The sequence below is a fragment of the Perognathus longimembris genome, chromosome 24 (assembly GCF_023159225.1).
Source record: "Perognathus longimembris pacificus isolate PPM17 chromosome 24, ASM2315922v1, whole genome shotgun sequence".
Taxonomy (NCBI): Eukaryota; Metazoa; Chordata; class Mammalia; order Rodentia; family Heteromyidae; genus Perognathus; species Perognathus longimembris.
The window spans coordinates 16,638,045-16,782,223 of NC_063184.1; the positions used below are offsets into that span (position 1 = coordinate 16,638,045).

General features: G+C 37.1%; 1 protein-coding gene and 1 pseudogene across 1 annotated transcript; both read left to right on the plus strand.

Annotated features, from left to right (window-relative positions):
• Positions 1-16,622: 16,622 nt before the first annotated feature.
• Positions 16,623-17,370, plus strand: LOC125341519 (annotated as a pseudogene).
• Positions 17,371-61,545: 44,175 nt separating this feature from the next.
• Positions 61,546-108,269, plus strand: Tacr3 (tachykinin receptor 3). Its single transcript, XM_048333676.1, has 5 exons — positions 61,546-62,078; positions 80,926-81,114; positions 82,800-82,950; positions 105,725-105,921; positions 107,349-108,269. Exons 1-5 carry the CDS (start codon positions 61,546-61,548, stop codon positions 107,659-107,661), a joined length of 1,383 nt encoding a protein of 460 aa, XP_048189633.1. The 3' UTR covers positions 107,662-108,269.
• The last annotated feature ends 35,910 nt before the right edge of the window (positions 108,270-144,179 follow it).

Below are 144,179 nucleotides of genomic sequence, written 5' to 3' on the forward strand. Positions count from 1 at the left end.
AGTAGACTGCTTGCCTAGCATGTATGAAGCCCTTGGTTTGATTCCTCAGCACCACATCAACAGTAAAAGCCAGAAATAGTGCTGCAGCGCAAGAAGCAGAGTGCCAGCCTTGAGCAAAGAGAAGCCTAGGACAGTGCTCAGGTCCTGTGTTCAAGCCCCAGGACTGGCAAAAAAAAAAAAGCAAGTGAATCCAATGGGAGCATTTTAAAGAGCTATCTTCATGTCAAGTTGTTTTAGTAATAGGCTATGACATTTGTATTGGAGATATGATCACCAACCCTTCCCACATTTCTAAAACATAAACAGATGTTAGGAAGTGTGGAATTTTCAGCTTGGGAGGAATATGCAATCACAGTGGTAGAAAACTAGTATCTTGGGACCTGTTAGAGCAACCAACTCTGTAAAATATGCTACCAATCTTGATCTTACATGTTTTCTTTTTTTGTGTGTTATTTTTTTCTTTATTGTCAAAGTGAAGTACAGAGGGGTTACAGTTTCATATGTAAGGCAGTGAGTACATTTCTTATTCAATTTGTTACCTCCTCCCTCATTTTTCACCTACCTACACCCTCCCCATTTCCCTTTCCCCACCACCCACGATTGGTTTACATCAAATGGCTTTGAAAGTATTGCTTTTGGAATTGTTTGTCTTTTGATCCTTTATCTCTCAATTTTGGTATTCCCTTTCCCTTCCCTAGTTCTAATACACACACACACACACACACACACACACACACACACATATAGTACCCAGGGTACTGGGATCAGATACAGTGATAGCAGGGATAAACCGCAAGAAGGGTATACGAGAGGAAAAAGAAAAGGTACAGTTTCACATGGCATGTTGAAAATTACTACAACAATGATATAACACTTGTTTCCATAACTTGGAGTTCATTTCACTTAGCATCATCTTATGTGTTCATAAGGGCATAGCTATTGGGCTATTGTGATCCTCTGCTATGACTGCCCTAGACATATGTTAATTATTCCCTATGAAGGAAACCATAGAGTCCATGTTTCTTTGGGTCTGGCTCACTTCACTTAGTATGATTTTTCCCAAGCTTACATGTTTTCTTACAAACTGCTTTCCAACATTTTGAAGAGCCTGTGACTGCAGGTGAGTAGATAGATTTCAGATCATATCAATGCTTACACCAATCCCTTCCTATCCTCCCTGTTTTCAAAACAAAGAAGAAAACCTCTTGCTTCCATTTCTTGGAGTTCCTCTCAATAAGTATTATTTTTTATGATCAGAGGCACATAGACATTGTGCCTTTGTATTCCTCCCCTAAGAGTATCTTCCCTTGGTCTCACTATGTGTGAATGCTTAGCATCCTGTAAAATTTATCAAGTCCTGGTATTTCAGATCTAGTTTCCACATATGAAGAAAAACATGTGCCATTTGTTTCTCTGAGCTTAGCTAACATTACCTAACATGATTTGTGCTGGGTTCCTCCATTTCTCTGCCAATGACATGATATTATTCTTTCTAAAGCCCGTGTAAAATTCCATTGTGTATAGGTACCACACATTTTTGGATCCATTCCTCTATTGCAAGGTATCTGGGCTGTTTCCATATCTTGGATTTTGTGCAGCAATGAACATGGATGTGCAAGTGTCTTTACAGTATCCTGGCTTGTGATGGTCCAGGAATGGTATTGCTGGGTCATGGAGAAGAGCTACTTAGGTCCAGAGTGCTGTCGAGGGTGGTTGCACTAGTTTATATTCCAACCAACAGGGCAATAGGGTTCCTTTCTCCCCACATCCCCACCAACATTTGTTGTTGTTCAAGTTCACAATGTTGGCAAACATAACTGGGATCAGATAGTATCTCAGAGTTATTTTATTTTGTATTTCCTTTATGGCCAGGGATGTTGGACATTTCCTCATATTGTTATCTCATCTTTTAAGAAGTTTCTCCTTAGCTCCTTTTCTTATTTACCTTCTTAACAATTCCTGTGTCCTTATTCCTTGTTCCTATGTACCATAGTTTTTTTTTTAAATTTTTTTATTTTTATTTATTTATTTATTTATTTATTTATTTTTTCTCAAATTTTTATTATCAAACTGACGTACAGAGAGGTTACAGTATCATACGTTTGGCATTGGATACATTTCTTGTACTGTTTGTTGCCTTGTCCCTCATGCCCCCCTCCCTCCCCCCCTTTCCCTCCCCCCCCCCAGGTGTTTTGTAACTACTTTCAACGTCCTATGTGTATGTGTAGTTTCTATTGTTGATAATGTTTTGTATCACCTTCCTATGTTTGTACCTACACTATCTCTGTAATCTTATCTGAGTATATTGGAAACCGTGTTTACTGGTATTGGAAGTAGGAAATTCAAAGGGAATACCAAATTCGAGAGACACAGGGTAAAAAAAGAGAAATAACTACAAAAGCAATACTTGCAAAACTGTTTGGTGTAAGTGAACTGTACCATAGTTTTGAGGGCTAAGCCTGAATATTATTATAAGCATTGCTACAGAACAGCAGAAGCCTCTTTGCCCACTGCAAAAGAGCCTGAAATTTCCTCTTAGGGAAAAAGTATTGGCAGGTTATAAAAAGATGAAATTTTAACCTCATTTTCTTGGGTAAAAGAGAGGTATGAGAATAGTGTAGCCAGGATTCCCCCTGAAGATACATGCTAAAGCTATCCTGTGCCTCAATGCTCAGAGACTGTTCCCTTCCTTGCTTTGGTGTACCCTCTTTCTCTTGCTTCTCTGCTCTTTTTTCTCCTCTGGGAACATTTTCTAAATTATTTGGGTAAGAATCCTTATCTTAGCTCTTGCACTGGAAAATACAACCTAGGATCAAAACAACTTTAATAAGAGCCTATCTATCCAAGCGTATGAAGTCATTAAACCAACCAAAAATTAACCTACCAAGGAAAAGACCAGCCCTGATGCAATCAGATGTGAGAGAAAATAGAATAATTCTGGAGCTATTTTGAATTCAGGAGCCTCACAACCATAGCTAAAATCTACCTCTCAGAAATTAAGACCAGTAAGGTGTCCCACCCATCACCAAAGACCTTGGAAGCCTTACCTAGGTGATGACTAGGCAGTCAAATTCTGAGTTCCTGCTGCTTTTAGTGTCTGATTGCAGCCCTGCGGGGTCTGCCTTTATACGGGAGCACACCCTGGAAAATGCTCACTCCATGAGGTCCAACTTGCCACTAAAAACAATCTTAGCTAACAAACTACTTTGTACCCAGAATCCTGGCTTGCAACTAGATCTGGGAGATGTTGCTTTGAGCTTTGAGCTTTTTCATCTCTGACGTAGCCTCGTATAATAGCAGTTTAAACAGATGCCTGACAACTTCGTATATCACATTTATTGCAACAGTTACAGCTGGAGGGTAATTGTAAGAAGCAATATAATAGACATTGTATAATGAATATGCGGAAGCTCTATGGAAATTGTCCTATGGTTTGTGATGTCTTCTTGACAATGGAGCCATTATTTAATTTTTAATTTTGGCTTTCAAGGCAGTCTAGTTAATCTTGTCCCCAGCCTTTAACATTTGTTCATGATTTTGTTTTGGTTTCCTTTAAAAGGACTTCCTGCAAAAATTACCACATTAGACAAACACTCAGAATACTAGAGTTATAATAATAACAGTAATATGAGAGTGTTTTGGTTTCTTTGATGCACTGTTTTTACTATTCCTTTTTAAATGTGACAAAAAGATCACAATGTTAATCCAGATAGCTTTCATCAGAAACTATTAAAACTTTTTTTAAAAAAATGATACTTCAGATTTATATAAAATTTCTCATAAGGAACTTTTCTAAGGTTCACTGTTTACTGTGTATAAGATTTGATTTTTATCGGATTTTGATAGATGGTAAAATCTCACCTATAATAACCACACATTTTCAAGGTTTCACAAAGCTCAGCAACAACTTTCATGTTCAAAACTTCTCAGTTTCTCTCAAAAGTATTCATACCTAAAAAACTAGAGTTCCCGTTGGCTAAGTGGTACACAAGTTATATGAAATAAAATAACTCTAATGTTTCTAAATTGAGTAAAAGAAGGCATTAATCATTTCCATTCACTTTGCAGTATATCATATATAATGTTTGGCACGGTGGCTCATGCCTGTAATCCTAGCTACTCAGGAGGCTGAGATCTAAGGATCACACTACAAAGCCAGCCAGTAATATGTGAGCCTTTTATCTCCAAATAACCATCAAAAATCTGGAAGTGGCACTGTGGCTCAAAGTGGTAGACCACTAACTTGAGCAGAAAAGGTCAGGGACAAGGCCCAGGCCCTGAGTTCAAGTCACATGACCACCACCACCAACAACAAAAAGAATATAAACACAAAATATTTTATATCTTTTCAGCACATAAACTTCCAAGCAAAAGCAAATTATATCTGCGGTTATCTTACTCACAAAAACTTTTCATCATGTCTAGATACTTTGAAGACAAATGGTACTGACGCATATACAATGGACAGAGACTGAACTAAACATTCAAATAAGAATTACCACACACATATATACACTAGTTATCTATATGTATACCATATATATATATATATACCAGATCTTCAGAATTTTCAGAAAGAAGCCTCTTTTCGGATTCATAGTTAGGACAACATAACATTTAAATGGTTCCACAATATGGAGAAAGGAAAATACGGGGATAGGAGGTGGGGGTGGGGGAGAAATCCTGGAGTCCATGGTTAGAAAACAGGAAGACCAATTAAGGGTTTTACCTTATTTGGAGAGTATAAATCCTTTCCTAGTATCCTCTAAAAAATTTCCAATCTCGTTTTTTCTTTTTTCACATAGGCCTTATAGAATAATTGAGTATTACTTATTTGGGGTTTTTTTGTTTTGTTTTGTTTTCTAGAGCATAATGCTCTGCTTTAAAATTATGGCATTAAAAAAAAAAAAAGCTGGGCACTGGTGGCTCATACCTGTTATCCTAGCTACCTGAGGGGACTGAGATCTGATAATTATGGTTCAACACCAGCCTGGGAAGAAAGATCCCTGAGACTTTTATCTCCAATTAACCACAAAAATATAGTAGTGAAGCTATTGCTTTCAGTGATAGAGTACTGACCTTGAGCCAAAAAAAAAAAAAAATTCAGAGACAGCACCCAGGCCCTGAGACAATACCCAGGACAGCAAAACAAACAAACAAACAAACAAATAAACAAATAAATAAAATTATGGCAAAACCAAGAGAGCAACCACAGTATGAAAAACACACATAAAGTATCTTACATATGTATTTACATTTACACATGTGCACATTGATTTCTTCTGAAAGATAAAATTATTCAATATTATGACTATGTAATAATCTGCTTGTTTTCCCTACTGTTCATATTTTCTTGCCCTATATCCTCTCAGACAAAGAGACAGGTACATGATGGCCAAAGCACATCCCTTTAATATCTGTAGAGATTCAGAAGTAGAACTAAAGTATGGGAACTTGATTTTTAAGCTGTACTTTCTTCAGAGGCTGTGCAATAAAGAGAAGTTGTGATTTTTCCGGTCAATGGTCCACATTGATGGAGCAGTCTCTTAAGCACTAGTAGTATCAATGGAGGCAAAAGAATTTCTGAAACTCTTGGAAGACAATAAAATGTGTGAAAAGTGAGCTATAGAAAAAAAAAAGTCTCCGGAGCTCTGATTCGGTCACATCTCCACGGCCTCATCCACCATTTCTCTGCAAGTGCTACACACCTGTGCTCATAGCCACAGAGCCATGGGAAACATCCTCACAGGTTCCAGTCATTTATGTATCTTAGAAGGTTTTAAATGCATAGGAAGAGCTTACAACTTAACCCGGAATCCTTGAAGAGATGGATCCTAATAGGTATGAGATTAGCTAGTAGCATAATAGCTGTAAATATGTTAGAAGTTGCCTGCATTGCCTCTTTCTTTTTTGCTTTATATATTTATAATACGACATTGATATTGATACAGATTGTTGTTCCTATTGTTCTGAGACCATTCAATGACCTCATCTTAACTAATGGAATCTGTAACAATCCTATTTCCAAATACAATCTCATTCTGAAGTGCTGAAGGTTAGTACATCAATGTATGATTGAGGGGGCACAATTTGAGGGAATGTAACCTCCTGAGGTGGCTTCCTAGGATTTCCAATACTAAAGTATTAGCTGTTCAATTCCATAGATAGACATTTTGGAAGTAGCAATTCCAAGTTTCCTGGCTGAACTACACAATATTATAAAGAAACTAGTTGTAAACTGCTTTCATTTGTCCATTCAATGAACAAAGTTCAAAGTATAAAATAATTCCAATGACACGTGTGTTACACAATTAAACTTGATAGAATGCAGTCTTGTATGTATAATATAATCTTGTGTGTAAAATGTAATCTTGTTAATCTTCTGTATTTAGAGGCATTACCAATTCTCCATCTCCAAGTAACCATTGATGTCTTCTCCCATGAGTTTCAAATTAAAGACAACTATAAAACACCATGCATTCTTCTCAAAGGAAAACTGTTGAGCCAAGAGTTTATCATTGTCTTCTGAAACCTTCTTTAGAAGTCAGTGATAAACTACTATTTTGAATAATAGACTGGCATAACATTTACGTGGAGCCTGAAAATTTGAATGTCATCCATTTTATTAGAAAAATAAATTTATTAAATAATAAATTCATATAGTTCTTAAATAGCTAAGTTGGGTGGAAGAGGAAAAGAACAATAGTTTCCTGAGAACACAGAGTTTTTAAGTCCACTTAAAACTATTACTTGAAAATATATTAGCTTGAATTTCAGCCTTTTTAAAGAATGAGATCATGCCAATCCTCATTGTTGATTCTCTAAAATAAAATATGTTCAATTGCAGCCATAAGTTACAATAGATTCTCCTTCCCATTTTCCTCATGAGCATTTGGAAAGACAATTACTTGCTCTACTTCTGAATTTCTTTTTCAATGAGATGGATGACGCCTTAAACCTGCAAGGAAAGACTTTACGAAAATAAAGCTCTTCACTGTGCTCTAAGATGGATTTCAGCTCACTGACCCTAGCCTGGTACTGGTTGTATAGTGGGTTCCTTCTCTCTAGCCCAACTTGCATTTGGAATACAGGATTAACCCATATTGGTTCTCAGCTCTTTTTCTTTTGATAGCTCAATTGTAAATTACAGTGGGAATGACACATTACTGTCCCATGCCATTAACAACATGCTGTCATTCTCTACCCTGGAATTAGATTCCTATTTTCTACAAACAAATTCAAAATACTCCAAAATTGCAAGCATAGTCAGCAAACCATTCATATGCTTAATAAGAACATGGAAAATTAAAATAATTAAAAATTATGACTATTTTAATATATTAACACATAGGCCATGTAGAAAAATACAAATATGGGCACCATAAATTCAAAATGAAGGATGAGTAAGGAGTTGAGCATAGAGTTTTTATTAATGTATTTTAAAAATATTTTTGTTATCAATATATTTTTCTCCTTTTCTATGATATCTTTACAATCATGATAAGTCATTTCAAAGTAGCATGGTGTAATCAAAAGATGCTTTGCTATGTTTTGTTTTGTGCAGATCCTAGTGTTCCAACTCAAGGCCTGTTTCTGAGGGGGTTTTTTGCTCATGACTAGTGCTCTGCTACTTGAGCTACAGATCCATTTCTGGCTTTTTGGTGATTAATTGGAGATAAAAATAGAGTCTTACAGACTTTCTTTCTCTAGCTAGCTTTGAACCAGGATCTTCAGTTCTCAACCTACTAAATAGCTAAGATTACAAACATGAGCCATCAGTGCCTGGCTTCAAAAGATGTTTTGATAATTGTCATGGTGACATCAAATTAAAAGTTTAGTATTTCAAATCAAAAGTTTACTATTTCATTATTTTCAGGCTGAAAATCATTTTTAAAAACAAATACTACTACTATCACAACTAGCAAGGAATCACTACTAAAATACATCACATAATCACAAAGGAAGACTAAGAGAGGGAGGAAGAATGAAAGAAACTATAAAAACTGGAGGACAAGTTATACAACAGTAGTGTGGTATTACTAATAACATCTTGAATATGGGGCTGGGGATATGGCCTAGTGGCAAGAGAGCTTGCCTCCCGAGGTACATGAAGACCTAGGTTCGATTCCCAAGCACCACCTATACGGAAAACGGCCAGAAGGGGCGCTGTGGCTCAGGTGGCAGAGTGCTAGCCTTGAACGGGAAGAAGCCAGGGAAGCCAGGGACAGTGCTCAGTCCCTGAGTCCAAGGCCCAGGACTGGCCAAAATAAATAACATCTTGAATATTATTTCTTTGAATGATAATGGATTAAATTCTCCAATTAAAGACAAAGAGTAACTGAATGGAGGAAATTTAAGATCTAACTCTATGTTGATACATTGCTCACAGAAAACTTACTTTGCCTCTCAATCACACTGAGGCTAAAATCACAAGAGTGAAATATGATAGTTCATGAAAATGGTATCTCAAAGACATCAGGAGTGATTGTACTTAGACCAAATATAATAAACTTCTGATAGATGAAGAACTTAAGTTGTAATAATCAAGTTTGATTTACATGATAGTTAATGAATAGTTGAGGAAAAAAAAACACCTCAGAATTGAGAGTAGAACATGCTTTGAAAATGAACGAGGCTTTGACAAAACTGATGAGAAAAAAGGATCTTTTCCAGCTCTAAATATTAAAGTTTTCAAAGCAGCAATTTCTCTGATTCTGTAGAGGGATAACACGTGCCTTGCCAGATTAACTGAGCAGGTCATCCACACCAGATTTCCTGTGTCCATTCTTTGTTCTCTTTCTGGGAAATAAAAGTTCCCTAGTAATGGCAAACCTCTGATTAAGAAACAAATAAAAACTCCAGTGAGGGCTAGTCTGATTGTTTCATTATGAACACCGGTGAGATAGGGAGGCGAAATGGATTTAAAAACAACAATAACAAATACCCATTGCATAGAAAAGCAAACCCAAATTCAGTGGTAGCAATTTACCTGCTCACAACTGGTAAGTGGTATGGCTGCAGTCCAAACTCAAGTATTGACCTCCATTCGCCATGCACTTAGCTGTAGTTGCTCAGCCCCATATCTTTCAGAGAGGATTTATCTGTCAGTCTTGTCAATAAGACGAAGCATTGTGTCAGAGGATAGCAATCAGAGGAGTGGATGGGCCGTGAAATTTGTAGAGAAGGGTTTAAAAAGTATGGATTTGAAACTAGGAGGATCCATCGAGAGCCAATTAAAATATTTCCATATTTTTAGCCTAATTGATACTTTTCTTAATGTGGGATCTCAAGAAGTACAGACAGTCATTTAAAATCCCCTGCACCATTATTTTAGAAAGCAGAAGCTCAATTATCCTTTGAAAATCAAAGCAACTGATGTCAGAAAAAAAAAAAGCTATAAACATTCTCTAAGCATAATGGCATTTCAAATAAACTCATTCTGTCTAGGCAGAAGTAAAAGACTTTTTGCAAATGTACTAAAGTGGCCTATCAATTTGCACATTTGAGTTTTCCAAACAGCCTCCACTTTCATCCATTATACATGTGCACACCAAAATGTCTATGTGTCTACCCACTAAAGAATGTGACCCTTTTGAGCTGTTACTCAGTGGAGTTTATCTGTCTGCTCCGCAGGTTTTGTGCAATCAACTGACAATGTCAAGGCACAATTTCCTTCTTAGTTTACAGTGACGATGTTAATATATGGGGTAATACAAAACATGGCTCTCACTGGAGGGAGGCAATCAATAAAAACCAGAATGTGGAAACTATATGATAAATGAGTACCCCAACAATAGTGACCAAAAACTGCAGTGCAAAAGTAACCACAAAAAAAAATCTGCAGATAGAAAAGGACTTAGGAAACCTACTAGCCCAATACAATTGTAGACTGGCTTCCAAAATTGATTCCCCAAACCTAACAGCACATGTACATACACAGAAACACACATACATATTTCCATCTGGTATTTTGTCACAACAAAAACTGTTTAGGCCTTAAGATCTGTGATGATTCACTGAAATGAATATATAAAGATACTTTGGCATGTCTCTGAATAAGTTTTATTTTGATTTAAAATAATTTTTAAAATACAGGCCTCATTAACTCAATCTTTAAAGTAATAGAGATTAGATGCCTTACTAGCAATGAATATATTAAAAATTAAGAAACAAAGTCTTGTCCTATTCCTTAAATATTTTACAGGTGGTCATATCTATGATTTTTAGGAGGTATTATTTTCTCCATTTTGTTTAAGGGGACAGATACATATCAAGGTGGACAATGTTTCCTAAGGTCACAAAGCTAATGTGTTGTGTAAAGATAAAGCCTTGGGCAGCTGAGCTCAAGATGATACACTTATAGCCACTCATACTCCTCATAAAAGAAAGAAGAAAGGAAGAAGAGAATGAGTGACAGGTACTGTCTGAAAAGCCCACACAACATAATTTAGTTATATGTATATTCTATGCATGTGGGAACGGAAGCTCTCATATGCAAAAGTTTCATTCAGTATTTATCATTTAGCTTATGCACATTTTTGACAATACTTAATGCTATCATAATACAATGGATTGGAATTATCTCATTGCCCCAAAGAAAGAACAAAAGATCTGTTATATCAGATCTCCAAGTTCTAAATTCTTGGAAATATAATATTTTCTACATTAATCATAACTCAATGCCAAAACGTTTCTATTCTTGCTTCTTGGCATAACACATGCTGAATCAACCTGCTAATTAATCACACACCACATCCCATCTTGCACACCTCATTTTAATATCATGTTGTACATTTAACACATGAATGGCCATTGTCTTTGTAGGTGGATATTCTTCCTCTGATGTGTAGTAACATTGGCCATGTAACTAGGTAATTGTAACTGTGACAAAAAATAAATTATTGATTATTCTTTTTTTCCTTTATTGTCAAAGTAAAGAACAGAGGCGTTACAGTTCATATGTGAGGCAATGAGTCAATTTCTTATCCAACTTGTTACCTCCTCCCTCATTTTTCCTCCACCTCCCCCCTCCCCATTTCGCTCTTCCCCCTATGAGTTGTACAGTTGGTTTACACCCTACGGTTTTGTAAGTATTGCTCTAACATATTACCACCTTCAACTAATGTGAATAAAGAACCAAACAAAAATGTATGTTTTCTAACAATTCATATTCTGTCCCTGGAAATGTATTGAGGTACAGCCAGTATGTTTTGTGTTCCTGAAACATGGTTAAGTCCCTTGTGACCCAGCCCAGATCAAGAGATAACAGGAAATACCTGAAGTTCCAGATGCCCCCTCAAGCTAAGGATGACTCAGGCGACACCCTAGCGACCCAACTCAGATCATTTGTCTAAACCAATTATTTCGAATCCCATAAGCTAGCCAATCACCTTCACCAGTCCCGTCCCCACCATTGATTAGGCCAATCATTCTTAAGAATTATTTTATAACTTTCCCGCGGTGTGACATGATTTGCTGTGAGATGATGTGACGCATGGAATGTTTCCCGCCCCCCCCCCCCCCCAAACCGTATAAAAACCCTTCTCTCAATTCAGACCCGCTGCACCGGTGACGGTCTTGAGCTTGCAATAAAGACTCATGTGATTACACATAAATAAATAAATAAATTGTCACTAAGAATGTACAGGATATAAAAGCATCTAGCGGTGAAATAGAAATTATACAAATAATTATTAAGCCTCTTTATGAGTGCTCTGTAGATTCGCTTCAAGTATGTGAGAGATACATGTATATGAAGTAGATAAATGAGACTCCTCTGGTCCAGCACACTTCAATGAGCCCGCATAAACATAGGTACTAAAGTTCTGACAATCCACTTTACAAACCCTCTGAAGTGGCAAAATAGTGTTATCCATCATGTGACTTTTTCTCCAAATGAAGACAGTTCTAGTTATGTGCAATTCAGCTTTATAAACTGCTGTTAATATCACCTATCTTTTTCTTCTAAATTTTTTTTTTCATTTGAAAACCTTGAAAGTAGTTTCCTTTATGCAAGTCTGACAGCAACTTTGTGGCAAGCTGGAACTGGAGTCAAACATGGAGGCACTTAGGAAAATTAATCCAAGTCCCTTCTTCAAAGAATGGTCAGCCTTAAAGTTAAGCAAATAGTGGGAATTACTAAGAAAAAGCTGTGGGTTGCTAGTCAGGGTAGAGGTCCCTGGTGTAATGTTGCGTCTCGCTCATAAGGTGGCGCTAGTTCGCTGCCAGCCAGTAGAAGTCTCTGGGCAGCCCTCTGGCTGACAGTAAGGCATATCAATAACCCCTAGCCAACACGGTTCAATGGCAGTGTGTGGAGCGTGTAAAGTGGAGGATGCGTATGGAATGGGTGAAGGGCATCCTCACCAAATCCATGCTTGGCCCGAAAGTGCACCCCAGACTAAGTTCTTCTGCCCTCTTTGGGACCCCTTCCTGCTGCAGGGTCTTGCTTGTATTCCTTTTCTAAATATACTCCAATACTTTGCTCTTACTTTTCTCCTCCATACATTTTGTTCCTTTAAATTCCACACGTCAAGACTACCATGGGATCAGAATGGCATCACTAAAACGAACACAGAACCATTTCCTTCAAATTCTATCTACATTTTCTGAAAAGAAAATGTATATATTTCAGATATACCACTCATAAAATTAATAGAACCGATGATCAAAATAAAATACCATGTATCACAAGATGACTATGATAATTAATTCAGATAATCTGTAAGACCCATCTAGCATATGAGGAAATTGGGGTTCAGAGTCATGATATGACTTAGAATCACTGAATGCTAGCTAATACTGTTTGTGACTTGGTCACCACCCCAATTCAGCTTTTCATATCATGCTCAAATTGTTATGGATATCAGAAAGGAAGATTTTTCACCCATTTGGTTAAGTTTATAGGAATCTCCTCTCTCTCTCTCTCTCTCTCTCTCTCTCTCTCCCTCCCTCCTTTCCTCCCTCCCTCCCTCCTTCCTTCCCTCCCTCCTTGTGCTGGTCCTGGGGCCTGAACTCAGGGCCTGGATGCTGTCCTTGAGCCTTTTTGTGCTCAAGGCTAGTGGCTCTACCACTTGAGCCACAGTGCCACTTACAGCTTTTTCTGAGTAGTTTACTGATGGTAAGAGTCTACTAGCAGTAAGAGTCTGATGGACTTTTCTGCCACGGCTGGCTTCAAACCGTGATCCTCAGATCTCAGCCTTCTCAGTAGCTAGGATTTGCAGGCATGAGCCACGAGCAACCGATAGGAATCCCTTTTTGAGGCTAGAGCCACTGGGGTTGATTTCTTGTCTTCTGCCTCAACCTGTTCATTGTCTGTATACAGAAAAGCTATTGATACTAATATGTTCATTGTCTACCCTGATACATTGCCAAAAGTGTTCATGAGAGCTGGAAGTTTTGTTGTGTAATATTCTAGGTCTTGAGCATAGAATCATATCATCCACAAGCAGATGGTCTTGATGTGTGCCTTTTATTTATATCTCGTGCTTTATTGATCTGAATTGAGATTCTAGAATTCTATTGAATACGATGTGGGAGTGTGGACACTGTTGTCTTATTCTTGACTTTAAAAGAACTTGTTTCTGTCTTCCCCCATTTATTCTTATATGTAATAAAACTATAGGTTTGTCATATAGATTCTTTTTATGTTGGGATTCATTCTTCAACACTTTTACCATTAAAATATGTTGAATTTTGTCAAAACCTTTTTGTGTTTCCATTGAGATGACACTGTGAATTTTGTTCTGGATTCTGTTTGTGTGATGCATTATATTTGTTGATTTACATAAATCTGGCATCCCTGGAATGAAACCAACTTAATCATGGTGTATGATCCTTTTAATGGGTTGGTAAAGCCAGTTTGCAAGAATTTTATCAAGAAATTTCACATCAATGTGTATTTAGGATATCAAGCTATAATCCTATTGTTTTTGTTATATCTCTGTCCAATTTGGCAATGGATGTGATGCTGGATTCATGTCTAGTTCATTGAAAAGTTTGAGGAGTATTAGTTCTTTTTTTTTAAGTTTTTATTATAAAACTGATGTACAGAAAGGTTACAGTTTCATAAGTTAGGCATTGGATACTTTTCTTGTACTGTTTGTTACCTTGTCCCTCATACCCCCCTCCCCCCTCCCCCTTTCCCCCCCCTGCAGTGTTCAGTTCACTTACACCAAACAGTTTTGCAAGTATTGCTTTTGTTGTTGTTTCTCTTATTTTACCCTTTGTCTCTCAATTTTGGTATTCCCTTTCAATTTCCTAATTCTAATACCAGTACACACTGTTTCCCATTCACTCAGATAAGATTACAGAGATAGTGCAGATACAATCACAAGAAGGTGATACACGAACATCATCAAGAGCAGAAACTACAGATACACATGGGATGTGGAAATTAGTTACAACTGTGATATAACAATCATTTCCATAAAATGGAGTTCATTTCACTTAGCATCATCTTATGTGAGCATAAGGGTATAGCTATTGGGCTCTTGTGATCCTCTGCTGTGACTTGCCTAAACCTGTGCTAATTATTCCCAATAAGGGAGACCATAGAGTCCATGTTTCTTTGGGTCTGGCTCACTTCACTTAGTATAATTTTTTTCCAAGTCCTTCCATTTCCTTACAAATGGGGCAATGTCATTCTTTCTGATAGAGGCATAAAATTACATTGTGTATATGTACCACATTTTCCTGATCCATTCGTCTACGGAGGGGCATCTGGGTTGGTTCCAGATTCTCGCTATGACAAATTGCGCTGCAATGAACATTGTTGTGCTGGTGGCTTTATTGTGATTTTGTTTGTGGTTTTTTGGATAAATACCCAAAAGTGGGGTTTCTGGGTCATAGGGGAGTTCTACATTTAGCCTTCTGAGGATTCTCCATACTGCTTGCCAGAGTGGCTGAACCAGTTTACATTCCTACCAACAATGAAGTAGGGTTCCCTTTTGGCCACATCCCCTCCAACAACTGTTCTTGTTAGTTTTCTTGATATATGACATTCTTGCTGGGGTGAGATGGAATCTCAATGTTGTTTTGATTTGCATTTCCTTTATGGCCAGTGATGTAGAGCACTTTTTTATATGTCTCTTGGCCATTCTCATTTCCTCATCAGAGAAGTCTCTTTGTAAGTCTTTAGCCCACTTGATGAGTGGGCTATTAGTTCTTTGCGGTTTTGTTTTGGAGGAAGGTAATTTTTTTAGTTCTGCATATATTTTAGATAGAGGCCTTTGTGCGTTGAATGGCCAGTAAAGATCTTCTCCCAGTCTGTGGGCTTTCTGTTTATCTTGCAAGCTATGTCCTTTGCCGTGCAGAAGCTCTGCAGTTTGATGCAGTCCCATTTGTCCAACCTTTCTTTGATTTGTAGCCTTTCTGGGTCTTTGTTCAGGAAGTTCTGTCCTGCGCCAAGGAGCCTAAGTGTTTCTACTACTTCTTCCTTCAGTGTTTTCAGGGTGTCTGTTTTGATTTCGAGGTCTTTAATCCATTTGGAATTGATTTTGGTGCAGGGTGATATATAAGGATCTAGTTTTAGTTTGTTGCATGTGTTGAGCCAGTTTTTCCAGCACAATTTGTTAAAGAGGCTATCTTTCTTCCAAACTATTGTTTTAGCCCCTTTATCAAAGATTAAGTAGGAGTAGTTCTGTGGGTTCATTCCCGGGTCTTCAATTCTGTTCCATTGGTCTTCAGGCCTGTTCCGGTGCCAATACCAACCTGTTTTTATTACTATAGTTTTATAATACAGCTTGAAGTTGGGTATTGTAATTCCTCCAGCACTGTTCTTTCTGCTTAGGATTGTTTTTGCTATTCTAGGTCTTTTATTATTCCATATGAATTTCTGGATTGCTTCCTCTATTTCATCAAAGAATGGTGTTGGGATATTAATGGGTATTGCATTGAATTTGTAGATAGCCTTTGGCAATATTGCCATTTTGATTATATTAATCCTCCCAATCCAGGAGCACGGGAGGTTTTTCCATTTCCTTAGTTCTGACTTAATTTCGTTTTTCAAGGTTTTAAAGTTCTCCTCAAAGAGGTCTTTCACTTCTTTGGTTAAGGTTATTCCTAGGTATTTTATGTTTTTGGAGGCTATTGCAAAGGGGGTTGCTTTCCTCATATCAGCCTCGGTCTTAGGGTCATTAGCATACAGAAAGGCCGTTGATTTTTGAGGGTTTATTTTATATCCTGCAACTTTGCCAAAGTTTTGGATCAGCTCTAATAGTTTGGGGGTAGAGTCTATGGGATTCTTTAGGTATAGGATCATGTCATCTGCGAAGAGAGAGAGTTTGGAGTATTAGTTCTTCATTAAAGGTCTAGTTGAATTTAACAGTGAATCTAGTCCTAGGCTTTTCTTTGTTGGTAAACATTTTCTCATTGTTGTTTCAATTTTGTTGCTCATTGTGTCTAAGTAAAAAGCTATATCTGCTTAGTTAAATTTTGTAAGGTAATGTATCTGGAAATATATCCATTTCTTCTAGATTTTCAAGTTGACTATAGTATTCATAAGCCTCTGAATTTCAATGGTGTTTATAGTGATTTTTTTCATATCTTGCTTTATTAAGATGCATTTTTTCTCCTCTTTTGTTAGATTGACTACTGATTTTTAATATTGCCTCTTAAAGCTCTTTCCCTCCCTGGCTGTCTGAAGGTCTGTCCCCATCATGAAGGACACAGTAACTATCCGGACCAGGAAGTTCATGACCAACCGGCTACTTCAGAGGAAGCAGATGGTTACCGATGTCCTTCACCCTGGCAAGGCCACAGTACCTCAGACAGAAATTGGGAAAAACTTGCCAAAATGTACGAGTCCACACCTGATGTCATCGTTGTAGTTGGATTCAGAACCCATTTTCGTGGTGGCAAAACAATTGGCTTTGGCATGATTCCTTGGAGTATGCAAAAAAAAAAAAAAAAAAAGTGCCCAGACACAGACTTGCACCACATGACCTGTGTGAAAAGAAAAAGACCTCAAGGAAACAGCGGAAAGAACGCAAAAACAGAATGAAGAAAGTCAGAGGGACTGCAAAGGCCAATGTTGGGGCTGGCAAAAAGTGAGCTGGAGGCTGGGGATATGGCCTAGTGGCAAGAGTGCTTGCCTCGTATACATGAGGCCCTGGGTTCGATTCCCCAGCACCACATATACACAAAATGGCCAGAAGTGGCGCTGTGGCTCAAGTGGCAGAGTGCTAGCCTTGAGCAAGAAGAAGCCAGGGACAGTGCTCAGGCCCTGAGTCCAAGCCCCAGGACTGGCCAAAAAAAAAAAAAAAAAAGTGAGCTGGAGATTGGATAACAGCCAAAGGAAAAAAGATCCTGCAATGACTTGACCTGCGATGATGGTGAATTTTTCACAGAGGGATTAATAAACTGTATAAATCTTCAAAAAAATATTGCCTCTTAAAAGAACCAGCTTTTTGTTTCATTAATTCTTCACATAGCTTTTTAGTCTCCACTAAAAAAATAAATTTCTGCACTTCTTTTTATTATTTATTTCCCTCTTGTAATTTGGGGTTTGGCTATTTATTTGAGATCTACCTGTTTTGTTGATGTAGCACTGCCTTTGTGTGTCCCAGAGTTTCTGGAAGTTATTTCAGTAGAATCTAGATATTTTTTAATCCTCTTCTCTCTCCCCTTATTTCTTTGTGGTCTATCATTCAATAATATGTTATTCAGTCTCCATGTGAATATTTCCTGTAGTATCTTTTGCTGTTGAGTTTTAGTGCATTTTGGTCTGTCATATTTACTGCGACTTGTTTTATGTCCTAAAATATGATGTCTTTTGAAGAAGGATCTATGGGCTAGTGAGAAGAATGTGTATTTTGCAACTGCTGTATAAAATACACCATGGGTGTTTGTTAAGTGAAACTGGTCTATTGTGCCATTTAATTTTGAGGTTCCTTTATTGTTTATCTCTTCTTTCCTTCCTTCCTTCCTTTTTTCCTTCCTTCCTTCTTTCCTTCCTTCCTTCCTTCCTTCCTTCTATCTGTCTTCCCTTTTTTCTTCTCTTTCTGATCTATTAGTGAGAGCTATATACTGAAGTCTTCCATCATCATGTGTTGGGGTCTCTGTTCTTTCAAGTCCAGAAGTATTTGTTTGATGAGGTTACATGGAGCAACTTTCCCCATATATTACAATTGATTTCCTTACAATGAATTGTTTCCTTTATTGATTTGAAGTGACAGTCTCTGCCTCTTTTGATTAATTTTGGATTAATGTCTGCTCTGTCACCATGAAGACAGCTACCCACTTCATATTTTAGAAGATCCATTTGCTTGCACAATCTTTCCCATGCTTTCACCCTAACACAATGTTTAGAGATTTGAATTTTTTTATCCAACCCAGCACTCTGTCTTTTCATTAGATAACTGATACTCATAATATTTTATATTAATAAAGAAAAATATGTAGTATTTCTTGTGTGTGTGTGTGAGAGAGAGAGAGCATTTAGAACTATTTTCTTGAAGAACACTTATGCTTCCTAGCCTGCCAAAGCAGCACAAGGAAAGATAAACAAGTAATCATAGCTACTCAGAAATCTGTGATCTGAGGATCATGGTTCAAAGCCAGCCTGGTCAGGAAAGTCCATAAGAATCATATCCCCAATTAACCATTTAAAAAAAAAAAAAACAAGCTAAAAATGGAGCCGTGGCTCAAGTGGTAGAATGCTAGCCTGGATTAAGTAAGAGCTCAGGGCCAGTGCCCAGGCAATGAGTTCAAGCTCCAGGTTTGGCACCTAAAAATAAAAGTCTCCTATCAAATACAAAATGTGTAAAAAAGATCATTTGTTTAGTGGCAAATATTTTAACAATTCTTTTCACAAGGTATGATATGGAGTTCAATGAACATATAAAACACAGCCAGAGAGATCAAATTTAAAGAAGTGAAGTTGCTTTGCAGGACTTTAAGGAGCCAGGGCAGAGCGCTAGGGAAGACAATGACAAGAAGAAAAGAACATTTCATAAGTGACATTAAACAAGACTCATACACAAAGTGACCTAAGCAAGGCTGGTGAACACAGGATTGAACATGCATCACAGGAAAGGGAAAATGTCTGTTTTGTTGTTGTTGTTGTTGCTGCTGCTGGTGAACACAGGATTGGACATGCACCACAGGAAAGGGAAAATGTCTGTTTGTTGTTTTTGTTGTTGTTGCAGCAATATCTGTGTCTCCACAAAATTTCATCTAGTTAATGTTAACTATTTTCAAAGAACAGCATCATGTAAGTTTTGGACTGGATTCAAGGAAAATTGAATGAAAAAGTTACATTATTTAGAAAAGCCACTAACTTTAAAAAAGAAAAGAAAAGCCACTAACTTTAAAAAAGAAAAGAAAAGCCACTAACTTGCTCAAAAAAATCTAAGATAAAATAAAATCACAAACTTTCTAAGCATCCAGTTTTATTTCTGTAATCCTCGCTTTCATCACCATAAAACTGCCTAGTTACAAATAGAGCATATGGAACCCACGGACTAATTATTTTGAATATTACCTAAGTCTTAATGGATGCTAAAATAGAGTACACGAGATGCCACTAATTTTACTTTAATTAAGAACATGAGTATTGTTATATTTCTAAAGAAAATGTCCTCTCGAAAGGAATGATTATTTCACAAATATATGTACTAATGAAGAGCATTTATAATCCACACATCAAAGCAGATACAGAGGCCTGTCCTTTACCTCCTCTATGTTTGGATACAGAATATGAATGAATCAATCAACTCCTGTGGGCCAATGTCCTTCCACAGTAATTGAGTCCTAAATGCCAAACTAAAATAGTTGGCCATCGACTCATTGAAAACGTTCTGTTCTACAGGATGTTCTGACTGGTAGTAAATTTAATAAAGTTTGAAAATGTCAAGTTGTTTTAATTCCAAGTATGTATCTCTTAGAGTTGTAATGTGTTAAAAATTTAATATCATGAGACTCTTTTCCTGATTTGGGGTTTGTAGCAACAGAAACTTATAACACAAACAAAATCAAAATGCTATTCTGCATCACTTCTTCAGAAATTCAAGCAACTCACCTGACTTACAAACTTGTAGGAAACTATATTAAAATAAAAAGTAGTAACAACATTTAGGTTAATATTCTCCAAATCTGATAGTTTCTTCTGACTCAGACAATAGGATTCTAAGATAGAATCTTTTAATCTAAACTAACCATAGTGTAAAAATAAAACTAAAAAAAACCCCTAAAAATGGCAAAACATTCATTAAATATTTATTTGTTCTACAAAAGATATTCTTTTCCAGTAAGTGTTTGCCTTGTTTGAAAGCAAATTCTTATGTCTATATGTTTAATATAAATGAATTCATAAATGTAAATTTAAATATCCTGGGAGTCTAAAACAATAACTTTGTCCACAAATACAATGGATCATCGCGTTATAAGACAAAAGAATTGGTCTTGTAAATAATTATAAAATTCTTAACTTTTTGCTTTAATTTTATTACATTTAGGCTTTACTGAAAATACATTTTGGCTCATGTAATTATACTCTCTAAACAAACAAACAAAAACCTAAGTCTGAAATTCTGTTTGAGGAAGCCATTCTATTATGTATAGTTTTCTTGCTAGATTAAGGAAACTACTGTTTCATTCATTTTCAGTGCCCTGTTACCTATCTCTTCTGCAATTTCATCATTCTTAGCAGCATAACAAAATGTTCTGCCATTCTCTAAGCTCTCTCCACCACTCTCAAAGAAGATAGGAAGGCTTTGTTCAAAATGTGCCCATTTCTCTTAAGTATCTACTGCTTGGCTATTTGTAAGCTTTTGATTGATTTTTCTGAGTTCTGGAGAGACCGAATTTGATGAATTTCACCACTGTTGTTACTGATTTTATTGAGAAACAATTTTTCAGAAATTCATACCCTAATTTTCTGCAAGGGCTTCTATACTTGTAGTGATTTTAATGTCATTTTAAAAGCTCAATTTTTGATTTTTGAAGTTCAGAGAAGAATTTTACATTGTTTACTTACAAAAGTGGACTATTAATTTTAGAACCCTCCCCTTCCCTCCCCACACTAAAATGCACAGGCCATCTGCCTAATTGCTTTCCAGAAAATCTTTTATTTCTTTTCTCTGCCTTCATATACAAGCCAGATGTTCCAGTACAATATTGAACAAAAGTGGTGTTGACACACTTCTTGATTCTGATTTTAAGAGAAGAACATTATGGTTTTACCCCCATTAAGTGTGTTTGTATGCTGAATTATTTGTAGATATCTTCTATCAATTTGGAAATCAGCCCATTTTTATGAGCAATATATATATAGGTGTATATATATATATGGTAATGTCAAATACATTTTATGCATCAATTAAATCCATCATATTTTTCTTCTTTAGTTAACTAACATGACCAATTACATTTTATTTAATGACATTTTACTGACATCTAAATCATGCATTTTATTGATTGGTGAATTTGGCTCAACCTTGAACTCATGATATAATTGCTATTTTGTCACTAATATTTTAACAGTTGGTGATGTATTATTAAAATCTGTTACGCTTTTTTAAGTCTATTTTTGAGGTGTATTTGTTCATAGCTTATCTTCATGTAATGTCATTGTGAAGTTTTGATGTCACAGTAATGCAAGCTGCAAAGAATGATTGATGTATTATCTTTATTGTGTGTGTGTGTGTGTGTGTGTGTGTGTGTGTGTCTCGTGGGGCTTGAACTCAGAACCTGAGTGCTGTCTCTGAGCTTTTTTGCTCAAGACTAGCAGTCTACACTTTGAGCCACAGGCTCACTTCTGGTACTTGAGTGGTTAATTGGAGATAAGAGTCTTAAGGGGACTTTCCTTGCCCAGGATAGCTTCTAATTGCTTTCCTCAGATCTCAGCCTCCTGAGTAGCTAGGATTACAGGCAAGAGCCACCGGCTCCCAGCACCTTGGTACTTCTTGCTTAAACATTTATAAACAATCATCCATGAACCTGCTCCCCACCCCAATCTGGAGTTTTCTTTGCACAAAGAATACCACAGATTGAATTTATTTAATAGCTGTGATATGGTTTTGATTATTTAGTCCATCAACTACTGAGAAAAATGTTGGATTCTTTTTCTTAGATTTTTTTCTTTTGATGATACTGGCGGTTGAGTTCAAGGTCTCTCTCGATTACCAGGCACGTACTCCATCGGCTGAGCCTAGCTCCAGTTATTTTCAGGTAAGGTCCCTCTGTGTGTAACAGGAATCGCAGGCTGATACCACCACCACTGATTGACTTATTGAGTTGGGGTCTTGCGTTTTGCTCAGGCCACTCAAGTCACAATCCTGTGGAGTACCTGGAATTACAAGCATGAGCTACCACATCCAGCAGAGGAGGGTGCAGGGTGGTCCGGAACCCACGAGTCTGCTGCCTCGAGGTCTTCAGCCTTGTTGCTACCAGCATGCGCAACCACAATGTACCGACGTTGCCTGTAACTGTGCGTCAGACCAATTCTCTTTGAGGTTTCTGTTCTAAAGTCATACATCTTAAAGCTCTATTATTACGCCTACTAATTATCAGCTGCTCTTTAATATTTTCTACATGAAGTATTCTCTTTGGTCATATTCCCTGTTCTAAACTGTTATTATGTTGATCTCCAGCTTTCTTATTATTTGTGCATAATGTGTCTTTTCCCATCACTTTACTTTTACCTTGAGTCTTTTTCTTTAAAATGAACATTGCAGGAAGAATATAGCTGCATCTTGATTTTTATCCTATGAGACCATCTGTACTTTTGAACAGTGCTGCTTAGTCTGTTTATATTTAACATAATTATCCACATATTTGAGTTTAAATTTACCATGATGCTTTGTGTTTTATTTTCAAACTTGGCCCTTCATAGCATTGAGACTAGATAACTAGTCCTTTTTGGTGATTCACTTCTTTCCTCTTTGGCTGACTTTACATAGTTGATATAAAGATTATGGTAGATATTTTCAAACAGTCACACATTTAACTATGTGGTACAATTTTAAAAACTTTTAAAGATATATTCCTATTGGTGCCAGTGTCTTTACACTGGTGTTAAAATTCAGGTTTGTTTTTTTTTCCCCCTGGGTTTCTTTGTGAAACACAGGTACCTGAACATGATTAGGAAAACCCTTTACCTTCATTCAGAATGTTAAGTGTCAGACTAAAGCTGACTGAAGAAGAATTTAATTATCTGCATAGATTGTTATAAATAGGTCTATTCTTATGAATCATTTGTCAAAAATTCTTGACAAAATGCAATCAAATGGAATCCAGCAATATAAAAAGGGAATTTTAGATATGACCAATGGGATGAATTGCAAAAATGAAAGGTTGATATTAAATATGAACATCAAATAATTAGTACACTTTTATCTATAGAATGCAAGTTAGAAACTACATTGTCATGGGAACACATACAGACAAATTATTTGTTGATTAAAGAACTAAATGAAATTTCAGTATGAGAGAATTCTTTTAACCTGACAAAGAATATTTACAAAACCAAACAGCTTATATACTACTAGAAGGTGAAAGGCAAATATTTTTCTCTTGAGATCATGAAGAGTATATGGATAAGTCCTGTTCATGCTTTTGATAAATATTGTTGGGGTTAAATTCTTTCCAGGAAAATTAGACAAGAAAAATAAAAGTACCAAGATTTGAAAGGAAACAATAAAGCTATCGATATTCCAATTGGCATAATTTTACACAGAAAAAAATCTCCCAAAACTCATATTTTAATAGTACCATTAACAAATGACTTCACCAACACTACAGGATGGTAAATTAATATAGAAAATTAAGTATATTCTCATACAGTGAGCATTTAAAAGCATTCTGCAAACTATTATATTAACACTAAAATGAGAGAGAAGAAAAGCTGAGAAAGTAAACAGGAGCAAATTTCAATAGAAACAATAGAAATGCAATGACACTTAAAACTATATAACTAAAAGAACTTAAGGCAGATTTAAACTAAAGGAAAGAGTTCATGTTAATGGACTGGGAAACTATGTTAATGCTAGGGCAGCAATTCTAAAACTGATCTCCAGATTCAATGCATTTTGTATCAAAAATCCAGTTGACTTCTTTGTACAATTTGTCATACTAATCCTATAATTCATATGGAAATTCAAGGTACTCAAAGGCAACCTTTAAAAGTCAAAGCAACCTTAAAAGAGAAAAATATTGAAGAACACAGACATGTCATTTTAAACTTAATATCAAAGTTAGTTTCTACTAGATAAGCCTCATATGAACACAGAGTCCCATACTTGCTCATCTTCTTTGCTCACTTGGTGCTGAACTATTTGGGCCATGCCTCCAGCCCAGCTTTTTGCAAGTTATTTCTTGGAGCTAGAGTCTCACAGACTTTTCTGCTAGGACTGGTTTCGAACAGTCATTTTCTGAATCTCAGTCTCCTGTGCATCTAGGGTGACAGGTGTGAGCCACCAGAATCTGGCTCCATTAAAATACTTTAGGGACATGCTTTTTGATCCCTCACATCATTCAATTTACTCTTAATAGATAGAAATAGCTCCAAGACTCAATGATGAGTCATAACCGACAGAACAAATGGTTGAAATTGTGTGGTAACATGTGATTCATTATGGTCAGTGTTGGGGCTGGGGATATAGCCTAGTGGCAAGAGTGCCTGCCTCGGATACACGAGGCCCTAGGTTCGATTCCCCAGCACCATATATACAGAAAACGGCCAGAAGCGGCGCTGTGGCTCAGGTGGCAGAGTGCTAGCCTTGAGCAGGAAGAAGCCAGGGACAGTGCTCGGGCCCTGAGTCCAAGGCCCAGGACTGGCCAAAAAAAACCCCAAACATTATGGTCAGTGTTACTTGACTGAAAAAAAGTTTTTGTTTATCTATGATTCTTTGAAAAATGTCATAGAGCTCTTTAAGTATGCTTATTTGACCTACTGAAACTATGCAGGTAGAATTAAAATAAAAATAACTGTCATTTGTGATAATGAGTCATAAGTCAATGAACAGCCTTTAGTTGTACTCTTTTCCTCTCAGATTTATTTGGCTACAAATACAGAATAATTGATGAAACTCTTTCATCTGTACGTGCCTCTACTATAAGGCCAGCAAATCTAAAATCCATGTCTTACTTTTTGTTCATCCTTGGGATTGTCCACACGACATAGTTTTCCACAAGGAAAATCAGCACACAACCCACTGGTAACCCTGAGGTTATGAATATTTGGATAGGCATTCCATTACATTGATCTTGACACTGTGATCCGGTTCTAAGCAATTCAATAAGAGGAAATGGGTGAGCACCATGAAGGCTAGAATTAGTCATGGCTTAGGGTAAAATTCCTTTCCTCTCATACACCATCTCAGCATAGTGAAGATATTAACATTTAACTCCAGCAGGTAAGCAGATTTTAGAAGAAAGGCATGGAATTCAGGTGTTTATTTCTCAAGTACCAAAACATTGCAGGTAATTTATCCACATGCTTCCTCCTGCTGTCTACCAGGAAAAAAGTTAGTTTGTAATTCCAATACAGAACCTTGTATGTACTAAATATGTATTCTACAAGTGATGATTTCCATCTGATTTAATGGCTTACACAGTCTGAATGTAGACACATTGCCAATAATATATGAAAGGCTCCCTCAATAAACTCTTACCTCTATTTCCAAAACTTACAATACCTCAAACACACCTAGTTGGCTCATAATTTGAAGTGAATTATTGAAAATGAAGAAAAGACCCTGAAGACGGCTTCTCCCAGAAATTTCTGACACTCTCTGTGACAATCTCTTTCTCCATCTGTACTGTATCCTGAATATTTATTTAATCCTTATTTATGTATAAGCTGCACATCTCACGAGACTGTTTGGTTCTGTAAACTTTTATAACAAATGCAATAGGGAAAAAAATCACATCAACCCAAGTGAAAGTAAAGACAAAATAAGCAGTATTATGTGGATGACTAGATCAAGAAAATGTGGTGTACACACAATGGAATTTTACTCTTCCATCAGAAAGAATGATATTGTACAATTCATAAGAAAATGGAAAGACTTGGAAAAAATTATATTAAGCAAAGTAAGCCAGAATTTCATTTGTTGTAAGTAGAATGGTCTTACAAATCCACAAGCAAAAACACCACATGAGAAAAAAAAAAACAAAAAAATACACTTGGAAGTGATCATTTTTGCAAGACTCTAGACATTCACACAGTGAGACCAAAGGAGAATACTGTTAGGGGAAGATCACAAAGACTCAATAGCTATGTGCATATGTTCATATAAAATGATATTAATCGGGCTGGGGATATAGCCTAGTGGCAAGAGTGCCTGCCTCGGATACACGAGGCCCTAGGTTCGATTCCCCAGCACCACATATACAGAAAACGGCCAGAAGCGGCGCTGTGGCTCAAGTGGCAGAGTGCTAGCCTTGAGCGGGAAGAAGCCAGGGACGGTGCTCGGGCCCTGAGTCCAAGGCCCAGGACTGGCCAAAAAAAAAAAAAAAAAAAAAAAATGATATTAATCGAAATGAACTCCAAGAAATGGCAACGAGATGCTTGTTTTGTTTATCCTTCGATGCTGTTTTTGTTTTCGGTACCTTTTCTCTTATTTGTAAGTTTATCTGTTTTAGGGAGGATAAGGGGGAGCAGTGATACTCACTAGCCAATATGTGGGAATGAGCTATACAACTTGTGGGGTACAGCAGGAGGGGAAACTGGGAGAAAGCAAGGGAAGGTAACACTGTTCAAAAAGAAATGTTCCATTACCTGACCAATATAACTGTAACCCCTCTATACATCACCTTTACAATAACATTTTTTAAAGATTTCTGAAAATAAGATTCAAATATATGAAAGATAAAAATGATATTTCTTCAATGTGAGAACTGAAAATATAACCAAGATTTGAAAGAGAGACTAATAGAATTTATAATATGTTGAAATTAAACCTGTGGCACAACAGAAATAAACTTATACTGGCAATAATTAGCAAACTGAAAGACAAATCCAATGGAATTATATACAATATAGTTAAATAAAACAAAAAAAAAGCGTTCGAACAGAAAAAAAAGTGGAGCGAAAGGGAGTAAGTAAGTCTAATTGGAATTCAGGAGAGACATAATAACAAGAATAAGGGAAATTAATATGCAAAGTAATAATGCCTGAAACATTTCAAGAATCTATGAAAGATGATGTTTGATTCATAAAGCGTAAAGAAATCCAAAGTTTTGCTTCTGATTCAGATGCAGAGATTCACAAGAAAATATTACTTCATATCTTGACACCAAAAACAAACTAAACAAAATAATAACAGGAAAATCCATAACTCTTTAGGTTTTACCAGAGTATAAAGAAAAACAAGTGTAAAAATTCCATAAAGTTACAAGCCTTTCCTCTGAGAAAAAGCACAGCAATTTTTATTGCTGGCATTCCACTCACTGAATGAATTTATAGTTCATAGTTATCCTCTTTTTTTTTTGGCAGTCCTGGGTCTTGGACTCAGGGCCTGAGCACTGTCCCTGGCTTCTTTTTGCTCAAGGCTAGCACTCTGCCACTCGAGCCACAGCACCACTTCTGGCCTTGTTTTCTATATATATGGTGCTGGGGAATCAAACTCAGGGCTTCATGTGTAGGAGGCAAGCACTCTTGCCACTAGGCCATATTCCCAGCCCTTGTTTGTTTGTTTTTATTTTATTTTATTTGTTATGGCCAATACTGAGGTTTGAACTCAGGTCCTTGTGCTCTCACTTGGCCTTTTTACTCACTGCTGGCACTCTACCACATGAGCCATAGCTGCACTTCTGGCTTTTGGATGGTTAATAGGAAACAATAATCTTGGGAACTTTTCTGCCCAGCTGGGCAATGCACCTCAATCCTCAGAAGCCTGTCTCCTGAATAACTAGGATGACAAGCAGGAGCCACCAGCCCCCATCCTGTGCCATTCTTTAGCTACAGAACCTTCACTGATTGCAGGATACTTGAGTGGGGCTAGAGGCAGAATAGGAAAGCTTTCCCTTAAGAACAGAGATTTGATCTAGATCCTACCCTGCTGTATGGTCTGTGGAGGAGACATTGATGTGGAGAAAAATATCCCCATGTTTAGAAGACTGAAAACTAAGCTGGGGAGCAAAAAGGATTCATCAGTGACCAAACATGGCCAAAGCTAATACAGAAAGCAGAGAAATCTAGCAAAGCTAGACCCTGGTATTTAAATCACTGAAAGATTTCCAAAGACTATCTTCTCAAATCCAAGCCCCATGAACAAATGTGCTAACCCTGTCTTAAGACCCCATGAAGCTAGTCTTTAACTGCCTAGAATCAAATTGCAACAAAATTCAAACCTGTCAACTACTGGTTAGGTTAATTCAGTCCCCAATTAGTACCACACAGATGAAGGTAAGAGTGTCCCTTTCAAAGAGCTTTTTGTGTGTGCTTCCTTTACTGTGTCCTTTAAAAACAATGCATGTCATCAAATCAACAAGCCATATCCTCAAAGAAGTAAGAAAGGATGATATATACTTCAGGAAAAAGAGAGACAGGAGCTAAACCAGTGAAATGAGCAGATAAATGATTTAATGTAACAATAAGAGAATACAAGAAGAAGTATGTGAAGCAATCCATTTTTCAAGATTAGCCAACCCTAATCAGAAATCTGTATTCACATCATTATCATACTGCCAACAATCAAAGGTGAAGAGAGCAATTTTTAGCATTAATGATCAAATTTACCTTCCCTGTCATTTTTCTCCATATCCACTACCCACCTCATCCAATCCAAGTTCAACAAGCTTCACTGTTCCATTTTCACAAATGTACAGGCAGCATTTTGGTTATACTGGCTCTCTTTCACGCTTTCTGGGGTGCCTTCCTTCTTCCATTAATACAACAAAAGAAGAGTGGATGTCTTAAGATGAGCAAAATTAAATAATAAAGAAGGAAGACTTCATATCAGAAAACAGTACCAACAAAGATGATGAAAAGGTGATGTTTCAGGATAAAATAAATCCTCTTTCAAGTACTGAGAAAAATTAAATCCATCAGACCCTTAAGTTCAGCTCAAATATGGCTCTGGATATAATTTCAAGTCTAATGTTTGGTGAAGATGTAGAGCAATCGTTTTGATAAGATGTTCATATCAAGAGCTGGGTGTGATGGCTCTTGCTTATAATCTAGCTACAGACCAGGAGGCTCATGGTTTGAGCACAGTCAGAAAAATTTTAATAGCTATGCCCATATGAACATGTAAGACGATGCTAAGTGAAATGAACTCCAAGGTATGGAAATAAGTGGTATATCATTGTTGTAGTTATTTTCAACATGCCATGTGAAATCATACCTTTTTTTCTCTCTCTTATTCCCTTCCTATAGTTTTACCCCTGCTATTACTGTAATTGCTCTTAGTACCCCAGATACTGTATATACGTGCATTGGAACTAGGGAAGGGGAAGGGAATACCAAAATGGAGAGACAAAGGATAAAAAGACAAACCATTGCAATGATGATACTTACAAAACCAATTGGTGTAAACCAACCATACAACTCATAGGCAGGAGGGGAGGTAGTGGGGAGGGAGGGGTATGAGGGAAAAATGAGGGAGGAGGTAACAAGTTGGATAAGAAATGTACTTGCCTTACATATGAAACTGTAACCTCTCTGTACTTCACTTTGACAGTAAAGAAGAAGAAAAAAAATTAATGAGGAGGAGGCGGTTAAGGGCAAGAGGCATGGATCACGTGGTATAGTGCTTGCCTAGGAAGTGCAAGCCCTAAGTTCAAACACTGGTACTGCTGAAAAAATAAATAAACAGTGCTTTCATAGGAGAATGAATTCCTAACATTACTTCAAAAAACAACAACCAGTCTTCCTTATTAAAGTAAGAGATCTGGAAAATATCATAGATTTGGAAAATGTTTTACCAAGTTATTAAAAATATAGCAACCTTAATATCAATTTGATGGGAATAATGCACAGCAAGGAAAATTGATGAATCAGTTGTAAAACACAGATGAACTTATGTAGTCTTGAAAAAAGTCAGAAGTTGAAGATTTCGTACAATATTATACTATCTGCTTAACATTTTAAACATGTGTCATTTAATTATAGTAAACATAATTGTCTGCCTACTGAAAAAATAGTCAATATGTTTAATGAAATTAACAGCAAGATAAACTTAGAAATCAGACTACTCAGTAAATTTTTAATTTGTCATTGAAATCAGTTACTTTAGAATGTGTCTTTTTGAAAAGGGTTACATTTGATTTTAGATAATCAATCTTTTGTTTAATGTGTAATTAAAATAAAGGTAATCTTAATGGCAAAAAAAAGATAAAATAATGGCATTCACAGGGAAATGGTAAGATCTTGAATGAATAGTATTGAGCAAGACAGCCTAAAGCACAGAGAACAAAGGTGCATGGCCTCCCTGATATGTAGTTGTTGGAGGGGGAGGGGAGAACAGTAGAGATCATGTCTGTAAAGCAACAAACTTCTTTTCAAATGGTATTTCTACATATTTTGGTTAGCGATTTTAGATCATCTCTCTAAAACCAAACAATAACTAAATAAACATAAAAAGGTCTCAAAAGCTACATACATATGATTATATAAGATGAGGCTAAGCAAAATGAACTCCAAGAGATGGAAACAGGAGGATTTTACTGTTGTCAATGTTTAATGTACTAGGTGAATTTCATTTGATGTACCCCCTGTAGTCACTGTATATGATTCTGGTACACTGGATATTGTATATATGCTTATCTGAACTGGGGAAGGGAATGAAAAATGAAGGAGGGTGTAACAAATATGACAAAAAATGTACTCACTACCTTATTATATAACTATACCCTCTCTGCACATCATCTTATCAATAAAATTTAATTAAAAAAAAAGAAAGTCTTTTCTTTAACTTGGAAGAAAAGTAATTTCTCATTTTTAAAACATCCACATTTTGAAGACGAGGGAAGATGGCACCGCCAGAGTAGGGAGGCACCCCAACTCGCTCCAACTGAATAGCAAGCTGGGAACTCCAGCACCCAACACCCCATCAAGAACCCAGCAAAACCAGCAGCCAGAAGCAATAGAGAAACGCAGGAAATGAAAAAGAACAACAACAAAAAAGAGCCTATAACCTGCACGGAGCTGGAAAAATCTCCGGGGTACCCCTCCCCCACCCGCCGACCCTGGCCCGAACAAAGGCCAAGCTAGGAAAGGGGACCCGGTGCCAACAAACCAACAGCCGAAAAGTCACGCCAGGAGCACAGAGTCCAGACGGTGGGACTCCACGGACCCCAGACGGAGTGCGGACCACCGAGACAGATGGCAGCAGCAAAGGACCAGAGGTGGGGGGACCGAACAGCTGTGATCAGACGTAAGAAGCCGGGGAACCCGAGGTGCAAACGGAGAGAGCCGGGGTCACCACCACCACACGACCGATTGCTACACCCCAGCACCACAGCCCCGAAAAATCCACAGCAGTGCAGGACACACACTCAACCCAGGACCAGTAAGTTTCCCATTATGCCCCCCCCACCAACGAGAGACCAGCTCTAGCAGAGACCCAAACCCTACAAAGAAGCTAGAGCTCCCTCCCTCCCCCTCCCCACCCCGAGGGAATAAAGCAGCTCCATAGTTGGCAGAGCAGCACCAAGGCATCCCCCCCCCCAACAAAGCCCCAGCAGAGCAACCTGAACCTGGCCTCACAGGCCCCGCCCCCTCCCCAGCAGGGGCCCGGGACTGGTAGGCTTTGGAAGCCCCAGGCTCACTGGTGAGCAACAACAGCAGAGCAGGGTCACCTGGGCCCCAATACACTCCCCCCTTACAGCAGGGGCACAGAGAGTCTGCAGGCACTAACCCGCGCCCAGACACTTCATCCTGCAGGGGCCCACGCATACCATCCCCCCACAACAACTTCGCGAGAGGACACAAGCACCCTCCAACAACTCGGGCAACTCATCCCCAAAGGAAGCACCACAGTGCACATGCACGCACCACCTGGAGGGCCAGCTTAGGCCAGCGTGCTAGCCCCCCAGCAGGAGGACCTCCTGCCCAAACCCCCGCAGGAGCACACAAGCGGGCACAGGTGAGGGTGACCGCCTCAGCAACAATCAAGGTCATGCTCACACATTGGGCAGTAAGGTTCAACAGCCAAACTCAAACCCAGAGCCAGGACACAAACAAGTCTCCCACTGACGGACCAGCAGGAACCAGCACAAAGCCAACCCAGGGAAGCTACCCACAGATCTCCAGATGCGCAAATCACAAAGAAATATAACAAATTTCATCAAAAGGCAAGCCAACTCGCCAGCTCCAAAAAGCAGCACAACTGAAGAGGAGATGGAGAATAAAAAAACAACTGAGGCTATGCTAGCAGAAATGATGGAAAGCCTCAGAAAACAATTCCAGGAGTTCAGAGTGGAAGTCTCAAAGGACATCGAGGAAGCCAAAAAAGAAATGGAAGCAAAAAGGGATACAGTGCAAACCTCCGTCAAAGAAGACCTTAACATCCTGAGAAGTGAAATGCATGAAAAAATACATTTAAAATACAACTCTTTAAAGGAAGAAATTTCCACGATCAGAGCTGATCTGGCAACCATAAATAGCTCTCGGACATCCATAAACTCCACACTTGAATCCACAGCACAAAGAATTGATCATATGGAAGCCAGAATTTCTCTTTGAACAATGATGCAGCCGATAAGAACCAGAAAATTACCACACTCCAAGAAACGGTAAAGCTCCAGGGCAGACTAATCCAGGAGCTCGTGGACAAAGACAAGAGATATAATGTGCACATAATTGGAATAGAAGAAGGAGCTGAATACCAGAGCAGAGGGTTTCAACATATTTTCAATAAAGTAATTGCAGAAAACTTCCCCAATCTCACAGGGGACCCCATCCAAGTAACCGAAGCCTATAGGACACCTGGCAGACCAGATCCTAGAAAAGCCACACAAAGGTACATAATATTCAAGACTTCAGATCTCAAGAATAAAGAGCAAATTTTGAATGCAGCCAAAGTGAAGAAAGAAATTTATTACAATGGGAAGAGCAAACCTCTCCACACAAACCTACCACGCACGAAGAGAATGGAAGAACACCATCCAAGTCCTACAGGCCAACCACTTCCAACCTGGAATAAAATATCCAGCGAAGCTGGAGCTCATATTCGAAGGGAAAACCAGATCTTTCCATAGCCAAGAGGATCTAAAGGAGTATGTGAATAAAAAACCAGCCCTACAGCGAATTCTAAGAGGGGAATCCCATCCAACAGAAATCGTACAGGACACACAGACAGAAACAGAAAGAAACTACAATAGCCAGAGCCCAACAGAAAGAGCAGCTCACTAAAGACAAGAAAAAAAAAGAGAAAAAACAGCCCAACAAGAAAATGGAAGGAGAAAAGACACTCTTATCCTTGATCTCTTTGAATATAAATGGTATAAACTCTCTGATAAAGAGGAGCAGACTGGCAGAATGGATCCGCAAACAAAAAGTTGCCATCTGTTGTCTACAAGAGACCCACCTTACAGCAAGGGATTAAAAACAGGCTCTGAATGAAAGGATGGAGCAAGATCTTCCAAGCAAACGCACCTACCAAAACAGCAGGAGTAGCCATCCTGATCTCAGACAAGCTGGACTTCTCATTAAAATCAACTCAAAAAGACAAAGAAGGTCACTACATTTTAATACAAGGAAAAATCCAAGACATCACGGTGATAAATGTATACTCACTGAACAAAAGAGGCCCTACATATGTCAAGCAAATTCTCACAGAACTACAGAACAAGATAGACCCAAACACAATCATAGTGGGTGACTCTCCAAGAGACAGATCCAACACCCAGAGGATTAGCAGGGGAGCTGAGAACCTAAGTAACACCATATCCCAAATGGATCTGACAGATCTATACAGAATCTTCTACCCTACAGAGACCCAATACACCTTCTTCTCAGCAGTCCATGAATCATACTCCAAAATAGACCATGTCATAGCCCACACAAAGAACCTCAGTAAATACATAAGTATTGACGTCATCCCATGCATTATATCTGACCACAGTGGAATAATGGTAACCCTCAATAACAACGGTTACCACAGAGGCTATACACATTCTTGGAGGCTAAACCCCACACTGTTATCCAACACTTGGGCCACAGACCAAATTAAAGATGAAATTAACAAATTCATAAGCCACAATGACAATGAAAATACATCACAAAGAAACCTATGGGACACAGCTAAGGCAGTACTGATGGGCAAGATCATCGCCCTCAGCACTCACATTAGAAGAGTGGAAACAGAGCAGGTGAATAGCCTCACATTGAAATTAAAACAACTGGAGAAACAAGAAATGATCGAATCTAAAATGACTAAGAGGAGAGAGATCACAAAGATTAAAGAAGAGATAAATCTGATTGAAAATAGAAAGACCATTCAACAAATAAATAAGACTAAAAGCTGGTTCTTTGAGAAAATACATAAAATTGACAGACCCTCGCAAGACAGAGAAAGCAATCCATAAATTCATATGGAACAGCAAAAGACCTAGAATAGCCAAAGCAATTCTGGGCAAAAAAAGCAGTGCAGGAGGTATCACAATACCAGACTTCAAGCTCTACTATAGGGCCATCATAACAAAAACAGTCTGGTATTGGTATAAAAACAGACCTGAAGACCAATGGATTAGAATTAAAGATCCAGAAATAAAACCGCACTCTTACAGTCAGCTGATATTCGACAAAGGAGCTAAAGACATACAATTTAATAAACATAGCCTCTTCAACTACTGGTGCTCGGAGAACTGCGCAGCCATATGCAGAAAACTCAAAGTAGACCCATGCCTATCACCATGCACCATGATCAACTCAAAATGGATCAAGGACCTCAATATCAGACCTGAATCCTTGAAACTACTGAAGGACAGAGTAGGAAAGACGCTAGAACTTATAGGCACAGGAAGGAACTTCCTGAATAGAGTCCCAGGGGCACAACAAATAGGGGAGAGACTCGACAAATGGGACTACTACAAATTAAAAGGTTTCTGCACAGCTAAGGACATAGCCACCAAAATAGAAAGACAGCCAACCATATGGGAAAGGATCTTTACTAGCACAGCAACAGACAAAGGCCTAATATTTGTCATCTACAGAGAACTAAAAAAACTAAGCCCCTCCAAGCCCAGTAAACCAATTAGGAAATGGGCAAAGGAGCTAAAGAGAGACTTCACAAGAGAAGAGATAAAAATGGCAAAGAAACATATGAGGAAATGTTCAACATCCCTGGTAGTAAAAGAAATGCAAATAAAAACAACCCTGAGATACCACCTCACTCCAGTTAGAATGGCCTATACTCTGAACTCAGGGAACAACAAATGCTGGAGGGGGTGCGGGGAAAGAGGAACCCTTCTCCATTGTTGGTGGGAGTGCAAATTAGTACAACCACTTTGGAGAACAGTATGGAGGTTTCTCAAAAAGCTCAATGTAGACCTACCCTATGACCCAGCCATACCACTCCTAGGCATCTATCCTGAACAGCAGGTCCCAAGATATCAAAAAGAAATTTGCACTTCCATGTTTATTGCGGAACAATTCACAATAGCCAAAATATGGAATCAGTCCAGATGCCCCTCCACAGATGAATGGATCCAAAAAATATGGTACCTATACACAATGGAATACTACATAGCGATTAGGAATGGTGAAATATTGTTATTCGCAGGGAAATGGTCAGAACTTGAACAAATAATGTTGAGCAAGACAAGCCTAGAACACAGAAAACAAAGGGGCATGATCTCCCTGATATATGACTGTTAAGATGGTGTGACGGAGAGACAGTAGAGACCAGGTCTGTAAAATCAAAAACTGCTTGTCAAATGGTATTTCCCACAGGATTGGGTCAGCGACCCAACATTATGTAAGTAAAACCAAACAACTACTCAACATATAATGGTCAAAAATTGACCTCTCAGTGGAATACAATAGCTCAAAAGCTATGTATGTACATTCATATAAGACTACTTTCGACATATTGTCTAATGTCAACATTACATTTAAAGCCCTAGGTGAATTTTCTTTGGCATAGGCCACGTGGCTACTGTATATGTTCTTGGTATATTGTGTATTGTATATATGTCTACCTGACCTAGGGAAGGGAAAGAAAAACAGGGTGTAAGATATCACAAGAAATGTACATACTGCCCTACTATGTAACTGTACCTTTTTTGCACAACACCGTGTCAAAAAATTTTTGTTTAATTAATAAATTACACACACAAAAAACCCATCCACCTTTTGCTCATGTAAAACTGTTTTTTTTTTTAAAGAGAACAGTTGGAGATTTGCACTCACTAAACATACAATTTTAAAGGGAATTCCAAAGAAAATCATAGCCAATTGAGAGAAAGATTAATGGTTTAACTTAAAATCACATGACTAATTTTACCTAAGTAACAGTCAATCTACTCATACAGTACAGCAATGCCAGTTACACAGTCAGGAAGAACAGGCTAAATTTAGCTCTGCAAATGGTTCCTTTCATTATTTTGGACAATTTGCTTCACTCCTCTGAGTTTTAACTAACTCAAGGTTGTTGTAACTATTGAATAAATCAATGCATGAAAATCCTTAGAGAAGTGCTTGGAATATATTAAGGACAAGAGCTGTACTTATTGTTTGTTATCACTACCATCTTCATTGCTGGGGAATTCTGTCAAGAAATATATATCCCAGAAAAAGTAAAATAAATAACCATATATATGGTATGTATATACATACAAATACATATTATACAAACATATATGTACATATATACATGTGTATATAGGATATATAGGATATATTTACATACATATGTATCTATCATTCCCAGGGAATAACAATTATCCTTTTTTAGGTTCTCTTATATACCAACCATATATTTAGTATACCTACTAAAATGCCATTAGTGTTGGGTTAATATGGTCATTAAAATCCACTAAATAGATTAATAGTGGTAATTATTAGACTATATTTCCATATCAATGGTAATTATTGGACCATGTTTGTCTTTTTTCCTTACTTTAATGTGATGTGCATTTTTCATTTTAAGCATAATGTTGGCATTTATGTTGCTCTGCATATGTACTCTTTTTTTTTTTTTTTTTTTGCCAGTCCTGGGCCTTGGACTCAGGGCCTGAGCACTGTCCCTGGCTTCTTCCCGCTCAAGGCTAGCACTCTGCCACTTGAGCCACAGCACCGCTTCTGGCCGTTTTCTGTATATGTGGTGCTGGGGAATCGAACCTAGGGCCTCGTGTATCCGAGGCAGGCACTCTTGCCGCTAGGCTATATCCCCAGCCCTATGTATTCTTTTTAACAAGATGTTTTATTAAAATTATTCATAAGGAATTGATTTAATTTAATTTTTATTATTTTTATAAAGGTGATGTATAGATGGGTTGCAGTTATATAATTCTGGTAAAGAGCACATATCTTTTTGGACAATGTCAAATGTTTGATTAATTTTAATTAAACATAATGTACATATGACTGTATAATTTATCTATTTAGATGAATTTATAAGTAATGAAATATACTTCATCTCTTGGACTAAATCTCACAAGATCTATTACACTGATACTTTTAGGATTCTTGTATGAATATTTATATTGAAACTCATCTTTTTTTTCTCTTAAACCATTATTGTCTTTTGTCTTCTTGTTTTGTGCTCTGTAAATATTTAACTCACCTTTTAATTATGAGGCCTAATCCGGTTTACAGAGCTTTGCTGCAAAGCTTGCTGGGAATGCTGACTTGAGGGAGAGGAGGCAAAACAAACACACATATATTTGACAAGTTTGTTTACATTTAAAATCTTTCTAAAGTTATTAGAGATTGACCTGGTTATTCTTTCTCTCTTTTCCCAATTAAGGTTTAATCATTTAAAATCCTCAAAACTTTCCTCTATGATGTTGACTCCTTATTAATTTCATAGAAGACATTTCATTCTCTTCAGGCACCCATCAGCACCCACACAAATCCTCATTACTGACCCATTTTTCCCCCCAGGTAACTCTCCATTCAGCAAGAGTTTTATCATTTCCACTTTTTGTCTTTAAAACCTTCTATGATTCTGTATCACCCTAAGCTCCTCTGTTTAGCAAGAAATAGGACGATCTAATTCATATGCATATTTTTCCAGCTTTCTAAGAGAAACCATCCCATTTCATAAGCCAATGATGCCATGGGTGGTACAATTCCTCTTTCTGAGATATCTTCTCTTCTGACACATTTCCAGGCTAATACTACTACTCCCTACCAACATTCTTTAGGACTCATTTCAAATTTTTTAATGTTTTCAAAGAACCCTGTTTCTAACATAGCACATATTACATAACAAAAACAGACTGATTTTTTTATTTGTTTGGTTTTTTTTATAATCTTATCTCCTGTGTATGCATAATAGTCTTGTAAGTACATCACATAACCTTGGTAATTAAAAATGAGTTAAAATAAGTACAAATGAGAACATTTAGTATAAACAATATGACAAAAATTATGGCCATGCATAGTAACTCATGCCTGTAATCCTGCCTACTCAAGAGACAGAGGTCAGGAGAACTGGAACAATGTGGTTTGAGGCTAACCCAGGCAAAATATTTTCTGGATGCTACCTCAACCTATATAAAGCTGGGCACAAGGACATGTGCCTGTCATACCAGCTGTGTGGAAAACGCAAATAATCAGATCACAGTCCAGAGAGCTCAACTATAAATGCAAAACCCTACTCCAAAATTAAGAAAAATGCTGGCACTGGTGGCTCACACCTGTAATCCTAGCTACTTAGGAGGCTGAGATCTGAGGATTGCAGTTCGAAGCCAGCCCAAGCAGGGAACTCCATGACACTCTTATCTACAATTAATCACAGGAAGAGCCAGAAATGGCACTGTGGCTCACATGACACAGTGCTAGCCTTGAGCAAAAGGAGCTCAAGGATAGAGCTTGGGACCAGAATTCAAGCCCCATTTCCAACAAAATTAAAAACAAAGAAAAAGAAAGAAAGAAAGAAAGAAAGAAAGAAAGAAAGAAAGAAAGAAAGAAAGAAAGAAAGAAAGAAGAAAGAAAGAAAGAAAGAAGAAAGAAAGAAAGAAAGAAAGAAAGAAAGGAAGGAAGGAAGGAAGGAAGGAAGGAAGGAAGGAAGGAAGGAAGGAAGGAAGGAAGGAAGGAAGGAAGGAAGGAAAAGAAAAATTTAAAGAATATTAAGAAAAACAAAAAAAAAAAATGAGGCTGAGGGTATGGCTCAAGTGGCAAAAAGCAGAAGGCCCTAAATTCAAAGCCCAGTATTCCCAAAGAAAACTTCTTAAAGTAAAAAAGCTTTATGATCTGAGGTTTGATCTGAGGTATGATCTGAGGTATGAAGGTTTTAGGAGACAAGAGAAAACAAAGTGCTTAGATTTCAATTAAGTGCTCTACTGTTATGTTCCCAATGGAAATCAATTTGGACCAATGATATCATAATGAAAATCCTCCTCTGCTCAGGAATTAACATTGGGCTCTACTACAGTAGTGTCTATGACCTGGTGGAGAGGGGGAAAACAGACAACATCTTCTTTGCTTATTCACTGAGAAGTATTGGTAGTATTTGCTTACTCCTGATTTAATTTTTCATAGCAGAGTTCATTTCAAAAGCTCTCTAGGTAATGGCATTGCCTGCGCCAAACTAAATGTCATTTTCCTGTTGCAGAGAGTTCTGGGACCTCTTGAATCCTGTAACTGGGATAAATACTACATAATTATTTTATCTGCTGTGTTCTACTTTACTATGTCAACATTATGATTGGTTTATGAATTTGTAATCTTTTCTTAGGATTATTATCTTGTACTAGCTAGGGAATGGAGATCTATTACTAAATTTTTAACACTGCTTTTTCCCCTATATTGCATTAGTATTTATAGTTAGTTAGGATTCCAGAAATATTAGTAGATTTTAATATTCCATTCCTCATTGAACACATATTAACTTGCTCAGAATTTGTCCTTTTAGGGGTGAATAATCATAAGTCAACTACCAAATTACCAAATCATAAAGACCACAAGCACCTCCTGGATCATAGAGGAATTATAGAGTACAACTAACTAGTTAGTAGTCCATCATTGTTGCAGATGTACTTGAGAAAAGAAAACATATTTTCAGTTGGTAAAAATACAAATTCAAAGTATAGGCTAGTTTATAATGAAATCAAGAACTTCCACTTAAGTGTTTATCCTAGTTGTGTTCTCTAGAAGAATAGTAACTATACAGCATATATTATGTAGAAAATATATTACATAACTATATATATAGTTTGTATTCTTACAGAGATAGCTTCTTATATATTATATATGTAGTATATGTATACACATATATATGTGTAAGGAGAGAGAAGGAGAAACTAAATAATTATTATGATAGAAGCTATATGTAACTATATTATATTGTTGTATATAAGTATATATAACAAATTATATGACTCTTTAATATAAACATTTTTACACATTTCCCTCTAATTGCATTTTACAACTGTACTATAAGTTCATGTTTGCAAGAAGGCAGACAAGTCAAAACTGCTCTCAATAAATATACAAAGGTAGGTAAATTTAGTTTGGGCTAATTTTCTAGGAGAAAAAAAGAAAGAAGTTCAACAAAAGAAAGGCCTATAAAAACAAATACTTTGACAGCTCTACTTGAGCAATCATGGCAAAGTAGTAAATATCTGTCTCTTTGGAAAGTGTATTTCACAGAGTTCTATTTATAGATATAAATTAACCATAGCAGAGAAGATTTGTAACAGTGCACACCTCTTTTTCCTAAAAGCAATAAAAAAAAATCAGCATTAAGGACTGGAAAGTATTGCACAGTCAGAATTTATCATGCCATTTTGTCTTCATTTTATTCCATCATGCCTTGCTGGATTGACAAGGACATTTTGTTAGAAGGAGAATCCAGTCAGTGAGAGAACAGGGAAGTGATGTTTTGAGAGGTCAAATTGGGAGTCTTTACGAAAAGGCCAGTGTCTTCAGATGGACTCCTGTCTCAAACATCTGCATCCCCAAACAGAGCTTGCACACAAAGCTTTTAAAGACAAAACTACATGCTTAGGGTGGAGACCAAGCCCTAACAAAAGCAGACTTTTATGGACATATTTGGGTACTTGCTCAGGTACCATTAGAACTTTCCCATCTTGGGAAGATATGCCTCAATCTTCCATACAGGGGAAATCTTGGAGGCTACTCAGAGGCAGATGATTTAAGCCATTTAGGGAGGTAATCAAAGCAGCCCCATTTGTGAGGAAATGGAAAGTCTTGGGAAAAAATGCTAAGTGAAGTGAGCCAGACCCAAAGAATTATAAGCTCTATGGCTTCACTCATTGGAAATAATTTGTACTTTGTCTAGGATAGTTCTAGCAGAGGAGTGCAAGAGCTCAATAGCAATGTATATACGATCATCTAAGATGATGCTAAGTGAAATGAACTGCAAGATTTGGAAATTAGTAGTTTATTGTTGTTGAGAAAAATGAAGGAGGAGGTAAAAAGTTTGATAAGAAATGTACTCACTGCCTTATGTATAAAAGTGAACCCCTCTGTACCTTACTTTGACAATAAATAAATAAAAGCAGAATCACAGCATTTTCTATGCAAACCTTTCCTAAGGCTATGACATCGGCATTTCTCTGCAGCAGAGTTCTCCTAGCTCACCTTGAGCTAAGCATCTGTATTTAATGAGTGCAATGAATGGCCTCTCTCACCTCTAGGCTTTTCAGCAATGAGTGGAGAGCTCCCTCCACCCAACAAGGCACCAGGATGAATGTAAGAAGTTACCTAGACTCAGCCTCCTCACTTCAGTTGGGTGAGATCCTGAGATTGTCGCATGCTGCATCCCCTGTTTTCCACAATGGCTGCCTTCTTGCTCATCTAGTTACCTCATGTAATGAATCACAGGTGCGTGTGTGCCCCAGTGCACTGTGTCTCACACAAGGCACTTCTACCCTTAACCAAATCAACCAGTACTGAGAAGGTCCATACAAGAGCTGGCAACTCTCTGCACCATCTCCTCCTCCCCCAACCCCCACAATGGATAAATGACACTTAGAAAAGGAAATAGAACAGCTCCACTGTTTAAGATCTCTTATTGGATACTGCCTTATTCCACACACTTCTATCTTATTGGATACTGCCTTATTCCATATACTTCCAGTGTTCTTGGTAGATTTCCAAGGCCCAGGTCTCAGGGTACTTTCATTTGGAAATATAGAGAGATGCTTGTTCTACCTGTGTAAGAAAGCTTGAAGAAAACTCACAATGGAAACCATTATCTCTGAGAATGAGATAATGTTTGTGCTGCAAGTAATGTGTACATTTAGCTGGTCTTACCTCTATTCAACTAAATTAGGTATCAAAGCACTCTTATAAAACACAATGATATACACAAGCACTGTTTTAAATATTGACCTATGCAATAAACTAAAGATGTGGGTATAACTTACATCATACACTGTAAATTCTTTCCAGACTATACTGAGGATACTAATAAAGAAGACAGAAGACTACAGGAATATTATAAGTATATTATCAAATTTACATCCTATATCTCATCTGTGAGGAAGTATTAAGAGAGACTAGGAGAAAACCAGAGCTGAGGATGTAGCTTAGGGGTGGAGCATGTGATTAAAATGTAAAACGTCCTGGGTTCAATTCCCTGTACTACCAAAGAGACAAATCTAACCTAACACATAGTTCTTCCTTTCTCTCTGGCCTCTATTCTTCTTCTTACCTGAACCAATCAGTAGTTGAGCCTTTAGAGCATTCAATGGGCTACGTTCTGTTGGAGTCCATCTTGTGAACGGATTTTTCTACTCAACTGTGAGGAGGCATTTGTGCTTGATGATGATCATGTAGTCAGTCAGAGATCACTCTCTGGACAGGAGTTTGCTCCAAGACAAATGCAGGTGTGCTTGAGAACTGAATCATATCAGCCTATTCTATTCTTAGCATCTCTGGCCTAAGAAACCAATTAAGAGTGGGAAGGAGTTTCAGTGCTGTCCCTCCTTCTGAGGATGGAGAAATAGAAGGAAATAGGCTTTTTCCTAATGATTCAGAAATATCCACTTGCCATGGGTAAAAGAAATGAGGGCAAACAGATGCGTATGTTCAGCACAGCAAAGTTGAAGGAGGAAGAAACTTGAACTTAAAAATAGGAATAAGAAATCCTAGCTATGGCTTGAAAGAAAAAAACAAACCCGAAATCTATCTAAATCCAAAACAAGTACAAACTAAACAGCATGATTTACAAGTTAAACCAGCACAAGAAATGAATGAAATGGTGGTGAAAAAACTTGACTTAATGTCTTGAAAAATTAAGTTGAAATAACATCTAAATGATAGGGCAAAAATGTAAACAGATATAACTAGCAAAATGAGATTGGGGAATATTTTGATGACACCTTCCATACAGATAATGTAAGTTTAATAAGAATAAGAGATGCAGATGCAAAGGTAAAAGAAAGTGTGCTTGTGATGAAGAAAATTGTAGGTTTGAAAATTGAGATGATTGAAGAATGAATGTGTTAAAAAGCCGCATCATCATATTATTCCTAGTGAAAAATATTTTTAAATCTGAGAAGAGGCATACAATTTAACAAACAGAAATAAAATATCACCTACAAAAATTAACTAACACACAAATAAATGAAAATGGACACTGACACTACGTACCTCTAACAACAACAGTTAAAAGCAATAACGTTGCATCCACAGGCTGTTGTGGACATGGAATCTGGATGTGGGAAATGATGGTGGAGGAAGATGAATTGAAAATTAAACACTGAGAAAGAAATTAGAAAAAATACATTAGTGATAAAACAAGATCAAAACATAAAGGATAGAAATGTAAAATAAAGTTCCTAAAATCAGGTATCTTAAAACAGAAAGCTATAGGTACAGTGATATAACAATTGGATTACAGATAAATATTAGTGAAATATCTCAGCAAACAAGAAGTTAGAGAATGGGCTGGAAACATGACATAGTGGCAAGAGTGCTCAACTCGTATACATGAAGCCCTGGGTTCATGTATACGAGGCGAGCACTCTTGTCACTAGGCCATATTCCCAGCCACATCCTCCATTCCTTTATCACCATTTGCTGTATACATAGCTGTCTCAATGGCTTATTTCAAATTTCAACTTTTCCACTATCTTATGGGTGACATGTCTAATGATTCTCAATCTACTGGACCTAATTGAAATATTTTGATTCCTACGTTTCTTAAAAGCATTTTTCCAGTTCATAGATCTATAACTCCAAATAAGTTTTCACCTGGCCATTCTAGTTCCCCTGGCCAATTATTAGTTATATAGGAGCTTTTGAGTGAGAAAGAGAGAAATTAACTTCTCTTAGTTCACTACTTGATTTCTTTATGCCAATTTATTTTGTGTATGAAAATAATCCCTTTCAAGGAATCAATAAGAGTACAGAGGGCTAGCCAGATGCTAGGCACTCACATCTGTAATCCTTACCACTCAGGAGGCTGAGATCTGAGGATTGCTGTTCGAAGCCAGCCCAAGAAGGAAACTCCATAAGATTCTTATCACCTATTAACCACCAGATATCTGGAGATAGAGCTGTGGTTCAAGAGGCAGAGTGCTAATGTTGAGCAAACCATCGCAGGAACAGCGCCCAGGCCCTGAGTTCGAACCTCAAGTCAGGCACAAAATAAAGAATACAAAAGGCCCTTTGCATCCATGAACGCAACTAACCATGTTTCAAAACAAAATTATTTAGAAAAACAATTGTATCTGTATTGAACATGTACAGACTTTTCATTCTTATTCCATGAACAATATAGGACAATAACTATTTATATAACATTTATGTTATTAGGTATTATGAGTGATATAGCAATGATTTACAATATGAATGAGAATATGTCGTAGGTTATATGTGAAGAGCATACCCTTTTACATAAGAAACATGAAGATCTGTGTATTTTTGGCACAGGGCCATAATGCCAATTCCTGCATGGACCAAGGGACAGATTCATTGGCATTTTAGTTCCGGTTCTCTTCTTCATTTGCATTACGACAATCACCAGCATGCCCACATTAATTTCCCCCTGCTAAATAATTAGGAAGTTGTTCAAACATAGCCCCTCACATAGAAATTCCTTTTTCTCTAGTTACATAAGTTGCTTTTCCTAAGTATGTTACTAGTTCATTGACTAGTACCCAGAAAATGGTGAAAATCTATGTTGTACCATTATTATAATCTTGTGTCTTTGCTGCTATGAGGAACACATCTATTCTGCCTATGAGTGAACTTATCATTTTCTTCAATTAATTTCAGCAGCAACCAGATATAAGGCAGATGCTTTCTAGGTTGACTACCAATCTCTCTCTCGCTCGCTCGCTCGCTCTCTGTACTGGAGATTACACTCAGTGCTTGAGCTCTTGTTTGGCTTTTCTTGCTCAAGCCAAGTGCTTATATTCTTTAGGCCACAGTTCTGCTTGTGGTTGAGTTTGAACGAGGGTCTTCAAATCTCAGCCTCTTGAGTAGCTAGAATTAGAGGTGTGAGCAGTACCAGCTCTCCCAACACTATTAACACATCTGTAAACCACTATACAGTTTTAGAATTCTTAGATGACTGATTCTTGGAGGAGATACACAACAACATAGTATGTATGCATGTGATTGCTATCTTCGGTGATTTCCTTGGTTGCACGCTCTTGAATGTTCTGTTTTCACTAAATAAGCCACGTGACCCTCCCACGCAGATATGTAACAATAATGTGATATAACCCAAGCCATAATGCTGGTTTCGAGTTATTCCAGTAACAGAATACTCTTCAACACTAGGCTTTCAAGCGGTATAGCTTTGAAATTGCGGCATGCTTTCCCAGTCAGAATCCCAGCCCTTACATCCAGAGGACAATAGCAGGCCTTTTCCAGATACCAGGAAAGGTTGGGTGCACCAGGCAATACTTCCAAGAGCATTAAGCAGGCCTGTGTAAGATCTTGATGAGTTTCATGGCATTCGGGCTTTCTGAAGCTCAAAAGCACCCAGCTCTCCCTCAACACTCTATTAAAAGACAACCATGTTGATTCATGCCTATAATCATGCTTACAATCCTGCTACTTTCAGAGCAGAGGTCAGAGGTTGGCAAGTCTGAGGCCAGCCAGAGCAAAGTTAGTGAGAACCTGTTTCAAAACAGACAGAAAGGCGCTGAGAGAACAAATCAAGTAGTAGAGCTTTTGCCTAATAATCGTGAAGCTCTGGCTCAAGTTCTGTAAAATCAATGTTTTTTCCAGGACACTTCATGAATAGGGAAGAATTGGATATTTAGATGATGTGGCATGTGTTTTGTTCAAAAACTGGAAACTGCAAAATCAATCTTTCTGCTTCTTGTTTTAAATCTGTATCTTGAAAAAAACAACAATTTGGTTTTGGTTGTCTGAAAGATATCTCAGCAAAGCCTAGGAATTTCTTATTTATTAAAATCTGTAAACTTCCAATGCCTAACGTATGAAACTGTAACCTCTCTGTACATCAGTTTGATAATAAAAATTTGAAAAAAAATAAAATAAAATTCGTAAACTTCAGTTGGTTGATCAACTTGCTCTGTAGCTTCTATAATTATTAATCATCTGCAATTCAGTCCTAACTTGGTCTCAAATTGATTTGTCAAAATTATGGCTATGAGAATAAAAGAAAACTAGCTTTGTTTATTTTCAATTGAATCTAGTATAAGTACCTTCGGATATTGGCAATACGTAGAAAAATTAAAAGATTAAGAATGATAAATGCACACTACAGGATATTGCTTATGAATAAAAATTGAGTTCACTTCAGCACTGGCTGAGTCAGTGATCACATACAAGTCTCCAGTATTTATTGCTCAGCTTGAATTGTTAATATTAAATTTGGGCACAGCTAACGGTATGTGAAGCATCACTCTATTCTGTTTTCTATAAATTTTGTTTACTTAATCCCCAGAATCCATCATCTTTTCTTACCAATCAGGTAGTTGGAGTATAATAATATCTTCATCAGCCGGGCACTGGGGCTCATGCATATAATCCTAGTTAATCAGAAGGCAGAGAGGTATAAGGATCAGGTTTTGAAGCCAGCCAGGACAGACAAGTCCCCGAGAGACTCTTATCTCCAATTATCCATTCAAAAACCAGGAATAGTGCTGTGACTCAACTGGTCCACCACTTGAGTACAAAGAGGCTCAGGGACAGCATCAAGACCCTGAGTTCAAGCCCCACAACCAACTAATAACATTAATAATAATAATAATATCTTCATCAAATTGATCCTAAATTTAAATAAAATATATGTATAGCTTCTAGTTTTCCTGGATCATTTTGAATTAACCACTCTTTGGGCATAGACAATTGGAAAGACTCCAGTCTAATTAAGAGAAGATCTGAACAATGGCTTACTCAAAGCTTTTCCCATTTGGTTATCACATTTAGTCCAACAATATACTCTAGTAACAGTGAAAAAATGGACCTACATCATTTGCAGTCACAAATTCCTTCTATGTTCCATACTGCCAGTCAGGACTTACACAGTCTAATCAATTCACCAATTATTAAGCCTTGGATTCAATTACACAACCTTCCAACCTGTCAACAGTTAGAGAGATGGCGGTTTGTTGGGTCCTGGTGCTGCACAATAAAAAGTATCCTCACTGTCTTGAGTCCACTTCATCTATACAAATGCAAATGACTTCATTTCGGCTCTCATTGTCTCGAGAGAAACTGGATCCATATTCCCTCCAAAAATAGACTCCCGGCAAACTTTAATTTTTCTCTCCTTTGATATTTTTCCCCTCCAGCCATTCAAGGCAATAATTTCTGTACATGCAATCATCACTTACTTCTAAACCCAGGAGGATAAGGAAAATCTATTGTCTACTAATAAACTATATCTCCTTACATTTTCTGATTTCAGAAGCACAATCTTATTTACAGCACAGCCCCTGTTTTTTTTATTCCTGGATGGTAAACTGTAGCAACTTAAAAAAAAGTGCAGCAGTGAACATAGAAAATACTGGAAGCAGAATTTTCCCTTGTTAAAAATGATTTAGTGAACCTTTTGCTTCCAGAAATGTTGTATCTGGTTTCTTTCAATAAATATCTATCAATAAGTCTTTATTAGCATTTCCAGAAAGAAAAATTAAAAATCACTGGACAATGGATTAATATCTGCTGGATAGATTAGTAGCACAGTTGGATTAAAAGTCCACCATGAAGAGTTTAAATTTTTTTTTGTATTATTTAACCTCACTTCCAGACCACCACTAAATTTCAACAAAATGGCACAAACAAGAAAGTTAACGTGGCTTTTTTTTCACCCCCTGGATTCTTGTAGTTCTGCAAGTCGAATTCAAGAGGGGAAATCAGACACACTGTGTGTGGGACTACAGAGTGTAACAGGACGGAGACAAGAGAAACATCCAGCAGAGGGGGTGCTTGTAATAGTTCTCCTCCACCAATCAGAACAGTGCATACACACACGTGTATACCCATTTCTGTATAAACTACATATTTGCTCTGCTCCATTAGTATATTAGGTTAAAAAAAATTGAACTATGCACCACATAGACATTTATAAGATAAAGAATAAAAGCAATGGTCTAATATACTCTCTATACTATAATGCATACTCTCCAGCTCTGTATGAAAACCATACAGTTCCTTAGAGATGAATGAAGTGAGGAAAAGGCTATAATTAAACTTATTTATATTCATTTAGAGGAAATAATTCTTTCTTTTAATATTTGACAAAGGCAGTTATTCCTAGACTTTTAAAATGTTTTATCTTTCCAGCATTTTCAAATTTTCAAGTTACATTATTTTACATACAAAATACTTTCTGAGATCCTGAAAAAGTTTAAATATGAAAATTCAACTTCCCTGAGAATTTTGTTTCAGCATAGAAAATGGCAAGCCATTTGTTGAGGGTATGTCAAGATTAATATAATTATCCCATATCTCAGCATTAAAGTTAAATCAATTTTTGCCACTGGAAACAGATTTTTCTTTCCTTTTGCTTTATCTCTTGCCTTTTTTCTGTTTTTGAATCTAACCGTTCTTCTGTGTTCTTCACTCATTAGGAATCCTCTGAAATCGATGTATATTCCCACGTGATAACCACTCCTCTTAGCCTTCATACAATATTTGTCTGCAGGAGCCTGATTTGCTGTCTTTATTGCTGCCAGGAATTGAAACTGTCTAACAGTTCCACTAAGACATTGTCTTTCCTCTTTCATTGACACCTAGGATTTTTTTTCTTTGTCTTAAAGAAAAGACTAGTGTAGTGGTATCTTTTGAGCATCATCTTTAGACAGTGTTAAAATGCTTTACTTTCTTTTTAATAAAAGAGTGCTTTGAAGGGTTTTTTTGGGGGGTGGCTTTATTTTCTTTTGAAATAAGTGAGTTAAATAATTTGTGGGGTGAGAACAAGATATTAAATTTCACTCAGTTGCAATTCCAACTTTTAAATGGTTTTATGTGTTTATTTATTTTCTGGAAATGTATATATAATACAATGACTAAGATCCCAGACTGAATCCAAATGATCAGTACAGTTTTCCAGATATTATGTATTACTTCTGATAAATTAGTCTCCTTTGGAATAATAATGAGAAGGGAAGAAAGGTAACAATAAGGATGGAATGGATTGATACAAAAATACAACACATCTAGGTATGAAGTTGGCATGAACTATCTCACTGAAAGCTGTTGAACAATCAAGGGAATGGGAAAAGAGAGGAATAGAGAAGGTTAATCTGATTAATATAAAATATATGCATGAGCAAAGTGTCATGGCAAAATACCATGATATAATTAAAATTCAATAAAAATATGAATGACAATAGGGTACAACAAGTTCTGTTGGGAGGCAGATATTAGTAGGAGGGAAGGGCTGACAAAAAGAATAAATATGGTCATAGTACTTGATATGCATGAAGGAAATAGAACAATAAAAGCTGCTGTCATTGTTTTAAGAAGGAGGAGGATAAAGTAGAGTGGTAAAAGGGGTGAAGATAATCGGGGTACGGTTGATGCATGAATAGAAATGCCACAATGAAACCACCTTTTACAACTAAAGTATGCCGATAAAAATCTGAATGAGTTTAGGAACACGTTACAGTGCTTGGACATTTCCTGGGTGTCAAAAGAGTGCCATGAATTTATCATTTCTGTCAAAATAATGTTCTATAGTTAGGGACAACCTGAATTAACATAGGCAAGGTAGGTTTAGCATCATTATTTTGTATATTCCTCATTTTAAAAAGTTAAATATTATCATAGTTTGACAGTGAAACTGAAGCAAAAGTATGGTAAATCTATTTAAATATACAGAATCCCCAGTCAAACCTCTGTTTCTAAAACATATACTCTACTCTGTGCCTTGGAAATAGTAAGAAATAAGTAATAAGAGATGGGATGTTGCTGAGGGAGGGAGCTGAAATTCTGCAATCATCATATATAGGATACTAATTTGATAATAAGTATGCAGACTCTGGATTTTATTAACTATGCTTTGCTATTCTTCAGAGATTCTATAGTAAGGGCATTAATATGTCATCAGGTTCAGAAATCATTTTGCTTTGGTCTTCTTCCTCAATACTCAGCATTCCATAGAGAAGATCATGTAAAAAGATTACATTTTAAAGGTAAATAAATGATAGATACGTAGAAATACAGAGATATGTAGGAATAAACCACATGATACTAAACTCTACTATGACTAGTTATTAATAAAAGTAAGGCTCATTAAATCTATTTTTCTCTCTGTGACTATGCAACTATGCAACTTTGCTCATGCAATTGATGCAATAGTCTATATTTTCAGTTTTATATTTTTCAGTTCTGCTTAATATTACATTCTATGTCATTAACCATCTTTGAAACATTTTCTTCATTTGTCATTTATTTATTGACTGATTGGGGTTTGAGTATTTAACTTTTGAGACATATATGGGCATATGTATATACATATATGTTTATATGTGTGTATATATGTATAGATATTAAGTCTTTGTCGAGTGAACGCTTGGCAAACATTACCTCCTGTTGTATAAGCTGTTCCTTTATTCTGGTGATTGCTTCCTTTGATGTGCAAAAGGTTATAATATGGTGAAAATCCATTTGCCAATACTTGGTCACATTTTCTGAACTATTGGATGAGTCCTAGTCAGGACATCATTTCCTCTGCCTGTGTGTATGGATCAAATTAACAAAACATCAGACTTGGAAAATGAAGTATAGCATGTTACTCTCCTATATAGAATGTAAAATATAAGATATATGTGTATGATAAATGCATATACATATGACAGATGCAAAAAAAGGACTCTGGGAGGAAACCAGTAGGATGATGGGGGGTTGAATATGATGAAAGTACAATATATGCAGATACAAAAATAGTATGATGAGGGGCTGGGAATATGGCCTAGTGGTAAAGTGCTCGCTTCACATACATGAAGCCCTGGGTTCGCTTCCTCATACACAGAGAAAAAGCTGTAAGTGGCCCCGTGCCTCAAGTGGTAGAGTGCTAGCCTTGAGCAAAATGAAGCCAGGGACAGTGCTCAAGCCCTGAGTTCAAGCCCCAGGACTGGCAAAAAATAAAATAAAATAGTATGATGAACCAATGAACAGTTTTTTAAAAGAGCAAATAGAAGGTGGAATGAGGAAGAGTAATAGGGAGGTAGATATACATGTATACATGTTATGTACACATATGAAAATATCACAGTGAGATTCTTTTTTATTTGAGTTGCTAACATTTTAATTTTAAATTTAATTTTATTGTCAAGGTGATGTACAGAGTTGTTACAGTTACGTATGAAAGGTAGTGAGTACATTTCTTGTCAAATGTGGTGTTATCTCCTCCATCATTTTCTCCCACCTTCCTTCCTCTCTAATTCCTCTCCCCACAAGTTGCACAGCTAGTTTACAACACATTGTTTTGTAAGTGTCGCTGTTGCATTGGTTTGTTTTTTTGTCATTTGTCTCACCATTTTGATGTTCCTCTTCCCTTCCCTAATTCAGATAAAAATATATAATACCCAGGCAACCACAAACAAATACAGTGACAACAGGGACTAAACCATAGGGAAGAAAAATGCAGGAAAAATGAAATAATTTCACATAGTATGATAAAAAATAACAACAACAATGAGAAACCACTTGTTTCCATATTTTGGAGTTTATTTTACTTAGCATAATCTTATATGATCATATGTACATAGTTGTTGAGCTATTGTGATGTTCTGCTTGGACTATCCTAGGTATATATTAATTATTACCAATGAGGGAAAACATAAAGTCTATGTTTCTTTGGGTGTGGCTCACTTCACTTAGTATGATTTTTTCCCAAGTCTTTCCATTTCCTTATGGGGCAATGTCATTCTTTCTGAAAGAAGCATAGAACTCCATTTTGTATATAGACTACAATTTCTCTATCCATTCATCTACTGAGGGGCATCTGAGTTGGTCCACAATGAGATTCTTTTATACAAAGCTATACATCTGTGCAATGTTCCTTACATTTATTATCCTTTAGATTGGGGCAAAACTTCCTCAAACCTCCCTTTTCTCACCTGCAAATGGGGACTTCAGCACTATACTGTTGTTGGGAAAAGAAAGATCTACAGAATGCAATGCCTTACAGAGTAAATAATCCATAAATGGTAGATTTGAATCAAGTGTATAATTTATACTAAAATAAAGCTAATAAGCTCATGCTTGTAATCCTAGCTACTCGAAAGGCTGAGATCTGAGGACCAAGATTCAAAGACAGCCCCAGCAGAAAAGTCTGTGAGACTCTTGTCTCCAATGAACCACTAGAAAGCCAGAAGTGATGCCATGGTTCAAAGTGGTAGAGCACTAGCCTTCAGCAAAAGAGCTCAGAGACAGTGCCCAGTCCCTGAGTAGGGTTTGCATGTGTCCCCTAAAGGTTTGTGTGCTGGAAATTTATTTCTCAGTGTGGTGATGCTGACAGCTGGCGGAACCTATAAAAGGTAAGGCAAGTAGGGAGTTACACAGTCACTGGAGTCACTATCCGAGGTAGGCATTAAGATCGTTCTTGCAAGACCCCCAATTTGTTCCCTCAAGAATAGACTATAAGAAAGCTACTCCAATTAAAGCCTCCAAGAAGTCCTGCTCATAAATCCAAGACTGTAAGCATTCATGGTGCCCTGCTCTTTTAACAAAAGTGAAAAACATATGGAGAAAGAAGAATAGAGTATATACTCAAAATACATTGCTATTTTTCAAAGACCTCTCTATTCTTCTTAACTAGGCTGTATGGATCATCGCCTCCCATGCACATGTGTCACAGGAAGCAATGACTACAGGAATGACAGTTCATTCCTCATGATTGAAACATAGGAAGTGATTCACAAGCCAAAAGAGGCAAACAAAATGAGCAAAGGAACAAAGATTCATTTCATTATTGTATGAAAACTATATATTTCAAGGTAAGATAATTATAAAAAAAAATGAAATGAATCTGTTTCTCTGTAGCACAAACCCCTGAGGAACTGAGTACAATCTAACTTCCACATGTGATTCATTTGGAGATTCCAGGAAAGCAACTATACTTCCAAATTCAATTTGAATGGCTTACATTCCCAACCAGGTAATAGAATTTTGTACTTTCAACCTTCTCAGTTAACTGCACATGGAAAACTTTTACAAAGTCACTGCTTCAGATAAAAACCAGACGTGTGTGTGTGTGTGTGTGTGTGTGTGAGTGTATGTGTGTGTGTGTGGATAGAAAGACAGATAATATAGAGATAGGTAGATACTCCATTTGTTAAAATTATACACAAGAATCAATGATGTTATCACTCATAAAATTTGAACACAGTTTTCCTTTACATATGCAATTAAAGCCGGTAACAGCAAAACTTTTAGTACTGTTACCCAGTAATAAAAACAGAGTGGTAACTAAAATCGAGATGATCCATTATGGTCTTGTCAGGAAATCTACAAGGAAATGGTAAGAATTAGGGCCAGAGACAAATCACCAGTGGGGAATGGAAATTTTAAAAATTGATATAAAACTTCTAAGAATGTTGAATCCACACTATTGGAGTTAGTAAACTACCAGATTTGTGGGGTAAAGGAAGATAGGGAATGTAAGGACATCAAGAAAAACTCCCAACATTCTACTAAGTCTCACAGTTGTAGTTCAGGATATTTCTGTTCATATGGAAGAACAAAAGTTGATACTGCTTATTTATTGTCCTTTGTTACAAAGGTTGAATGTATGTTACAATAGTCTGTTTGTATGGGTAAAATTAGTTCTTCCCTTGTATTAAGTTCACAGGAATATGAAACCATGTTGTATTAACCACATATCGACTAATAAAACTAAAGTCTAACATTATTGTAGGTGAATGGTAAAAAGAAAAGGTCTCTCAAGTAAAGGATAAAAGAGTAATAGACAAATGTAATATTTCTAGCATGAAACATGCCAATGGATTTCTATACACAAAGCATAAAATTATTTATTCTTAGCACAATTTAAAATGCAAATCAACTTCTAAAGTACTAATTTAAATTATACAACATAAATTTTACCTAAAAAAGCCACCTCAGTGGAAACATATTTATTTCTGAAAGTTCAGGCTTTAATAAATTAAATGTTCCTTAGAGCAGTTTAAGAGGGCTATTAATTGCATATTTTAAACAGGAAGGAGAGATGATATGCTAAGTACATAGCAATTCCACTAAAATATCTGTTGCAAGTCTATACTAATCAGCTTGATAAAATCCATATCTTACTCTCCAATGTCTTATAATTTAACTGAGAAAAAATAGGTAAACTTGTAATCATTGAATTGTGGGGGTGGGGAGAACCAAATTACTACTACATTTTACTATGATCAAGTGCTCCTTAATAGGCACCTTCATTTAAAAGAAATAAATAAAATAAAATTTAAATTAACAAGGTAATGGGAACTAAAGGATTTTCTAAGAAGAAGTACTATTATTACAAATAAATGATAAATAAAAGTAGTAGGATGTAGGATGGGAGTATTGCTAATAATTCCAAATAATGAAAAGAATGAACTTTGTCAGGAAGAAGTTAAAAATTATCTTAAAGAGATAATGACAGATAGAATATTGAAGTACCTCATTACTCGCCACTGAAATGTTTTCAGCAAAATAAACAGCACTGATTTATGTTTAAAGTTAATAGAAAAAAACGTTGCTGACTTCAGAAGTGACGCATTGGCCCAAATGGTAGAGTGCTAGCCTTGATCACAGACAGACTCAGGGACAGTGTCCAGACCCTGAGTTCCAGCTCCAGGACAGGCAAAAACCAAACCAAAACGAAACAAAAAAGTGCTGTTTAAAATCAAAATCATCCATTATGTGGCTGTTATAGAATTGCAAGAAAAGTAGTAAGAAATGGAACCAAGATGGCAGCAGTAGTGGGAACGAAAATCTGAAAACTGACATGAAATTTGCTAAGAAATCTACTGCACTGGAATAAGTTATTGGATTTGTAGCATTAGGAGAGTGTGATACTTATTTATTTGTTTGCATGAATTAATTATATAATGGAGATTTTGTTGTGACATTTCTAAACGTGTATACAATATATCCAAAATCCATCCATGTCCTCTTCACTATGCCTTGCCTCCTTCTCCACCTTTTTAGAACATTTTCAGTATATTTTATTGTCCTATTTTCATTCATGCAAGCAACCTACTTGAGCCATATGACTCTTCCTTCTCCCTCTTTGTTAGCCCAACCCCCTGAGAAATATCCCCCTTTACAGATTTAGAGTTAATTTTCATTTCTAATTGGATTTGAATTAAAAAAAAAATGCCTGGGAGATAGTAAAGCATTTTACTAATCCTTGAGTGTGTCTGGGAAGATAGTTTCAGAGATAATTAGAACATTGCGGTTTTGATGCAAGGAATGATATAATCCATTGGTGGATTCAAATTTTGAATCTACTGGGAAGTGCTGGACCTATGGATCCTAAGGCCTGGTTGGAGGCAGTGGGTTAGTCTAGGCACCGCCTTCTGGCTATATTGCACCCTGAACCCTTTCTGTTACTACTCCCTGTTCCCTGGCTGCCATACGTTGACCAGCTCTGCTTCTGACTCACCATGATTTCCTTATCAAAATGCGTAGAAATTTCTAAACCCTGTGCTAAAATAAAGCCCCTCACTAGTGTAAATTCTAGGTATGCTCCAATACTAAAGAAAAGAATTTACTTCCTGGAGACTAAGAATTTATAGGTGCTTGGAAGAAAAAAGCTCTCAATTAAATGTTTATTTAATTTTGCTTTAAAGATGCTTTAAAAAAAGACAAATATAAGATCCTGAAGAGACTATAAAGAGAAAAATACTTGATAAAAATCATGGATGAAAAATGAATTTTAAAAGGAAAGAAATGACTATCATTGAAATAGAAACAAATGATAAAAATAAGGTTGAAACCAAAAGTTGAAATTTCTGGACGATGAACTTTAAATTTGTCAAGTAAATTGGAAACAAGGAAGGAAGGAGGAAAGAAAAGAAGGAAAGAGATGGAGAAGGAAGTCAAAGAATAGATGAAAACTTTGGAAATTGGGAACTGCTTATAGATTTGCATAGTTGATTTTTAGAAAGAATCTTCAAGGTGCAATTGTATTCACAATTAAGAGAGGGCATATTGATTGATTGATTGATTGATTGATTGCAATGCTCATAGTTTGGTTGTAGGTGGCCCAAGTGCAAAGGTAAGAACCAATTCAACTCAAATGCAAAATAAGCAAATATCAAAGGAAAAAATATAAATAAAGAGCCAGAGTACTAGACTATGAGGATCTGAATTGGATGAAAAGGAAAAAATATATATCTGACAGGGATATGGCTCAACTGGCAAAGTGCTAGTTTAGTAAACATAAAGTCCTGAAAAACAACCTCATCACAGTGAAAAAAATACTAGACATATTGAAGAAAAAGTGTGAAAAAACTTTCATATAGATAATCATTGCCAGAGACATAAATCTGGAATTTAGACAAGAGCTTCTTCCCCAAAATAGCTTATCTACTAGCCAGCAACATTACATAAAATACTATCATGTTAGACTTTCTTTGGAGAGGCCTGTTAAAATCAATTCAAGTATGAAATATAAGACACTAACTGTCAAGCCGTGAATGCAAGAAAGAATAATTAACATACGACAAGTATCCATATTCTTATTTTAAATTTATTTCCTTTATCTTTAAGTAGTTGTACAAAGAGGCTTCAATTAACCATGTCCTTTTATGAATATAATGTGTCTTGATCAATGTCACCCTTTCCAGAATTCTCCCTTATCTCTCCCAACCCTATCCATCCTCTCAGTTTTTATTTTCTTATGCTAAATCACCAGTAAGTAACTGGAGCATGTTTCTATGATACATTTGAAGCCAAAATATAGATAATATACAAAATGTAGAAGGCATATAGTCAAGTTAACACACCATAATAAAATATTTCTTGATTATTAGAAATAAACAGTATACATTTACATAAAGGATCATAATTTGCAGCATATTTGTGCAATCAGTTTGGTTTGTCATTATGTAAAGCCTGTTAGCATTGTCTACCGAACTGCGTTCCATCCATGACATGGTTCATCAGAGGCCTCATACATTTACATAAGCACATCCATTGGATTTCCAAGTTTCAAATGCCAGAGAATAGGGTCGAGTTCTCAGAATGATCTCTGGTGATTTCTACCATTTCCTGCATTCTTCTGCTTCTTCCAGTGATCCAGTGCTATGACTTATGGAGTTCTTAGGGCCAGAGAAAGAGATGAGGAAATAATTTTCAAAAACATAGTGGAGGGAACTCAAATAAGAACAGGATTCAGAGTCTGGAGCTTCAGTGGGCAGATTACTCAGGAAAACCTCTTCAAAAGGGAATTATTCTTAGCTCTTACCTCCTAGACTTCATTCTCAAACTATGTACTCTTCTGTTAGCTCTGTCTTTCCTTTTGGATATTCAATACTTTTTCACAAAAAAAAGTATATAAAGAGAACCTGATAGAATTCAGAGTCAAATAAGTGGAACATTCCTTTACACAACTAAACATTCCCATTTTTGTATCTCCTATTTCTATTTCTACCCCTGCTTTAATGATGAAAATATTGCTAGACTACAGGCTCCAGGTGGACAATTCTCATGGCTAGCTTTGTAACTACATTCCTGGTACCTAGCATTTTCCCAGCAGGGCTAGAATGAACAGTGGCTCTGTTCTTCATATACAGATGTGCCTTGCTCAGAGAGTAAACTCTTGAAATTCCTTCATGGTATCTAATCCTATTTCCGTCATATCACTTAGGGTTTCCTTTTGCTTTTCTGGTTGGGTCATATAATTCTCTCATACAGTTCTGTCCGTATCTGTGTCGTCATCAGAATTACAGACCCACAATATTCCGGATTCAAAGCAGCAAGTAATTTGCAACTCTAAAATTTTGATCCAAGAATGTTTAATCAACCAATCCACCACATGACCCATTTCATAATCTTGAATAGGTGTTGTTATACAAAAGAATTTTCAAACATTCCCTTCCGAAGAAACTGTCAGTTGCCACTCAACTGATTTCTAATGGTAAATTGAAAGAAAGACATAATCTACCTTTCCAAACAGAAAAGTTGAATTGGTTGTTGCTAAGTAGTCATTAGTAATTATCACATATTCTTATTTATTTATTTATTTATTTATTTATTTATTTTATTTTTGCCAATCCTGGGGCTTGGACTCAGGACCTGAGCACTGTCCCTGGCTTCTTTTTGTTCAAGGCTAGCACTCTGCCACTTGAGCCACAGCGCCACTTCTGGCCATTTTCTATATAAGTGGTTCTGAAGAATCGAACCCAGGGCTTCATGTATATGAGGCAAGCACTCTTGCCACTAGGCCATATTCCCAGCCCCTATCACATGGGCCTCTCTGGGAAGAAATAGGAAGTCATTTTTGGTAACTATTATGCTTAGTATGCATTTTTTTTTTGAATCAAGCATTTGTCAGTGTTCTTGCTATCGGGTTTTCCTACGCAGTACCTATTTGGCTGTGAAAATGTTAAGAAGAAAACACTCACCATTCACACCAGTTACCTTAAAACCCTTTGTGCCCTCAGTGCCAACTTTGTGGAGACTAGATCCTAACTTAGAAAACTTAAGAAGGCAGAATGTTTACAAATCATGAACTATTCTTTGATACTACTTATTACTGGAATCCATTTCAATTGAAAATGTTCAGATATAGTGCATAGCCATAATTAAAAAGAAGGCCACTAATATTTATTGAAGTCTTTCTCCTACCGTGTGTTGTTGGAGGAAGTCTACTAAAACTCCTAATACTTGTAAGTATGCAAAGGCTTGTCTATAATCCTAGCTATTCAGTAGACTGAGATCTAAAGATCACAATTTGAAACTAACCCAGGTAGGAAAATTTGTGAGATTCTTTTTGTTGTTTTGGGGGATTCTGGGTTTGTTGGTGGTTTATTTTTTCAGTCATGAGACTTGAATTTAGGGTCTGGGCACTGTCCCTGAGCTCTTTTGCTCAATAGTAGTGCTCTAGTGCTTTGAGCCACAGTTCCACTTTATGTTTTCTGGTGGTTAATTGGAGATAAGACTCTCTTTCCTACCCTGGCTGGCTTTGAACCACCAGCTTCAGATCTCAAACTGCTGAGTAGCTGGGATTACAGGACTGAGCCACCAACTCCCAGCTCTGTTATAATAGTTACAATAAACTACCAAAAAAGCAGGAAGTGGAACTGTAGCTCCACTGTGGTTAAGTGCTAGAGCAAAACTTCTCTAGGACAGCACCCAGACTGAGTTCAAGTTCCAGGACCAGGACAAAAAAAATTATTCATTTTCAAACAGGGAACGTGAGGCTCAAAGATTTACAGTGTATTTAGGAGAAACCGCTTATCTCTGAATACCTGTACAATTACTAGAAGACTAATAAAGGCGAGTTTTACCCTGTAATATCCCAATCATTAGAAACATCCTGTGAGATCTATGTCAATTCAGACTACCTGCTTCTAGGCACAGTTCAATAATCCTAGCTACCCAGGAGACAGAGCTGAGGACTACGGCTAAAAGCCAGCCCAGGCAGAAAAGTCTGTGAGATGCTTTCTTGAATTAGCTAGTTTTTTTTTTTTTTTTAAAGTCAGAAGTGGAAATGAGGCTCAAATAGTAGAGAGCTAAGCCTCCAGAAGGAAAGCCAAGCCAGAATTGATGGCCCTGAGTTCAATCCTCAGGACTGACTGGAGGGAGAATGATAGAAAGGCTGGCATTGATGAAGATGCATTGCACCCATAAATTGTTATGCTCAATTAAAATCCCTTTGTACAAAGATTTAAAAAATCAAGTTAAAAACTCACGAAAAAGATAGGCATGTGTCCTCTTGTCTAAAACTGAACACCAATTACACAAATCCTGAAGCCATGTAGACCAACTATACACATCTTACCTAGCTCAGAAAAACGTATTTTGATCTCTGGGCAGAGACCTAATATCTCATAGTCATTCAAAACAACTTACATCTCAGAGGTTTGTTTTTGTTTTTGTTTTTGTTTTTTACTCTCTGAATGTCAGGCCATTTTAAACTGAGAAGAATGGGGGAGGGAGGGAAGACATATTCCTATTTGCTTGGAGTGAGAATGAAAGGGTTTGATTTCCAGTGGCAAAGGTTATAGAGAAAGAAGGGAATGGGCGGATGTTGAAAGTGTAGAGCAGAAGAAAAAGAATCTGAGCTGTAAAATATATAAAACTATGGGAGCCGGCTGCTGAATGAAATCCCCAAAACCCTTGGCACTGTAGAAAGTGTGTGGTTCCCAATGTAGCCAAGGCCTGTAGCTAGCTATACCTAGTTATCCCCTCTTGAAGCACCACCTGGGATCTTCCTTTCACTTCAGGGGAGAACGGTTTCATCCGTTTAGAGAAGTGCATGCCACCATCCAGGTCTCAGAGCAAAACCCTGGAATTAAAAGAGAGAATCCAAAATTGGCAAGGTTTGAATTATAGCTGAGAAAGTGCAGCCCTTCCTGTGCGCACCAGCCGCCCCAGGCTCAGATGCTAGGGGCTGCTGGGCCGGGAAGCGGATGGAATTCGGAGGGCGGGCGGGTGGGAGGAGAAAGAGTGCAATCATAGCCCGAGAAAGGGGGTTCGTCAGCTCTGCGGCCCCCACCACGTCACGGAGGCAGGGGGCTGACTCTGGGAGTCTATAAAGCATGCACGCGCGCTGCTCAGCGCAGGATCGTCCTTCTGCAGCTGGCGTCTGGGGCGGGGAGCTGAGTTTCCTTTGGGGGGACAGCCCCTAATTCTTTCTTCGGAACCGTCTCGTCTTAGCCATCTGCAAACTCGTGGGCTTTGAGTCCTCCGCATCCGCCCGCTCAGCATCGCTTCACAGGCAAGCAGCTACCGACCCCCGGGCACCCCAGCTCCCAAGTCACCAGGAGGCAGAGAACTTACAAGGAACCTGCTTGAGCTTGGGGTGCGCCCAAGTGGGTGGGGGGGGCTACAGATCTACAGATCGGAGTGGGGGGGGGGGAAGGGGGTACACAATGGCATCTTTCCCAGAGGCTGAGACCTGGACCCAGGGCGCAGGGGGCGCGGGTGAAGACGGCGTGGGGAACCTGAGCGCCAGCAGGCTGGGGGTCGCGGCGGCCGCGGGGGCTCTGGGCGCCGATTGGCTCCCTCTGCTCGCCAAGGTCGGCAACGTCTCCTCGGGGCTGGCGACCCCCGCGCCCTCGCAGCCCCGCGCCAACCTCACCAACCAGTTCGTGCAGCCGTCCTGGCGGATCGCGCTCTGGTCCCTGGCGTACGGTGTGGTGGTGGCCGTGGCGGTCTTGGGAAATGTCATTGTCATCTGGATCATCCTGGCCCACAAGCGTATGAGGACCGTCACCAACTACTTCCTCGTGAACCTGGCTTTCTCGGACGCCTCCATGGCCGCCTTCAACACCTTGGTCAACTTCATCTACGCGCTCCACAGCGAGTGGTACTTCGGCGCCAACTACTGTCGCTTCCAGAACTTCTTTCCCATCACGGCGGTGTTTGCCAGCATCTATTCCATGACAGCCATAGCCGTGGACAGGTGAGTGCGATGGAGAAGACCCGAGGAGGGGGAGGCAGAGGACAGAGAGGGAGTGGAGAGGGAAGAACAGCACCCCTTGGGGTTAGGTCCCCAAAGAAATGAAGGTGTACAGTCTTTAAAGGTAAAGAAACTAAGAGTCTGGAGAGAGACTCGGGAAGCTGAATCTCTTTCTATTTTCCTGATCTCTCCCAAGCCAGTTTAAAGCATCTAGAGACTGAAAAAGCCAATTGCAGTGATTTAAAGACCTCTCGTTATTTTCAATGAAAACAAAGAGCAAGAAACATTTAACAGCACCCCACTTGTTCCAATCACCTTGAACAATCAAGAAAAATTATATGCTTTGTAAAAATGTATTATTGTTGTTGTTATTATTATTTGCACTTCCTTTCCTCTGTTGTTGGTCACGGTTTGGGTACAGAAATGGACAGCCTTAATTCCTTTATCTCCTTTGTCCATGCTGTTCCCATCTTCACCTGTCCCCTCTCCCCCCATCCCCCTTTTATCCTTACCCTAAAGCCAACTTCTGTTTGGTCTCTAGTCTTAAAGGAGTCATCAATCAGAGGCCACAAGATTCCTCCACTCAACCAAACTGTGGGTCTGCAGTTAGAATTCACTGGGGCCATAAACGGTGTCAATCTTGGGAGTGTAACCATCTTGCAGAGGATGGGTAATGCTAGACCCAATGAATAAGTGATTTTGAAAAATTAGGCACACTCTTTGAGAATTGATTTTTTAAAAAAAAATATGTTCAGAATGTTCCTGCAATGTTAGGGAGATTTTGAGAGGCCTAGACACTTGAAAGAACCACAGATGTCTGTTTCTATATTCAAGGTTTTTGAGAATTCCTCATGCATTTGCTTTCTTAGACTGAACATTATGAAATGTTCGCTAGGAGAAAGCCCCTGGTGAGTGGTAACTTGTTACAGAAAGCAAGTCACATTTCAGTTTAATGTTTTGATAGAGAAGAATTGCTCCAAGTGATTACAGTGTCTGCATGGTGATTGGCAGGTGCATAAGAAGTGATGACTAGTATCACTTCTATATCCTGTAAAAAAAAATTCTTTTGTTTTATATCCAAAAACCTATCAAAAATCAAACGAGGCTAAATATAAGCTTTCACTACATCCCAGTATTGTTATGTGAAAATAAAATAAAATTTCCCATAAGCTCATTTACTATTTCAAAATAGTGAAATCTATAGAAACTACTTTCACAGACCTTGTCGATAAGGTTAAGCTGGAGGAATGACAGTTTGTTGTCTCAGATGAAGACAATTAGATGCAAAATTATATTTTAATATTTAGTTATTTTGTGCCAGTCCTGGGGCTTGAACTCAAGACCTAAGCATAAGCCACCAGTGCCTGACTAAAATCATACTTCTTAAAGCTTCTGAAATAGTAACTTCCCTTTTCCTGTTGTGTCTATTTTTTCACACATATTTACTCTGGCATTTCTGCCAGAGAGAGAAATGAATGCAAAGAATGAACAAAATCAGCCAGAAGTTGAGGAAAAAGTAGAACTCTCTCTCATCTTGTCCCATCAAGATAGTCATTATTTTATTTTTGGTTTGCACATCATTTTTGCTTTTAGTTTAGTTTTGGCTTCTTTCCTTTATAAAAATAATTGTCAGCATGTGTGTTTTTTTAATGTAGTGGTGAGTGGGAGAGGTGTTAGCCTATAAAGTTATAAAATGCTCATGATCTTTTTTGAGATGTTAATGAGGCAATATAAAATTCCATGGAAATTTAGTATATCTGAAATTGGTATTGAAATTCTAAGGGAGAAGAGTTTATATTTCCAATTTTTGAAGTAATTTTGGAGATTTTTTTTAAACTTATAATGCAGTGTTATTTTATTATACTTACTAGTTTGAAATTAATGAATGCTATTTATTCTCTTCTACTTCATGGAAAACTTTGTATCACTAAAACTACACAACTCAGATAGCATACGATTTGCTATAAAATCTGAAACATGCTCACTTCAGGTTGTGAACAAAAAGTTATTTCTAAACGCAGCAGTAGTACTCTCTAGATGCTGTGTTGAAAACAAACTACACAACTTGTGGATGGGGACAGGAGGGAAAAACTGGGAGAGCGTGAGTGAGCAATGGTAACGACATTGTTCAAGAGGAAATGTAGTCTTTATCTGACTTACATAATCACAACCCCTCTGTGTATCACCTTTATAATAACAACTGAGGGCTGGGAATATGGCCTAGTGGCAAGAGTGCTTGCCTCATATACATGAAGCCCTGGGTTCGATTCCTCAGCACCATGTATATAGAAAAAGCCAGAAGTGGCACTGTAGCTCAAGTGGTAAAATGCTAGCCTTGAGCAAAAAAAAATAAAAATAAAAAATATATAATAACAACTGAATATGCCTGAGGAAAGAAAAGAGAATACGCTTATCTGACCAGAAAAGAAAAACAAAAGAATTACAGAACTGGAGGAAAACTTCTCCAAAAGAAATACAAAGGGGGAATACAGAAATGGTGGGACAAAGGGTGAACAAATGCAGCAGTGATACTCATTCAACACTGTGTTGAAAATGAACTCTAATAACTTGTGGGAAAAGGAGTAGGGAGGGAAAAACTAGGAGAAAATAAGGGGAGAGATGACACTGTTCAAAAAGAAATGTACTCATTACCTGACTTATGTAACTGTAACCTTCTGAACATCACCTTTACAATAACAATACAATACAATAAATACAGAAGTAGAGGAAAACTCCTTTAAAGATAATTTCGAGAGTCAAAGACTGTATGAACATAACAGTTATTAAAACTTTCTGCAGTGTGATCTTTCTGCATTTGTGTCTTATCAAATATGACCTAGGAAAATTGACTGAAGTTTTTGTAATCATTTTCTAGGTTAAACTTTTCAAGATTAACTCTGCTGATACTGATATGTAAGTCATGATACCTTTGGCTATAGATATGTGAACTTACTATCATATTTGAGATAGAAACATTTTTATCAGTATAGACTTACCAAAATTACAGTTCCATCAACAAATAATGCTTTATTAAAATAACTATAAGGATGAGAGGCTTCCTGCTTGTACCTCATCAGTAAAGGAATATATCATTTTGAATGTAATGTGAATATTTCACATATTTACTTGTAAATATTCTCCACCCCTGTTTTATATGAACAGAATTGTATAATCTCGACCTAAATGAAAAAGAAAAATCAATTCTTTCTTTGCCCAGAGTAAGAAAATTCTTAGCGGGGAGAAAATCAGCTTTGACTTGGGGACATGACTTTCCTTTAGCTGCAGCAGAACACTTTAAAACTTTCTATGACTTAGAAATTTTGGACTTTAAAAAGACTGTCGATAATTCCCATAATGATAATAATTCCCTGTGGCTTATGAATGGAGACCTGCAGGCTAATGGTCATACATTTTGCTGTAATCGAAGGCATTTCCTTTGAAATGTTCAACCCTCATTCTACACTTGGAGAATTGCTTGTTTCCACTTTTCCCTTTGCAAATAACTACCGAATATTTGAATATGAAGTCATCGCTCCTAGTCTAACTCTGATAACACAAATCCCTGCAAAAATGCTTTCTTATGGTCCAATCACTCTGTTCTTCCTACTTCCTTCTTGTTTGGACAGACAGTTCCCTTCTGTCCTGATCCCCTTGATTAATAAAGAGTTTCTTGTCTCCCAAATATCCTCCCCAAAGTCAGCATGTTGAAATAAAACATTTGGATGAAATAGTTATCTAAAAGATACTACGTTTCCAAAGATCACAGTACACTTCACATTCAATCAGTCCATTCTAGAGTACATTCTCCACTTAATTTCCATGTGATTGTATCTCCTAACTACTAATGAAGACTGCAGATAAAACCATCAACTTTAAGACTGTTAGAATTTAGTGCCGTGTGTTCTGCATGTATGTATAACAAATCCTACATTGCTTATATTTTAGTTAGGAATGTGAGAGGTAGAAAATTAATTGAGTAGCTGGCATACTATAATGTAATTTCTACTCCTTTGTAGCATATATCACTTGATACATGCGCATATTAGAAAACAAACATTTCTTTCTATCTCCTCAACACAAGTCTGAGATTAAGCTAGAATTGTAAGAAGTTTTTAGTGACATATAATAAAATATAATTTCAGGACACATGGCCCAGTTTGTTCTGAATACTTAACTTCAGAATTGCATTCACTGTTAATTATTAGTAAATCTTTTATTGCCAGTCCTGGGGCAGCATTCAGGCTCTGAGTTCAAGGGTGTTCTTCCTGAGCTTTTTTTTTTTCCCCTCAAGGCTAGTGCTCCACCATTTGAGCCACAGTGCCACTACTAGCTTTTTTTTTTTTTTTTTTAGTAGTTTTTTGGAGATAAAGAGTCTCATGGGGGCTTTGAACCTTTGTCCTCAGATCTCAGCTTCTTGAGTAGCTAGGATTACAAGTGTGAGCCACTTGTCTGGCTCTTACTGGTAAACCTTAAGGGAGTAACTTAATGCAGTTCATCTAATAGTGTGAATCTGTTAAGAAAGATGGCAAAACTACTTTGTATTGTTTAAACCCAGCAACCTACCTACATGAATAATTATTTAAAGAAATATATAACTGAACCAAGAAACAATTTTAGCTAAAGTTTTTTGAAACACTATCTTACCAGCCACTCTGTTTTTCAATATTTCTTTAGAAATCTTCTGTTTTACTTCCTTAAAAAGGAATTCATGTAAATATTTCATAGGAGCTTTGGAAGTCTACAGAAATAGACTATGAATAGATAACAGTACACAAACATGAGATATGGTGAGATCTTAGATAGAAACAGGCTTTGTAAATATATTGTGGTAAATTTTGCATTACACCTATGAATATTATTATATAAATGCACTGGTTAATTTGTTATCAATTTGATTTGAGTGCCCTGATCCAATCTCAGCTCTGAGAGGACTCACTACCCACAGAATTAATTTTCTTTATTAGAGCTACAATCCTCACTTGATTCATCATTTAGCCCACATCATGAACTTCATACGGGTTACTCTGAGGTCAATTATTTTTCTATCTTTGAATTATACACAAAATAATCATTTCAAAACTTTATTTGGGGCAATATTTCTTTTAGGAAATGTTTTCTAAACATTTACATCTTTTATATTTCTTATTCAAGGGTTTAAAAAAGATCTAGTTTGTATCCTGTGAGAGTTCTGTTTAAAATCAATGAGTGTCTATTCTTTTCTTTCTTTTTTGGGGAGGATATGTGGAGATGTGAATTCAGACTCTCGCACCCAAGCTGACTTGCTAGGCTTGTCCTGATGCCTTGTGCCACACCTACAGCCAGTGCCAATCCTTATAAATTAATCCTGAACACATTGTGAAAGCAATCGACATATTAATTAAATGGATGAAGTGCAAAGTCAACACAGACTTAAGATGTAATCAGACTTGTCTCTTATGTAATCAGCACAATCTCAGTTGATATAAAAGTAACAATTCATCACTGCATACATTATTTCACTGTTGAGAATTTAAGACTAAGACATAAATAGATTGAGATAAAAATTTATTTCCAAGGATTGTTTTTCAAATTCAAATAATCAAAAGCAACTAAAATTCTCAACAAAATAAAAAGAAACATATTTAAAAATAAAAATCAGTGTAAGAATAAAAATCAATAACATGTAGAAATAAAATAAAAACATACTTAAACATAACCCCAATTTTCACAAGACTCCAAACTAATGCATATAAATGTGATAAAGTCAGCAGGATTTTCCCTATACTTTATTTTACTCCTTGCTAAAGTCACACAGTTATTTCAGGCTCTATCAATGGTGGTCCAAAGCCAGCCTGGGCAGGAAAATCCATGAGACTCTTACGTCCAATGAATGACTGACTGAAAAGCTGGAAGTGGAGCTGTGGCTCAAGTTATATAGGGCTAGCCTTGAGCAAGAAAGTTCAGGGATAGCACTCAAGACCCCCAGAGTTTGAGCGCCAAGACTGGCACTCTACCTATCCATCCATCCATCCATCCATTCATCCATCTATCATAACTATCTATGTATCTATCTATACATATATATGCATCTATGCATAAATGTGGAATGTTAATAGTGATGAAGTAATGCAATTTTTGGGAAACAAGATAGGATTATTCTTCCACAATTTTGTTGGCTGTGCAATCAAACTGAAGGCCCATATGCCTTCTCATTGCTCTATTACTCCATTATTGGTTTACTAATTTAAAAAAATCCAGGGCAGTAGCTCTGGCTTTGCTCTGGAACCTGCCTTCAGAACTCTCTCACACTGAGAGGTACACAACATGTATCCATTCCAGCAATTCCCTGATACGGAACAGCAAACACTATTTTCCATTCATCTGCTGTATGGGAATGGTTCTACTTTTATCTAGAACTAAACTTATTTGATTTGTTAATTTCTATGGGCAAACATTCAAGAGGCTTCAGGAAAGAAATTGCTGTCCATACACATACATTTCAAAATTAACCAAAAGAAGAATTGATGTTATCTGACAAAACAAAACTCTACTCTTCATGTTTTCAGTATCCCTGCTGTCACTTCTCACCCAGCCACTCCTATCAGGTTCCTCTGAGCTGCCGGCAGCCTGGGACCCTCCCACTCAAGCTAACTCCTGTGTGGGATGGTGGCATGGAAATCAGCACACTCTGCTATCAGTGCAGTTGCAATAGTACTGGGGCTTGAACTCAGGGCCTGGGATCTGTTCCTTGGTTCCTCACTCCACTATTGCTTCTTTGCCCATTAATTTTGTAGAGTCTGTTTCCACTCGCATCTGCGGCCTTTTATGTCATATCACTGCTCAGGTTTTGTGTTTTTCTTTTCTTTCCTTTTTTGTTGTTGTTGGTGGTGGGGCTTGAACTCCAGGCATGGGCACTGAGCTCTTCAGCTCAAGGCTGGAGCTCTACCACTTGAGCGACAGGGCCATTTCCAGTTTTCTGGTGGTTCATTGGAGATAAGAGTCTCATGGGGGGCTGGGAATATGGCCTAGTGGCAAGAGTGCTTGCCTTATATACATGAAGCCCTGGGTTTTATTCCCCAGCACCACATATATAGAAAACGGCCAGAAGTGGTGCTGTGGCTCAAGTGGCAGAGTGCTAGCCTTGAGCAAAAAGAAGCCAGGGACAGTGCTCAGGCCCTGAGTCCAAGCCCAGGACTGGTAAGAAAAAGAAAAAAAAAAAGAGTTTCACGGACTTTCCTACCTGGGCTGGTTTGAACTGCAATCCTCAGATCTCAGCCTCCCGAGTAGCCAGGATTCCAGGCGTAAGTCACTAGCACCCAACTCTCTTTTCTTTTTTTAAATTAGAAATATCCCATTTATTGTAGCTTGTATAAGTATAAAAAGCTATACTTGTCATAGGATATTATACAAATCTGAGAAACACATTGGATTTGTGTCATGCATGAAGACTTCTCATATAAATTCACCATCCTATTTAAGCACTCATCTTGATCCTAGAAGAAAAATCTAGAAGAAAAACATCTTCATGGATCCTCATTGAAGTATTTTTTTTCTTTTCCTTATTTTTAATTTTATGTGTAGCATTCCAATCTTTGCCTCTGGTCATCTTTGTCAGTGGTCAGCCTATTAGCAAGTGACCAGTCAGGAGCTGTGTTAAATAACTTGCTCTACCCTTGTTTATTGACTTTGTGTTATGGGGGTGCTCGCTGCTTCTAGGAATTCACAGCTTGGTTTCATGTTCATCCAGTTCCCAGTAGCTCCCAAGAATGTCCTCCAATCTCTCACAGGAAGCATAGCCCTGTAACCTGCTTTCCAGATCAGCAGAGGTATATAACCTTCATAGACCTGGGCTTTATCTTGCACTGAATGTCTCTGTTGATTTTATAACTGCACTACAGTTTTATTATCTTTTCCAACTTAAAATATTGCCATGTTGTTAGCCTTCCCTTCCTGTTTACCACTGAAAAGCCATTGTTTAAAACCCCCAAGGTATGGGTTTTTCTGTGTTCTGTCATCTGAGCAGTCAGTTCCTGCTAGCTGGGCAGCAGAGCTAAGTTATCCAAGATATCTCCAATTGTGCAGGGGAGAACTTTACCATGGCTCTGAGGAGAGCAAGGAGCTGACACAAGACTGAATCTGTGCTCTTATGGACACATAGATTTTACTGTATAGTTCATTTGTTTTATCTGTGCTTAATTTTAAAAGATGTTCATTAATCGTTCATCTTGACAATTCAGTTCATTTTTTCCCAGTGGTTTTGTAACAAAGGATTTCCAGGGCATACAATAGTTATGGGATTTTTTTTTTTTTTACCTTGCTGCCAAGTTTTAAGTGTTGTTGTTTTTCAATGATATTTTGAGAATATATCCTTAGTCAAGTAGGCAAATATCTCTCAGCCTATGGTCCCAATCTTTCTGTTTTCTTCACAGATTCTTTTGCAGAGCAAAAGCTGTAAATGTTGCTAACAGTCAATTAGTGATGTGCTTGCTTATGCTTTTGGCACCCTGTCTGAGGCTCTCCCTTTACACAGGTTATGTAGATTTCTTCCCATGTCATCTCCTCAACGTATTCTAAGTTAATTTTATTTATTTTTTATTTATTTATTTTTGGCCAGTCCTGGGCCTCGGACTCAGGGCCTGAGCACCATCCCTGGCTTCTTCCCGCTCAAGGCTAGCACTCTGCCACCTGAGCCACAGCGCCCCTTCTGGCAGTTTTCCATATATGAGGTACTGGGGAATCGAACCGAGAGCTTCATGTGTAGGAGGCAAGCACTCTTGCCACTAGGCCATATTCCCAGCCCCTTGTCCCTGGCTTCTTTTTTTTGCTCAAGGCTAGCACTCTGCCACTTGAGCCACAGCGCCACTTCTGGCCGTTTTCTGTATATGTGGTGCTGGGGAATTGAACCCAGGGCCTCATGTATACGAGGAAAGCAATCTTGCCACTAGGCCGTATCCCCAGCCCCCCAAGTTAATTTTAGTATAAAGTGTGAGATTGCACCCAATGTAAATTTCTGACCTCCAGATGTCCAACTGTTTCAAAAAAATTTTGTGAAAAAACTATCATGTTTCCATTTAATTGCCTTTGCACTTTTGTCAAAAATCAATGGGCCATCTTTATTTAGGTCTATTTCTGGACTCTTGAATCTGTTTCATTGATCTATGTCTCTACCAAGTAGACAGTCTTGATTACTAGGACTTAAAATATGATAGTGTGAATCTTCCAAGTTCAGTAGTTATTTTTATTACTCTATTTTTTATTTGCTTTTCCATGAGTTATAAAATGAGAATTTAGATATCTAACAAAAACATCTGCTTATGTGATTTTTTAAATGCTATATAGTTCCCCCAAGGACATTCTTGAATTATTCTGATCATTTTCTGGGAGAAAAATGTGCATCCCCTAATCATTAAACAAGATATTAGTTTGAGGCTATTTGATCAGATATGAGAAATTTCCTGTATCTTAATATGCTAAATAAATGTTTAGTAAATGTGTTTTCTACATCAGTTGATTAGTTTACAATGACTTTTTAGACCCTCGGGGGCCTGGGCACTATTCTTGAGCTTTTCTGCACAAGGCTAGGCCCCTAACACTTGAGCCACAGCTCCACTTCTAGCTTTTGGTGGTTAATTGAAATAAGAGTTTCACAGACCTTCTTACTTGGGATGGCTTCAAACCACAATCATGAACCTCCTGAGTAGCTGGGATTATAGGTGTAAACTACTGGCATATAGCTAAATAGATTTTTTTTTTTTAGTATGAAAACCAACATGCACAAAATCTTCAGTCTAATCTCCAGCACACACGTAGATGAAACCCTTCTTTCTCCCTCTTTCTGTCTCTGCCTCTGTTTCTCTGTCTCTGTCTCTCCATTTCTCTCTTGCCTCTTTTTTCATATTTCTGAGCAATACTGTTCTCAAAAGTAAATTGCAAAATGGTGTCTACTTTTTAATTATGTTGCATTGCATAACAATAGTTTTACTTCTCTTTGAATACATCATAGGAAAGAATTGATCTTTCACCTAAAAAGGCATATGTGTAGAGTTGAAGATAGTATTTTCTTATACTTTTTCTAAGTGTTTTTATCTTTATGGTGTTATCTCTTGTTTTACATAAGTATTAGTAATGTGTGTTTCTCCCTCTTCCTTTTTTCTTGTCAGTGTTGTAATTTTTCCCCTACTTTAACTTTTATTGAATCCCCCTACTACTTAATTTCCTTTATTTTGCTTCATTTGTGTTTATTTTATTTTTATTTCTCAAGTAGCTTAAGATGAAACCTTGGAGATTTTTCTGCCTTTTCTAATAAGCATTTCTTTTTAAAAATTTACATTGAAGCCCTGCTTCTGGGGAATAGCACAGGTTTTGTGGCAAACTTTAAGATGGTCTTCATCATCTCTCATTCCAGTGTCTCCCCCATTACAGTTGTGTCTTATTGAATGAAGGCCTGGAGTAGGTTTTTACATAAATAAAACATGGCAAAGGTGAAAGGTTATCTGCCAGATGTTTACTCACGTTAACCCTAGCAGATAGCCATGGTGTTTGCTTTTCTCTATTAGTTAGTGGCTTTTACAAAGTAAGTTGGCATAAGCCTGGTAGCCACAACTCACCAGATAAAACCATACTCAGCCAAAACAGCAATTAGTTAACCTGAGCTAACTCAACCACTCAACTAAATTGTCCAAGACTCTTGACTGATAGAAAATGTGAGAAAATAAATGGTGATTATTCCATTTAAACTTTACAACTATATTATGAAACCAGGCATTGTTGTAAATGCTTATAATGCCAGCACTTAGGAGGTAGTGTCAAGAGGATTGTAACTTGAACGCCAGCCTAGGTGACCTTGTGAAACTTTATCTTAAGGTGAAAGTTCATATATAGATTACATACTCTGTTATTGTTTGTGGAGTGCTGTGTAAGCCAGTCAGTCTCGGTTTATTGAAGGAGTTGATCAGCTCTTACGGGTTCTTGCTGGTTTTCTATGAGTTTTTCAAGAAGCATTCTGCCACAGCTGTCAGGTCAATGACAGCTCATGGATATGATGGTGGTTCATAGGATTCCAATGGAGCTGAAAACATATAAAACAGGAGAACTCATTGGTTGCGGTTGTAATGTTTTCTACAGAGGAGTAACAAGGAAACTATTCCATTAAAATTTAAAAAATGAAGGGGTAGTCTGGCATGGGTAGCTCATGCCTGTAATCCTAGTTATGTGGGAGGCTGAGATCTGAGGGTCAAAGTTCAAAGCCAGCCCAAATAGAAAAAAAAATCCTGAGACTCTCATCTCTAATTAACCACCAAAAAGCCAGAATTGGAACTGTGGTCCAAGTGGTAGAGTTCCAGCTTTGTGTAAAACAAGTGAAATGACAGTGTCTAGAGCTGAGTTCAAGCTCCAGGACTGGCCTGAAAAAAAATTAAAGGAGAATGAGAATAGGATTATAGAAAGAATTCATTGGGATAGAAAGAAAATTTCCAAGAAATTAGCATTTTCTTTTGAAAACTGTTGAGATGATTTGTATCAAGTAGGTAGACACACAACCATGGCGATCAAAATAACTATTCAATTTCCTAATAGCTCTATTAGTTCTACTATGTGAGAACATAAATGAGATTCTTGATTTCGTAGAGTTAAATGGATCCTTACTTGGTGAGAAAATGAAATTGGAAAATCTATAGTTGTTGTCAATAATTTCGGATGATGCATGAGTTAATGAAACAGATGCTGAGAACTGAGACATTGGCTTCCTGAAGGTGTTTAAATTCTAAGCTACTTACAAATAAGACATTATTGTGTGTATAGACACAATGGTCTGTCTACTCACTAATGATGGGGAAAATGGATACCCCCTTAAGTGAATCTGGAAACCTTTCCGTGAACTGTTAATATAGCAAATTTCTGTGATGTTTCATATAATAATATGTGTTCTGTCATTTTTACTAGTCATGCATGGGGTTTCCTTCCTAATGGAATTTAAAGATTTCTCCTTATCTCCACAGATAAGTTCCTGTACATGAAGCATAGTTGATACACTGTGACTGTGACCTCAGTTAGTCCTTTTTTCTAGCAATTGTAAATGTATCAAAGCTCCCATGTTTCCAATCAGTGTTCCCTTACAAAACATGACATTGGCAATGGAAATGGCATAGCACATATGTTAGAACTAAGCTCATTCACAATTTATTCCACTTAGAAAAATAACTTTAAGTGTAAGTACATTGACACAAAATATGCTCTTCACAGAATGGATTGAAAGTTTGTGTGTGTGTCTGTGTCTATGTCTGTGTGTGTATCTGTGTGTGTGTGTGTGTGTGTGTGAGAGAGAGAGAGAGAGAGAGAGAGAGAGAGAGAGAGAGAGAGAGATATCCTGGAGATTGCACTCAAGGTCTCTCACTTGTTAGGTAAGTGCTCTACATTTGAACCACTCTGCCATCCTTTATGCATTGGTTCATTTTTGAGATAGAATCTCACTTTTTGCCTAGGTAAGCTTGGACTGTTTTCTTCCTACTTGTGCTTCCTCAAACAATTGAGGATAACAGACACAATCCATTGTGTCCAGCCATCACACTTCTGTAGCTGGATGGCAGATATGTACCACCATTCCCAGCCATTAGTTGAGATGAGTTGAGATTCTCAAGATATTTTTGCCCAGGCTGGCTGAAAACAAGATTTTCTAGCCTCTCAAGTAGTAGCTGGATTACAGCCCTGAGCCACTGTGCCTGGCCAGATGAAGAACATTTTAAAAGCACTCATCCTAAGTAGCACTGAGAATTTGACTGACAAAATATCAAATAATATTTCCTCATATATGATGTCTTATAATATTCTGTTAGAATTAAATTTAATGTAGGTGCTGACTATATAGAATTTTTTTTCATGATCACTAAACAGTATCTGTAGCTTCATTTAGACCATAAGCATGGACACACATAGAACAAAATGTACTGGACCCATTGTCTCTCTGCTAAGCACCACAGAGAGCACAAAGAACACCCACCTTTTATCTATTATCAAGTGTATTGCTTACATACTAAGACAGTATAATTTGACAAGAGTTAAAGAGGACTGAAGAGAGCTAGAGAAGAAAGAGTCACTTAACAATATAATAATGTTCTTGAACTTACTTAGAGTTACAGGTCTTATTTGATTACCTCAAATTAGTCCATACTGTTAAAATTATCTCTTAATATTGTAGGATTTGTAATGTCAACTCTTACATTTTCTGTGGTTTCAATTTATCTCTATAAGTGAAAAATAGAGCTAGGGTGTGGCTCAAGTGGTAGAGCACCTGCCTAGTATGACAAAGCACTGGCTTCACATCTTAGTACTGTCATAGAAAGAAGAAAAAAACATTGAGAATTGATAGCCAGTCTTTTACTTCTCTAACAACGAAGACATTTCATTACAAGCTATTAAAATTCTACTATCTTTTTATCAGGGTTTTCTAGAGTCACTATTACATCACAGAATGATATTACATAAGGTTAAATTTGTACTTTCAAAATGAAGTTTAAAGGTAGGTTATTTGCCAGGCACTGGTGACTCATGCCTGTAATCCTAGCTACTTAGAAAGCTGGGATCGGAGAATCATGGTTTGAAGCCAACCAAGGCAGGAAAGTCTATGAGGCTCTTAAGCGTAAGCCAAAAGTAGAGCTATGACTTGAGTGCCAGCACTGGTTTAAAAAATAAAAAGCTTATAAACAGTGCCCAGTTCCTAGTTCAAACCCCACTACCAACATACACACACACACACACACACACACACACACACACACACACACGTTATCTTACTCTTCTTAAGCATGTAGAACTAATTGGAAGGATTCAAATCCTGTTGTCGCCCAACATTGTGACACCCAACTTCAGCAGCAACTGCCTGCTGGCATTGTTACCAAGATGTCTTCTTTTTTTTTTTTTTTTCTTTTTTACTGGATTTAAAACCTGAGAAAAGAGAACATCTGTTGTGGGAGCCTTCTCTACCCACTGATGAACCACAAAATTAGGATCTCATTTCTTTGAGGTTCTGACTCCTAAAAGCCAGTTATATTCACCACCAACCCTCAAAAAAAAATGCCACCTGCCAAAAAATTCCCATCTTAAGACTTGAAGTATACTATGGCTCACAGCCATTGTTTTTATGCAATGCTATCACCTCAAAGTTACAAGCACAGCTATTCACAGAGAAGATGTGGAATTATTTCACCATGTTGAAACAGAAGTATAACAAGTTGCATCTTTAATTAAAAGGAAACAATGCAACATGGAAGAGTTAGGACCTTCAAGACAACTGAACTTTGCTTTCTTACATTTATGTAGTGATGCATCATCAGAGACATCAACACTATCAACTGTACAAAGTGAAGATAATGATACTGAAAAATAAGTGGAACTAAAATCCAGTTAGTCTTCTAGAAAGACCTGTCTGGCCTCCCTCATTTTCTACAGAGATATCATGAACATGATAGAACTGGAAGACACTTGCTCTTTGAACTTAGGTTGTATGACCTGAATCATCTGTCTTCCATGAGTGCAGACAAAGTTGGGAGAGTTATAGCCTAGTAATGGCAAATGCCACTAAAATAAAATAATCTTGTTTTTATAGGTGTGGTGTGAGGACAGAGAAGCAGCTTTTAGAAAAAAATACAAGCCATCCCTTTTCATTTTTCATTTTCTCAAGGTAGCTCTTAGATGAACTGACCATTGCTGAAACAGAAGCCATAGGTTATTATATATAATATAGATTATGTACATATATAATGTAGAATATAAAAATGTATATATGCATATATATGTATATATATATATTGACTGGCTTCCATTTTTCTTAGTATTTTTCTACCATTACTCTATTTTGTTTACTTCTGGAGTCATAAACACTGGAATAATAGCAACATGAGTTTGGTATTCCACGGGTGTTTATTGTATGAGTCAATGATGGAAAAGATGCAGTTTCAAAAAATCCTACCACTGAATCATTTGTTCTCAATGCAACTTCAGTGAGCTATGGTGAAACTATCACTGACAGGGGATTGAGAGGGACTCCCAATCAGGCTGCTCAGTTGAGTGTCTCTGCTGGCAGTTTTATTTAGGTCTCCATGATAGTTTGGACTCCGTGACCCCTTCATTTCTCTGCTGTCACAATGGTCTTTTGCTGTCTGCAGAGCACTGATGCAAATCTTTGTAGAGATGCTTTGGTCCCTGATTGAAAAACAACAAAACCACGCTGGGTTGCTTAAGGGAGGAAGAAGATAGATCCATTCTTCCCTCCCAAAAGTGGCGCAAGGCTATGTTCAAACAAGGGATTTTTCTTTCTTTTAGAGATCTTCAAACTTAGTGCATTTTATTTTCTGGTTCCACTATCTGGACTTTTCTTGGTTCTGTTCTCTGGCATATTAACTTGTCCACTGTTCCTTGCAGAAATGTAGCTAGGTTTTTTTTTTCAGGTTCATGGAGACTCCACAAAGGGGTTGTGCCAGTCATCTACCATCTTGATTTTCTCCCCTTCTGATCTTGCTGTTGCATTCTTGAGAAAACTGTACTTTAGATCTCCACCATGATTTTAAATTATACCCCACACTGAGTCAAATTCCTTATTTGGTGGTAAAAATACTAGTATATCTTCCTATCATCCAAGAACACAAGGGGATTTTTAAATTTATTATAATTACCAAATGATCAGTCTGTCAGTGAAGAACTGGGGACTGAGCTACACCTATCAACAGGCTGTAAATGATAGGTTACCCGTGGTTATAGGTAGTCTTAGAAAATTCCAGAATATAAAGTGACCATTACAAAGGGAACATAATCAAGTTTGGCATCATTGGAACAAGGAATAATAGTGATTTTCTCTTCCCTTTAACCTCTAAACTCAATGTCTAGAGGTTAAATGTTCTGACTTCAAATGTTGAGGTCAGAAATGTTTTATGTGATGGAGTTTATTTTGGAAATCACATGACAGTATAATTTTCATGCAGGTTTTTGATTGAGAAGCGCATTTTATACAGGTACTGTATAAAATGAACCCAGTACTACTCATGAGGAGTTGGTGAAAAACACATAGTCCATTACACCAAAGGCCAAGGAACATTTGCTTAAAACCAAATATTTAGGAGGTAAGGTTGCCCCAAGCAACTTTTGAGTAGTAACTTCTAACCTGTTTTGTGACTATTTGAGTAATGTAATCTCTTCTGTATTGGACTCTAAATTCCATAAGGGCCAGATGGACATCTATTTCATCCATCAATATGACAAAAAATATAATATAGTCCTGGAAAATAAGTAAATGCCATATAAACAATAGTTGAGTACTGAAGACTTGGCTCAATATATAACTTAAAATTAAGATAAGTAATGGAAGGGATGGGTTGGAAGAGGTAGGTGAGAATGTTGAAAAGGGTGACATTGATCAAGATGCACTATATTCACAAACTGCCTTGGTGACAACTGCTTCGTACTACTACTAAAAGATAGTAAAAAAATAGTCAAAAATATTATGTAGCGTGCATAATCACAAATACATAATCAAATATTATGCTTCAAGATATGCATGTTAATAGAGACACAGCATGCTTCTTTCTCCTAAAATTCTGGGATCAGTCAACAGAAGTAAGGGCTCAGATTGCATAGGGCTATATAGTCTACTCAGAAATAATAAATCCTAGATTTCCATAGTTAAAAAAAATTAGTTGAGGACTGAGGACTTGGCTCAAGAGGTAGAGCTCCTGTCAAACAAGTGTAAGGCTCTGATTTCAAAACCCAAGACTGCCAAAAAGAAATTCACAGTTAATAAAATGTATACAACCTGGTTAAGCAAAGCTAATTTTCAATTTAAATCAAAAGCATCTGCAATGAAAATCAAGTGTTTCAATTATTCTGAAGTGAAGTGGCTATAAATATAATTTTTGTTAAATACCAGAGTATGACTTATACTTTAAAAAAATCAAAGAATTTAAGTTAATGAGTAAGTATTTGTTTTTTGCCAAATAACATTCTGCAGTTCTTATTACTTGTGCATATTCATTTTAATATGTACATATGTACATATGTACATATGGAAGGGATTATTTTAGTAAAGTCTTCTTTAATTTAAAATTCATTACGGCAGCATTTATGATCAATTGTCTCATTCTTAAATGTGTTTAGGACATTTATGGAAAATAAATATAAAATAATAAAAAGAAATTTAAAATTAGATTAATTAAAATTAGAAAATGAAACTTAGAAAAATGTAATATATCTCTCAAGTGATTTGTCAAAGAACTAAGTTCCTTAACATCCAATGCTACAGTTTAAATTTTATGAGTCATGAACATCTGCTGCAAGCAACCTTTATTTTTTTTATTTTTTTATTTTTTTTGGCCAGTCCTGGGCCTTGGACTCAGGAGGGCCTGCACACTGTCCCTGGCTTCCTTTTGCTCAAGGCTAGCACTCTGCCACCTGAGCCACAGCGCCACTTCTGGCCATTTTCTGCATATGTGGTGCTGGGGAATCAAACCCAGGGCCTCATGTATTCGAGGCAAGCTCTCTTGCCACTAGGCCATATCCCCAGCCCAAAACAAACAACCTTTATTTTGCACACTGAGTATCCAGGCCACATTTTATATTTGGGATTTACAGACTAGGATATCTTCTACTGTGGCAAGAAGCAAATTAGAGCAAAAGTCTGTATCCTTCAAGAACTATTGGTTACATTACTAACACAATCAAGTAAACATCCAAAGGCTACACTTTCTGTTGCAAAAACTTTGAAATGTGTAAGGACACAGAAATAGAGATTAATATAAAATGATAGATGATATTACATACCAATAATAATTATTAAGCAGAAAAGACTTGCCTGCCATGAGGAAACTATAGGTATGTCACAGTAGTCTTTTTTAAAAGACAAAATAAAAGTTTCTTCAACTACAGCAGCAGAGGTATATAGTAAAGCGAAGATGGTCTGGTAGAATGGAAAGAAAAATTGGTAAGAAATTGTGCTAAAATATGAGGTTTCAATTGATATCTATGAGAATTTTATCTCTATAATAGATAGTCACTTGCATTTTCAAACCATATTCAGATGACAGGATCATTTAAAACAGCAAAGAACATAATGTTGCCTGTTACTTTTGAAATGATCCTACTAAGTAGACCAATGTGTTTGACATTTGGATCCCTAGCTAGAAGAAAGATAGAAAGAAAAGAAGGCAGGCAGGCAGGCAGGCAGGCAAGAAGGAAGGAAGGAAGGAAGGAAGGAAGGAAGGAAGGAAGGAAGGAAGGAAGGAAGGAAGGAAGGAAGGAAGGAAGGAAGGAAGCTCCTCATTTCCTTCCTTATGAGGAAGGGAGAAGAGGGAAAGAGGGAGGGAAGGGGGAAGGAAGGAAGGAAAGAAAGAAGGAAAAGAGGAAGATGTGAGATTATGGGAGCAGCATTACTTTTAAACAAGTCTATGAAATTTAGCAGATGTTTATCAATTTGGGTAACCTGTTGGGCACAGCACCAAATAATCAATATCTTTCACTTGTGTTATTTCTATTGATCTTAGGCACCCCCCCCCAAGAAGTGTGTGTTCTTATTTCTATTTTTTAATTAAATTTAATTTTATTGTCGAGGTGATGTACAGAAGGGTTACAGTTACCTATGTAAGGTAGTGAGTACATTTCTTTTAAGATATTGAAGTCCACATTCAAAAGGTTAAATTACTGTCAGAATTGCATCTGAACGTAGTTCTGCCTGATTTTTCTCATCCGCTGCTGCTCCTTTAGAAGGAAAAAAAATGCTTGTCAACTTGTTTCTCAGAAGAAAGATAGAAATCTATTACAATAGCTTTGAACCTCCATTTTAAGTTCTAATCATGAAAGAACCAACCTGATCATCTTGTTTGTTTTCATATAGGTATATGGCCATTATTGATCCCTTGAAGCCTAGACTGTCTGCTACAGCCACTAAGATTGTCATTGGAAGTATTTGGATTCTAGCATTTCTACTTGCTTTCCCGCAGTGCCTTTATTCCAAAATTAAAGTCATGCCAGGCCGTACTCTTTGCTATGTGCAATGGCCAGAAGGTCCCAAGCAACATTTCACGTAAGTTAATTCTCTGCTATGCGTTTCAATTCACTTTATCAAGCACTTGGGGAAATAGAAGTTAGGAACACAAAAAGTATACACATTCCCCTCATGGCTTAGGTCTAATTTAGTAAAGGGGACATGCAAAAGAGATACAATACAGTATGATGTGGTCCTTAAGTTTGTTAAACAACAGAAGTTTTTAAAGGGAGAGGTGATGACTTCTCTCTGAACTATCGCCTGAGTTTCCTGGAGGAAGCATTATAAGGTGAAGGCATAAGGCTGCATGATTGGTATTGATTGAGAAAGGGCTGGAAGGAAGCAAAGCCACAAAGTGTTGATTGCTCTTTTAGGAAGTCTTGAGAGGTCCTTGAAATTTGTTTTGGTTTGATTCAGTTTGAATTCATGGAGTTCAGCATGAAGAAACCTGAACCCTAGATTGGAAAGGAATTAGGAATTCTACTTGACAGAATTTGATATTTCCTTTTTGTAGCAAAGAGGAAAAACAGCATAATCATGTAATTGATTATATATTTTATTTTGATCAATTTCAATGAAGTACTTATTTTCATATTTTGATTACCTATTTTACCCCTTAAAAGTTAATGTCTCACTTATTAATTATCTTTTAAGCAGTCATCTTATCCAATTAAGTTCTCCCACAAGTTCAGATTTTTTTTTAAGTGAAACAATTAGGAGATGCTTACTAAAGGAAAATCAAGCTGTACCCTGAGGGCTATCCTCTTATCTATTCTTATTAATCCTTGGGGGTATGATAATATTATACTTAAATTATTTATTGAGTGAATTACTTCTCCATTGAATTAAATCAATGTTTAGAAACATTGTTTACAACTTAAGTTTACAACTCTTGCAAAACTGAATGCATATAAGTTATTTAAGTTCTTCTGAAGACAGGGGAAGTGATATGGAGGATTATAGAATTCTGTTTGGGCTGTTAGATAATGGGTTATCCTCCTACCCCTCCCTAACTAAATTCTTAGAATTTTGATTAAAAGTTGTGAATGCCATGATGTAATTTGATAGTTTGAAGCATGTATTTTGTGTGATAAATAGGTGTGTCCATTATTTATGAAGTTAAAATTAAATCAGATACATTATGCCTTTGGGAAAGTTCATGCAAATGTTTTTTTAACCTGATTTTTAATCAAAAGCTAATTTGTACTGAATATAATTCAGAGGTCTTGTTTCTTAAATCTTGATGAAAAGCAAGTCATTTCAAATATCTTTTATCATAAGAATATATGCAATAGTCTCATACAGAAGAAAATATAGGCCAGTGGATTAGTTAAGTCTATCTTATTTTCCTTTGACGATGCATTTTAGTAGTTTAGTTCAATTACTAAGCAGAGTACTGCCTAGAAGAGGAAAGATAGCCATCCTCAATTATTAGCAAAGAGAACACAAACAGATTGAAGAAAAAAAAAGAGCATTTCACCTCAATTTTCAGGTTTTCATATGCCAAATAAAAGGTTGACCAAAAAAAATCAATTGGTAAGATTTGAAATACAACTGTTGGTGTCAATCCCATGACATTTCAATAGGTTTGTAAAGTGGAGACTAAATTATGACGAAAACAACCACTGGCAATTTTGTTATGACTTAACGCCGAACAAATTCAAAGCCCAATGTATTTCATTCCAAAGTATTCTTCAGCCTCTATTTCCCCTTTTTACCTGTAGGTACCATATAATTGTCATTATACTGGTGTACTGTTTCCCATTGCTCATCATGGGTGTCACCTACACCATCGTTGGAATTACTCTCTGGGGAGGAGAGATCCCAGGAGACACATGTGACAAGTACCATGAGCAGCTGAAAGCTAAACGAAAGGTAATGTTTCCCAGAGTTCACCTAGCAGCTATGTACATTGTGTCATATCAGACAGAGAGGAAACTCCTAGTGGCATCTTAATATCAAGTAATTTGCTATCCTATACTGATTTTGTTAATGTGTCCTTTGGCTTTTTTTTCATTCTATTCTTTTTGCTATCATTATCATGTTTCTATAAGCCACAGCTCATGCAGTATTAGAAAATGACAATGTCATAGAGAATGGATTTCCTCACACTGGGACTTTTGAAGAAATAACCAGTAGTGGAGTAGTTTCAAAAACTCTACTTGAGAGCTTGTTTGGAGGTTCTAGCAGCTACTCTTGACTGAAGACCGGTCCTCCTCTATCGGGGATGGTCGTCCTCTTCGGGAGGGACGCACAAGGAGCGGTGAGGGAGGAAGGGGACACCCGCCTAGCCAGCCAGATCAGTCAAATCAACCTGGCGAACAATGGGGTGACAGATGCCGCAGCCAGATCGCCCTCACATCCTCAATAACTCTACTTGAAATTGTCAAAACAATTTACTTTCAATAAAATCCCAGCTGGTTGTATTTGTGAAACTCTGGTTTAGTCTTTAGCCTTTATTAAGTAGACAGCCTCTGATATGCTCTGTAATCTTTTCTCCCAAGAAAGACATCTTTTTCTACCCAGGGCTACAATTTCCTTCCCAGCTCAACCCTATGCCCATCTTCCTCTTCTAATTTATTTAAAAATTTTTTCTTGAGCAGCTGCACAAAGGAAGTGCCATGAAACACAGCAGTTTATGAATACCAGTGTCACTGCTTCAACATTCGCACCCATCCCTCTCAACCCACCCCTTCCCTCACTTTCCTGAATTTTGTAGTATTACAATGAATTTTTTTTTTCCAGTCCTGGGGACTGGACTCAGGGCCTGAACACTGCCCCTGGCTTCTTTTTACTCAAGGCTAGCACTCTGCCACTTGAGCCACAGCACCACCTCTGGCCTTTCGTATATATGTGGTGCTGAGGAATCGAACCCAGGGCTTCCTGTATACAAGACAAGCACTCTTGCCACTAGGCCATATTCCCAGTCTACAATAAATTCTTGATGGCATTCTCCCCCCACCTTCCTCCCTTCAGGTAAGGTGTAGAAACCTTTCATTGAAATTACTTTTTTTCATCAAGCAATTTTCTCAATTGCCATTATCTGACTCCATGGGTGAGATTTTTCATAACTGTGAAATCCAAAGGAATCTTGTTTCAACCTCTTCTTGCCAATTGATGTGTACATAATGGAGAGGTTTTTGTGAGGATGAGTAAGTAAGACGGTCATTGTTATTTGTCCCAATTATTTATATAGAACTTCTACTGAACCCATAGACTTTCTGTTTAAAAAAGTCTCTCAACATCCTTAAAATTACTAGTTCTAAACATTTGCTTAATTATGATCACTCAGATTCTTAAAAATATAATGTAGCAAATGGATTCCATGTTAGCATTATTTTTTTTCTCTGCTAGACAGGATTCAAGTTCATTGAAGATTTATCATAATCTGTAGTATCTAAATGCAAAATAAGCATGACATTTTCCCCATCAATGACTGTCATTTTATCTATCAAAAAATTTTTAAAAGCTTTAGATTAAGGCTGTAGTTCAGAATCAGAACTCGTGCTTAACATCTGCAAGGCCCTAGGTTTAAATCTCAACACCAGAAAAAGGAAACCCTAACTAAAAGTGTGTGCAAGTAGCCCACTAGTGCCTTTAACACCCATGATTATACCTTAAAACTAGGATTTTATTAATATATTCTTCATCTTACATGGAATTTCTCTCTCCTTTGTAATTTCAACACACAGTTTAATAGCTTTCTTATATTATATAGACTATAATTACTTTTCTTCATATACATGTAATCTTTTTTAGGAAGAAATAAAATTTTAATTTGAATGTTCTTATCTTTTGAAGTTAGAACCCTAAAGGGAATAAGTCATGAGTAAATATATTTTTTTCATGATATCAGTGCACAACTGGTGAGGATAAAGAATAAATATTCCTTTTTGAGTTTATTTACTTCAAAGTAAAAAATATAACTACAACCGGTTGCATAACTTTTCTAGAATTTTTCAGAAAAGGAGAATACTTTAGAATTGTGATCCATTTATTTCTCTCTCAAACTATATCCTGAGCTAAACTAATGCAAAATGATATCCAAAATACAAATGTCTCATTAGAAGTCACCTTGGAAGTCCTTGGATTTCTTCCCCAAGGAATAATAGTATAGGCATCAATATGTCACAGACATTACTATTCTGTTTTCTCCAAATTTAAAATATAGCTAACTTTTCTGTTAATTCCTTCCCTTTAAAAAAACAGCTATTAAATATATTTTCCTTTTAACTGACATAATAAGTATGTGCATCTAAAATTTAAGTATTTTCAAGTATGATCTGATATTTATTACAATCGTAATATTTTTTCATATTTTCACATATAAATGCACCTTGGCTGTCTCCCAGAGCATACCTGTCTTTGATCATTCGGATTGGGCTTGAGAGATAAAATGCAAAAATATTGGTTATAATAGTGCAAATGAAACCCGACTATCAAGAGAAACAACTCTATAGTCCAACTTTGGATCAACTCATTAATGACAAAAGCTGGACAGGTGTAAACTGACTTCCAAGTGTGCATGCACTAACTAAAGTAATGCTGATTAAACTTCATCTAGTGTGATAAAGTGTAACACACCTGTATTCCCAGGAGTTAGGAGCCAGAAGCAGGAAGACAGCAAGTTCAATGCTAGTTGATCTACATAATGAGACCCTATCTCTAAAGCCCTTTAAATCAAATCAGTAAAAGATCTTTCCAAGTGTTGGGAATGTGACTTTCCTTTTTCTTTGTCCTATAAGCTTTTGCATTGTGCTCAGTTTCAAAACTTTTAAAGAATATTCTGTAAAGCATTATGTTTCTGTGTTATTTAGGAGCTGGTGTTTAGTAATTTGACTACTCTGAAACTTTCAGATACATTAGAATTAATTAGCCCTTCTCAATGCCTCATTTAAAAGAATGATGTCACTGGCTATAGTCAGCACCAGGTAAAAAGATTATTAATTGTGAAATAAAAGTTAATACCTCCAGAAACCTCCATTGTGATTATAGTATGGAATGTCAAAATCAAGTTTAAAGCTAGATGGCTCTGCAGAGTTTAATAAGAGCTGTGAGTAATGCCAAAGGATGGTTTCTGTGTTTGAATCACAGGAATAGAACTCATTTTTCATGGAAGAAAAAGAAATGCCAGCAACACATTAATAAACTCTTTCTTACATAATGTACTTTACAATTTCAAAGCACACACATTATATATCTCATTTTAAAAAACAAAGTTAATCAGGCTCAGTAAAACTGTATATTTCAAGACACTAGAATTATACAACAAAGTCTGAACTTTTACAGATTTTAAATATCGAGAGCTCAACTCACAAACTGATTTAAAATATATTTATAGTCTGGGAATGATGGAATATATGTAAAATCTAGAAAGACAGGTCTAGTAAGACCTTAAATTTTTATGAATTTCTTACTTAATGTCACTTGGACTAAAACCAAATGTCGTGTGAGGAGGAAATGAGGAGCTAGACTAGCCGATCTTTTATTTAAAATGTTTCAGTAAAGAAATTAAATATGCTTTAGGTTTTTTCCCTTTGTTGCCTACATTGTATTTTCTTAAGTATCTGCAAGTAAGAAAACAATAAGTATTATTGAAGAATTGTTCTATTCAGGATCTCAATTATAACTAGATCTATACAGTTACTAACTTTAAAAACCGATTTATCATCTATCTTTCTCATATGGTATTTTCATAACTAAAGACCACCTCTTTCTTTCTGATTTGAAAAATAAGAAAATGTAGTCATTTATTCCTATAAATGATTTTAAGATTCTTGGCAATAACAACATATATCTCAAAATATTCATGTGAATGAAATGTATGGATACTTGCTGACATTTTGCTCTGGAATATAAATGATACAGGCCCAAGCAAGATGTGAAGATAAGAAGTCAAACTAACAAACAGGTATATGAACTGGACCTAAAGATATTACTTTTACTGATGATGATTACGAGACTCATCAATACGAAAAGGAAATGGGGGCTGGATAGAGAATAAAAGGAAACAATGAGAGTAGTTTGAGCAAATTCAATTTGTTAGCCAAAGGTTAACAGTTCCTATTATAGAAATGCATGAATTCCATTGCCTCCAGGAAAAATGATTTCCAGTGTTATGATACCTTGTAGACTGGGTAAAGGAAACAGGGACTGTTCACAAGTTTGCTGATTGGAAGCAGACAGTCCAGGTGTGCCGATAGGATCCACCTAGAGGAAGGAATCTAAGGCCATGCCACAGAGTTCTGCCTTCGTTGTTTTGCTGTGGGCAAGCTCCAGTTTGACAGCAAGAATACCATCTCTATAGTCATGATAATCAAGTCTACATAGACAGATGTGAGATGACAGAATTAGGGACTAGAAAAGCTAATAGCACACTGCCATGATCACACCAAACTATATTCTAGTACCTTGATCTTTGGAAGAATTCAAAAAGCAGGATTTTGAATGTCAAAGATTTGTGTTCCAGTTCTGGTTTCTTATGTGTATGATCTTCAACACACTTCCATCTTTCTTGCATCCTATTTGCTGAAAATTGTAGTGGTTGAAAGATTATACAGAAGGACATTTTGGAATCAAAATTCCACTTATTTTGTTTTATTTTATTGCAAAGGTGATGTACAGAGGGGCTATTACATACCAACAGCAGTACCTCTTCCTCGTTTTCTCCCCGTTTCCCTCCCCTGACTCCCCTCCCCCAAGTTGTAAAGTTCATTTCCAACACAGTATGTTGTTGCATTGGTTCATCCTTTATCCTTTGTCTCAGCATTTCTGTGATTTCCCTTCCCTTTCCCAAATTACATAAACTTATATACAAGACTAAGGGTACGGAAATCAAAAACAGTGACAACAGAGGATAAACCAGAGAAAAAAATGAAAGAAAAAAGAAATAACTGCAAACAGCACATCAAAATTCTATTTTTTAAACCTAACACTGTACCTTTTACATGTCAGGCAACTGAGTCATGTAGATAGTTCCTTTGTCTCTTGCCATTTTGTACCATTTTCAATATGGGGAATTTAAAATCTCATGTTCTGCCACAAATATCTGACTTTTCTCCTTTTAGTCAAACAAAAACATTTTAGGCTGGTTGTAGATCTTTTCAAGACTTACAATCAAGACAAATTATGCCAAGATTAATATTAGTTTCCAAGGACCCTAAGATTTTTCTATGTATTAAATGTAACCAACAATATAAATGGCAAATTGCAATGAATATAGTCGCTCAAGGTAGTCATAGCAACTGCAAGAACAGAAGAAAAAAATTACTCATTTTTTTATTTCTCAGATTTAGCCTAAACTCATTGAAAGTGGCTGAAACAGGATAGTGATAACACATTTCTTTCTCGTTTAATGTCTCCACTATACTTCATACTATTGTGATGCTTAACATTTGTCTCCCTTTAGCTACCCAGTCATAGTAGACCAACGAAGTGTGTATATATTTTTCACTGAACATGAACTGCAGTAGTAAGTGCTGAGAGTAATTGACAAATAGCTAAAATGCTTGCTGAGTGAATAGCCCAGCACTTTTCTTCCTAACTCCTCTATATATTTCACTAACCATTCTTGTGGTGGCTAGTAAGACTTGAAATTATCCAGATGGCTTAAACTTCCAATGTTATCCCTCATATGGATGTTCAAGCTCATACACAGCCCAGCCGTGACTACCTGGGTTTATGCCTCCCTCCAGTCCCTGTACTTGTACAACACATGTCCACTTTTTCTGCACATTTGCCTCCAGTAGCCAGTCATAATCTTGTCATTATAGTTATTCTTGTTATTGTTTTTGGTACTAGACATAATTTACACCATGTTTTATCTCCTCAATCATCATCCATAAGACTCAGAGAAAATGTAGGAATAAGTACCGGTAATGTTAATCATAAAATTATACACTTGCCTTTTAAACAGTATATGTTTTAAACATTATATATATATATATATATATATATGTTTTACTTTTTTTCTTGCTTTCCTTTCTTTCTTTTTTCTTTTTCTTTGCTAGTCCTTGAATTCAAGGCCTGGGTCCTGTCCTTGAACTTTTGTGCTCAAGACTAATGTTCTACCACTTGAGACACAGCTCAGCTTCATGCTTTTTTGTAGTTAATTGGCCATAAGAATCTCACAGGGGCTGGGAATATGGCCTAGTGGCAAGAGCGCTTGCCTCCTATACATGAAGCTCTCGGTTCGATTCCCCAGCACCAAATGTATGGAAAACGGCCAGAAGGGGCGCTGTGGCTCAGGTGACAGAGTGCTAGCCTTGAGCGGGAAGAAGCCAGGGATGGTGCCCAGGCCCTGAGTCCAAGGCCCAGGACTGGCCAAAAAAAAAAAGAATCTCACAGACTTTCCTGCTTGAGCTGACTTTGAACTGTGATCCTCATATCTCATCCTCCTGAGAAGATACTCAGGTTTACAGGCATGAGCCACTAGTGCCTAGTTTACTTTCTCTTGAACATTTATATTAAAGTAAATGTTTAAACTGAACATTTTAACAGTAAATTCCTAGGAGATTGAAAATCAAAAAGTATAAAAATATCTTTTGAAGTTTCCATCCTATATAGAAATAGTTCCCTCAAAAGTAAACAGAGACACTTTGATGTAGAAACTCGTGTTTATTTACCAAGTAGTTTTCATTCAGATATTTTGGCAGAAGTTTCTATTTTGGCTAATGAACCAAAGAACACCAATACAACCTAGTCACCTTACATCTTTTCCAAACTATGTAAATACTTTATTTAACCCAGCAGCAAAAAAAAAGTTGAAACATTATATAGCTGTTCCTTTAAAATTTTATCATTTTCATTTGTTTTTATTTATTTTCGTTTACTTTTTAAATTATCTTTAAGTGGTTTATCTTTCCTTCATTGAAAATATGCAAATCAAAACAAAGCCAGAAAACACCTGAAATTTTGGATGGGTTTGAGAATATTGCTATTGTTTCTAGTTAAAATCACAGATCCATTCTGCTTGACCCCACCCCATTCATGCTCATTGCCAATACCACTTCCTCTAACCCCTTTTGATTAAATATTCTCTATGCTCTCCAAGCTGACAGCAGATGGAAATCATTTTGAAAGATTTAGAAATGTTTCTGAATGTTTCTCTCAAGCTTGTCAATCCAACGATGCTTGAGAAGGGGGAAATGTTTATGACTTTCTTTAAAATTAAGAAAAGATAAGTAATTTAAAGTATATATATATATAGGTATATAGACTTATGTGTATATATACTTACATATGTATATGTACATATATGTATACGTACGTGTGTGTGTGTGTGTGTGTGTGTGTGTGTGTGTGTGTGGCCTTGAATGCTTGTCAATCCCTGGAGAAGGTTTGTGAATCATCCATTGGTATTTATGTTCAAGGCATCAGGGATTTCTGTCTAGAAAATAAATCTGTGTGTGTCTGTCTGTCTGGATCTGTGTGTATGTGTGTCTCTGTGTGTGCATAGTTATGTACTGGAATTTAAATTCAAGGTCAGAACACTGTCCCTTAACTTTATCACTCAAGTTTGGTGCTCTACCACTTGAATCATGACTCTGCTTCTGGCCTTTTGTGGGTTACTTAGAAAGAAGGTTCTCACAGCCTTTCCTGCCCAACTGTGATCCTCCCAGTCTCAGCCTCTGGAGTAGCTAGGATTACAACAGGCTTGAGCCAGCAGCATTCATCTGGAAAACAAATCCCAACACACGAAATCTATAGCAATGGCCATAATTCTCAATAGTTACACCACAGAGAGAGAGAGAGAGAGAGAGAGAGAGAGAGAGAGAGAGAGAGAAACAGACAGACAGAGACAGACACTTGTATAAACTATAGTAAATTTTATAAAACTTCTACATATAAAATTAACTACATCTGATATTGACAAAAGGGTTTTTATTTCTCAGTAGGATCACATTGATAGAAACAGATGTTAAATATGAAAGCAAAGGGAGACTAGAACAGAATCAAAGTGGGAAACTTTAAAAAATAATCACCAAGCAATTTTGGTGACTTCTTAGGTATGGAAACAGAGAGAGAAAATGGAAAACTCTGTTTCAAAGATTCAGTTGATAAGAAAACATAGACACGATTGACAGAAAAGAGAGACCCTGTGAGAGGATCCGGGTTTGGGATGGAGATGAGCTTCCTGCAGGAGAGTCTAGGAGCATAGAACAAGCCACATCCTCAGATGGAGCAATGGTCCAGTTTAGGCTGCTGCTGATGTACCATCTGTGATCAGGTTTACATCTGTACCCTGCACTCTGACTAGAAACTGTTGGATTCTATTTATACTTACTTTATTACTTTTGTTTTATTTTTTTTCCCCAGTGCTTCTTTTTGCTCAAGACTAACACTCTACCACTTGAGCCACAGCTCCACTTTTGACTTTTTCTGTTTATATAGTGCTGAGGAATTGAACCCAGGGCTTTGTGTATGCTAAGGCAAGCACTCTACCAGCAAACCACATTCCCAGCCCCATGTTTGTAGCTGGTTATAAAATATCCTTTGAAAAAGAGGAGCTAATAACCAGCAGTTCTTGAAGCTATGTAGGGGCACTCAAAAAAGTAAGAAGGTTGTTACCACCTACCTTCATCTGTCCTGATTTAATTTTGCTTCATAATTATATGGCTTGTATTAATAACAGTATGTAGTCTTTTAGCTTCTGACCCTTTGCCAGCAGGAGTTATGTTTGTGGCTGTTTATTCAGCATGGGAATGGACTGATTGGTACTGACTCATATTTACATATTTTCTCCAGCTTCTATTTTGAAAGGCTCTGTTTATTTGGAAAAGCACTAATTGAAGTTAGAGAAATCTGTCTTACAAAGCAGAGCAAGAACAAATAAACTATAGAAGAATTAAACCCTGGGAGTGTGAACTCAAGAAAATTTCTGGCTATATTTAAATGATTCCCCCAACAAGAGAAATCATCTCATTTAAAGTCATAGTAAATAAACCATCCCATGGAACTCTATTGTTTTATTTGGTAATTAGGATTATAAAATATAGGTCATTGGCTTTCAGACAGTCAGTGCTTCCTTCTTTAGTTAATTACCTTTAATAAAACTATATATCTACATGCTACATGCTACTAGATATGATTTAGAAGCTTTATTAACATTGTAAAAAATCATTATGGTTAGCCAATTGCTGATGTAACCAAAGCTTAGAGGTTCTAAATTGAATTGTGTCCGGCAAGTGGAAGAGTTTGATTCTGAACACAATTTTAACACTAAGGTCAAGTAAGTAATCTGCTGACTTTCTACTTCCTTTAAAAGGTTAACGTGATTTATTGTGAATGTAAGAGAAAGAAGAAGGAAGGTCAAAGAGTGGGGAGATAATATCACAACACTAATGCTTTTTTTAAATGTGTTTTGTTTTATTTCATTTTTTGCCAGTCCTGGGGCTTGGACTCAGGACCTGAGCACTGTCCCTGGCTTCCTTTATGCTCAAGGCTAGCACTTTACCACTAGAGCCACAGCACCAATTCCAGCTTTTTCTGTTTATGTGGTTCTGAGGAATTGAACCCAGGGTTTCATGCATGCAAGGCTAGCACTCTACCACTAGGCCACATTCCCAGCCCCTTAGTGCATAAAATTAAACAAAACAAGCCAAACACCAAGCATTTGGGTTTGGTTCGGATTTCATGCTCTTCCTGGGGCTTAGATACTACCCCTGAGTTTTTTTACTTAAAGCTTACTTAAAGCTAGAGTTCTATCCCTTAAGCCACAGCTCCATGTCCAGCTTTCTTGGTGGTTAAGTGGAGACAAGACTCTCACAGACATTTCAGCCCAGGCTGACTTCAAACCATAGTCCTCAGATCTCAGCCTCCTGAATAGCTAAGATTACAGGCATGAGTCACCAGCTCTCAGCACCCAATATTATTTTAGGAAAACAAATTCTTTCTTTTTTATTTTGGATTATATTCTTTCTTTATTTTTTTTCAAATTTTTATTATCAAACTGATGTACAGAGAGGTTACAGTTAACAAATTTTTTCTATAAGCCTAATTCCTCTATTTTATTTATTTATTTATTTGTTTGTTTGTTTGTTTGTTTATTGCCAGTCCTGGGCTTGGAATCAAGGCCTGAGCACTGTTTTGCTCAAGGCTAGCATTCTACCACTTGAGCCACAATGCCTCTTCCAGCTTTTTCTATATGTGTGGTGCTGAGGAATCGAACCCAGGGCTTCATGTATACGAGTCGAGCACTTTACCACTAGGCTATATTCCCAGCCCTAATTCCTCTAATTTTATTGTCCATGTAACTAAGGATACATTTTTTGCGTTTTTTATTTCTTTATTGTCAGAATGATGTACAGAGAGGTTACATTTTCATACGTAGGGCAGTGTGTACATTTCTTATCCATCTTGTTACCTCCTCCCTCATTTGCTCCCACCTTCCCCCTCCCTATCCCCCCCCCCCTGCCGAGCTGTATAGTTGGCTTACACCATATAGTTTTGTAAGTATTGCTGTTGCCTTGGTTTGTCCTTTTATCCTTTGTCTCTTGATTTTAGTGTTCCCTTTCCCTTTATCTCATTTGATTATCCATTAATAATTGTGCAACTGTTCCATTTTATATGTTATGATATCTTTTATCTTTACTTTTCTGTACATGTTATCTGTTAGTAGCTTTGTTCTTGGTCTTCATTGCACTACTTTCTTCTTTCTTTATGACCTTTTATCCAGGTTTCAGTCCAGCTTTTCAGGGTGGCAAGATTTAAGTTAGAATATATTTCAATGTTTTCCATGTCTTTTTCAGCCAAATAAATCCTCACAAAAATCATTTTCTCACTGTCCCTAATAACTATGTGATCCTCTCTAAACATTTTCTGTGTTCTCTTATTTTCCCTTTCTGAGTAGTTTTTAATTTATACATTGAGTATACAATATTTTGTACATTTAGTATTAAGTAAGCTGTTTGTGAATAATAGATATATTCACTCTTGTCTGACCTGTCATTTAACAATCATTCACAATTAAAATATATTTCAAAAATATGTCTAAGAAGCTAGTACAGTACAGAAAAGAAAATAGAAGTAAAGGTTAAGGTAAGATAAATTGCTTAGATTCATAATGAGGATTGGCCATATTCTAAAGAAAGGTAGAATATGTTATATTAAGTCAGCTCTTAAATCTACTGTAGAATATTGAACAAAATCATGTTCTTTACTGGTTCAGTACTTAGTACAGAGCTGGAAATATGAATGGATGAATAAAGTTTATGTGAATTGGCTTATTTAACATCTTATACAAAAAATAGTGGACACTTGTATGCTGTGATTTGACAATTCTGGAATAAATTAGTCTTACATCCCAAAGCTGCTACTCTGCCTTAGTCTCAACACACAGAGAAAGAATCTTACTGTTGAAAAAATTCAACTGATTTGGAATATAGCTCTTATTTTTGCTGGTTCCCTTTAAATAAAATATTTCGTAGCCCTGCAAGAAATGTTGATTCTTGACACTACATCCCAGTAAAGGAAATCATTAAAAAGACTTTATGCCATGTGCTCATTCCTCTATAAAATTCTAAGAACCTCTGAATATTAAACTATACTGAAAAATAACAACAAATCTGCAGAAATCTACTGCTGCTTTATCTTGTAGTGGAGAATACTATGTGGACATTTCACAAGACTACATTTGTCACCATACATGGAGGATTCCTGGTCAAGTAAAATAACTTGTAAAGAGACAAAATTAAAAGAATGATGGATATCAAGGGATTTCTTGCTAGACTTCAGTATTAAACATCTCCATGGCACATTTGATAGCCTAGAAAATATTTGTGTGAGTCTTTAGTTATGCCCAGGCCTTTATCTGGTAGTATCAACTATATATCTATTTTCTACATCCTTCCCAAAAAACTAAAGCACACATGAAGAAGAGACCTTGTTCTCCTAGTCCCCCTTGAGCTAACAGATTATGTATAGTATTGATCATATATCAAGCCTGTCTCCACTGGGGGCAACTGTTTGAAGAGAGAAGGTTCAAGCATCCATCCTCACCAAAAGGGCAGCTATGTAAATCAAACATTTGTATATACAGTACTCGCCATGGGTTAGGTACCATTATAAATGTCCATTATAGTTCATGATGTGATTTAGGGCCTGGGTAAAGTGAAAGACAAATTTGCTACTGATCTTATTACTAAAACTGCAATAGTATTCTCATAATTCAGAATTTGAAACTTGCAAATCCCTAACTACCGTCAGTACCCTGTTCAGCAAAAAGTATCCTTCACATCCTCAGTTTTACTCTCCTTCAAATTGGATGGGAATCATAGATAGAAAAATCTCCTTTGTGCTCCTTTATGTTACACAGGATGCTGTATCTATAAGATGACAATTATTTGCTCTCTGTCCTTTTGCTCTTGTTAATATTTGTATTTCATTTCAGGAAAGATTTTAGACAGATATTCCTCCACAACATTTAGATATAAGGTTCCAGAAGGAGTTTAATTCTCTGTACATCTAGATATGCTTTATCCATGGTATTTCCAAGTTTGTGGCTCTGACAAATCATTTATACACCTCTGAAACCAGTATCTAATCTGTATTTTATTTAGAAATGTTTAGATTCGATGGGATAATACATTGTGATTACTTTGTGCCTTTCAATTCTCAGGTATTATCCTCAGATTACTTCTGCCTCATTATTCTCCCATTCTGCAACAAGAAGTGGCAGCATTATACAAATCTCTGAAATAAGAATTTCTAAAACCATGTACTGTCCTCGTGTAAGCCCAGATGAGGGAAATGATTTCCACTGACACCCTTCTAAAGGAACACACACAGCTCCCCATAGTAAACCTATGAACAACAAAAGAACCCTAAAATAACTGAAAGCTACCTACAGAATAGTAGTTGCATAGCTAAAGGTAACCTAAACTTGAATATTAATCAGGATAAATTACATTCTTCCAATGCTACTCATGATGATTTTAAGGTCGCAAATCACATATGAAATAAGGCCCGTCATATAAACAGTATCTCACCAGAAACTGAAAACTGGTTAGTGATGAGCATGACTTAATATGCCACAGTAAATCCAGCCTTGAAAACAAAACATGTTTTCATTATTAAATGAAGATTTCATGGAGAACAAGAAAAAGGTGTTTCAATTATTTAACTGTGAATAGAAGCCAAATCTCCTCATCATGGTATTTTTCTAGCCATAGATTTTTGATGGCTCTCCTAAAATATTTCATAACCAAACCAATTTCTTTCACTAGGAAAGAGATCGAACAGAGACATCTAAACCCAATGCTGTGAGGCAATAAGGAAATCAATTTAATATTTATTTGGAAATCACCTGAAACACAATGAATAGTGATTCTATATCTCAATTTTTTTTTTTTTTTTTTTTTTTGGCCAGTCCTGGGCCTTGGACTCAGGGCCTGAGCACTGTCCCTGGCTTCTTCCCGCTCAAGGCTAGCACTCTGCCACTTGAGCCACAGCGCCGCTTCTGGCCGTTTTCTGTATATGTGGTGCTGGGGAATCGAACCTAGGGCCTCGTGTATCCGAGGCAGGCACTCTTGCCACTAGGCTATATCCCCAGCCCCTATATCTCAATTTTTATTGCTCTGCTCTTCCTAACAGATTTTCACTATGCTGTCATTATTGGGAATCAGAACCCCCCCCCAATTTTTTTTATATTGGGAACATCTTTATGATATATCCTGTTATCTTTTTTGGCTGAATCTTCCCTGTTATGTACTGATCCCCAAGCTTGTATAAAAAGTTCACTTGCAACTTAGTATACACAATATTTTTATCTAGACATTTCCTCTAGTACAAATCATGTAACTTCTGACAATGCTCGTCCACATGAATCTGTAATATTTTATCTTCAGTAACACCTCCAGTTTTCCTGAAACAGTGTGGGAAGAGGCAAATGTGATATTTTAAAAAATGTATTTCTAGAATTTGAAGAGCAGAGGATATTCTTCCCTCTCTATAAATAATGAAACAAGAGAGTGGAGACACAGGAAGGTCATTTGGGGTTTTTATTTTCCTCAGATGAATGTCACAATTTATCTTAAACAAAAGAGAAGGTGCTGATATCTGTATCTCGTATTAATTTCATGCACTCTGAATTATAATTAATAACTATACAGGCATTAGAGTCACTGTGTTTTTTTGACTTTTAAAAATATTTTAAAAATAGCTGGGTACTGGTGACTCACTCCTGTCATCCTAGCTACTAAGGAGGCTGAGATCTGAGGATCACGGTTTGAAGCCAGCCTGGACAGGAAAGTCTATAAGACTCTTATCTCCAATTAACCACTAAAAAGCCAGAAATGGAGCTGTGGCTCAAGAGGTACAGCAGTAGCCTTGAGCACAAAGAGGCTCAGGGACAATACATAAACCCTGAGTTCAAGCCCCAGGATCAAGAAAAAAAAAAACATTTATTGCTTTTTTATTACTCAATATTTTATTCAATAAATTTCACTTACCACTAATATGTTAGTAAAGTTGAGACACATAAGAACAGTAGTTTTAGAACATTTTCTATTTTTCTGGTTACCAGTTGTCTGTTAACTATATTTATCAGGAATATGCTATCCTGTTAGTTAGGCTTGTTAGTCTTTAAAAATCATGGACTCAATGACCCCGCCAGCATCCCCAGGGTTTGTCTCACCAACATCTTTGTTGCTGAGACTATTGCAGTCAGCTATGCTACTACTAAGCCCACAGGATGTCCTGTGGGCTTGGGGATGCATGCTGGATGGGCTAGGAGACTTCTCCCCACTATAGTGTTTGCAGATAGCTATCCCTTGAAAGTGCTCTCTGTTTGTCTTTATAGGACAGAGGAAATAAGAGTTGGGTAAAAAAAAATAATTGAAGCAAATCCTTAGGGAATCCATCCTCCAGAAATAAGACAAAGCGCATCTGGGTTGGTTCCAGCTGCCCCTCCATAGATGAATGGATCAGGAAAATGTGGTACATTTACACAATGGAATTTTATGCCTCTATCAGAAAGAATGACATTGTTCCATTTGTAAGGAAATGGAAGGACTTGGAAAAAGTTATACTAAGTGAAGTGAGCCAGACCCAAAGAAACATGGACTCTACGGCCTCCCTTATTGGGAATAATTAGTACAGGTTTAGGCAAGCCATAGCAGAGCATCACAAGGCCCAATAGCTATACCCTTAGAAACACATAAGATGATGCTAATTGAAATGAACTCCATGTTATGGAAACAAGTGATATATCACAGTTGTAACCACTTTCAACGTCCTATGTGTATGTGTAGTTTCTATTATAGATAATGTTTTGTATCACCTTCCTATGTTTGTACCTACACTATCTCTGTAATCTTATCTGAGTATATTGGAAACCGTGTTTACTGGTATTGGAAGTAGGAAATTCAAAGGGAATACCAAATTCGAGAGACACAGGGTAAAAAAAGAGATATAACTACAAAAGCAATACTTGCAAAACTGTTTGGTGTAAGTGAACTGAACACCAGGGGGGGAGGAGGGAAAGGGGGGAGGGAGGGGGGCATGAGGGACAAGGCAACAAACAGTACAAGAAATGTATCCAATGCCCAACGTATGATACTGTAACCTCTCTGTACGTCAGTTTGATAATAATAATTTGAGAAAAAAAAAAGACAAAGCGCAACATCCAGAAGGAGCTCTACTTCCTGAACCAGAACAAAGAAAACCAGGTCACTTAAAATGGGCCTGATAAACCAAACCATGATTGGATCTTCAATAGGAAAGTGAAGAAATCCACCAAAAACACTAGACAGTTTTCTAAACTGCTTGTTGAGCTTGGGGATACATGCCTTTAGCCCCAGCACATAAGAAGCTAAGTTGGAGGACTGAGAGTATGAAGACAACTTGGACTGACTCCAGTGTGAGTCCATCGTAGCTATGTAATGTTACGAACAGCATCTTGGGAAATAGGTCTAGGTTAGAAAAATAAATTTATTGTCTTGATTAAGACCTTCCTATAGAGAATGCTTTCCCTTCTCCCCAGAATTATCTGAAGCTCTTAATATTCTTCTTGATATCCCTATTAGAAATGACTGCAATAGAAATTTAGATTTCATTAAAACGCAATTAGCTGGGCACCTCATATGTACAGATTACATTAAATCAGATGAGGAAATGTACATAACACACGGCATATAGTTCTTTGCCCATAGCAGACCTTCAACAAATTTTTCTCTTTCCAGAGGGGAGACTACTTGCACCTTATTCTTGCTGAGATATTATTAATTACCCACTTTAATAAGGTGTCTTGTAAAATTAAATGCACTGCCATGTTGTTCTCCCCTTCTGAATTATTCCTTAAAGAATATTTCCTTTCTTTGTAGCATTGTTGGTATTGAGAACAAGAGAGGACAAACTTCTAATATATGCCTTTTGAATTACACTCACTTTGTAGTCTGAGTAAATATACATCAACACTGCATTGACTTATATAAAAATCTGCAGGTGAAAACAGTTTTATAGGCTCAGTGGAAGTAGAACACTGCAGAGAAGTACCTATCTTCTCCATTAGAAACATATCAAGAATCCAGTCATCAGCATCAGAAAGACTGTGCCATGATACCCATTGTATGGTATGCACCTTATTACACACACACACACACACACACACACACACACACACACCATATTTGTTCCTCTGCAGAAGTAGTCCAATATCTAAGCACTTTTTAAATTTCATGTACATTGAAATGATACAGTTCTAATCAAATATATTTCTTAAGTAATGGTTTTTAATCATACTTTATTAATTCATTTAACCCACATTTCTGGAGCATTTCCTATGTGTTATTTACTTTTCTAGACCTCTAGAGCATTGCCATTAAAAAAAGCTAAAAGACATTAGATGAAATTAGTCTAGGTTTCCTTGGTATAACCCACCATCATAGATCTCTCCCCTCCTCATGTGAGGTGAGAAAACAGCTGTCTCTCAAATGTTTATAGAATGCTTTGGCTCTTACTCTCTTGGAAGCCTTCCATTGTAGCTGAAAAGCTATAAACTGTTCCCTTCGGATTTCAAAGGTCCTACAGGAAACTTTTTCCCTCTTCTTCCATATTGCTTCCAGTCTATATCCTTCCATCACTGCCAGACAAAACAATCAAAAATTATTTATTAAATACCAGAAAGTGAGAATATATGTTGCAGTGAGGAGGGAGGAGGTCATGGGAAAAGAGGACAGACAAATGGTAAGAGAAATAATGAGTAAATACAGTCATAATATTCCAAGTACAAATGTGAAAATGGAGCCAGGCAACCTCAAGAGATGGGTGGAATGGGAGAGATGGCGGAGCACAATGGAAGAGGTGACATTGATCAAATATACACATACCATCTCTATTCCTGCCTTCTTCACAGATAGCTGGGTAGATCCATAAGTTCATTGTCCTATACACTCTTCTTGTTAATCAAATAATGGTTCAGGCCATGAGCCTAATGTTCTCTTTAGAGTATCCTCTCTGGTATGTGATGTGGAAAGACTGAAAATTTTCTGGATCTTCAAGTTTCGCTTCTCTTTTATTGTTTCTTTAACAATTCCTTCTTCAATTGCTTTTCTTCCTCTCAAAGAATTGTGATGTAAAGAATTGTAGATTGTGAATACAACATGCTGACACAGACATTTGCTGTTTGAATATCTGTGCTTATGGGAATTTTTTTCCATTTGTTTGGCCAAAAAAATTATCCTCAGAACCACTCCACCCTATTTCTATAGGAATCACTAAATTCCTGTTGTTTCACTCAGGATAGAAGTAATTAAGAATAGTCTTTGAAGCTGAAACACCAAAAGCTAAACTGTAATAGCCCATGAAATAGCATTTTAGATTTAGATGGTTTTTACTAATATTTTCCCTATAAAGTACATTTGAGGACATTGTTTTTCACTTGATAACTTGTGGGTAAAATAACCTGGCCAGTGATTTTGATTAAAGAGAGTGTGATAATCCATTGAAAGACCCTTAGCAAGAGTACAGGTAGTTAAGTGCAGTGGTAGGATACAGTCCTTTGGTTGCATCTTCAAGTCACATGCCCTGAGGAGATTCTAACCCAAACAAAAAGTTTGATGCCACACAATGTTCACTACTTCTGACCCAGGCATTTAGAAATAATACACTCTTCACTGAAGAATCTGACCCAAAGAATTTTTTTCATAGTTGGTAGTACTTATTTAATTTCCTACACTGGTTCTTTTCTTTATGACCTCAACTTCCAAACTATCCATCCAACTCTAAGTGAATCTGATAGATACTAATGGCTGTAGGCATTTCATTCCAACCTGTGCAAGATACAAAAATCAAAGGATACTATCCCTTTGCTACATGAAAAAAGGGCATGCACTGACATTTGATATGCATTTCAATCCTATCCACATGGTTAAAGTGGATTCTTAACTACTAAAAATAAGCACTCTACGTTGAAAGAGCTTCATCACTTGTTCCCACTTCCCCTTCTTCAGCCTCCTAAATTAAGGATAGTAGGTACCCCTGTCCAAACCTGCTGCCATGGAAAAATAACTCCCACTGGCTGAAATATCATGATATGTCTTTCAGCCTCTAGGAATGTGCATCATCAATCAGTCTTTATAGACTGTCACAATAAAATTCATGAAGACATGATGAGAGGTTTGACCTCTATCCCACACTTCTGTCTTCCCCACTAATCTCAAAAGCTCTGGGCCTCAGGACGTAACAATGATCCCCTTTCCAGTTTAATATTCACAGCCTGTGCTGGTGCTATATTGCGGCCTCGTAGCATAGTGCGCCTGCTCACGGCATTTGTACATTTACCACTACTCAGGCTCACTGCTTCCAGAACCACTTGTCCTTCACATTTTATGAGGAAGATGATTACAATTATGTGATCTTTGTTAGCATTTCACAAAGCAAAATAAGTTCTCCTACCCGAGACTCTTGTATTTCTATCAAAAAATAGCATACTAAACGTTCAATATCTACAATAACTCTGCAAGGTTTTGTGGGCAGAGAGAGAAGGTAACAATAATGTACGCGGAGCCTGGTTGGTGAAACTGGAACCTCTTTGTACAACTACTTAATCATAATTTTAAAAGAAATGAGATACATTATAGGAATTGTTTTATACTATTTTTATTATCTCAGTGCTATATAGACCAGGGGGGTACAAGTTAATGTATCCATATAAATGCCCAAAGATGGGGCTGGGGATATAGCCTAGTGGCAAGAGTGCCTGCCTCGTATACACGAGGCCCTAGGTTCGATTCCCCAGCACCACATATACAGAAAACGACCAGAAGCGGCGCTGTGGCTCAAGTGGCAGAGTGCTAGCCTTGAGCGGGAAGAAGCCAGGGACAGTGCTCAGGCCCTGAGTCCAAGGCCCAGGACTGGCCAAAAAAAAAAAAAAAAAAAATGCCCAAAGATTTCTGATCAGAGTCACCCTTTCCACCTCTGTTTCTTTTCCCTAGACTCATTTCCATCGTCCACTTTCTTTATCACATATGAATTGTTTCACTTTAGAAGAGCCTTTATTTTACAGTTCTTCTTGTTTGTTCTTATAAAAAGCATCAAATACTGTGCTAAATCCTTTCCAAGAAGGCCCTTAAAGGCTCTACACATGAGAATGCCATATGCATTTTAATATTACCAAGTTTTTCCAGTTCAGTAAATGGAAATAACTTTAAAAGACTCCAATCACCTTAGTAGGTCTTCATTATTATTGGAAAACAATTTCATACATAGACAATCGAGGTCTGAATCTTTTATGTTTACATGCTCATAGATACTTTACTTGCACTTGACATTTATCTAGAGCAAAACTTCATACTTCATGCATCCAAATAATGTATGCATATATATTGTTGTACTTATTCTCTGCACCTTCATTTATTTTCCATAAAGAGGAAATAGCTTGAGATGCTATGCTTAAATATATACAGAGAATTTTAACTGAAAGAACAAATGATTCCAGTGATTAATAGCTGTAAAACCTTGGACTTTACTTAACCACCTATGTGTCTGCTTCTTTCATTTCTGTGTCCACTTTCATCCTTTTAAGTGCTTCTGCACCTCTGAGTAAAACTAGACCTGGTGCCTGAAATATGTCAATGAGAAAAACAAGCAGAAAGGTCTTGATCTTTTATACTATGGCATGAGAAGACATAATGTAAAGTATAAGAAAGCAAGACACAAGTTGAGCGGCTCTGGCTGTTCTAGAAGAGCAAATACTAATATTAATAAACTGGTCAAAAAGTAGCCACTGAGAATGGACAATTGTAGAGAAGTTTGAAGGAAATGAAGATATTAGACAGTAAGAATGTTCTAGAGAGAAGGAGGAGCCAGAAAGATTAGAATGTATGTCAGAGGCCTGCTTACTTTGTTCAAAAAATCACAAGATGTTTGCATTTTCAAGAAATAAAAATGTCAATAGTACTCCCTTCAGTCCAATAATTCTTGAGCCTAGGTTTAGCAGATAAATTTTTAGTTGACCATAGTCAACCATCCATTACTACAATAAGCAATCATATTCTTATAAATACTATTTTTAATTTTATTGACACATTTACACTCACTACATATGTATACATTTTTGCCAAAGATTTGCTTTTCTTTCCATTACATTGTCAGCATCAAGGTGATGAATTGATCCTCTATTCTATTTCCTAATTTTTTTGATTCACTTGCTATTTTAAAACTATTTTGAACTATAAGAAGGAAAAAAAAAGAAACTTTGGAGCCTGAATTTTAAAGGGGTTAACTTTGCCTAAAGAACGTAGCTCAGTGAACTTCCCTGGTGTGTATAGGACCCTGGTTTCAGTTCCCAGCACTTCAAAGAAACAAGAAGTCTACAAAAACCTCAAATTAGTCCTATGACTCACTAGAGTCACATCTTTTCAGCTTTCCCTCTGTTCCCAAATGTGCAAATGGAACACAATAAGTTGTGAAGCACAACAAAAATATAGCAAGTTGTTAAATACATGTGCAATAGATATTAGAATGCAACAACTAGTTGAATTCTACAACTGTGTGAATGAGACACGTAAGGCCATGTGAAGAAGTTTGAATGCAGTACCTCAGAGAAAAGTACTAAGACAAAAACCAAATGATTTTTCATGGTGTGTCCAATGATGACATTCTGTGAGCTATTGACCTGGATTTTCTGCTTGGATGGCCAATTTCCCTTCAGTTCAATACCAGTCACCTGAACGGTGCTGGGCATAGGCCCTAAGGGAAGCTTTGCCTTCCATGTTGATCTATTTCATGCTTTGTCTATTTCCAGAATAATGTTTCTCATGACTCTTAACCTTGCCAACTTGCATTTGAATTTACAACTTGAAGTCAGATGACAAGGGCAGTTTATAAATAATACAATTTTCTACTTCTAACATGCCTCATTGGACTTCTATCAGGATTTTCTCTTGATTATGTTAATCTCGCTGCTTCCATGCTCCAAAATTATTTTGCTTAACATAACTTATTCTAAACTTTTTACAATTCCAAAATTCCCAAAGAGGCACGGACAAATTTAAGCTGATTAATAAGGAGAAATATTAAAAGAGCTAATCAGAGAATATTATTTTAACCTCCTTACATAACAATGTCATGCTACTTAGTTTCAAATGCCTTTGATTCTACCTTTTTCATAAACAGAGAAAATGGCAGAGATTTCATTTTATTTAGAAATACTGAAAGTCTCCCATTAAACCTCCTGTTATAACTTATGTACCGTCATTCACCGTCCACACATTCTACATATATATACATATATATATATATATATACATATATATATCCAACTGTATACCACACATGTAATGCTGAGACATTTTAAGCGTTTAATGCATTTCAGGCATTCAAGGGCAAGTAGAGGGTAAATAGAAGGTGATATTCTATTTAACCCAGGCCATTCAAGTCATTAAGGCTCAAAACTATGGAATGACAGGTTATTACCTATGATTATCAAGCTCATCAAAGCTGATACTGAAATTAGTTGTATAAACCAATTGCCTATTTACAGATATAAAGTTAGTTAAATTTCCCCAGACTATTGCAAATATTCATACTGACTGTACAGGAAAATTCCCCCAGTATGCTATTACAGGAGAAATCAAATTAATATTCACTGAAGTTTCCTAGTGTGTGTGGTATTAAAGAAATTAGAATAGTCTTAAGCTATGGCAACACTATAATATATAATGAAAAATCAGCCCTGTCTTGAAAAACAATATATTCATTTCCATAGTGACTAAGTTTCCTTAAGTATAATATCTCTACTATTATGCAAGACAAGTAAGCACAGACAAATCCTAGTACCTGCTTCTCTCTTCATCAGGCCTTTATAGACCCTTGTAAAAAACTTTCTTTAGACCACTTAAAACATACTAGCTTATGTTTGAGTAGTGTCATGCACTCACTTGGATAGGACGAAATAGAATGGTTACAACACCATACTTTTTTTAGATCTACCTTAGTTTACCATAAAGACAATTGTGTAATATACAATATGCATATCAATATATATTAACCTTTACTATTTTTAATATGTTAACTCTTCCTCAGACATACTGTGTATTTTATACAATTACCTACATTGACAGAAAACCATGCAATTTTCGGTAAGGCATTGAAATCATGATTTGTAATGTCTTGATGACTTGGCATAAGTGATTTCTTTCTTTCTTCATAGGTTGTAAAGATGATGATCATTGTCGTGGTGACATTTGCCATCTGCTGGCTGCCCTATCATATTTACTTCATTATTACTGCCGTTTATCAGCAGTTAAATAGGTGGAAGTATATCCAGCAAGTCTACCTGGCTAGTTTTTGGCTGGCAATGAGTTCTACCATGTACAACCCGATCATCTACTGCTGTCTGAATAAGAGGTAAAACAAAGCTACTAAATACAAGTTAGCTGTCATCCCTGACATATGTTGTTCCAGTTTCTTGGTGCTAATTTAGAAACCAGAAGTGAGGGGGGATGTAAAAGAAAAAAAATCACCAAGAGGAGTGAAGAGATTGGATTATTTTTTTAAGACTTCTTCCTACTTCACAAAGTATTGTCCTTTAAAGCTTACATGTTAAATGTGGTATTCTTAGGAACGCTGGGGGTCATTTTTATATGGGCCAATCTCTCCCCGTAAACTCTTCAGAATTTTTCCTGACAAAGATAAAGAAATGCCTTCCTATCTAGAGGTGTTGAATTGAAAATGTGCTCAGAATCTCGGGGAGATGAAGTCTTTTTTTTTTTTTTCTAAATTCATAGAAATGTGAAGGTCATTCGGGTAAGTGGGAAATGGTAGCCTGTGTGAGTGGACTATATTAGAAAGGACGTCTTACAACTAGACTTCAAATCAGACTGCTCTACAGGTAGTGGGACAGCAAGGAGAAATAAAACCATAATCTCCTGCCTGGCTCTGTGCTGAGGTGACCAACACAGCTCCTACCAAGATGGCTATGGAGCAGACAAGGAAAAAAAAATCTTTCTATGGATTTTTTAAAAATTAGAGAAACATATAGTCAAATTTAAAGACAGAATGGAGGTAAAATGTGATTTGCCTATCTTCTTTGTACATTCACCACATGGAGGGGAAGAGTTAAATCTCATGAAGGTTGATAATTCCCTTAGTAAACTAGTATGTCTTAATCACCAATAGAAATGCATAATAATTGCATAATCTAAATCGTAATGTGGCTGTCCATATTGTAATGTGGCTTTCCCATATTGTGCCTTAAATTTGTTAAATACTGAATTACCTCCTATTCTTTCTCACCAATTGCATAGGCCATACCTGAATTGAAGCCATTGTACAAGCAATGCATATGTATATATAATCAGCTTCAATTTATGTTTCATATGGACAAGGATTTTATATTCACATATATGAACAGATTTAAAACCATTTAAGTTAACCATTAACTCTACAATCAAATGAGACTGTGTGCTATTATTTCTGGAGAAGCTATTTTGAATTACAGTATGCCATTTTTAGGTGCCTTAACTGGGCAATTTAATGCAATTCTGCTCCTGTAAATATACAAAACCATTGCAGAAGGTGGACATACTGATAACCTTATGCTATGCTTCTGCTAATTGATAACACATTTCTTACCAATGGGAAATTAAGATTCTATTTAAACCGAAATTTAGAGAACGACTACTGCCGCTGGTGGCATCAATTCTGAGTGTGGGTAGAAAATCAAATTTTACAAAATGGTACAATGGTGTTAAGTAAGGTTTTCTGTGGCCGCTGAGGGAAATTTCCATTTACAGGATGATTTTTTTTCTCTCTTGTTGTGGCCTGTTTCTCAGATTTAGAGCTGGATTTAAGAGAGCCCTTCGCTGGTGTCCTTTCATTCAAGTATCCAGCTATGATGAGCTGGAACTCAAGACCACCAGGTTTCACCCAACTCGGCAAAGCAGCCTCTACACTGTGACCCGGATGGAGTCCATGACAGTGGTGTTTGACCCCAGTGATGGAGACAACATCAAATCCAGTAGGAAGAAGAGAGCCATTCCCAGAGATCCAGGCTTCAATGGCTGCTCCCGCAGGAATTCCAAATCTGCCTCCACCACTTCAAGTTTCATAAGCTCCCCCCATACCTCTGTGGATGAATATTCTTAAAGCCATTCCAGAAGTGAGAGATTGCTGCTGGGAGGCCATCTTGTTCCCAGTGTTGATCCCCCTTTTACCTGTTTTCATCCTGTCCTAGATGCTCTTTAGAAAAGAGCAACATTTAGGCAGCTAGGCTTAGATTGGAGAAAAGTAATATAGGAGTATAACAAAAACACTGTTAAGACATTAGTCCCCCACCAAAAAATACAAGTTTTAAATTTATTCTTTTAAAAACTCAATTATTATGTGCAACAAACAATATATATGAAAAAAATATTTGTCACACGTCCAATTTCTCTCACTTTAAAAATTATAATATTTATTTGTAATACTAAAATAACAATTTTTTCCAAAAGAATAAAAATCTTTAACAAAATACTCTGGCTAGAAGGAAAACTCGTCTACATAAACTAAAGATTTGTCCTTTACTGCTCTGAAATAAAAATGAAACAATTCATTTTCCCACAAAAATGATAGAAAGCTCACCTCCTAAAGGAGCAAGTAATGAAAAGTTTTGTGAAAGAGAACTAGGAGAATGAATACCTTCAGTTGTTTCAAGACATTTAACTGAAAAAGAACTCTAGACAAATCATTAAGTAGGGACCCATGTCATCCGCTTGATTTTTTTTTCAAATTTTTATTATCAAACTGATGTATAGAGAGGTTACAGTTTCATACGTTAGGCATTGGATACATTTCTTGTACTGTTTGTTACCTATAGGGACCCATGTCATCCGCTTGAGTAATTTTTTTTCTTCTGAATGACTTCAAAAAGAATGATTCCATTTTGACTAGTACATATTTTAAATATGAAGCTAGTAGGTAGCCAAATTTAGGATGTTAAAAGGACAAAGAAAGTTGCCATAATCGTCATTTTGTTTTTCATAGTTGTTGTTTTTTTAATTAGGTACTTTAGTTTGAAAATGTAACCATGTCCTCTCATGCAGAAGGGAAGAGTCACATTTGCCTCTATAACTTGTTGCTTTTGTTTCAGGCAAGGACTCCCAGCTCCAAAGACAGCTGTCCCTCCCCAACAGTCCAAGGCAAAAGTTTTAGACGTTAACTATCATTTCTATTGCATCCTACCCTTTTCTCCTAGTTGGATAATGAGCAAGGACCAGGGGAAATTACCAGAATAGATTTCAAGTGAAAATTCTTAGGGGTAAAAGTTGTGAGGGTTACAAAACAAAATAGAGTTGACCAATAGGCATTTATATATACGTAAGTCAGAAAAGCAGGAAGGTAAGGCAACTGTTACAGGGGAAAGGTGCGTGGTAGCTTAAATATGTGTGAGCTAAACCATGTGAGCAGGAGCATTTATAGACCACACGCTTATACACAGAGACCTCTTCTTTTCTCAGTTTAGGTAATCCAAGTCTTTCCAGAAGGAAATGAGGCAATAATCTGGAAAAAAAAAAACAAACAATCACTCATTTTCTGCAAGAAGAAATTATGCACACACATGCACACATTTGTGCATGCATATACATTCCTGAGATCTATAACAAAATAAGAACCATCTGTCAGTGTAGAATTTATCTTCCAGACTTCAGTCCTTGTGTTATTATTCCTTAAATTGGGAATTCTGTCCATCCTACTCAAGAAACCCAAAAGCCTTCTGAGAATGTGGGTGCCTGGTACAAATTTCCTCTTTCAAGTATTTGGCTAGGTTTGTAAAACTGCCTAAAATAAGTACCTCTCATACCTCAATTAAGTATTATGTCTCCTTTCACATGAGAACCAAGTAACTTTTGAAGGGCAAGATAAAAAGTAATTACACAAAGGCAATTCACAGCCCATTAGTGTCACAGCATTAATATGAAAATCTTTATTTTGGAGCCAAAATCAGAAATATCCAATTGTTACAAAGCGTTAGCATTTAAACAACATTACCATGTTTGATCAAAATTTCATTGAATAACATTAAATAAGACAAATAGATTCATATATGAATGTACACAGTCACGTAATGAATGTAACAACTTTAAAAATTATTCAAAAGTATTCTGAAATAGTAAGTGGTTACTAGAGGGCTGCCTCAAACAACTTCTCAAAATCTCTAAAGCTCTAAATGCATGTTCTAAGCAGTCATATATATATGATTTTTAGTATCTAATTGTTTGAATATAATGATTTTTGTTCAGTTCTAAAATGTTTAAATGCTTAACAAATGTAAAAGTGTCAAGGAATAAACTAATATGTAAAAGCAAGTATAATTTTCTTCTTAAATGCATGAATAGTATGGGATTGATATAATCAATGTGTAAAATAGATGGGACAATATTCTGCTTTAGACTATCAATGTGAAGGTTGGCTTTCAAATGTATTGCAGTCATGTACCACCAAATTACATAGAAATACTTAACCCGGCCTTCACATCTGTTAGGAGAATTCAGTTGAATTTGCTGCAATTTGAGGAAAAGAAAATTTTCCTAATCACTTATTTTGTTTGTGTGTTTGTTGTTTGGGTGGTTTTTAAGATTTGTCTACCATTACCCTGCTTATAGAAAAATATCCCCTCTAATGCGTGTGGCAAATGTACTTCTCAACTTTTTCATGTATTTTAGAGAAATTGACATCGTTTACTCAATAATCATATCTTTTAAACAAAGACTTACAAGGTAGAAGTGTGTGTGTGTGTGTGTTTGTGTGTGTGTGTGTGTGTGTCTGTGTGTCTGTGTGCTGGTCTTAGGGCGTGAGCTCAGGGCCTGGGCTCTGTCCCTGAGCTTTTTGCTCAAGGCTAATATGCTGTACCACGTGAACCACAGGTCCACTGCCAGGTTTTTGTTGTGGTTGTTGTTGTTGTTGTGTTGTTGTTGTTGTTGTTTTGGGGGGATATAAGAGTCTCACAGATTTTTTTAAGGTTAAAACTTTTGGATAATAATAATAATACAGGTGAACACAAGAGTTTAATCCTTTTCTTTGAATTTTGATGCTGATAGTTACAAAATATGCACCAGGAAATCAGCTTCCATAGATCCAATGGAAAAAAACATGTGGTGTCTTCATGCTCAGTGGAGTTTAGAATTTGCCTCCAAAATTCACTCTACCCTCTGATATTAACATTCAGTGTAAGTATTTTCCTTCATTCACAGGTAAATACAGACTTGAAATCGAGAACATATGGTTAAAACATCCTAAGATTTTTAGATTTGTATCAGCATGAGAAACATCTACAAATAATTTGAGAAAGATCTGACAACAAACAAAAATGTTTGTACTGTTTTAATTCTTCCTTTTTTAAGAGGGAGGAAAGTGAATAAAATATTTTCATTATTGTTCATCTTAAAGTAAAATCACTGCAGAATGCAACCAACGTCACATGTTCTTATCAATGCAGCATGCTCTTGAATTATTCTACTTACCAACTTCATGATGGTGACATTCCTGATCTGGTAGCCACATTTGTATTCTCTTCCAGTATCAAAACAGAAATCTGACCAACTTCAAAGTAACTCCAACTTACACACACACACACACACACACACACACACTACCAAGAGGTATAGTCTGATACATAAGAAACATAAAACAAACGCAAACAATCAATGTTGGACAACTCCAAATTGGAATTTGATTCTGGTTAAGACATAATTTTCTTAGAAAATCTGTGATTAATGTCTATTATTCCATCCAATACATAGCTAGGAGATTTACAGCAACTTAACATCTAACAATAACCACTTGAGATCTTTTGTCTTTGATAGTGTGCCAAAAGTTAAGGAACTCAAACATGACATTGGTCATGCAGAGTAATGAGATTGAAATATTTGTTCTTCAGGCCAAACAAGAATGGAGAATAGTAACAGGACCCTATAAGGTCATTAATTGTGTGATTTAATGTATTAGTGAAACAAACCTGTTTATATAGAAAAGTAATGTATCTAAAATTTGCCGCTACTGAATGAAGTATTTTCAAGCTGTTATAATTATGCTGGCTATGTTCTTAAGCCCATGTTCTTTGTATATGTGGTAATATGCAGAAAATTTAATTTCTCTGTGTTTCTTTAAGTGTATTAAAAATAATATGCAAAATTAAAAGCCCTAAATTTTTCTTGTTAGTTAGCAGAACATATATTACGGAGTGTCCTCTTGTTTCTAGACACTCACCCAACCATGCATCAATCCATACTGGGCTTCCTTCCTTACTTTGCCATGTAAAAATACCTAGTTTTCCTAAGTTGTTATGATTCAGTAAAAGTGTTTATAATAGGGAGAAATTACCAAAGAGAAAACATTCTGTATAGGGAACTGGTGAGTTGGAATAACATACACACACACACACACACACACACACACACACACACACACACACAAAATTGCACAACACTGAGTAAAGAGCATATTTATTTATTTATTTATTTATTTATTTATTTATTTGGCAGTTGTGGGGCTTCAACTCGGGGCCTGAGTGCTGTCCTTGAGCTTTTTTACTCAAGGCTAATGCTCTCCCATTTTAAGGCACACAGCCACTTCTGATATGCAGGTGGTTAATTGGAGATAAGAGTCTCAAGGATTTTCCTGCCCTGGCTGGCTTTGAGCCTCAGTCTTCAGATCTCAGCATCCTGATTGGCTATGATTACAGACGGGCATGACGCACTGGCATCTAGCTGAGCCTAGCATTTCAGAACTATGGCTTATGGCTACCCCCGGTGATACACTAGAATTTGAGTCCAACCAAGAGCTTCCTGGGACTTACAAGTGATTCTCTGCTCTGAGCCCCTCTTATCAGTAAAAGAAGAAAGATAATAAATGTGAAATTTAATGAGCTAAAATATGAATAAGAGAGCCAAACAAAAAGTGTTTGAAACATCATCATCATTACTTCTGTGCATGGAGAGAACACCGAAAAAGTCTTTTCTGCCTGTATTACCTGCCCCTGGCCAAAGCTCTTTGAGTGGTTATAAGTAGCCTGCAGCCTCCTGTCACATAGCCCTGGGATGTTTTCAGAGTTCCTAGGTGATCTCAGGGGCAATATATGAATCTTCTGTGATTTTACTCTCTGAACCTGGTCCCTGAGATGAAAAAGTTGTTCAGGTGACAGCTTAGCAATGGCCAACCAATGGAAGCCATGGCTTTGAGTATGTGAAACTAAAACCATTTCTTTAGTAACAGGCGTTGGTAGTTTTAAGACTGCAAAATAAGAATGTTAAACATCAGAGGATAATAGATAAGGAAAGGGGCATATTCTTTTGGAATCTACTTAGAAGATCCATTGATTGTCTTGATGTCTTTGGGTGATATGAGAAACAGATTGGCCAGGGGGACATTTCCGTACCAAGTGGCCCTCAATGACTCACATTGCCTTATCCACTTTGAACAGCTCTAAGGACATCTTTCCTGATGCAGTATCTTAGTCTAGCATGGAAACAAATCCCACTGACCACTTACTACAAAAGGAAAAAGAGCCAAGTGCCAGTGGCTCCCACTTGTAATCCTGGCTACTCAGGACGCTAAGATCTAAGGACTGTGATTCAAACCAGCCTGGGCAGGAAAGTCCATAAGACTTTTATCTCCAATAAATTACCAAAAAAGCTGGAAGTAGAGCTGTGGCTCAAGTGGTAGCCTTAGCAAAAGAAGCTCAAGTATAGCCCAGGCTCTGAGTTCAGGTCCCAGGACTGGCAAAAAAATAAAAATAAAATAAAAAGATGTGTCCATCACACATCCAAAACATCAGGAAATCCTACCAGGTCCTAGAACATGTTTAGTACTCTTCTGCTTTATACTTACCATTATTACAAAGTTAGTCTAAATTACAATCATTTCCTGTTTGGATTATTAGAAGCTTTTACCCCAAGTCCTCCCTACAGTTGATTCACAAGAAAGTAAGCAAAAGGACTTTTGTTTTTAACATCACATCACTTCATGTCTTTCTTTCTTCTTAAAACCTTATATTTCCTTCCATTTCACTGAGCATAAAAGCAAAAATACAGTGGCCTCAATTGGCATTCGTAATGGTTGGGGCTCTTCTTGTCCCTTTGCTTTATTCTTCTTTTCTCTCTAGGGCTTTCACTAGGATCCAGAGCCCATCTACATTTTCTGCTTTACTCTTCTGTACCTTGCTGCTTAGCATTCTGTATCTGCCAAACATGCTACATCCTCAAGACTTTATGCCTGTGCACACACACAAATAAATTCTTCAGAAAATTCTAGTTTATGGGTAGAATTTAATCTCAGGCTCAGAAGCAGGTTGTGATGGAATTCCACCATATACCAAATAAAAAGAATCCACTGAATGAGTATTCATATTTGTGAGCAATAGAAGCTAACTCAGATCATCTTAGCCAAAAGGAATTTTATAAAACATATTACTTTACAAACTAGAAGTACAGACTTGGGGCTATGTGGTCCCACTGGCAATATTCAAATCCTACCTCAGTACTCTTAAGGTAGCTTCAATGCCACCATAATTGTTGGGGACAATCACCATTCTTTGCAGAATTCTTTAATCACCCAAACTGGGCACCATGAGCCACTGCTGGCAAGGCTGTGACTTTGGCCTCTTGAAATGGGATGCTGGGGGCACCTGAAGCATCACTGAAGTATTTCTGGTGCTTTGCTTTATGTATTTTTTTTTTGCTTTTGAAAAACAAGTTTTAAAAAAAAATCTATTTTTTTCTTTATTGTCAAAGTGTGGTACAGAGGGGTTACAGAGTCATATGAAAGGCAGTGAGTACATTTCTTGTTCTACTTGCTACCTCCTCCCTCATTTCCCCCCTCTTCCTCCCCCTTTCCCTCTCCACCCAAGAGTTGTGCAGTTGGTTTACACCAAATGGTTTTCTAAGTGTTGCTTTTTGAATGGTTTATCTTTTTATTCTTTGTCTCTCAATTTTGGTATTCCCTCTCCCTTCCCTAGTTCTAATACCCATATAAATAGTATGCAGGGTACTCAGATGAGATACAGTGGTAGAAGGGGTACAATTTCAGGAAGGGAATACAAGAGAAACAAAACTTGAGCTGGGAATATGGCCTAGTGGCAAGAGAGCTTGCCTCGTATACATGAAGCCCTGGGTTCAATTCCTCAGCACCACATATGTAGAAAACGGCCAGAAGTAGCACTGTGGTTGAGCAAAAAGAAGCCAGGGACAGTGCTCAGGCCCTGAGTCCAAGGCCCAGGACTGGCAAAAAAAAAAAAAAAAGAAACAAACAAACAAACTAAACTAGACAAACCCATCAAACAAACAGACAAGGAAAAAGAAAAAAAAAGTACGAGTTCACATGGCATGTTGAAAATAATTACAACAGTGCTATAACTCTTATTTCTGTAACGTGTTCATTTCACTTGGCATCATCTTATATGATCATAATGGGTGTAGCTATTGGGGTATTTTGATCTTCTACCATGACTAGCCTAATCATGTACTAACTATTCCCTATGAGGGATATCATAGGGTTTATGGTTCTTTGAGTCTGAGTCACCTCACTTAGTATGATTTTTTCCAGGTCCTTCCATTTCCTTATGAATGAGGCAGTGTCATTCCTTATGATGGAGGCTCACCCCAGTAGGAATGTCCATTATCAGGAAATCCAATAATAACAAATTCTGGAGAGGACTTGGTCAAAAGGGAACCCTACTACCTTGTTGGTGGGAATGCAAACTTGTTCAACCCCTCTGGAAAGCAGTGTGGAGGTTACTAAGAAGGCTAAACATAGAGCTTCCCTATAACCCAACAGCCCCACTTTTGGGCATCTACCCAAAAGACTACAAGCAAGACCAAACTAAAGCCACCAGCACAACTATGTTCATCGCAGCACAACTCATCATTGCTGAAACATGGGACCAACCAAGATGCCCCTCAGTAGACGAGTGGATCAGGAAAATGCTTTATGTATTTTCATTCCAAAGCCTATAGAAGCTGCCAATTGATGTAACCTAAGCTAATGCTATTATGCCTAGTTCTGACACCCAGAAAATGTGTATCTGATTTTCTGTTAGGAGTCAGGATCTGCCTCAAAAGGTGGAAATTCTTCCACCACTGATTCAGGGTATTCAATAAGAATAACAAAAATCTATCAAATATGATTTGAGAAAAGAAAAATACACCAAAACACTAAATAGACATCTTTGGCTAGTAGAAACACAGTTCAAAATTATCTGTCTGTTCTTTCCTGTTAAGCTCATTTTCTTTAATAAGTATATACTGCAGAAATAATGAAAATGATAAAAGAGCAATGATTTGTAACAGAATTCATAGGAGGAACCTCCATTATTTTTCAAGCTTATTGTTACTCTGATGGGAAAATATGAAAAACAATTACTACAAGTTTTAAAGGTTAGATTAGTTGGCTGTTGATAGGCAGATAGTATCACAATTAAGGGTAATTTAGTATAATTACTGTCTAGGTATAATGTCACATTCATGATGGCACTGTATTAATTAAAAAGTAATCTTATGATTCTGACAAGTGGCATAGTCTCCTCCCCCCAAAATGGAAAACTTTACCTTGTCTGAGATTTCAAGACAAAGAGAAAACTTGCTTTGAAAATAACTCTGCATTTTATTATAATGAATCTTCTAAGTTTATAGCAAGATGACCTCAGTTCATTCAAAATTACAAAGGAAAGACTATGAAAAGGGATCCTAGTGAATGAACAAAATCACTAGAATATTATTCTTTGTGCTACATCATTGTTCTCATCATTTTAAAAAAAGAGAACTATTTGAAGTGGTGGATATGCGAATATGCCTGCTTTGATCATCCGCAAGATATGCTTTTCCTGTAAGAACAGGAACAAGATAAAAGTGCCCACTCTTATTTTTGCTCACTAAGAGCAAAAAAGCAAAAGAAAAGGAAAAGAGAGAAAGCAAGGATGGGAAGGAGGGAGGAAGGGAGGGAGGGAGGGAGGGAGGAAGGAAGGAAGGAAGGAAGGAAGGAAGGAAGGAAGGAAGGAAGGAAGGAAGGAAGGAAGGAAGGAAGGAAGGAAAGAGAAGGAAGGGGGAGGGAGATAAAGAGGGGGGAGGGAGAAGGCCATAAAGAAACTGAGTGCTAGCTCAGGAAGCTGAGATCAGATCACAGATCAAGGCCAACCCTGGCAGAAACATTCACTACACTCTGTCTCCAAAAACCAGCAAAAGGCAGGGCTGAAGATGTGGCTCATATGGTAGAGCACCAGTCTAGCATGCATGAGGCCTGAATTCAAACCTCAGCAGTGGTTTGAATATAAGCAACATGGAAACATGAAAGATCTCAAACAGACAAAACAATCTTGAATAAAAAGAAAATGCTAAATTCACAATACCCAATTTCAAGATACTCTACAAAGTCATAGTAAGCACAACTGCATGGCACTGGAACAAAAACAAGCACATAGAAAATTAGAACAGAATAGAGAATCTTAAATAAAGCTAAAATTAATCCAAAATAAACCCATGCATCTACAGCCAAGCTAATCTTCAACAAGGGCTCCCAAAACATGTATTGAATAAAGAGATTCTCCAATAAATAGAGCTGGGAAAATGGTTTAGCCACATGTGGAAATGCATCAAAGACCTAAAGTTACCTTGAAAGTACTAGAAGAAAACCTAGTGGAAACATTACAAGACATTGGGGCAGGCAGTTATTTTCTGGATAGGATTGAAAGGTACAGGAAATAAAAGCAAAATTGTCTAAAGGTGTAATATCAAGCTAAAAAGCTTCTGGAGAGCAGAGCAAACAATCAACAGAGTTAAGAGGCTATCTACAGAGGGAGAAAATATTTGCCATCTATTCATCTGAAAAAAGGCTTTTATATACAGAGTATTTAGGGAACTCAAAAATCTTAGTAATAAAAAGTGAAGCCAGTTAACAATTTGGCAAATGATCTGAATAAGTTACTTCTCAAAAGAAGAAAAGCAAATGGCCAATAAATATATGAAAAGTGATCAGAGTAATGCAAGCCCAAAGTACAATAAGCTGTGTCAACCTATTGTGAAGTTTTTGAGTGATCACATGATATCCCCATGTTAAATGGACCACTTCCATGATTTTTCACCTTAAAATGGCCATTGTAAGAAATAATATCAAGGCAAGCGCTGGTGGCTCACACCTGTAATCCTAGCTACTCAGGTTGCTGAGATATAAGGATTGAGGTTCAAAGCCAGCCCAGGCAGAAAAGCCACAGGAGACCTTTATCTCCATCAGAAAACTAGAAGTGGTGCTCTGGCTCAAAGTGGTATAGAAGTGATCCAGAAAAGCACCTGGGCCCTGAGTTCAAGCCCCACAACTAATAACAAAAGAAAGGAAGGAAGAAAGGGAGGGAGGGAGAGAGGGAGGGAGGGAGGGAGGGAGAGAGGGAGGGAGGGAGGGAGGGAGGGAGGGAGGAAGGGAGGAAGGGAGGATATCAAATGCTGATTAGAATATGGAGAGAGAGAAAAAAACTGTTATACATTATTGGCATGAACATAAATCAATATAGTCATAATGCAAAACAGTAAGGAATCCCCCCCAAAGACAACTCTAAATCCTAATGAGGAGATACTTGTACACATTATGTTTTTCAGCACTAGTCACATAACTGAACCTTGGAATCAGCCTAGGTTCCATCAACAGATAAATGGCTAAAGAGAATGTAGAAATGTGATATATTTACAAAATGGAGTGTCAAGCATAAAGAGGAAAGAATGACTGCCATTTACAACAAAATGGATGAAACCAGAAGACAAGGCATTAACTGAAATAAGCCTGACATAGAAAGGTAAGAACAACTTGTTCTCTCCAAAATATCCTCTGCCTGAAAGTAGACTGGTGATCACCACAGATCACAGAGAATAGGATGAAAATGAAAAAGTGATGGTTAGACTTGATCTGTGCACATTATATTCATGTACAGAAATATCACACTGAACCTCATTAATTTCAAGGTAGTTGATTCATAGCTATATTGAACTTGTGCCAACAAGTTAGGTACAATGTAACACCTAAATGCAAGAACTATGAGAAATATAGACCCCAAAAAGGTGTAGCTACTTCTTAGTAATAACTTTAAGCTGAAGAAGCACAGAATAATTAGTTGGTAGAAACCTCACCTTCTGTTACAAATTCCTCTCTGGCCACTAAATATCTCTATACAGCACTTGTGCCAGTCCAGAAAACCTCCCATATTGTATGGCTGACACGGCCAAACAGCATCCCATTACTTCATTCAACTCAGAGTCCAGGCTCTCCAGCTGGTATGGAGTCCTGTATATATTCCATTGATGGGGATGTTCATGGCTGTTCATTTATGGTCCAAATGACTAGCCATCTGCTTCACCTCACATCCAATCCACAGTGGTAGAAAGAAGACAGCATGGGTAGAATTGCAAATTCAAATTCAGGAAAGGGAAGATAGAGATGCACACCAAAAACACGGGTCCACACTGATGAAATTCCAGAGGGCAAAGTATTACCAGCACTGTCTCCCTGAGCAGAAATTTATTTCAATATTTAGCTTTCATGGTTGTCATATCTAAAAACATGTGCATCACCAAGGTATTAATAGATGAAATGTAGATGTATATCATTAGCTTCCCTTCATATTAGTTGCATATTAAAACACAAAATAAAAATACTCCTTACATAAGAGCATAAGCACACAAAATATTTAGTAAGTCATGACATTTATTTCTGCCAATCATATACAAGTTTGTCTTACAATTATAGTCTCCATTGTTCTACTTCTACTCGATCACATTTTTTTTGTTTGTTTTTTTTTTGGCCAGTCCTGGGCCTTGGACTCAGGGCCTGAGCACTGTCCCTGGCTTCTTCCCGCTCAAGGCTAGCACTCTGCCACTTGAGCCACAGCGCCGCTTCTGGCCGTTTTCTGAATATGTGGTGCTGGGGAATCGAACCTAGGGCCTCGTGTATCCGAGGCAGGCACTCTTGCCACTAGGCTATATCCCCAGCCCTCGATCACATTTTTATATAATGAAAGATGCTGAAGTATTTTAACTGATTAAAAATACTCTAACATATCTCATTTAAACTCTGATGAACAAAACTCAATCTAAGGAAATCAAATGTCCTAGAAAACTTTATGTTCAGGTTTTGTATAAATATACATTCTGAATTTTTTATAGGAAGTATCTTTTCATTCTTTGCCCTTGGATTATAAGACACCTTTTGAGCTTGCAGCTCCAAACTCACAGAAATACAAAAAAAAAATTTAAGTTCTTTTGATCCTGAGTCTAAAAACTGAAGTGTATGTATTAGGTTCTTGGGCTGAAAACAAGCAACTATCATTCTTGCTAGGGTCAAATAAGCTGTTTCATCTCTTTGGTTGAATATCTTATAGATTTCAACTCCTGATTTCTCTTAGCAATCAAAAGAACTCTGCAAACACAAATAAGGTGTTTCTCTTTTATGCTTGTCAGAGTCTATAGAAATCATAAGCTAGTATAGTGTGCAGTCTACCTGCTTCATATGATAACTAAAGAATGGTCTATGACAGTCACTCTCTTATAGATAAAAGTGAAGGCAACTAAAAATTTCTACGTGCTATGTAGTCCCATTGCTAATGTTCTTGAGTGATCACATGAAATTTCAACGCTAAGTGGGGACCATTGTGATATTTCCATTAATCATTTTGATCAACCTCAGTGGTTGTGAATGTATATATAAAATATGAACAGTGACAATGTTCTTTAATAGTATACAAAAAACCGTAAGATTTTCTTTTACATGTATTTTTGGTTGCTCCACTTTTGTCTCTTTTCAATAGAAAGTATATGTAAGAAGGTAAGAAAAAAATCACTGTCCAAATTACTATGATATTTTATAGACAGCATTTTTCAGCAAGTGCAATTTATTACAATTTGAATCAACTTCATGCCCCCTTATTATTAGTTTTGAAGCATTTGAGCTACTATTTCAGATAAACTACTATCTCCAAACATCTGATAACATGTAGTTTCCAGAGAAGAGGATGAATAGATGGCAAAACATTTTATGTGGCTAAATTATTCTGGAGATTTAAGCCCAGATCCTGATTCTTTAGTCTAAGCCTTAGAACATTTTGGAATTGATTGCAAATCATAAGAGTTGAAGTAATATTCACAAAATTCTACAGGAAAACTGGAGAAACTACCAGAATATGAGCTGACTAGCATATTGTCTTTTCTGCATGGAAAGACAGCTACTCAGAATATTTGATAAACATACAAAGAGAACAAGCAAATACAATCCCTTTTGCTTATTGGTTTTTTGTATTGTTCCTTGGACAACAATTCATATCTAACTAAAGCATGCTGATCAACATATCATGTGTCTTTGTCGAATCATCAAAAGGTGAGTTAAGCCACAGTTACATTATTGAGCACGTAATGTTACTATCCTCTAATAAACGATTAAGAGTTTATGTATCCACCTCTAGAGGAGCAGACTTAGGAGAGTTTGTTTTCCTGAAAGAACTGGGAGGGAAAAAGTGATGACTAGGGAATCATTTTCACAGAAGAGATGGTGCTTGAGCTGAATCCTTCAGGATCAATAGAAATTCTCTGAAGAAATAAAAAGCCAAGCATAAAGAACACAGTGTGCAGGGACGCGGTGCCTAAATGATCCATGTTTTCCCCACTAACTGCTAAATTACTTTTAAAGTGAAGGGTAAAAAATAAAAGAAAGAAAAGTAATGGCCCATCATGAGGCAACACTCACATTATCATGAAGTTTGACCAGGGCAAATAATAAACTCTCTCTACCAGACAAATCCAGTTACCCTCTATAATATCTGCTTCTATTCACAGAAAGAAATGCTAGCATTTCTCAGTCTTTTCCACTTTTCTTGATCATACAGTGAAGTCATGAGAATGGACACTAATGTGATTACAAATGATCACAGCCTTTCCTGTCTGTAACATTCCATGTCAAACTTAGTGAGCGGGGTGTTCTCTAGATCATTATTCGCAACAAAAGGACTAGTGGGGCTTCTTTTCCACAATTTTGGCAAGCTATCAGATGCTTAACATTTGACACAGCAACAGTGATGCTGTCGTTTTTTGTTTCAGGGAGACTTTGCTAAGATATCCAGCTTTGTTTTATTATCATGGAATTCTGAAAGCAGATGTAGCTACTCATATCAAATGCAGACCTGAAAAGTAGTGGTGAAATGAGTGTCAAGTAGGAGTAGAAATATGTAGAGATATGTAGAAATATGTATATCTCAAGGTATGAACCTTGAGATGCAGGGAGGGTAGATATAAAGATTAGGAATAGAACAAGATTGTGTTAAAAGTCAGGGTGATAGTTGGAGTAAAACTTATATACATAGTAAAGGGAATGAACTCAGATCAAAATGCTCTGTCTCAAGCAGCTGTAGTGGTGAGCATCTGTCCTCCCAGCCACTCAGAACATAAAATAGGAGGATCACATGTCAGAGGACAGCTTGGAAAAGTTGACTTAGACCCTATCCCAAAGACAAAAAACTACAAACAAAAAGGCTTGGAAGCACAGTAATGACAGCAGGGGTGCTTGCGTAGCATGGGTTCAGCACTCAGTATCAGGGAAAATATTAATGTCATGGATCATGGAATGGTAGAAAAATAATTCTGAGACATTTTCTCTTTAAGCAAAAAAATACTATTTTTATCATAAATTAGTATCCTAATATATATATATATATATATATATATTTTTTTTTTTTTTTGGCCAGTCCTGGGGCTTGGACTCTGGGCCTGAGCACTGTCCCTGGCTTCTTTTTGCTCAAGGCTAGCACTCTGCCACTTGAGCCACAGCGCCACTTCTGGCCATTTTCTGTATATGTAGTGCCGGAGAATCGAACCCAGGGCCTTATGTATATGAGGCAGGCACTCTTGCCACTAGGCCATATCCCCAGCTCCGTAAGATATTTTAATACAAGATGATAGATATGTAGAGATGAATGATAACTAGTACTCAATAGATGGATACATACATACATAGATGATAAATAGATTAGATAGCTAGGCAGATAGAAATGAATGATAAATAGAACTCAATAGATAGATGATAGATAGATAGATAGATAGATTGATTGATTGATTGATTGATTTGCTATGGAACTGTATATAAACCAGTAGGACCCTCCTAGAAATCATTACTACTTCATTACTAACTACTTAATACTATTTATTACTTGATGAATATTTTAAACAGTTAGTGAGAGCCCCAAAACCAATATGTTCAGCAGTGCTGATACTTGAATAAAATAATGCAAATAAATTAATCCTAGGTATGAGGTGAATTAAAAAAGATAGAATAGGCTTTATCTTTATACCTACTTTTGGTTGAATCCCTTTCATTTCTACTTACAAATAAAAAAAAGAAAGAAAAGTGAAAACAAATGATGAAGATTATAAGTAAACCTTGTATCTCTTACACACACACACACACACACACACGCGTGCGCAAAAAAAGATGGAAAGAAGACAGAAAATTGAATTAATGAACCATCTGCCACTTGCCTTAAAAGATAAATACCTTCGAGTTTTTATTGTGGTTTTATTTTTACAATATTTATTATTCACTCACTGTCAGAACTTGTGGCATATGCTACAAATCTTGTAATGAACAAAATCTACAGAGGTGGCAATTTCATAGAACATGAAGTCAGATAAAAGAATTCTCAAAATAGTTACAAGGGTGTACACTGGGGATTCTGGGAAGTGCTGAGAATATTCTGAATGATAGCGCATAGAAGGGACATAGCTAATTAATGGGCTACGCAGGTTATCCTGAGAGAGAGAGAAAGACACTTAGGAAGAAATCCTAGGAGATCCTGATGTTGAGATTATGCAGAAGAAACAGGTGATTTTCTTTTCAGAGTGAGAGAAAAAGCAAATTGAACAGCTCCAAGGGAAAAGTTTGTCTTGCTTGTAAAGTCAGAAGATCAACAAAGCCATGGAAGAAACACATCATGAGAGAGAATCCGGGCCCCATGGTGCCTCTAATACCTTGTCTGGTGTTTCAGATGATAAACAATTGCCCCATTAAGTGAGAAACAGATTCTCACATTGGTCTCTAAAAAAGGCACAAGGCTGTAGGAATATCCATATTTATTTGTTGTACCTATTTGCCTCATAGGCTATGTTGTTATTGTTGTTTTTAACATACAGTGATTAATATAAAATGATACTAGAGGGTAGAGACCAGCAAAAAACATGTTTACCCACCTTTAAATGAACACACAGAGAGCATCCAACTTCTCCTATCTCCGCAGAGACTCCCTGTCAAGTTCTTATGTAAAACCAAAGGCTATCTATCTCCCATGACAACTCAGTAGCATTTGTCATAATGGATCACGTCTTTTCTGAAACACTTCTCTTGGTTCACGACGTGTCTGCAGCCCCTGATTTCTGTCCAGTTTCATCAGTTACCCTTCCTCATCTTGACACTTGTTCTCTCCTTGGCTTCCATTCTTAACACTGCAATGCAGTTCGAGCTCAGAATAAAACTTCTCCCCAGAGTCTTTTGCCACCGCTTCTGGCTTCTCACAGCTCCAGATCAATAAATACAATTCCATGTCCCCATTTGGAGTCTTTCCATAGACTGCTCCCCCATAATGCAGCCACAGATAGCTTTCCCTCTACAACATAAGATCTAGAATTTCAAGGGATACCTTTATGCCCTTTATGCCTTTGAGCCTCACAGGCCTACATGTGAACGGCCCTGCCTTCACCAAATATTCCCCTACAGAACAGGAAAGGCTAGCACTCATAACAGCTGGACCTGCTACACCACCGTGGGCCCTCTGCTAACCTACAACTGAAGCAGGCCGATCCAGTTATCCTATGGAAATCGCATGATCCTGGCTCCTCACTTCACCCTTGTTACTACAAGGTCTACTCCCCACAGTCTCTTACTATACATGAGGCACAATTTAATGCACCCACGTCTCCTGAAATACTTATTAGTCCCACTTGACATAAGGAAACTAACATTCACTCTTTTCCTGAGCGCAAAACCTGTGTGAGCCTCGTGGCATACAGTGTCTTTCTCCTAATATATTTGTGAGTAATTGTCACAGCTGGACAACCTCACCAGTCCAGAGCCAAGTATTGTGCACCTAACTATCTCTCCTTCACCACTGGAGTAAATAGAAGACAGTCATGTCCAACCACACACACACACACACACACACACACACACACACACACACACACAGAGTAAATAGGAAACAGTCTTGTCCAACACATTTATTCTTCCTCTGTGCTACCTCTCAAAATACCATCCAAGACATTATTTAAGACAATAAGCTATGATGATTCTTGTCTTTCTCTCTCAACATATCTAATCAGCCTGAAAGTTCCTTCAAACTCTGACTCAACATGACTCAGGCTCTCTTTTTCTCTATCTGTACTACCTTCTGTACAGTAAATCCTTAGACTCCGAGCCTTCATTCTTTTTTTTAACTAGTTGTGGGGCTTCAACTCAGAGTGTGGGTGCTGCCTCTGAGTTCTTATGCTCAAGGCTAGCACTTTGAGCCACAGCGCCACTTCCAGTTTTCTGGTAGTTAATTAGAGATAAGATGGACTTTCTTGCCCTGGTTGGCTTCAAACCATGGTCCTCCTTTCTCAGCCTCCTGAGTAGCTAGGATTACAGTCATAAGCCACCGGTGCCCAGCTCAGCCTTTACTCGTAGAACAAATAATGAGTTATTCACAGCACAGCCTGTCCAAAAACACTTAAAATATGAATTGTTTCCCTGGCTTCAAAGCCTTAAATGATTTGATGCAGCTCATCACCTAAATTCTCATCTTGCCTTGTTTCACATCAACCACTCTGTGTTAAGCACATTAATCTTCTGGTGCTAGAATTTGAAAAGCTTATTTTCCCGTGGGGGTTCTAACACTAGCTGTTCTTTCTGCCTGGAAACAGCTACCTTTCACTCTTGTCATGGCTGGCTTACTATCATTATTCACATCTCACTTGAATTAATGTCTCCTCTGAGACCTATTTCCTAATCTTCTAGTCTCTGTATATAATCTTTTCCTTCTGCATACTTTTATTGCCATATTTTCTCTTTATGGATTCGCTCATTTACTTGATAATTGCCCCACCTCCACCTCTCAGATGGGAAACTGGTAAGAATAAAGAGTTTGATTGGTTGATTCACCACTGAAATCTCAGTATCTACAACCATGTTAGACACCCAATGGGAAATTAATGTCCAATGGGTAAAAGAACAAAAGAATGGAACAAAGTAATGTAATTGTGAACGCAGTAATTCCTAGGCTGTGTGCACATTCCCTTTTCTGTGTGATCTCTCACAATCTTAGTTTTCTTCCATACAATGAGGATAGTAATTATTTCATGGTAGTTAAAAGAAAGTTAAAAGCTTTAGCTGGGTGCCAGTGGTTCACACCTGTAATTCTAGGTACTTGGGCAACTGAGATCTAAGAATCATGGTTAAAATCCAGTCTAGGCAGAAGTCTGTGAGATGCTTATTAACGACCCAAAAAGGCATAAGTGGAGCTGTGGCTTAAGAAGTAGGGACTAACTTTGAGCAAAAGAAGCTCAGGAACAGCTCCCCGACCACCAGTTTAAGCCCTGAGACCAGCACACGCACACAAAACAAAAAGAATATAAGATTTAAATTCTTAAACAATTCATAGAATGTTGCGCCTGTATATTAGTAAACATTAAATAAACATTGTTCTACCTGCTTCAGTTTCTATCAATATATTTTAAGACAACACATGCAAGACAGAAGTAAAATCAAAATCCCAAACTCCAATTCACTCAACTTCCTCCATTGCTGCATGGGTTTGTTTATGTATTTGTTGGTTCTCAGAAGAGGGAACAGAATGTTATAGCCTCATTTGTTTTTTCTTGGCCAAAATCTATTTATTAAGCTATTACAAAAAAAAACCTATAAAAAAGGAGCATGTAAGAAAGTCTTGCTTTCACAAGTTATCTGAGCTGTAATCTTACTGTTTATATTAAAACATTTCTCCCAAATAATACCTATGTCACAGCACTACATCTTGTTCTTCATTAATATATTACCACTAGAGATTACAATGTGAGCTTCTTTTTGCTTTTTCCTCTGTCTTTCTGAAGAGGAACAAAACATCACGAAGACAGCGATAAAAGAGCCAAGGCCAGCTATAGATTGTTTATTTTTGTTTTGTTACTTGCAATTTCACTTGTAAGTCTTATCTCTACAACAAGATTATAGGTGACTTGAAGCTGGTAACTACACCATTAATTTTGGAATTATTCACTGCACTTAGATTAGATAAGGCACTTGATCATGCCTTCTTAATAGTGATTAATTAGTGAAAGGATAAAGAGGTATAGGATGGATTGATTCCTACCACAAGAAATGTCTTTATAATGCCATGTACAACCTAAGAATGTATTTACTAACAGAAATGTTGACAAGGATAAAAGTTCATTTGCTCGTCTATCATTTAATATTTTTACAAGATTTCTGGATTTGTGAAGGCAAAATCATCCCAGTTTCCAATTGTGACCAGTACTAGCCCGTAGGAAATAAAACACATTTCCTATAAAACATAAAAAAATCTACCAGTAAACTTTTACTGCACAAAGAAACACTCACAAATAGCTTTAAAAGCAGCTAAAAGTAGCAGTTTATTAGTTCTCCTTGCTGCTGGTAGTTTTTCTATTCCAGGCTCGTCTCAGCAGATCTCAGCTAGACCTTTATCAAAAGAAACATCGTTTCTGTAAAAATGTATAATAGACTTGCCTTTGTGTTTGGAATAGGAGAATTGGGGAGGGGACCGGGAGAATGCAATCAGCTATTGAAAGTTTTATTAATATTTTTCTGACATACACTTGAACACTTTGAAATGCTTTTAACACTCTATGTAAACTTGTAATGTAATATGCCAGGATTTTTTAGAGAAAGATCAAACAAATGTATATATAGGTACATTTTTATGTGTAGGTACTTGTTGTTTTGAAAATGCCTTTAAGAGCAACGAATGTTGATACAAGTAATCATCTATCACAGTTGATCTCTTTTTCTCATTAAAAAATTAAGCCAGGTGCTGGTGGGCTCACACCTGTAACCCTAACTACTTAAAGAGGCTGAGATCTGAGGCTCCATACTCAAAGCCAGCCCGGGCAGTAAAGTCTATGAGACTCTCATCTCCAATTTACCATCACAAAAGCTGAAAGCAGAGTTGTTGCTGAAGTAGTAGAGTGCAAGCCTTGGGCAAAAAAGCTCAGAGACAGCACTCAGGCCCTGAGTTCAAGCAATCTATCAGTTAATCCATCAATGAAAGCCGGACCCTCTTTATATAGGACATGAATGTAAAATGTGAAAGAATTCAGAGATTGTAGATCAAGATTTAGACTATCTTCTGAACTCCAGTTCTTCTGAAGCTGAAAAGTTTCTATCATTTATATAGTTTTGATTGAGAGTTTTGTGCGTGGAGCTTGGGGAACACACAGCTAGAAAACATAATCGTTTAGAAGGTTTGGCAGAAAGGGAATTGTCTGTTTTTAACAGTTAAACCTTTTTTCAGTAAACACTGGATATTGAGAGGACTGACTTAACATAGCAAGCATAGACCGTCTTGTTTTCTCCTCTAACTCTTCTAACTGTCCAGTGTTCTCTTTCTAACTTAAGGTATTATTTCAGTAAGAAATGCTTGAAAATTTATCCAACATTAAGAAAGAGGGCAAAGCAAAGATACCAGATAATGTAGACTATGAAACAAGCATCTGCTTTGTGATATTCATATGATTCCTTTCAATATGCCTTACAAAGGGGTTCAATTTCCTTAGAATCTATTTTTTTTATAAACAGAAGGAAAAGTGACTTAAATAACTCCAGATTTCACATACAGAGACGGCTTTGATACCTTTTATGCCTCTTATTTAGCCAAGCATCTGTGTATCTAATGAAAATTCTTCTTTCTTAGAAAAAACCAACACGGGGGCTGGGGATATGGCAAGAGTGCCTGCCTCATATACATGAGGCCCTGGGTTCGATTCCCCAGCACCACATATACAGAAAATGGCCAGAAGTGGCGCTGTGGCTCAAGTGGCAGAGTGCTAGCCTTGAGCAAAAAGAAGGCAGGGACAGTGCTCAGGCCCAGAGTCCAAGCCCCAGGACTGGCCAAAAATAAATAAATAAATAAATGAATGAATGAATAAATAAATAAATAAATATTTTTTTAAAAAAAGAAAAACCAAACACCACGCAGAACAATTACTTAACATTTCAAAATGCCAAATAAAAATACTGAGAAAAATAAATGAAGAAGTCTTAGGGATTTTTCTAAATCAATCCTTTAGCTCAATTTCTCATAAATATTTTATTCCATTATTTCCAGTCAGGGTATGTGCATTGATCTTGGGCCACTAGAGAAAAAAAAAAAGAGATTTAATTTCTAATTGGTCATCTCTTTTACCTTTACAAAGATACTATCTTAATCATTTTCTCACAATATGACTATAACATGATTTATATTTAATAAACATGTACATATGGACAAAATAATATTAGTAATCAAGGATACACTAGAGATTTAACAACTAGTATTTTTTGCATAAAGTGCATGTTTATTTATGTAGCTGGGCACTGGTGGTTCATGCCTATAACCCTAGCTACTCAGGAAGTTGAGGTCTGAGGGTTGCAGTTTAAAGCCAGCCCCGGGCAGGAATAGCCTGTGAGACTCCAGTCCAGTTAACCAGAAGAAAGCCAGAAGTGAATCTGTGGCTCAAGTGGCAGGGCACTAGTCTTAAAAAGTCAAAAAAGAGCACAATGCACTAAGTTCAATAGCAAAAGAAGGAAGGGAGGGAAGGAGAGAGGGAGGGAGGACGGGAGGGAGGGAGGGAGGGAGGGAGGGAAGGAGGGAGGGAAGGAGGGAGGAAGGAAGGAAGGAAGGAAGAAAGGAAGGAAGGAAGGAAGGAAGGAAGGAAGGAAGGAAGGAAGGAAGGAAGGAAGGAAGGAAGGAAGGAAGGAAAGAAGGAAGGAAGGAAGGAAGATTTTTAACAGTGTCTCTCAGGTACTGTCTCTCATTTTCTATCTGTCTTCTTTCTGATGTTCTCACTGTACACATCTTACTTTGCTAAAACTGCCACAGTAAAACTCTTAAAATTTTAAATCTTATTTATTCTCCCATACAATTTTGTCTTCAACCCAACTTGTCAGTTCCAGTTCATGGCCTAAACTATGCTTTTTCAGAAGATGGTTAGGAAATCCCAATAAGTTTCAACACTTTCTGTGAAAACAGATTTGTTTTCACATAAATCCTAAGCTATTTGATTTTTCAGAATCATTTTTTCCGTAAGGGTATGGCAGGCCAATCAGAAGGAGTCTGATACGTGATGGAGTTTATCAGCACCATGACATGAGTGCAAAGTATGTTTGTGTAGTCTGAAATGTTTGAGAAATTTCTAAAATAGAGATTTAGAGTAGGTACTTGATCCGAAATAAACTCATTTTTGCCAGTACTGCCAGTACTTCTATCTTCTTAGTAACTATCTTTGGTTATACTTAGAATATATACAACTGAATTATCCTATAATAATTATCTTACAATAAAATGCATAACTGAATTATCCTACAGTAGTTCCCCAATTTTTCTTTTATACCTACCCAGGAACAAAATGAAAAGTCTTACAATATGGTTTTGTTTTGCAAAACAGTTTCAAAGTTTCTAAGTTTTGTGAAACTTTGATAAACTATATGTAGACTACTACTTGTTATTTTAAAAAAATATTATTATCTACATAATTACTTCAAAATGATTTTCATAAATCAGTGGCTTTGAAAGAGAGGAGCTTACTGCAAGAAGCTGGAAGAAAACTGCCTCAAAATATTTTTTTTAAAAGTTACCTTTCCCTTAGCTTTAGAGACATGAATAATTTATCTCAGTATCATGTCACACACTAAAAGATTTTCAAAAAATATTATGACACCAGCTATGCTGCAGTAACATTTTGAAACTATTCAGTTTTAAAATGAATAGACTGTTATACCTGTTCAAAAGCCAGCATACTACAAAGAAGTTGTTTTTATGTTGTTGGATAATTTTTTTTTTGCAATGCTGGAGCGTGAACCCAAAGCCTCACACATACAAAGCAAGAGCACTGAGCCAGTCCCATTGTGCAGAATTTTGACAAGGATGAGGAGCAACAAGAATATTCGCTTATGTTAACAGAAATACAAATCTATACAATCACAATGGAAAACTGAAGTGTGTGTGTGTGTGTGTGTGTGTGTGTGTGTGTGCACTTGCATGCATGTGCCAGTACTGGGACTTGAACTTGACCACAGAACCTTAGCTTTTTTGCTCAAGGCTGGAACACTACCACAAGATCCACAGCTCCACCTCCAGATTTCTTTCGGACTTTCCTACTTGAACTGGCTTTGAACTGTGATCCTCAGATCTCAATCTCCCAAGTAACTAAGATTGCAAGCATACACCTCCAGTGCTGAGTTTCTTACAGAGGAGTATAAACCATTCCTACACCATCTGTAATTAAGTTTGAATTTCTCTGCACATTTTTATTACAAATAAAGTTTCAGAATCATTTTGTATTTCCTTGGAAAATGTAGTTATAGAATCAGGCAAGGATATAACTAATTCCTCCACAAGGCCTCTTAACTCTACATGTCTAGTGAAAATATAGTGTGAAATGAACAAAAATGCCATTTGTCATAATTTTTAATCACTTAATCATCCACGATTTTGTACCAGGGACAACTTTTCACAGAAATGAAAACTTTTGTATTGAAATTTTTCATGTAGCTTTATAATTGTTCTTATGAATTACCATAGCAGATTTAATATTCTGTACAATGCTTTTTAATGGGTGAAGTTAGTTGTCGGGGGTTTTTAGCCTCCTGCACTCTCCTGCCCTGCAGGAGAGATGGGAAAACATGCCCCATCCAGATGGGCCAAGAAGAGGAAAAGAGGGCTGACAGACTTCCACCCAGCTCCCCTCTGGACGACAGAGGACACACAGACAGCCTGGGAGCCAGTCAGTGCTAAGCTTCGTTTAATGGCGGCAATGAGCTGTCCTTTTATATGGGTTGGAGGGCGCAGAAGGGGAGGGGTACGTGCACCTACATAGGGGCTGGGATTTGATGCCTGAGCTGTCCATCAGGGGTGACATCATGGGACTTCCCCTAAGGGCGGTTGTCAAGGCCCCCAGGACTGCCTCTGGGTTCAGCACCCGAAGCCATCTTAGCACACACGTGTTCTGAGGCGGGAGGCGGGGCTGGTTAGAGCAGCCTTTCCGGTTCTGGAAACCGAGAGCAGGCGGGGCTACCAGCCAAGCGGCCCCATGGCTGGGAAAAGAGGCGGTGCCAGCTAGAACCACCTGGTAATGATGCAAGGCGTCCGGGCAGGTGTGCCCCACAGTTAGTAAATTATAGCATGTTACTATTAGAGGTCTCATTTATTTTCCTTTTTTAAAAAGCTGTTACCATTTTAATTTTTTATTGTATCAGAGCATCAATTGGTATTTTGTGAGATACTGAATCCAAATACTATAGCATTTGTTTTATCTCCACTGTCTCTCTGAGGTTTTACAAATACACTACGATGTTGGTGCTATTGCTAGCATGGTTTTACAGGGGAGAGAAATAAGATTTAGTTAGGACAAACATTGCAAGTAAAATAATGCAGTCGATCATTCATCAAGATGGGGGGGAGGGACACTGAACCTAGTTGGAGGGTTCTGTTTTTCATTAACATGTTCTTTTTTTTTTTTAAACAAGAAGACATACAATATCCTTAAGCAATATTCTGGATATGTGTTTTATATGTAATGAAACCATGGGCAAATATAATTTAATGTTTTGGCAAGTGAAAAAGCAGCTTGAGTATTGCTAATGCTTACATAACCTGTAGTTTATTCAATATGATAGCATTAAGTAAAGAATCACAGCTTTGAAACATTCCCCTGTACACTGACAATATAAAGCTACAGCAGTGGGACCACCCATAACATGCTAGACGACCAGTTTCCCCAGTGATAGCCATTCTCCTAGTTACTGTGAATAGAGTAGTCAAAGGTGGCTGCTTAACCTATGCAACTGTAGAATAACCTAACTGATTCTAAACAATGCAGGACTGATGAAGAATCTGCTGCCCTTAAGTTTCTCCCATTCCATGGCATTCATTGAATTTGATTACAGCAAACACTCACATTTCCAGGGTATTTTGGAAAGTTTACCCAATATTCTGTGTTTCTAGAGGACAGCTACATCTAATTATCCAGATATACCAGAATGGTAACATGTGGAACAATTTGGATGAATGTATAGTATAAAGACTTAAGGCTTTCATTTGAACTATTGCTAAATTTATAGGTTCACCTCTTGTTGCAAAGTAGAAATACTTTTTTTTTATTTAGAAAGTACATAGACACATATCTTGTTTTAGTCTCACAAGGTTCCTGTGACATAACTTAAACAGCTATTACAATTCCTCTATCACAAATGAGAAAGACACAGATTTTAAAGATGGCAAATGACTTGCTTAATATTCAGCTTTTGTTTTAGAGGTGATGGTGCCTTCTGCACACAGTTCTGTAAACTCTGTGTCAGAGCTGAATAAATCATTTGCCCTTTCTTTCACTAGTTTCCACTTCAACCAAATCTGCTATTCACAACAGTGATTAATGAGAAACCAGTGCTTACTCAAGAACATTTATTGAATTCTACAAACAAGTTTCACTGTTTAGAATTCAACAAGCTCTTGCAGGGGGGAGAGGGATGCGAATGTTAAAGAATATAAGTAGACATATTTGAAATGGCTAACCAAATAATATCAAAAGTGCTTGAAAAGACAAGCACTTCAAAATGTTTAAGGGAGTTTAAGCATTCGGGAAAGAAATTCGTGTCTGTGTATATGATTGTCTTTGTAACCATTATAGTCTAAAAACTATCTAAATCACAGGTTTAAGCCTAGATCCTGAGACAAAACTTCTGATAGAAGCTTTTCCAGTGACCAGTTCTCTAGTTCCCGGGGAACTAGAAATATCCTGTACCAAGAGGAACCTTCAAATTGGTTTAATATATATGTTGGTTTTATATATGTCATTGGTCTTTATAAGAAGGCTAAAGAATGTCACCATCAAGTAATGACTAATAAACCAGACTGTCATTGATGGTAAAGCATAAAGGTGAAGGTGACATGCAGGGTGACTGTGGAGCCTCCAGCAAATACAAATGAGGTTCTCAGGGACTCACCATGGAAAGGTTTACTCAGGCTCACAGATGACTCAGAGAAAGGTGGTGGGCCAAATCTGTAGTTCAGAGGCAAATTTCTCTTACTGAGAGTGCCCTTCTTGGAAAACCATAGAAAAAGAACACTTGTATCCATATTTCCTCTGGGGTTGGTTTGTTTGTTTGTTTGTTTGTTTGTTTGTTTCTGTGAAAAGAGCATCCAGATAGTTCACCAGGATTGAGAATTTTTTTTTCTGAATGATCAGATGTTCTAAGCTAGGTAAGGATATTTTTAGTCAGTACTGAGTAGGAAACAGTCCATGTTTGAAAAGTTAGTATTTGCAAAACGATATTTTTAGTCAGCATTAACTAGGAAACAGACTTTGTTGGAAAAGTTCTTACATAAAAACAAACATTGCACCAATGTAGAACAGAAATGGAGTGCTTTAGTCATGTATTATAACAGGGAATACTTGACTAGAAAGCAGTCTGTACCAAATTATAATGAAGAACAGGAGGATTTTTTAACACTGAGGCAAAAGCAAGAATGGCTAGTACAGCAACTAATAGCCTTGTGCAAAAGAAAAGCAAGCTTTCTCTTGTCTTTGGGACAGGAGACAGTTTCATAAAGTCTCACTGAGATTAGGCTCCTATTCTACCATGGACACTAGGATTTAGGGACATTATTTTTCCTGGAGATTACATGTCAATGGATGACACTAAGATCATTGAGGAAGACACTACTGGTGTAGAAATGAGCCAGGGGTTTTTTAAAGGAGGGAGAGAAAGGATTTAAAGGAGTGTCTTGAAAGGGAAGAGAAAGAATTGACAAATAAGATTTCTAAAATAAAGGTTCTAAAAAGAAAGGAAGTCTCTACGATCCATGTGAATCTGTAAGGACAGAGGGGTGGGACATTGATCAGGTCTTAAAGGTAAGAAGTCTGCCTAAAGTTTAGTCAAGCCTGGTGCTGGTGGCTTGCACTTGTAATCCTAGCTAATCAGGAAGCTGAGATCTGAGGATCATAGTTCAAAGCCAGCCAGGACAGGAAAGTCCATGAGACTCTTATCTCCAATTAACTACCAGAAAACCAGAAGTGACACTGTGGCCTAGCCTTGAGCTGAAGAGCTCAGGGACAACAGCCAGGCCCAGAGTTCAAGCCCCATGACCTACCAAAAAAAAAAAAAAAAGGTAGTCAAGTTTGGGAAAATATCCAGACTGTCTTGATCATTATGAAACCTGTGATAACACAAATGATGCATTTTTTAAAAAGAAGGAAAGTAAAAAGAGATCATATTACTTTTCCCATTTTTTTCTTAAGATTCCTGTTTTCCAAAATTTTCAGAGAGCTTCAATGTCAAAATGTGCACAGTTTGTATCCATTTCTCCTCATTTTCTTAGCCCTGCTCATTATTTCCCCATTCTTCTCTTGTTCTTCCAAATGCAAGGGTCTGACTTTATAGCAGCAAGAAAACAACTTGTCATCAAAGCCCCAGCTGGGACCTAGAGGCTACTTCGTTACTCTCAAGTACTCCCTATCTACCTCTGTATTTCTTGCTTTCTAGTGCCCTTGATCTTATCCACATTGCAATCCCTTCCATCTAATTTATATCTTCCCTTTCCCAGAACCACGATTCTCTTGCTGATGGGACCTTTACCTCATTTTACTGTAAGTATGTAGAATCTCATCCTATTTTCAAGAAACTTCTCTCTCAGATGAAACATCTTGACTGTTGCCCCCACCCACTTCTTTGCCCTAACTATAACCCTGCTCGCTTCTAATAATATCATCTGATTCAAAAATCACTCCAAAAAAAAGTGCTTTCAATTCTCTATTTTATAGTGAGGAGATACTTTCATCTTTCTTTTGCCAATTACAGTCTCATTCTCATTGCATTTGATATTTGACCCCCAAAATTCCTTTCAGTTGAACATCTCAAAATTGAACCACATATGTGACTCATACCTTATCACCGTCATCAAATGATCTCCAGTTCCTTGTATCTCCTGAAGTAAGGGATTTGACATCTGGAAAAATCCTCCTTTCTAGCCATTTCTGTCCTTATTTGGGATATAATGTCCATAAGGACAAATAGCAAATAAACTTCATTCCCATTTCCCTCCAATGATATATTGTTTAATATCTAAGGTCACCTTCTAAAATCTCTTTTCTAAGTAGAAATTTGAAAGTATGCTTTTCCCACCACAATCTTCTATCTCCACAACAGTAGTACTCTCCCTCTTCCCATTAACTTTCCATAAAACCTTATTACTTCTTTGCACTAATGCATCCTAGGAACCAAATGTGCAAAGATGTTCTCCTGGCCTGTTAATTTCCTGTTACATTTACACCTCTGCCACACCCATTTCATAAATCTCTATCATTTGAAGAATAAATGACCTGGAGACCAATGATAGAGCCTCCAATCGCTAATTCTGTCCTTATGCCATTTACTTGCGCCTTCTGGCTTTCAATTTCCTCATTTATAAAATAAGGAAAGAGGTGAAAATATTATATGAAAAACTCCACTGAAAATGTGAAGCTGGTCCCGAAACAAAGCATTGTTCACCATCACTAGCTATGAGAATCTCTAAAATGCGTTCTCTCTGAAACTAATGGATGCTAGCGAAAATCATCATGTTGAGTTACCACTGTAGGGCTGAGGTTTTCACCCACAATTAAATAACCAAAACTGATGGAGAATCATTTTTCTTATTATTCATCTCTCTTCATTGTTTTTCTTTGTAGCTACTCCAAATTGTAGCCATCTCCTCAAATTTTCCATCTGCAGTCACTCTGCGTTTGCAAATATCCTTGACAAAACTTGACAAAGAATCTCTCTGCTTGATCAAATGTTTTGTCAGACTCTTGAAGCCATGCTTAGTCCCTGATGGGCATTTCCTTATGAAAATCCAACTAAATCCAATTGACTACTAAGTCAAGTTAGCCAGAACCCTCCCACACTCACCCTCAATATCTGATTAGCCTGGAGAGCCAGACTCCTCAACACCCCCCAACACCCCCCCCCACACACACACCATACCACAAGCCATCACCCTGCAATCTTAGCATACTTCTAAGTCAATTTAACCAAAAAAAAATGTCTACCACTGATGTTTTCTTCTAGTAATTTTTATCCTCTGGCTGCCACCTGGTTTGTTGGCTATAAATTTCCAATTGCCTGTGTTGTGTTTAGAATTGAGCTCTGCTTTAAGTCCCCATTCAGTTGTCTTCATCCCTATTGTAATGATCCTGAATAGTATTTCTTACCATGCTAAACAAATACCATTGATTTTGTTTTCATGAAGAATAAAACAAAAAGGCTTCAGGCTGGGACTGTACTAGATCTTTAACTTACCTATATTGGCACCGATCCAGCCGTCCATTTACATGCGCCCTCACAAAAGATTAATTAAACATCTGTTGTGTCAGACACTTGAGATGCCGTGGATAACAAGACTGGACATTCTTTTTTTTTTTTAATTAACAATGCTGATCACTTTGTTAATGGTTATTAGACTCCAACAGGTTAAAAAGGTACATATTACATGCTGAAGACAAATTCATAAAATTGTTAAATTGCAAGGCTTGCATAAACAACCATGCCTAGTTTTAAAATTGGAAACTTACAATGTTACATGAAAACCAACTGAGACCTGGATCAGACAGTCTATAGTTTCTTTTTAAAATTAAAACAAATGTATATAACTTCAAATGTTAAAGTTTGTGACCCTCCTTGAAAATCATATACTAAAATCTATATCTCTAATGGAGGTAAAACTCTGGGGAAGTAAACAGGTATTGCGGGTAGAACCCTCATTAATGAGATTAGTGCCTTCAGCACAGGAGACATTAGAATGATAAGCTCACCCTCCATTACCTGAGGATACAAAGGCAACACAGGACTAGGTATTCTTTACTCTTGAATCATATGGTCTACAAGAGCCAATCATTGAATGAATTACAACAGATTTTCTACATGCTACAAAGAAGACAACCTTCTATAAGAACATAAAACATCATTTCTGAATAATTGCCATCTAAATGAAGATGTTTATGGACAGCATATGAAGCAGAGAGAATGACACATATAAAATCCCCAGAGAAAGACTCAAAGACTGAAACACAGTGAGTCAGGATTCTAAACAGGAAAGAAAAGAACAATCAACAAGGATGAGAGCACCACTGCTCAACATGAAGCTCTTTCCTACTCCTTCCCTTGTCGGGGTCATATAGTGCAATCTACTTCCCAATCTTCCCTATAACAAAGTGTGGTGATATAAATATTCTTTCTATTGGATTGATAGTGGAAATACATACAACTTCCAAGCCTTAACCATGAAACACACACCATGTATGCTTTTATATGGCCTTTATTCAGCTTTCAGGATGACTGTTTAACAATGCATAGACCAAGCAGCCAAGAATTAGAGATTGCAATGCTCATGAGCATGGGTGACGGAAGGGCTGAGCACGGCCTCACCTAAAACATCTACCAGGACTTTAACTAGATCAAAAGAAATTAATTCTTGCTGGAACTGATGTGACAGAACTGTAATCCCAGTACTACGGAGGCTGAAGCAGAAGGATGCAAAGTTCTGGCAAACTGTATGATGTAGTGAGTTCTAAGTTAGCCTTACCACATAGAAAGACCCTGTCTCAAACACACACACATACATATACAGAGAGAAAGAGTAGTTCTTACTTTTTAAAGTTTGAAGTCTTACTTTTTGGAGGTCTACTTGTTGAGAAGTGACTGAATTTGTTCTATCTGGAGAAATAAGAAAGAGATACGTCCTGTAAAACTTGTAGATCATAAGAAGAATTGGAAGAAATTAACCAATGTGGAGATGAGGACAAGACCATGATATCTCTTTTTTTTCTAGTTAGAACAACTGGATGGAAACAATCATACGATCTGCTAACACATAATAAAGAACAATGCAGTAACAAGTCTAAAGAACAAGATCATCAGTTCAGTTTTATGCAGATATAAGATGCCAGTTAGTAATTAAAAGTACAGCTGTCTAGTAAGTATATACCCATACGGGTAAAGGGCTCAAAATACATTTCCAGCTTTGATTTTTTTTTGTTTTTTTAATATGGAGTCTAACAAACTTTTCTGCCTGAGCTGACCTCAAAATTATAACCCCACAGATCTCAGCATCTTGAGGAGCTAGAATTACAGGCATGAACCACAAGCTATGGGCTCTGAAAGACTTTTATTATTATGACAAATAGTAATCAAATTTTATTGAGAAGTACTTCCTTATCTTTCTGTCTTCCCTTTTCTACAAACCAATTTAGTTCGGGTAGCGTTTTTCCCCATTCAAAATTGAGTTTGTTGAGATTTACTATTTCTTACTCATCACCCATGTGTTTTCTTCCTGTTCTGTTGTAACATAAAAATTAAACTGTTTTGGAAAGCAAAAAAAAAAAATTCCCCTTAACAGCTTTCATATTCCTGTGTTAATACCTTGTCATTCATTGGCATATTTTAAGTAGTTGGAAATATTTTTAATACAATTTTTTCATCTCTATTTATATTCTCACTTTGTGAAGCCAGCTTCTGGATATGATTTTCAGTTCAGCACGACACCTTCTGTGGGAACCCGTAATTGCAGAGCCATAAGGTTGGCCTTAGAGAATTGGAAGGCCATTCTCTGTCTCTTGGAAAGCTGAGGGCGGCCCTAACAACACCTATTGTGCTCAGCATTACAATAACCACAGTTCCCCCCCCCCCCCATGATAATCTCCATCTTCACTGGACCTTGGAGCTTGCAGGTGGCCTAATCAAATTGGCTGTTTACTGCTCATCTTCACATCCTGTTTTCAAGAAGTCACTACTCCTAGGATTATTCCCCTCTCACCACCCCCCCAACCCCGACTGTGGTGCCCTTATCTCTTAAAGATGGCTACCTTGTTTTCTGCACATACTCTCCTGTTTGATAATGAATAAAAGCCCTGTTCTCGGGACTCTCTGGATCTGTTGCTGGAGTGAGGCAGCAGGTCCCCTGGTACCCCAAAACCAATTCCAGGGTCCAGTCTCCATCCTTGCTTTGCTCCAGGACTTGCTCCTGGCTGCAGCGGGACAAGGCATTCGCAATGGTTTGCAAGAACCTTCCATCCCAGAACTTTTCCAGTTTTAGGAGGGATATGGAGGTGCTAGATTTGAGAGGGGACACTACTCTATAGCTTGTTGGAAAGACAGCTAAGTTTTAATTATCAGCTTTTTTTTTTAATACCATCTGTCCTTACAGAGGTCCTTCCCTTGTCAATTTATAGCATCCTCTACTTTTCTAGTCCTCACTAAAGAAGCCAGAAATGCTAAAGTCCAGGTAATGATACTGGTGACTTAGTGTGTTTATTGAGAAGAGCCCAGGGCTGGGAATATGGCCTAGTGGCAAGGGCATTTGTCTGGTATACATGAAGCCCTGGGTTCAATTCCTCAACACCACATATATAGAAAAGGCCAGAGTGTTGCTGTGGTTCAAGTGGCAGAGTGCTAGCCTTGAGCAGAAAGAAAGAGAAGAGCCCCATCCACTCTGGCTGGAGATAGCAAGGGCTCTCTCCAAAGGGAACAACTACCCAATGGTGGAATTCTGGACATTGTATTATCTGGGTGGCAGAGATATTTGGGGTTGGATTTCTTTTTTTCTGTGCTTTCTTCTTAATATAATTGTATTTATCGTAATGAATAGCATATATTCAATGTACAAATTAATGTGATTGATTGTGATATTTCCACATTTGCCTACACTGTGCATTGATTTTCAGACCAGATTCCCTGGCATCTATCAATTGCCTTCCTTTAAAAAATAAATACAAAGCTAGGCTGCTAGCTCAAATCTCCAAGGACACAGATAGAATTAACACTACCATTTAATCAAAGAAGCATGTCATTTAGTTAGCACCCTCTTTTATCATCACTTGTTTATATGTGAAAAATAAGTTGAGACTTCCACTTACCCACAAATTTTTTGGCTTCATAATTTACATGGATTATGCATTTTTATAAATCACAGTTTCTTCTTTCTTTTCTGCTTTTCAATTGACTCTCACTGTCTTTTTCCTTAGGTTTTATTAAGGACTTTAGCAGAAATTTTTGTTTGTTAGTTTGTTTCTCAACTTTTTGTATTCTTTGCTCTGCACTTTAGTACATTCTGGAATTTAGCTTTAATAAGAATCACAAACTTCTACATCTGTTCCTAAATTGTATTCCCTTCTCCCACATTTGTGGAGGAAGAAGGTATTTTCTGGTATTACCTTCAAGTTATTTGCCTTCTTTAATGGATACTTAAAATGGGCTGGTTGTACATTTCACAAACTGAGAGAAAACATTCCTGGAACATAAAAAAGGAACAACTATAAACTATATAATAATTTTAATATATTAGAATGTTTTGGGCCCAGTAAAAACTAGTAGTGACTTCCCTAAGTATTCATTTAAATTACTCTATGAAATGAAATTTGTGGTTCAAGGATAAATAAATTGACACATTCCACAATGGTGTTCACTGGACTCTACATTGGTCATCTTTGTAGCAGAGCATTCAACTGCTAATAACCAAGAATTGCCTCTGTGGTGGACAGAAAAATGCCCCCAAAAGTATCCTCCCTTCAATACCCCAACTCTGTGAAGAAGTTACTGTGTATTATCATGAATGAATGACTCATCTCTTCCCAAATTCACATATGAAAGCCCAAACTCCCAATGAGCCTTTAGGAAAATAATTAAGATTAAATAAGATTTTTTAAATGGGGCAATAGTCTGACAGGACAATATCTTTACACTGTAAATCAGATTTCTCTCTCACATCCCTCCCTCTCCTGTCTTACCCTCACGCACAGTAAAACAATCAGGAAGCCAAGTGAAGTTCAGAAGTAACTGGCTACTTGATCTTGAATTTGAAGCATCCAGAACAATGAGAAAATAAATTGGCTCATATACTCTGTGATTTCATGTGATGATAACCCAAACAGATTATCATATTATGGAAAAAATCATAACAGAAAGATGCAAAGTGTGTGGCTATGAAAGCAGCCATGAGAAGAACTCAGTTCTACTGTTAGTAACATGATCTTAGTCTAGACTTCTAAATTAACAGAATTAGAAAATAATAACTTTTCATTGCTTTAAGTCACCAAATCTGTGGTATTTGTTACAGTTATAGTAGAAAATGAACATATCTTCCATGACTGAAAGATGAATCATTCTGATGAAATTGCTTTTCAAAATATATTTGTGATCTTCCTTTGTCACCCCTGTTAGCTCAATGTATATTTGAGACCTATGTGTAGAAGTGTGTTTGGAAAAGAACTAAGAGAAATAAGACCATGCTGAGCTGTTGCCTCCTTTTCCTCTGCACCTCAAGGAAATGGAAGATGTCCTCAAAACCAGAAGAGAATTATAGTCACTTACCAGAGGAAAACTGGCTTATACTAAACTAGCTATTTGCTTGCTGCTTACTGAAGCTAGTTTTAACGGCAGTCTCTGCTCTTCAAGAACAATATGAAAACCCTGAACAAAACTTAGGAGTAAAATGCAAAAGGTTGGAACTTACCATTGTCTCAAGCATTTGAAACAAATTAAACAACTTGTCACTGGTCACTGAGTAAGAAAAGGTTGCGGAGCAGAAAACAGGCTTGAATTCTGCAAACATGGTAGATTTCCTTTAAGCCGAAGCAGATGGCAGATGTTCTGCACAGTAGCTATATGTGGGGTAAGTATATGTGGGGTATCTATATGTGGGGTTTCTTTGAATTTCTATATGACTTCTATTGCATTCTCCCTTTTTCATTTTACTTTCCATTCTGTATTTATATTTCTGTGTGGGTTCTTTCTGGTTTATTTTCCCACTTTTGGACTTTATGTATAGGGTCTGCTCCATCTGGACATCTGTTTGACTATTTCTACAAATGTGAGCTGGCTGGAAAAGTTCACAACTGCAAAGCCAATAGTATTAGCATCCAGAGCATTCTTTGCCTAAGGGCGTGGCTCACTTACTGTTCAGTAGTTGACAGCCAAACTCAGAGAGACAGATGCCTGACAATGAATGCTGGGGAGGCTAGAAAGACAAAGAAGCTGTGGGACAGTGTTGGGAGGAATATAACCATTTTGGAAAATAACATGGAGGGTTCCCTCCAAAAACTAACAGAATGAATATACTGTATTAATTCGTCACACTTGTCTGTAGAGACATGAGATTTCACTCCATGGTTGGCTTGCTCTATTTCTGTAGGCCAGTGGTAGCCTTGAACTTCCTGAAGGTGTGAGCATGGAACAGAGGCTACTCATATAAATGGACTACAGGAAGCAGAGACAGAAAGGAACAGTGAGTGATAAAGTGTGCATTTCCAGAGCACGTACCTCATGACCAAAACTACCTGCAGACTAGGTCCTACTTCTTCCCACATACATTGCCATTCTATTATGAATCCATCAATATATGAATTCATTTATGGCAGCAGAGTCCTCGTGATTTAAGTCACTTCTCAATTACTGGGTCTAGCAGGGGACAACATCTTCAACACATGAAACTTTTGGGGGGTACTTCAGTTCCAAATCACAATACTACAATGGCCCCCCAAAAGCCCCTATCTATCTCATAATGCAAAATGCATTTAGTTCACCTTGTTCAAATTTCTAAGTCCAAGTGTCTTCTAAGACTCAAAGCAGTCTCTTAACTGTAATCCCTGTAAACATTAAAAACAAGTTACATATTTCCCCTGTACAGTGACACGAGGTAACTATTCTCATTCCAAAGGATGAATGGGAAAATAGAAGGGAGTTGGACCAGAAGCAAGAAGCAAGACCATAACCCAGCAGGACAAGCATTAAATCTGGTAGTTGATTCTGGCAACAGAAGGGGGCACACCAGTGCTGAGATGTAAACTTGGACATGCTTTACTAGCCTGCTTCAATTGCCAAGCTGACTGCAGTGCGCATGGCCTCTCTCGGGTACTTGCTCCGCTCGCTTCCTGCATCTTTCTTCAGCAGACATTGCACATCCCTGGAATCTCTAGATTCAAGAGGTCTCCACCGAGTGCCCAGCTTTGTTCTCTCACACTTTCACATATCACCATCTCAAGAATTTGTAGAATTAAATAATTACTCAAATTTCTATTCTGTGTAACTCAGATATTGAAATGTGACCATAGCTTTTCTCTTCTTTCTTCTTTTATTTTATTATTTTATTTTATTTTGGTGCTTATACCATGTCCCCAACTCTGGGCCGCCTACTCTCTCAGCTTTCTGGCTCTGCTTGTATTCTATTAAGCCATGCCTCTATTCCCACATGAGTCTTTTTTTAAAATAGAAATACCTACAACAGCTGCTAATAACAGAAATTTCATAGCTGGAAAATAATCATTATTCAATACATTCTAATTGTCATCATTAATCATCATTGTACATGACACTTGAAAACTGGGATT

Excerpts from the sequence above, each read along its gene's own strand:
- Tacr3 (XM_048333676.1), top strand. The coding sequence starts at position 61,546 with ATGGCATCTTTCCCAGAGGCTGAGACCTGGACCCAGGGCGCAGGGGGC. Across the intron at positions 62,079-80,925 it reads ACAGCCATAGCCGTGGACAG|GTATATGGCCATTATTGATC; the intron begins GTGAGTGCGATG and ends GTTTTCATATAG. Across the intron at positions 81,115-82,799 it reads GGTCCCAAGCAACATTTCAC|GTACCATATAATTGTCATTA; the intron begins GTAAGTTAATTC and ends TTTTACCTGTAG.